Source organism: Telmatherina bonti (assembly GCF_933228915.1).
Source record: "Telmatherina bonti genome assembly, chromosome: 10".
Lineage (NCBI taxonomy): Eukaryota > Metazoa > Chordata > Actinopteri > Atheriniformes > Telmatherinidae > Telmatherina > Telmatherina bonti.
Genome location: NC_136628.1, coordinates 33164070 through 33308248, shown reverse-complemented (window position 1 = coordinate 33308248; position 144179 = coordinate 33164070). Strand labels below are relative to the sequence as shown.

General features: G+C 40.4%; 3 protein-coding genes across 3 annotated transcripts; 2 read left to right on the top strand and 1 right to left on the bottom strand.

The window, feature by feature from the left end:
- Window positions 1–17171: 17171 nt before the first annotated feature.
- msantd2 (Myb/SANT DNA binding domain containing 2) lies at window positions 17172–23189 on the top strand (the record flags this gene model as incomplete). The annotated part of the gene is made up of 4 exons (XM_079247793.1): window positions 17172–17621; window positions 20221–20476; window positions 20575–20638; window positions 22268–23189. The coding sequence occupies exons 1-4, from the start codon at window positions 17190–17192 to the stop codon at window positions 23187–23189; spliced, it is 1674 nt and encodes a 557-aa protein (XP_079103919.1). The 5' UTR covers window positions 17172–17189.
- A 9793-nt stretch (window positions 23190–32982) lies between these two features.
- esama (endothelial cell adhesion molecule a) lies at window positions 32983–116752 on the top strand. Its single transcript, XM_079248159.1, has 7 exons — window positions 32983–33325; window positions 107447–107598; window positions 109278–109479; window positions 109585–109740; window positions 113862–113984; window positions 114098–114236; window positions 116179–116752. The coding sequence occupies exons 1-7, from the start codon at window positions 33259–33261 to the stop codon at window positions 116726–116728; spliced, it is 1389 nt and encodes a 462-aa protein (XP_079104285.1). The 5' UTR covers window positions 32983–33258; the 3' UTR covers window positions 116729–116752.
- A 12692-nt stretch (window positions 116753–129444) lies between these two features.
- Window positions 129445–141749, bottom strand: LOC306761748 (fasciculation and elongation protein zeta-1-like). Its single transcript, XM_079248025.1, has 9 exons — window positions 141617–141749; window positions 141262–141349; window positions 137440–137526; window positions 136643–136808; window positions 134893–135206; window positions 134377–134457; window positions 133131–133206; window positions 130580–130645; window positions 129445–130451 (listed from the first exon to the last, which is right to left on the bottom strand). Exons 1-9 carry the CDS (start codon window positions 141619–141621, stop codon window positions 130435–130437), a joined length of 900 nt encoding a protein of 299 aa, XP_079104151.1. The 5' UTR covers window positions 141622–141749; the 3' UTR covers window positions 129445–130434.
- Window positions 141750–144179: the final 2430 nt, after the last annotated feature.

Genomic DNA, 144179 nt, shown 5'->3' with positions numbered 1-144179 from the left:
CATTGCAAATTATATCATCACCAACCAATTATTTGCACCTTGATTGAACATTCATGAGATGTTGATGAGGTGAGAAATGTTTTTAATTCCGAGCGCGGTCTGTGATATTGACATTTTATTCAGTAATGGCGCCCAGCTGCTGAAACTATGAGCTTCTCTCTTCCTTTTTGACTTAAATCTAAAAAAGTTGCTGTAGCTTTTAAAAACTCTTCCATTTCAAGCCGATCCTCTTGAGACCAACCTAATGAGGTAGCATTGAAGCATCTTGAAAACCAAGCAGGGCGCTGCAATGTCACTTCTCATTCTTCCTAAGGAGTGCTTGAACTTGGATTCCCTCACTCCACCTCCACACCCCCCCATTCCTGCCGCTTCATTCAGAGCCAGGCAAGCGTGACATGACTTTGGCCTTGACCCGGGGTCCTACCTGGATGGTTTTGTTTGACGCGGGTGGAGATCAGATGTTTTTGGTCATACAGCACCTCTCATTATGTCTCCTGTCTCATCCAAACAAACCTAATGAGACAGTGTTTAATGTCCAGAGTCCCCCTCCCCGCCCCTGATCTGTGTGTGTGTTAAAGCACGTCGGGCCAAATTATCTCGACGTCTCGTTCACTGATGGCACCTGGGCCCCCTTGTAGCTCGGGGGGGAGGATAGCTCGGGGAAGGGAGGTCCACTGGGAGAGCGGGAGGCAAAGCTGGGCCCAGCTGGAGGAAGTTAAGGAGCTATAAACTGATTGGCACGGCTTGGATGAGACAGGCTTTTGAATTTTAGCATCAGGAGAGTCAGTGGGGGACTGGCAGGGGGTCTCCAATGGAAAAAAACAAAAGCCTAAAAAAGAAGGTGAATTCTCTTTACAGGTTTAGAAAAATAAAACAATTTAGACTTTAAAATGCTCAAAGTCAACAAATGAACCAACTTTGAACATTGTTATTAGAATATTCTGATAAAATCCAAACTTACTGGAAAACTATGATGTTTTAATTCCTTGTTATGATTTTAAGATGAGATATTAATTTAGGGACAAACACGAATAAAGCTTGTAAAGGTGGATGTAGACAATGGAAGCAAAAAAACCCAAATCTACATGGCTGGTAAAGAGCTCTGACCAGCAGCACAGAGGGATTGTTTCAGCTTGAAAGTCTCAACCAAGTGAGGCTTTTCTCTGAAACCCGGAGGATGTTTCCACCATTTCAGCCTCGCTAACATCGTCAATTCCCAGAGCATCGTACACACCGTCTCCATCACTAAAACACTGCCAGCTGCATGCGCCATGACCTTTCCTTTGGTTTTAGTTTGGGTTGTTTTTAAGTCCTGGAGGAATATCCCATGTTCCTGTTTCACACCCAACTTTTGGCTTTTGCTCATTTTGCATTCATTTTCCTGGAACTTTTGTTTGTTTTTTGGTTTATTTTAATAATAAAGTCCTTGCGACTACATCAAACCCAACAGAGTTGCATATCAGTACCTTTGTGCCTTGGGTTTATGGTCATGTGTGTGTGTGTGTGTGTGTGTGTGTGTGTGTGTGTGTGTGTGTGTGTGTGTGTGTGTGTGTGTGTGTGTGTGTGGACAACTTCAAATGAGCAAATACAAGGGTTCCTGCAGGGGTTTCTAGCTTCCGTCCTTCCTGGAGGTTTTAGATGTTTCCTTGCTCCAACACGTCTGATACGAATTGAATGCATCTTCTCAACAGCTTTTCGTCAAGTTCTACCCAAACATATCAACTCAATAATCTGATTTAGGTGTGAAATATCCAAAACCTGCAGGCCAGCAGCCAGGAGCACCATGAGCACTGGATACTCATGACCAAAGTTGGCCCCTGTGTGGAGAGGTGTGGGTGTGATTGCTTTGGGTTTTCCAGCTCTATCGGACACAGTTGTATTCCATCAAGCCTCATTAACTTGCTGCATACATAACCTGGACGTACCGTCCATAGACATCATATATACAGAGACGCCTCATTGTGGGTTGGAGGGTGAACCAGCGTCGCGGCCATATTGGATGGGTCTCCGCTTTCGAGTTTTGCTGCAGAGTAAACGTAGTTTCCCCACAAAACTCTTTTATGTGGAACAACGTGTATATATTACACACAAACAGAACACTTTTCTACATAACTGGTTGATAAATAATGTTAACACAGTGAATAATCCTGGATAATCCTGGATTCAAATGGTGACCCAGATCACCATTTGAATCCAGGAACTCTTTAAGGACCTTGGCGGAGGTCGCTGGGTGTTTTTCTGGGTAACTTTTGAATTGCATGGTTTTGATACAATACTTTATTTTCAGACTTTGTACAACTGGATCTCTATTTTGATAAATTAATAAATGTAAATAAAAGAAAGAGTCAACCGTAGTCTAGAGAAAGCAGCAACTATTCCCATATTTTGTTCAGCATACGGTTGCAATAACCAGCAAAATATTGAAAGCAGGTCGTGTGGAATTACATTTCACAAGGTTGAATAATAATTTATTTAACCAGGTAAAACTAGATAGAGGGATCCATATGCATCAATAAACAATCAAACATGTTAGTATCAAATTCATTTATACATTTATTTATATTGTAGGTACCTTGTGTCTATTTTAAATAGCATTATAAAAATATTTTAGCATTAAAGCATGTTGTTTAAATGTTTTACAGTGATCTGTATCATAACAATATCTCTGTCCTTTGTGACAAACCAGACTGTGTAAAATCAGAATCAGAATCAGAATCAGAATAAATTTTATTGCCATTGTCAGTGAGTTACAAAATTCACAAACTAGGAACTTGCTTCGATGCTAATGTGCAACATATAACATTAATAAAGTAATAGTATAAAAGAAAGAATATTAGTTATGATAAAAAATACTTTAAAAATGTAATATGTTAAAAATGTAAAAAATATAAGGTAAAAATTTGTGAAATTATTGTTGTGGTTGGGCCTACGCCTTACAAATAAATGCATTGGAGTCGCATGGGAGACCCATCCAAGATGGCGGCATGATGAGACATTAGCTCATATAGGCAGCGTGATATGATCTAGCATCTATGTATATATGATGTCTATGGTACCGTCAATAAGCAACAGGTTATTGTGACACCTGAATGTAATCTGTGTCTCATCTGTGGTGAGATTCTGTTGGTAAATCCCATTCTTTCTCAGATCGTCGTCCGCCATCCTGATCCTTGGAAACTACTGTCCTGTGTGTTAAGAGGTGTCCATACTTTAACACACATGATTAAAATGAATGGCTCTTTACCAGGCTTGCATACAGCTTAATGAGCAGTTTAATTAATCTGCAACAGGTGTGCTGGAGTTGGTAAGAACTAAAACATGCAGGGCAGCGGTCCCTGCAGACCAGGATTAAGTAACACCATCACATAGACGAATTCCTGGAAGGCTGAAAGTGACACACACCAGATCCCTAGACTCATTACTGCCACTCAGCTGCATACCTGCCTGCCTGTCTGTCTGTCTGTCTGCACACCAACATACAACCCCGTTCCTCTCCACTGGGACACCAACAGACTCTGTGCTTCAGTCTTTAGAAATTCAAACATCAAATATCCATCTTTTTCTAACTTTTGCTCCACACTTTGTCCTTCTGCTTCGCACGAGCAAATCGACATTTTCCTTGTAACACGTTTGACTCTGTGGCGCCTCCACTTTTACCTCAGTGAAGAATGACGAAAGGAAATCCCACCTGGATACTCTGTAAGAAGAGTTAAATGCTGCTTAGAAGGTTTTTTTGTTGAGATCATGATGTGATATTTCCAAAATGGACCTTCAACTGAAATCCAATATGATACACACATCCGAGCGTTGCAGATTAAACCTGTCTACTGCTGGACTTTGCATATTAACTAAAGTTTTATTTTGAAGGACTCATCAAGGACTCTTAAATACATGCGTATGAGAGATGATCGCACCAAAGTCAGAACAGCAGATTAGTTGAAAAGAGGAAGATGTGTCAACCAGTCATTCATGAAATGCTGAGTTCATAATCTTTCCATTCAGTTTACTGGCACTCAGATTGCTTTTGTAAAGCATAACCGCCCAGAGAGTGAAGGAGAAACGTAAAAGCCTGTGCACACAGCAGATAAACAGAGAAATGTGTTCTAGCTCTCACGGCTCGTTCACATCGCATCATATGGTTTATGAAGAAAAGTGGAAAGCAAAGTTTTTGTTTCGAGAATCTACAATGCTTCAGGTAAGATATAAAAATACAGACACTGCGCTGCACAAACCCCCCAGAATGGACTTTGTTCTTGTCTTTGCCACCTTAAGAAAATAAAAGCACTTTGGTTTGTTTGACGTGTGAACAGGCGTTCAGCTTGAGGAAAAAATCGCTTGTTAAAACAGAAAAATGTTATTTCTTACACCGAACCTTGAGTTATGTCTTGCAGTTTGTGGTAGAAGATTTTCACCGTGACTGCTCCTTTTGAAGCCTGGTGGGGTTAATATGACGTGTCCACTTGGAATCGGTGTTCGGGAAGCCGTCCACTCACTGGTTATTTCACACCTATCTGCCGGTGATCCAGTCAGATCCTCGACATGATGTGAATAAGATGACATTGATATGGAAGGATGTAAAGAGCCTTTTCTGAAGCCTCATCTCACATTACCAGACATGAAAACAATGGTGGGAAACTGAAAGGCTGAATATTGATTGTTTGGGCCGCTATGTCCTCCATTTTAATGTTGGATTCATTTGTAACATAGCGGTACGAATGCAGATCAGGGTTCAATGTTGATAAAAGGGATGAAAAGACATTCCATCAATCATTAAAACAATAAGTAAAACTGTGTCAACTTTTCTAATAATTCTATAAGTTGTGATAACATATAGGGAAGTCCGGTTCCTGACTTGATGGTTTAAAAGCCATAAAAACAGCAAAGTTATAAACTGAATACTTGTTTAATATTTAAGTAAACATAAGGCATTTCATATATTTTAACCCGATAACTTCATGGATCATGATTTATACAGATTCAGACAAACACTGTTATGTACAATCTGATACTTGTCTTCTGCTGCCATGGTCAATACAAAAATATTACAATAATGGACTAAAATCATTTTAACATACCGCCTGGTAATACACAACTTTTTTTTTTTTTTTTTTACATTTTGTTTTGTTTTTTTAAAATAACTTTATCCTCCATTCTTTCATGGGTTTGGATTTGAAGGGGGTTTTTTTCCAATGCAACGAACTGTATGATTGAAGTCTTACAGAGATGTAGGATGAGAAAATTTATTAATTTTAAGTTAAATGTGATTAAAATGTGTTTACTATTGAAGCACAGAGTTTTCATGCTGGATTTTTTTTTTTTTTAATTTTTACAAGATAATTTCAGTTTCTTTATCTTAAGATAAAAATAATCAACATAAGTCATTCATTTAAGAACTATGATAAAACAAAGCTAGTTCAGGAAAACAACAGATTTTACTTGCATGACTTTCCTTTCTTTCTCAAACGTGAACCTTGATAAATAGAAATAAACTTGTATCAAGTGTCTGAAAAACTTCCTGTAGAATATTTGTTGCACATCTGTTGTTTCAGTCCTGCATCACAGTGTTTCACATCATGCAATTCCTGGAGCTGTCATTGGCCAGCAGCATCCTAAGGCTGACAACTAAAACTTCACAACTTTTTTTTTTCTTTCCAGGAAACTCCATCAGTTCACAGCACAAAGCCACATGCTAGCAACTGGATATCAACAAACTAGCCAGTTTAAAAGTGCACTATAGGTGATTAAAGATGCATTTCTGACCCTAAAACTCTGTGTCTCAAACTTCCTCGGTGACACAGCGTCCCGAGGCTGACAGATAACACCATATAACTTTTACACGTGACGTGACGTTGCAACTGTTATGAGATTTTCCATGCTCCAGGTTCCCGTTTTATTTTGTAGTTTCCTGTTCAGTTTCCTGTGTAGCCTTTTGTTTCTGTTCATAGTTTTCACCTGGTCTCGTTAGTTTCATTCACTACATCTGTTTCTTGTTTGGTTTCACAGTATTTGTAGGCCGTTGTTTCAGTTCTGTTTGCTGGTTCATTGCGTTAGCTTCCTGAGTTCTTCCTGATCGGATTGAAACGGTATTAAACCTGCATCCCAGTCTCTCGTCTCTGCGTTTGGGTCCACTCCCCAGCCACACCACAACAGCGACAGACTTTCACTCCAAATTATAATAAGGAACTGGCTGTTTTGAACATGCAACGTCACTGATTCAGCAAAGAAATGCAAGAAGATTAAAAGAGAGAAAGAGACAAAAGAGTCATTGTAAGATCGTCTTCTGCTGGCTGGAGAGAGCCAACAGGTCAGGATGCATGATGGATGCTGAGTTAGCTGCTGATACAGGGCGTGTGACGGGGAAAATGGCTAAACCTCTGTGTCTTTAAGCAAACAAATGGAAGAGGATATTATTGGAGGAAGAGAAGAGAGAGGTGACAGCACAAGAGATAATATCAGGACTATTTCACAGAGCTCAGAGTAGAGACAGGATGCAATCCTGATGCTGAATTAGCCATGGTAAGAGGGCGAGCCAGTCAGAAAATGTGTCAAATTTCAGGAAATGGGCTTTAAATTCAAATTGTTTCAGAAGGAAGAAAAGAGTTTAGAAAAAACCTTAAAATCTGTAAAACTAATTAAAACCTTGCAGTAAAGACAGTAAATTAACGTAAACGTGTATACAAAGTCTGACTGCGACTGATGAAACATCACGGTTCTGCTCTTCTTCTGCCAGACGGCAGCAAAGAAAGCAGTTTTTAATGGAAGTCAATCATGTCCCTCGACTTTTTTTTTTTTTTTTTTTTTTTTAGCAATGTTGGGCCAAGTCCTTCAGTTGGCCACATAACTCCAATGATCTTCTCAGCTGTCCTTTCCACTCTGCCCAGTGTCATGCTGCTACTTCATGCCACAGAGAGATGCTGCTTGTTAGCACAGTCTCAGCAAGTGTGCAGGACAGATGGGATGAGATGAGGTCTTTTCAACCTCGTAGGAAACGCAGGACCCAATGAGCTGTTTTTAGCAACGGAGGAACCATACAGTGTCCAGGTCAGGTTGTTGGTCACATGCACCCCCAACATGGTGCTCAATATCCATGGCAGCATCCAAGATGTCGATCAGGGTGTGCATGAACCAGTTTTTCTGAAGTGGGTGATTGGTGCATCATCATCCTGCATAACTTATTATCTGTATTCATCCTTATTGTCTGCTGCAAGTAAATAAAACACACGTAATGCTTCATTATCAGTTTTTATTGGTAATTCCTGGCTGCTTGGTGAGGTTAGTTTCAAGTTAAAAGTGAGCAGCTTTGCAGCTGGAACACGGTCAGCTTTTTTGCAACATCCTTCCCGGCTCTACTGCTTCGAGTCGCAGCGTGAAACCTTCAGGCCAGAGCTTACCTGACAGTCTGATGGGTGAAAACAGCATCAAATGAAAGCTGACAGGCTGCACTTTAACTTCATAATCATCATGTCACTTCACACATGTGAAGTAATGAGTTTGGAGCAAGGACGGCACTCAGATACGCTTAACTGAAAGCACTCGAGGCCATTCCTGGCACTGTCATTAATACTGAGGCTTGTGGGTAGCAGATGTGGCTCAATCAACGATGGGTATGGAAACAAAGATAAATCCATCACCTGCATGACAGGGATGATTTGTCTGGTCACTTTCAATTAGAAAAGGTTGATTTTTTTTTTTTTTAAATTTTATTCTTATTTTGTTTCTCCTGAACGTCTCACTCATTTTTCTCTCAGGTCAGTGACATTGTTGTGATGAAGGAAAATTGCCACTCTTCAAATATACCATCTCATCAGCTGATAACAGTTTAAAAGCACATCATCCCTCTGATAAACCCAGAGTTGAATCTTTGTGTGTCTAATGAGAATAAAAGGCTATTATAAAACTTTACATTCATGAGATAAGGCCAAATCGCGCTAAAAGGTGAAGTCTGTGTCCTGAACATGTGCAAATAAAAGTCCTATCTCATTAACTTTAAGTTATGTCCGTACATGTCCCCAGACTACAACAGTCTCCACTTGATGGTGCATAGATTAACACAGATCCTCTCTATTTTGTTCAGATGTGCTTTCAGGAATATTAAAACACAAATGAGGCCACAGAGGATTTGACCTTCTTGCTTCTGGATGTGCCAGTGATAAATCTCGGGAAGACACACCTCTACACTCCTCTGCAGAGTTTCTCCACTGAGATCCAAGCTGATGTGAGTGTTAAGTAACTGCAGCACAGTAGGCAATCTGGAAACACCTGCAGATTTTTAATGTGTTCTCAGACTCACAGTGCATTTGGCAATTATGGTATTTTGGTTGTTTTAGCTACATTAATCTCCAGATTAAAATGTGAAGTCATGCAGAAATATTACTGATTATTGGGAGACATGTTGTGTTGTAGACATAATACATGACAGTGAAAGCAGACATTGTGTAAAATATCTTAGACCTGCATAAAGGTTGATTTAACAAGGTGGAAACATTCCTCAGAGATTTTGCTCCAAAGTGACATGAAGCTCCAGAATCTCCAGTTCCAACACATCCCAAAGCTGCCTCGCTGGACGGAGATCTGGTGACCGTGGAGACCGTTGGAGGACATTGAACACATCGTCATGGTGGAGATGATGTGAGCTTTGTTGATGCAGGGATATCTTTAAACTGAATGACCATGCTGAAACCAGACTGAAGCCTCCAGAGAGCAGTGCACAACTCAACTCCTGCTGGAGAAGATCTTTACCAGCACTGCTGCTAAATCGTATGTTTGCAGTCTGCATATGTTTTGTGGACTTGGAAAAAGCTTATCGTCATGTTACTTCAGGGATCCTGCAAGAGTACAGTCAGCTGGAGTCACTGTTGCACTGTTTGCCTAAAGCAAGAGCTTACAGCCTCTTTTTCAAAGTGCACAGCAACAGCCTTGCAATGTTGGCAAGGCTGTTTCCTCTGCAGTCATTATGCATGTTATACAGACACGTTTCCAGAGGGTTGTTAGCTTAAATGTCAACAAAACCAATTTAAGGAAAAAGGAAAACTATTCAAACCACAATAACTTAAATATTAATATTAGAAACAACAAACCCAGAGAAAAAATGGTCAAGCCTTCAATACTGTCCTTACCATACCTGATATATAAAGTCTGAAACCTATTACATCACTTTACTGTAAAAACTTTGCTCAAAACCTTGTTGTTTAAAATCCGATCCTTGTCTTCTGTCCCCTGGTGGACGCCTATTGTACTACAATAAGTCCAACATGACATGTTGAATGCAGGGTAGGGCAGTGGTGTAGTGGTCCCTCGAGAAGTCGGTATACTCTCAATTTTTCACCCTTTTTGTTAAAAAAAAAGAAAAAAAGACAGAAAAGTAAAAGTACCCCCCCCCAAAAAAAAAAAAAAAACACAAACCATTATTTCAGAAAAAATGACAAGTAAAACTACTCTAAACCAAAAATTGATCTGTATTTTTGTCACATTATTTCTGCTCTTTGGTTTTAGGGAGGAAGAATTATAAAAGGACTGGCACGATACTGGCTCACAGACTAGTGAGAGACAGGCTCATAGATATAAATAAATATATATTTATTATGTCTATGTTCAGGCTGAAGTTAACACAGCTCAACTTAACTCAAAACAAAGTGCTGTACACGATCGGCCAGAATAAAAACAGAATAAAACAGTTCAAATGCAAATAAATAACACAATAAAAAAGGTCATACAAGGAATACGGAATTAAAACAACAAACTGAATAAATTGTAAGTAAAAACCAACAATAAAAATAAACTATAGCCCACTGACCGGAAACTGTCTTACGTTGGGTTTAAGGCCAAGGAATAAAAGTGGGTTTTAAGATTAGTTTTAAAAATGGACAGTGAGGAGGCTTGTCTAATATGGAGGGGAAGCTCATTCCACAGTTTTGGACTGGCAACTGAAAAAGCTCTGTCCTCTCTGAGCTTCCGTATGGACCTTGGTACATCCAGGAGATGCAGGTCAGCTGACCTGAGGCACCGTGCAGGAATGTGGGGCTGGCTGCTGATGGGTAACTGCATCAGTGTAGGTAACCTTAGCTGAGCTGCTGGGTAATGTAGGTACGTGTATAGAGACCTTTGTAATAGTAAAAGCAGCATCAGAGGGGGTTTAGAAGTCGGTATAGTCAGTCTTGGCTGAAAAAGAAATGGGTATACTCCATATACCTGCGTATACCATGGACTACACCACTGGGGTAGGGCATGTTTTCCATGAGCTTTTCCTAACTACATTTCTTAAAATCCCCATTCACCCCCTGATTTCAGCCAACTAAATAAATGCTTGAACACAAAAATAAAAATAAAGTTTTCTGTGGAATGAACACGACTGAAAAGACAGACTTTAATCCCAAACTGAAGCCTCTAGAGAATGCCTCCTGTTCATACAACTCTGTTTATGAGCGCAATCGGATGGCTCTCAAAGTAATCGATTACATGAATTATAAAACTGATGAGAGTCAGTTCATGTTACCTGCTTTCATCCAGGTTGTGGCACTGTGGAGAAGATCTTTACCACCGCTGCTGCTGAATCATTCAAGCTTAACCATTCAGTCTTCATGTGTTTTCTGTTTGCAGTGGTTCCCAAACTTTCTGCAGGGCGCCCTCTTCATCAACGACAATAACGTCAATGTTAAGCCCCCCCCTCCCATCACATGAACCACAGAAACATACCAAGAAATGCCTCTTTAGTTGTGTGCCTGTATTGTAGGTAATTAAAACCGTGTCAGTATTATTATCCATTCCTCAGCGTAAGTATAAAACATTTTAAACCAGGAATCTCTGCAAACTACTTCAGGTGAATGGACTTTTCTATGAGATGAAGCTGCTTCAGTGAAACAACTTTGCTGTATATGAGGTTGGATAGTTTATTTCTAAAGTAACCTGCAGGCTTTTCTTTGTGTTCAGGATGAAAAGTCTCCAAGTGGTGTTGGAACTTTGGCTTCATACTTCATTATATTAGATGATAATATTTTGGTACATGCAAAAGACTGCATTATCCTTATTACCCACCACTGATTATTCCCATTACTGGTCAAGCAGGTACAGATATGCCCCATCATAGTTTGGTCTCTTTTTTTATTACTTGAAGTCTCTCTTGTACATTTATCATCATTTCCTACGAGTACTTTTACAAATTCATCCAGTGTAAAAACTCCCAAGTTTAGCCTTGCCGCCGCCCCCCCCCCCCTGTAATCACGACCCCCAGTTTGGGAAGAACCAGTGGCCTAAAGAAAGAGCAAACCATCTGACTTGTTCCCAGTGCACATTGGACTCTGCAAATGCTGCCGTAACTCTGACATGTTACACCAGACACTCCAAGCTCATGATATGATTCACTTCAATGAAAAGTGTAAATTAATGAAGAAAACTGATTTGCTCTAGTATCAACATATTACTTTGATCACAGCATGTCACAGATATTTCATTAAAACTCAGGAAATTGTGACGACTTGTTAAAAAGTAGTTGATAATGTCAAACATTGTTCATCTCTCGTTTTGCAGCACATGCATGTTTGCATTTAAGTCACATTTCATGAACCAAAGATGGAAAAAGGACCCAGATGAAAGACTATGAGGTGGAAAGCAGGTGGATGTAAGAACTTTATTTATACTTAAAAAGCAAATAGCCCTTTCATGCCAGGACCAGTTCACAATCCTAAATCTGAACGAATTGGCAGATTCAGACTAAAAGAAACACACTTAGTTTGGAACCTGAAAAGTCTGTCCTCGATTAGAACCAGAAAATAGTGAAAATAGTGGTTCTTCTGCACAAACCTCTGGTTCACCCAAACACACCAGTAACAAAGTGAAGGACTGGTGTTGCTTGTCCAGCTTTAAAGTTGATGCAGAATGAAGGTTTACAGATGATCATCGTGATCTGCCATTTTGCTTCTAGTATGAATGTTTCGCCGACACTCTCAAACCTTTATGTAAAAAGTAAAGCCAGCTAGCTAATGACTGTCTACTCTAGTAAATACAAATAAACATTTGACTAAGAATAGACTAGTTTAACATCAATAACCTTTTTATGCAGGGTAGATTATTTAATTAACGTAAGCAAAAATGCATGACTGGCTGGTTCAGGTGACAACAGGACAAAAGTAAAAGTAAACAATCGCCTGGCAGCGAACAAAAGAAAGGTAGGTTATATATTGAGGGATATGCTGTCCTCGCCCCAAGTTACTTTTTTGCAAGGCTAGACTGCAAGATAACGGTGCTCCAATAAACATACTTGTGTATCCTTGAGCTGATTTATTGAAGAATGGCATTCAGTATTAACCACAAGTCTCCGTACCAAATGCTAATGATGAATGACATGCTAATTTAAAGCTAACCTTACTTAGGCTCATAACTTGCACAAAAAAATACACATATGCTACACCAAAATAAACACAAAATGAACATATGCACATTTCCATACTTAGGGACACATATTGTCCAAGGCAACAATAATTTCTTTTTATACAAATTCACACACGAGCGACTCGTCACTGCGTTCGGCCATCTTGACTTTTTTACGTTTGGCTTCTTCAAAATAAAACAACAGCACTACAAACCACAAGGGGGCGCTGCAGACCAATGTATAAAATAAAAACTTGTAGAAAAACTTAAATGCCACTTTACAAAGGGCAGAACAAGGGACAAATGACAAGAAGCAACAGAAACCCAGGTGTAACGGAGCATGAACAGCTGAATACACAAGGGATAAAGGGTTAAATTAAAACAGAAAGCGGGACTATAAACTGAACAACCAGAGCCGTTCAAACACAAAGAAAACAAAGTAATGCTGAGAAACAAAAGAAATGAACCGCACAGAAATCTGAAACTGATGCCAAGACAATCCAACAGAAAACCAGGGAACAGACTGAGTGAGGACGGGACTAAAAGAAATGTAACAAGAGAGAACCCAACCAGAACCAAAAGTGAGAGTGAATTATATACCAACCTGACCCTTGAATGAGTTATTATACGTAAAACTGAATGTCAAAAACTTTTGCTATCCAGGAAAACATCACCCTGTGAAATACAGTCTTCTTTCTATGTGTTTTTAACAACAGTAAGACCGATTACACCTTTATATATATGAAATTTTAACAAAGAGACCTTGCATGATGAGTGAAGAACAATATAATTCTTTATCTTACTAGTCCCTCGCTTTTGAATCAACCTCACTGACATACAAATGACGGAAAAAGCATATAGGGTCCTTTTTAACTTCATTCCCACTGCAAGTCACACTTCAAATAAAGCTGATGAAATACAAATACAAATGTAAACGTCACTAGAACATGATGGTTCTGGCTCATTTCATCTTCTCCTGACAGGAAACATGACATGTCACATCACTGACAGCTGCAGTTTTGACAAATAAAGGTTAGACTGTCCACCGCTTCCTGTCCCTGACCTTTATTGAACAGGAAAAGCGCGTCGCCCTCATTCAGAGTAAAAATGTTGCCGTGCCTGTGGCCGGGTCAGGACCTTGCTGACCAAAGACAGCCACACACCCCAGCGATGGGCAGATGGCAGAGCAGGCTGGATGACTTGTGGTCCCTGATGGAAGCCAATCAAACACCATCACAGAGAAGATGAAGTAAACAATGACACAATTCCATTGATCCGGCCATTGAATGACCAATTATACACTCAAAATCCAATAAAAGGTCTTCCTCACTGCCCAGTAACAACCAAGGGATTTACTCCTCCGTAGGGTAAAACGGAACAACAGAGAGAGTCATACGTGGATATCTTAGACTTTCCTATCATTTTTACAACACTGTAGCTGAGCTCATTTTTATAACCAGTATACAGAAATACACACTGACTAGTTAAATTATCAGGTTCCATTGATCAATGTCAATATCATAAAATTTATGTGAAGAAATTTAGCTGCTGTTTAACGTCAACATCTTTTCATTATACTAAATAGTGACTGAGGAACTGCTGTATTTCGCATATTTTGCTTGAGTTGCCCACAAAACGACACTTAGGTCTTCCGAAAAGCTGCTTTTGGGTGAATGTACAGAACAGGTGTAAACCATGAATCTGGCTTCACAGCATGAAATGGACAATGAATAAATGAGACAGTAATTGGCAAAAAAAAAAAGCCAATCACACTAATCATTGTGTTAAAATACAAGAAACATCAGGAGAGAGAAGTGTAGAGAAGAACACAGCCGTGCAGACATGGAGACGACCAGAGAACAAGAGCAGCAACATCTGAGCTAAACTGCACACAAAGAGTTTGAAGGATGATTATGTACATACATAAATTCTGATATGAAAGCTTGATGTTTTATGTTACTATTATGGGACCAAATATTTTACTCTTATTTACTCTTGTATTACTTAAGATGGAGAAGAAATGCTTATAAGGCCAGACCTCTGCTCTTCCTCTCTCTCTCTTTCTCTCTCTCTCTCTCTCTCTCTCTCTCTCAGAAAGATTCCCATGTCTGTCTAAACTTTCTCTGCAGCAACTGAATATGGAAGAATACAGAGCATTGTGTCGTACAAGACTCAGAATAACAGTAGAAAGATAACGCTAAGACCTTGAAGATAACAGGAGGAAGGATGCGATTGAACCATTGAATACATGATTCAGTGTTGTAGGGGAAAGGAAGACAATTCCATATATGGTCATACTGTGTGTGTGTGTGTATTGAGAGTGCACGATTCAATGTTACAGGGGAAAAGAAGACAATTCCATATATGGTCATGCGGTGTGTGTATGTAGAGAACTTTTTGTGGGAACACTTATTCAACTGTATGTATCGCTCCACCCATAATGATTTAATAAAAACAGCCTGTGTGAAAAGAAGGCGGATTCTTCTGCGGCAGACCGCGGTGCTGGCGGCTGTGCAAGGAATCCCCTTTGCAATGGCGAAACTGATATGGACTCCAACTTTTATTGCAACTGATTTCCCTCGCATTTCATCCAGCAAATCCTGAACTTGGGAGAAGGCTGTGAGGATTTCACAGCACTTCAACAAACTAAATAGTGGAAGAAATGTATCCCTGAAGGGTCTTGACACCCTTTGTGTGGACATGACTCAAGATATCGAACCTTAAGTTGTAAGGTTTCAGATGTTTTCCTGCTCCAACACACCTGACAAATGAATGGATCATTGCACACAGTGCCATAGGCTGTGGGATCCATTCAGTTCTCTTCCTAAGCAGGGATTCCCTTTAGATGAATTGCTTCATATGAACACAGTAAATATAAGTATAGTTGGACAAATTTGGCTTGTGAAAATGATTTAACTGGATTTTAATTGGACTACAGTGAACTGGACTGAATTTGTGTCTGTAAAAGTGCCTCGATATAACTTTGTTGTTCACTGGCACCGTGTAAATGAAGCTGTATTGAAAGAGTATTAGTTTTTTAATTAATTCCAAACATTTCTTGAAGGTTTATCTACATGATAAAATTGTTCCCATGCAGCATGGCAACCACATGATTAGTCTGATGAGGATGCCTTTGTTCCTTCGTTTAAAAAAATAGACTTCGTTGTTGTTTTTTACGCATTTGGGTGTTAATAATAATATCTAAACCAGCAGTTCTAAACCTTTTTGCAACACAGTACCCCCCTTATAAAATATTTTCAGCAAAGTACCCACTTTGTCATTTGTGTGTGCTTTATTAAACTTTAACCATGCAAAATCTCTACTACACTTAGCCATTGTTTGTGTTGTCAAGGCAACAGTGACTGATGGATATGATCTGGCTCTTAACGGGTGGGGTTCAATTCATGTTGGAATGTTGAAATTTGGGAGGAATAAAATGGTGTCAGTCTAAATGTATATTCAGTTTATAAATGTGCAATTACATTGATTGAAATATAGCCAAATATTTATATATTTGTATTATTTTGTTTAAGGATGTTTTAAAGAAAAAAATAAAAATATAGGTTTTCAAATAAATTTCTTTAAAAAGGAACAATAACTAAAAATTTGCAAAAATATAATTTAGTGAAATAAGACACTGTTTTTTCATTTAATTGAGTTGAAGAAAGAAAAAAAAACAAAAACAAACAAATTGGTCCTGGACAAATTAGAGCACTTTTCTGTTGAACAGTGGGACAAAATACCTGTCAACAGGTGCAGAAGTCTGACTGAGAGGAACAGAAAACACCTGACTGGAGCGGAAACATTAAAGGATTGTTTAACAAAATATTACTTTATAAGTGATGTAATATGTAATAAATTATCTTATTTGTTTGCTTTTTAAAAAATAAAAAATTCTATTGAACCAGAATTCGAAAATAATGTAAAGATTTTCATAACATTTTTATTTATTATTACTTTAGTCAATTTCCGCTTATTTTACAGGCAGCTGTTTTATTCTTTCTTTAATGAAAGAGTATGAATAAATATGAGCACAACTGTACATAAAAGCCAGATAGTTACACCACAGTGTCCAGTGCAGGGGTTCCCAAAGTGGGGTCCACGGGCCAAAATCGGCCCGCCAGCACTTTGCTTTTGGCCCGCTAGTTGTTGTTTATATTAATACCATGCAGAGCTTGATGAAAAGACAGCATTTACAGTTTCATGAACCTCAGTAAGTCCAGACTCAGAGGAACCCTGACTGACTCACACCTCAATGACATCCTCAATGCAACCCAACATGGAGAGACTGGTAATGTCCAAAGATCACCTTCATGTGTCCCACTAAGTATCAGTAACTTGCCTTGTTCAACATGCTCAGTTTCTTCTTGTTGAGATGTTGCACTTGGTTGAAGTTTAGTGGCTGTAATTATTGTTTCTTGCCCCTTAAACTGTGGCTTTATCGTTCTTTTGCCATATTGACTTTTTATGTAACATTTTATTTGCCCATATAGGAAAAATACACTGTATTAGCTATTGAACAATAAATAAAATAACTTTATACATTTTCTTGTGTTTCATCCTTAACGCTGTCACGTGGATCATTTTCAGTTTGGCCCTTTGAAGCAAAAAGTTTGGGCACCCCTGGTCTAGTGTATTGCTATTGGTACCACTGGCTGAGAGATGTTAGAAATGTAGTTTCAGAACTTTTTATTCCCACTTTTTTACAATTTTGCGGTGGGGAAGGGGGCCCCTGGAACACTCTGTGCCCAGGTACCTGTGCACTTTAAGACCGGCCCTGTCCGGACGTCACCTTCCTCCCCCCTCCCCTTAGCAACAGAGGCAACATGGCGGCGTCCAGTACCGCTGAGCAGTCTCCAGAGATAACAACGCCGTTAAAGATACCGAAAACCGAGGTGCCATCCCCCGAGTCGGAGGACTTGAGTGACAGTAATCAGTACCAGTCCAATCCCTCCACACCGAACCGCTTCTCGCCTCTGAACGTGGGCTCTGGCGCCGCGGGCCGGACGGCGGCCTCATCCTCCTCCAGCAGCTTCACCGCTTGCCGGGGGATGTCATGGACTCCGTCCGAGACGAACGCCCTCATCGCGGTGTGGGGCAACGAGAGGCTGACGGAGGCGAGGATGCAGCAGCTGGAGGTGGCTGGCACCGTCTTCTCCGGTAAGGCCCCGGGTCCTGCCATGTACGAGCGGGTGTCCAGAGCCCTGTCGGAGCTGGGCTACGAGAGGACGCCGTCCCAGTGCAGGGAGAGGATGAAGGTACGTGAGGACACAACAATGGCTGGAATCTTCCGTCAACACGACCTGGAGCTGCTAATTCCAGGCTGACACACGAGTCCAGTGTTTCTTCCAGCTGTGAGACATTAGCTAAGAGCCTGGATGACAAAACATTTTAGCTTCTTTCAGAAAATGACTTGTAAACTAGTGGGAAAGCAGACTGGATGCAGTATCCTAGCAACAGTTTACAGTCGCCTGGAGATGTGGGTACCATGTTTTTAGTCATGTGCGTTGGACCTAATTTTCTTTTTATAAACTAACAGACCTCTCTTTATGATGAGCTGGAAGCTTTTTGTGACGATCTGTGATGGATTTTTCTTTATAGTTGCATAAAGCACTGTTTCTCAAATGGGGGTACTTCAAGGCAGGGGCGAATTAAAAGTGCACAGGCCCCTGGGCCCAGACTGTTCCAGGGACACCTTTCCTCACCGCAACATTGTGAAAATTGTGAATGATACCGTTTGAAATGACATTTCTAACATCTCTCAACCAGTGGTACCAATAGCAGTACACTCGACACGTTGGTGTAACTATCTGGCTTTTATGTACATTTTGTTTCATGTCCGGACTGCTGGTGTTTGCCCTATGTGGGCATGAGCCCCTGGGCCCGTGCCCATAATGCCCATTGGATTGTCTGGCCTTGCTTCAAGGCATTCCAGGGCATACATGAAATTTATTTGAAAACGTATCTTTTTATTTTTTCTTTAAAACATCCTTAAACAAAATAATACAAATATATAAATATTTGACTATATTTCAATAAATGTAATTGCACATTATATAACTGAATATACATTTAGATTTACACCATTTTATTCCTCCCAAAATCCCACATTCCAACATGAACTGAACCCCTCCCGTTACAAAACAAATCATATCCATCAGTCACTGTTGCCTTGACAACACAAACAATGGCTAAAGTGTAGTAGAGATTTTGCACGGTTAAAATTTAATAAACCAAACACAACTGACAAAAGTATTCTTAACCAAAAATACTTTGCAGTGGTTAGGGGGTACTTGGCTGAAAAATATTTTAGAAGGGATAATGTGTTGCAAAAAAGCTGAGAACTGCTGGCATAAAGAATCCATCTGATAACATCCTGAAATGTGCCCATATGCAGAGTAACGCCTGCTCAGATTGATGCATAAACAACTAGACAATGCCAGCAAACTGTCTCAGCTGCAGAGGTAAATCATTTATCTGACTCCCTGTTTGATCACGTCCCATAACTCCTCTCCAGTTTGTAAACAGAGGCGTCTTCCTTCTGCATTTTGTTGGATTCAGACGCTGCATCTGCTTGTTGCTCTTAATGTTAACAGTTTGCAAGAGTTTGATTGAAAAGATGCGTAACTGCAAAGTATGCACTTCATCCAGACACAGATTACAAATAGTCCGTTATTTTAGTTTTATTTTGGACATGTGCATCGTGGATTTTACTCCTGTGAGACTGCATGTGATCTCTGGTGTTCTCCACGGGGGGAGGAGGCCTCAGGTTGGGAGCGCTGATAAGTGGCAATAGTCACGTCTCAATGGCTTCTCATTAGTAACCCTGATGCAGTTATGCTCATTTGTCCAGGCAGCTAATTCCTGTTTAAAGATCATGTATGAAAAATAAATAATTCAAACACTTAGTAAGTCATTGAATTCATTCTTTTAGCTCCAGTAGCCGTAAACAGTGTTGCTGGTTCCTCAATAGGAGAAGTTGCTATTGGATGTCCTGAAAGTCGCTAAATGATGTCATCACCCAATTTGCATATCAGACTGGTACATGTAGTCGTAACGGACGAGGCGAAATTGATGATTTAAATAATTGATGATTTAAATATATTTACTTAGTTTATTTACTTAGTTTATTTTAGTTTTTTATTAAATGTAGTTTGGTTTTTAATGAGGATTCTACAACATGTTCTAGGACATCTGACTTTGTTTAATGTCAGCTGTGCTTTTAATGTACATTCTTCATTAGTAGACATTAATATCTGATGCTAAGTCAGCAAGTAGCCGCTTGGTGCGTTTCAGTCAGGTCATCTCCTGCTCCGGATGCAGCTGGGAGGTGGGACTGCTGCTCTGCGAGGACCGGGCCTCTTCCGACTGCTTCTGGATGCATCAGGACCATGTGCACTGATGATGTTTATTGAAAATAAGTTTTAAAAAAAGATACCTGCTTTTGACATCAGCCTTCAAAAGTCTCTAATAACAGCAGAAAAAGTTGCCAGATTTGGGCGAAAAAAAGTTCCTAGAAGTGTCTCACTAAATGTAGCAACAAAAGGCAGCAAGTTGGCAACACTGCCTGTATATGCAAAGTCTTTGTGGAAGTGTGGGATGCAAATAGAGGAAAAAAATTGCAATCTTTCAAATAATTTTGCGCGAGATAGCAAACAATGAGCCACTAAGTTGAGTCTGTTAACATTAAAAGCCTTAAAGTTGCATTTAGATGTATTTACTGTGCCGCACCTCCAAGAGCAGGAACCTCACACATGATGTCATGTTTAATTAGAGCTCTGTAGACTTAACAGTGGTCATTTACACAGTCTGACACACTGCTGAGGTATTCCTTATTTGCTTTCTGATGTCAAACAGACGCTGAGGCGCTGCTACAGCCGCGTGAAGGAGCACGGCATCGGCAAAAGGAAGAGCAGCTACACCATAGAGCAGCTGGAGAAGGTGTTCGGTCAGGGAGGCTGGGACTCCCAGAGCTGCGCCCCAGTGCTGATAAACAGCAGCGGGCTTTATCAGGAAATGGAATCTGATGGCAGCACCCTGGAAGACTTCTCCCAGGAGGACTGGTGCAACCAGGTGCTGGACTCTGCTTTCCAGGAAGGAGACATGGACACCGGTGCGTGTGGTGGTGCAGACAAGCAACGTTAAATGTGACGAGAAGATCGGGTTGAATTCATATTTGTGTCTGTTTATAAATTTTTTTTCCCCCTCTAGAGGAAATCCAGGTGCCTAAAAACAGAGCTCTACAGATTCAAGCGGAGCTGTCTGAACAAACCCAGTAAGTCAACCAGAACTCAGTTTTCCTTCCTGGATGCAGCAGCCGTCGGGATGCTGCCTGTCCGGGTTTTTATACCACCTCTGATGTCCTTCATAGACGCGTCATGTTGCTGATAAAAGTAGATAAAATGATGCTGAACTTACAATCTCTTTGTTGTCATGGTAACCCTCTAATCCAGCCTTGTCAGGGTCTGCCTTTTCCTGTGTCTGTGTGTGTGTTGCTCCGCCAGGGCTGCTTGATTATGACAAAAAAATCTAATGACGATTATTTTGACTGAAATTAAGATCTCGATTATTTAACACAATTATCCAGTATTTTTAAACAACGCTGCGCGTCGTGGTGTTCTCGACGGCTGAGAGGAGATAAGTAATATTGGTAACATTCGTGATGTTATCTAAGACACTGTTTTTCAACCTTTTATGAACCAAGACACACCTTTTTTCACTGAAAACTCACGAGGCACACCACAAACTGAAAAAAAAGCCCATATTATTAATATAAAGTCATCTTGTGTGTCTTGAATAGAAAGAGGATTATGACAAGACAAAGGAATTTTATTATCTTCCACCTGGGCCTCTTTGGATGAACACAGAGCTGCTTTTTAGACCAATCAGGTGAAATTTGATAATTTCTCAGGGCACACCTGAGGATCACTAGTGTGCCGTGGCACAGTGGTAGAAAAACACTGATCTAAGACACAAGGAAGAAGCGTTGAACAGTCTTATTGAGGTGGGCAGGAATGACTTCCTGTAACGGTCCATGTGACAGCGAAGCTGTCATAACGTCATATTATAACCAACTGTCACATTATAACCGTCTAGTGCACGGTTTCGTGTTGTTTAATCCGCTTTTACCGCTTATATAGGAACTATTTTATGATGGCTTCGATGTACGTTTTATGCCAAACAACCGCTGTCAGGCTGCAGCGTGTTTCTCTCATTCACCTGTTAAAAGACGGCTGATCTGAACCAGCTGATTAAGGCGTTGCTATGGTAACGCCCTGGTACGGAGCAATATTACAGTGTTGAACTCGCCAAACTATGTATACGAAAATAATGCAGCCAGTTGTCACTGACAACGGTATAAACTATGTTTAGGTGAACTTCCACAACCTACTGCAGTTATTCTACATGGACCTGCAGCCGGAGCCGACTGAGACTGGCCGCCTGGGAGTGCTTTAGGACGGGAGAGGCTCCCGCTGCTCCTTCCTTACAGTAACTGCAGAACAATATGTGCCTTCAAGTCAGTCGCCAAAACACCAGAAAAGTCTCTAATAACTCCAGTAAAAGCTGCTAGATTTGTCACTAGTTGCTTTTAACAAAAAAAGTCTCCAGATTTAGCGAGAAGGTCGCCATGTTGGCAACAGTGTCTGAATGAAACCAAAGCGGCTGTGGGAGGAGTTTACAGCACAGCGCTGCAACGCCAGAGACGCTCGATTAGCAGCTGAAGACAGCAGGAGAGGAAACTGCAGAGAGAAATAATCGCACCCTTTTATTTTTATGATCGTTGAAAACTGAGATCATAATTGAGATTAAAATCCGATAAATCGCCCAATCCTAGTGTGTGTGTTGCTCCGCAGCACTTTCAACTTGAAACTTATGATGCATGAATTTGTTTGTAACTGTGCAGAAAAAGGGAGACGATGCAGACTGTGATTCGTATCCTGGAGTCTGTGGAGCTGAAGTGGGAGCACTTCCAGACGTGGACCGAGTTCTCGCGGCTGCACCTCTCCAACAAGCTGGCCATCTTCGGCGTGGGCTTCAACACGCGCTGGCGCGAGGACGTCCGCTACCACTACGCCGAAATCAGCTCGCAGGTGCCACTGGGAAAGAGACTTCGGGAGTACTTCAACCCCGAAAAGCCAGAGGGTCGGGTCATCATGACCAAAGTTCAGAAGATGAACTGGAAGAATGTTTACTACAAGTTCCTGGACATTACCATCAGCGAAGCGCGCTGCCTGGAGCTCCACATGGAAGTGGACTGGGTCCCCGTGACTCAATCCCAGGCAACGGGTTGTAGCAAAGTCACATCCCACTACCTCCTCCCTGGGGACATCCCCAAGACATATGGACTATACGCTATTGGCTACGAGGTCCTGCTGACCTGCAGCAACACCACTCAGACCTCTCCTCTGCCCGACAGCAAGAACCACAGCTTACCTCAGAACGAGTCCCAGAACGGAGCTCAGATTCAGGCCGACGGGGAAGGATGCGGGCAGGGGGACAGGACTGGGGCAAAAGTCACCTACTGCTACCTGGGTATAGCTGAGGACAGGACCATACAGCAGTGTCTCTTCCAGCATTTTCAGGGTTCTGGGAAACACTACGTCCACAGGGAGCCTTCCAGCGTGACGCTTTTCCTGCAGGAGAACTGTCGCAACGCCACGACAAGCGAGGACGCCGATGGCGGCAAAGACTCATCGCAGCGTTTTGCTATTTACATTAAATTCATTGAGGTGGAGTTGGACTTCCTGTCGGCAGGCTCCCTGGTGGAGTGCCTCGAAACCGCCGTCGGCTATTCCTTGAAATACAACAACAAAGAAACGTCGTAATACGACGACTCAGTGTTTTAGATTTATACTAACTAAGAACGTAACAGCTGTCACAGACAGCAGCTAAAAGAAACAAGTGTGTGAGCGGGTTGGTATGTGTGTATTTTGGGCAGCAGCCAACGGTTACGTTTATTCAGCGCTGATTAATCTGGCAACCATCTTCATTTACTGAAATTACTGTTCAAAATACATTTATAAACATATTCAATCTGCTTTCACAAGCTTTAATGCTGCAAATATTCTCATGTTTAAAGATTTAAGCCGGAAAAGTTTGACTTTTTACTCCAAAACAAAGAAATGGGAGAACTAGAGCTAAACCATAGACTGTATACAGAAAGATGGACGTAGCCTCCGTGACGTCACCCATAGGTTTCTGAAGAGCTGAATTGAAGCTCGGTGGGCGGTTCCTACCATCACCATCTTGGCAGCATCATGTGTGTCGTCTCGCCTGGAAAATACAAATATGGTCAAAGAGGTGGAGCTGAGAGGGGGGCTGTGAGAGTCATGGTGGATGATTGACATCCAGCAAACTCCGAGCTTTCTGTAGCTAAAAGCTAACGGAGCTAACCTGGAGATAACAGAAGCTAACCAGCTAACGAAGGTAAATGGGCTAAATGTTAACCTGCTAAAAACCGCGGTTCTTCATTCTTCTCACTTGAAGCGGGAGATAGGGGCGTGTCCTTTTGATTGAGAGGTACCCAAACTATGCCGAATTTCAAGACTAAATTACTTTTAAACAGCGAGTTAGAAAAAAATTCACTCCCCCCACAGTTGTCATCAAGGTAAACTTGACCTAATAAACCTAAAATGGATTTTTGTAGCAGGCTGTAAACATGTTTATTTCTGCTGTGAAGTTGGTCTTTTTTAACATGGGAGTCTGTGGGGATTCGCTCTGTTTTGCAGCCCCTAGTGGATGAAGGGGGAACTGCAGTTTTATGCACTTCCACATAGTCTTTACTTGTAACCACCGGAGGCTCCGTCCATCTTTCATATACAGTCTCTGTGCTAAACATTTACAGAGCTGTACTTGATGTTGACTAATGTGCACTACAACGGTGATGCTGCTTGTTTAGCGTAGATGAATATCGCCTCATCAGGGAATGTGTGGAGGGTTGGCAAGGTGACTGCTGCAGTATGCATCTGTCTACCTCAGTAGGATGTAGCAAACCAAGCAACCAGGGGACCAGAGTGGGTATTTATGTTTTTTTTAAACTGCCTTTTACGTTTGATTGTTGAAGTCTGGACCTGAAGTCTGGTAGAGTGTAGCCCCTCTCTGATGCCTTATGTTTTGCACACATAACTGGCCAGCAGCAAGAGATGCTTCCAAACAAACCATCCAGCTGGTAAATGACAGGAATTCAGATTCTGATTGTCCTTATTCATATGTTTTTTTCCATATGTAGAAAAAATGTTTTTATTGTGAATTTTTCAGCTCTAAATGCTGGTTTTTACTCTCGAACAACTTTACATTCATTATTAGCTATTTATGTTGATGCCCTGAATTATTCACGCGGATCGGCACACGGAGGTCCTGACAGGAGTATCTTCTTGTAAATTATCAGCCTATCCAGAAGTAGATTCTTAAACCTGAATGCCTCTCCTCCAGGACTCTGGAAAACCTGAAGCTTTGACTGTTATCAGCCAGTTTCTGGTATTTCTTATTGATTCCTTTTGGGAATTAAGTTTTGACATCCAATTATGTCCTCGTCTGTTGGAGATGTCTGACTACCAAGAATCTAGGAGAAGAAAAAGATCAAATTAACACCAAACTGAGTCGTACTCTGCCATCTGAACAGCATCGTTTGATTGCCTTAATGCCAGTAAGATCCTGTTCTGAGCAAGCAATAACTGAATGCCAGTCTTAGTCTCACTATGTAGGCATGGTTCCACCTTATCCAGACTCTTATATCCTAATGACATACACCACTGCTTTGCAGCATATCTTTCAGGATGAAGTGTTTAAGTGAGCTTGTTTTTATTCATCAGGTGGCCTGATTTCTGTTCATAGACCTGAGAACGGCTCAGCTTGCAGGAATCCTGGAGTGACATGAAGACGCCTCACACCTGACATAACTCTTTGTGTTTTAGGGGTCAAAACTGGAACATCTAGGATGCAACTCATGCCAGAATTGTCTCATTTAGACTGCGGTCAGATTATTGCTGTGCAGGGACAAAAACGTCCGCTTCTGTTAGCAATGTGGTTACCATGGTGATTGGATGTTGATCACAGTTATACACACAACACTGTGTTTTGCCTTCTTCAGTATTAATATGCTACAGAGCAGTATTTATTTGGGGAGCACTACGTTTGGAGCATCTCCTGCTGCAGCCATGGGGTCATTACTGGTGAGACAGTCGCCTCAGACTGGACTGACAGGTTACCACCCACATACTGGTATTTCAGATGCAGATGATGCTTAATCTTTCCTGACAAGATAAAAAAAAAAAAAAAAAAAAGCACTGATTACTGTCTCCCAGTCAGGTTTAGACACGATGTTTCAGATCAAACTGAATCCTTATTGGACACCATTCAATGTGCAATGTGCCAGGAAGGATTGTGTAGAAGGGAAACATTGGATACATCCATATGAATCTATGTGTATGTTATCCACCACATATACACATATACATATACATATATATATAAATATATAAAAATACCTATAATATATATTTAAGAATATTGATGTTCTTGAGCATTTCAGCTTTTGGAAACTTGCCGCATTTCATTTGTTTGGGTATACAGTATATGAAGATAAATATGATATTTTCTATTTTATTGGTTGATACCATGTCTTGTGATTGTTTCAGAGTCACGTCTTGTATGTTTACATGTTTGAAAAACAATAAATGGGGCACCCGCTGTGGTTTTAGTGAAGTTTTTGTGCTTGTCTGATGTTCAGGTTAGGATTTTATGAGCTGAAATAATTATATACACCAGGAAATAATTATAAGTGTGATGTTTGAACCAAAACGAAGGCAAATAAAATGTTTTGTCTGGTCTTATATTTTAATTAAAATGCAAGCAGTTGTTTGGAAAAGCTGCCAAAACCAGACATAATGAGCTGATTGTTGTGCTCTTTGCTTCCTTTTGCTAATGAGAAGCAGGTCAGTCAGGCAGGTGGTCCAGCATCTTCATCCAGATGGGACAGCAAGTCTTACTGGAAATTATGGCTCCATAACATATTGAACGCTAACATTACTGTGATGTCAGCATGTGCAACATATTGCAAAGACATTTTAAGAAGAAACAGGAAAGTTCTGTTTTTTGTGCGGATCAATGCAGCTCTCTAAAACAGCTGATTTGCATCAGATATATTTATAAATGAGTCATATTTTAATCACAATGAACAGCAACGACCTTGCTTGTTGCATGTTTTCCTAAGATCCTAAGATTTCCTAAGTTCTGCAGCCAATCCAGGTTCACCACAGGATTGATTGTCCTTGTTTTTCATTTTCTGCCTTAAGCTGTAAATTTTCCATCGTCCACCAATGTCTGGAGATCTACATCGTAGCTGGTCCACGTTTGAGTTCTGGACTCTCAATGTGCTTTTAAAGAAAAGTCAACAGAGCCACAAAATTCCCTAAAAAATAAAATAAACTATCCATTTAGCCATTTCCATATATCACTGAACCCAGCTGGTCGGGTTTTTTTGTAAAAAATACAAAAAAGAAAGCAAGAAATTGATAAACATCTTACTTTTCTGCATTTGCTTTCTTAAATCTGATACTTTGGCTTTTAGATAAATATTTTGAAAGCTATTAAATGGGTGGCTATAGAAAGTGGTTCAAATAATAAACATCCACAACCTTCTTGGTAGTTTAACACAATTTATGGCCAATATACGCAGCATAATATTCACAGTTAAGTGCTTGAACGTTATTTAAAGCTGAAGAATCTGTAGATGCCAACCTCTAAAGAAAAGCATTTTTATAACTTTGCTTTTAAAATCCAATTTTTTTATTTTTTTTTTTCATTTTTACACTTTCTTTTTTTTTTTTTTTTTTTTTCTGTTACAGCTTTTTAGGGAATACAAAACAACATGGTAACATCTCACTGGATGTTTTTGCAGCCTGCTGAGGTGAGAAACAGTGTTTGCGCAGGCCAATAGTGTAATTCCCCGTTGTGACCAGCAGATGGCGACACGCACCCGCTGCTTAAAATCTCCACGTAGTAGAAAAAGAGATGAATGAACAGTTTTAAGAGCCTTTACACAGGAGCACAGTAAACACACAAAAAACAGGTAAAACCTCTTTTACTGAAGGTTTATGGGTAAAACTAAATCAGACCAAAGAAAAAAGGAAATATATGCAAACCAATAAGCTTTAAAAAAAAAAAAAAAAAAAAGCAGGAAAATAAATAAATAAAAACCGAAGAGGAAGCTTGGGTGTTAAAGTGGTCTTTGTGGGATCAGAACCAACCTGTGATGGGTCTGCCAGGTTTAGGTCTGGAGATCTGGAAAGTGTTTTGGACTCCTGATAAAGTTCAGAACTGCAAAGTTATCTGTGGGAAAAACTGGTAACCAGTCAACTAAAAGGAATCCTTTGACCCATAGTTTCCATTACAGTGGACACCTTAAGGCTGTTTTCCAGTACATGCATTCAGTGAGTCACCCAACACACTGCCACGCACCGAAAAATGTATTAATATATCATGAAATTACTCTACATACATTGTATGGACCAAGGGTCACAGCCAGCGTGGTCGGCCATGATGGAAACAGGGAAAGAACGCACAGCATATCAACAAGGTACTTTTTATTTACGTTGCACAACTGCGCCTCATGGATGAACAAAGTGAGAAATAAATTCAGCTATATCCGCAGAATATTCATACCAACTTATTATAAGATTAAAAAAGTACATGTCTGTTGAAGTAAAACACAAAGTGAAAACTGTGGCATTGGTTTGTTTTTCTTTTTCTTTTTAAACAATTCATGCATCAGAGGGTTTAAAAATCCAAGAAGCATGAATGATCAGATGAAGCTGGCTGACTACACATCTGGACCTGTGAAAACTGCAGTCTGCCATTCATAAAATCCTTGATTAGCTTTTCCAGATCTTCTTAACACAAAGTCTGAAACTTCTGGAGTGTTGGAGGATAGTAGAGAAGATTCAGGTTTAGTCATTACTGGTGAGACTTTTTGAGTAAAATTAATCAAAAGACCTTGGTATTGTTCTAAAGAATAAACTTTTAACATTAAAGTGTCTTTGTAAACCTAGAAATCAGCTTTACTTCCGCCAAGGAAGTCATGTTTTACCAGGCGTTTCTCTGTTTTTTTATTTTGTCTGTTTGTTTTCAAGATAAATAAAGTTATGGATGGATTTTCATGAAATTTTCAGGACTTGTTGGAAATGTGAAAAGGAAGAACTGATTCAATTTTGTTGGTGATCCAGATCACCGTTTGGATCCAGGAACTTTTAAAAGGCCTTGGTGGAGGTTTGCGCTCTCCAAGTGCTATTTTAGTAATAATAGTACTTTGTAATTCAGCTAAATGTGTCACTTTATGTTAATGATAATAATGATGCATGCAGTTCAGATATATAAACACATGCTAGCAAGCACCAATCCCAACATGTAACATATTAAAATAAAATAAGGAAAACAAACCCAGTAAATAATCTTATGTAACAAAGACAATGGTGCAGATTTTACAATCTCAAGCAAACCTCAGGGACAATGTCATGAGAAAGCAGAAACTCCACAGAGATGTCGGTCTCATCACTGTGTACAAAAACTTAGAAGTCAAATAGTTGAAACATCTTCAGAAAATCACAAAGAATTCTGATTCTTACACTTCTGTAGTCATCAAACAGAAATGTGAGATTTGCAGCTTTCTTTTGGAAACACGCCGAAATGAAAGCTCTACAACTGGGAAGATTACGGTGGCCCTGAAGTGTCACAGCAAAACAAAAGCTGTTGTGTTGTGACTTGTGGCTGATTGGGTTGTGTTTGGGCTCAATGTGTCGTGGCTTTTTGTTTTGCTGTGAAACTTCAGGGCCACCGTAGAAGATACACTCTGAGTCATTTCAGACAAGGGGATGAAAGAACAGGCCTCATGACGAAGAGGTCAAACTTCTTGTGACATGTGGATGTATATCCACCAGAAACAAAATAGTCCCCGTCTTCGCAGTGTTTCAAGCTTCTCGGCTGTTTGTTTATTCAACAGGTTTGTCTGCATTTCTTGGCAATCACTGCGCGTTAGTAATGAACTTGTACTTGTACTTATATAGCGCTTTTTCAGTCATGCTGACCACTACTTGTCACCAATTCACCCATTCACACACACACACTCATACCCCGATAGGGGGGCAGATTGTGGTTCAATGTCTTTCCCCAGGACACTTCAGCATGTAGTCAAGGGAAGCCTGGAATCAACCTCTCAACTCTCCAGTCGAAAGACGGCTGCTCTTCCTCCTCAGCTACAGACGCCCCAAGTGATCCATGCATACAGATGTGCTCATATGTATTCATCCCCTTTCATTAAAGAAAAGGCTGAATTTACAACAGTCACTCAAATAACTGGAGACTTAAGAAAGGAACAATAACAAAAAATTTGCAAAAATATCATTTAGTAATATAAGACACTGTTTTTTTCATTTAATTGAGTTAAAGAAAGAGGGGAAAAAAAAGCAAACAAAGAAATTGGTCCTGGACAAATTAGAGACTTTTCTGTTGAACAGTGGGACAAAATACCTGTCGACAGGTGCAGAAGTCTGACTGAGAGGAACAGAAAACACCTGACTGGAGCGGAAACATTAAAGGATTGTTCAACTAAATATTAATTTATGAGTGATGTAATATGTAATAAATTATCTTATTTGTTTGCTTTTGAAATTCTGGTTTTCTATTGAACCAGAATTAGAAAATAATGTCATGATTTTCATAAAATTTTTATTTATTATGACTTTCGTCAATTTCGGCTTATTTTACAGGCAGCTGTTTTTTCCCTTCTTTAATGAAAGGGGATGAATAAATATGAGCACAACTGTATATATAAAAAATTGCCACTGGTAAAGTCCACTTTGTGGTTTGAATGTCTGAAGGACTGAAACTCGATCTGAATCCCACTCAGTGCATTATATGTGCACGATACGCTCTCAGATTGTTATCCTGCGGCAGCAGTGATTGTTGATGTGAAATTTAGGAAAGCCGTGGTGAATGACAAGCCTTTATGTTCAGGTCAAATTGCACTGCACGGCGCAGCTTCTCCACAGCCTGCGGGAGTGTCAGATTTATAATCCAGTGCCAGTAAGAACAGCAACAGATCCTGTAAACTGCATTTTAATGATTTCATGCACGCCTTGCCATGCATACGAATCATATGAATGAAGTCCAAGCTTTCTCAATTAAATGTCATTTATCTGTTTATGAACTGGACTATAAGATGTCACAACTGTGTTGAAAAACCTTTTGAAAATATCTTCAAAATGGGCAAAATTATAAGCTTTTTCCCACAAAGTACAGTGAATTATGGGCAGATAATTATAAATTAATGGGCAGTTATGAACCATGGAGTGTGTGTCTACCCACCAAACTATGATTACTTGAATGGTTACAAATGTTTTGATCAGACAGAGTACTTAAGTACAGCTATTTTGATTCGTGGAAACAAACTATTTTATATTTAAAAATCAGACGAGAGTAGAGTAAAGCCTGATTAACAAATTTATAGAAGAATTATCAGAAAAACCATACTATTGGTAACATAAATAAAATTTAATGCATCTCTAATTATACAGATGGATATATTTGGCCTCCAGGTGTCAGGTTTGTCCACAATTTCACCTGTAATGTGTCTAAACGGGTTTACTTTCTCATCTATGTGTCTAGTTTTAGCCCATCAGTCCTGCACAAACTGGTTTTAATCTTATAAAAAACATTTAAACAAGTAAACAAATTAATAAACATTTGACAGCATTTGCCCAAATGCTGCGGACTGGCTGTAAAAGCAGTTTGGCGTGTGGACTGGACCCTGCTTCTTTGGATTTAATCACAGAATAACCTTTGTTCACCTCTCATAATTGAGCAGTCCACCTGCATTAGCCTCTCCCTTGTTGCTCGGGCAACTGAGCAACCTTATAAAAGTGAAATAAAGAAGACTGACCATTTCGCCGACTACAGGTCAGTCCATATTTTCATATCAGGGCTGTGAGCTCACCTTGGGAATTCATGTCTAGCTGAGTCCAGTCTGTTTCTCTGCTTTCAGACCCACACCTCTTCACACATGATGGAGCAGAAGCTGAAGATTTTCAGGGGACTAAGGAGAAAGGATACGTTTTTGGTTGTGAGGGCAAGAAAATAGGCTTATAGTGTTGAAAAAGCTTCTGCCACGGTATTTGAAACAGGCAAGGAGGGCCACATGCCTCTTAAGGATTTTGTAAAACGTCCTTTTCGTTTCTCTTTGTGGATTAAGACCGTAACAAGTCAGCAAGGGAGATGTTTCAAATATGATGTGACTTATAGTACTTTGAGAAATTCTATAGAAAGTTTTTTTGTTTATTTATTTGTTTTTTGTGGTGGGGAGGGGTTGGGGCATAGATGCATGAATTTGTGTTAGCCTTGAGATCATATTAACTAATGTTCAGCTCTAAACAGGACAAAATCTTTATTAATTATGAATTAAAAATATAGTTGGATATCTACTTTTAAAATGATCTACATTATTATAGTATTACTTTTTCAAGTTTTGGTCAAGAATTATTTTTTTAAAAAAAAACTAAATCTGTATTATTATTACAGAGATGCTTGTTTCTTAGCACTAATAGTAAAAAAATAGTTTAAAAAATAGTTTAAAAAAAAGCTAATAGTAGCTAGTTTAGCTAAAATCAATTGTTTCCCCCACTTTTAAAAAGTCAGTTTAAGTGTGCCTTATTCTCAGAACATTTAACATGTTCTCCAAACTTAAAAGAACTGTTACATTTTAGTTAATTATGAAATAAAGTAAAAATAAATCCATTGTATCATATAGCTTAGCAAAAAGCTAATTAGCCTGGCTCAAAAAACAGCGGTGGTTTCAGTGAGCTAGTGGCGTAAAAAATATATATATTCTCTTTCTTAATTTAAACTACTACAATGTGTTTTGAAATTAAGTTATTATGTAGCATTTACGTTTTTCTCCAAATTACTCTTGTTTTTAGGTCTTAATTATTAATCCTTTGCCTAAAAAGACATGAAATAGAACCTTATACATATAAATCTTTGGCAAATGTGCTTTAAGATTAACTTAACTTTTTTAAAACCCCTTTAAATTAAGCACAACTGAAACAAAGTGCTGTGCAAAATTAGACAAAGCAACACAGGAAAATAAAATAATAAACAGGGAAATAAATAATAAAATTGTTGTTTTAAATAAATAAAAAGTTTTAAACGTTCAAGTGCAACTCCTGCATACTTAATGCTCTCTGACCGAGTTACTTTAATAATTTCACTGCTTTGAATATATCACTTACACCTCCTCCTGGCGGGAAACCACAGAACAGGTGTAAATTCAGCAAGTTACCCAACAGCAACCAGAACAAGGTCATTTGTGCTTTCAAAATAAAAGTATAATTTCTGGCAACCCTCATATTGAAAGCGTTTATTGTTACAGTTGTCTTATTTTGAAACCAACATGATGAACTTCTTTTTAACATAAAAGCTAACAGGACATTTGACCGAGAAAGGTGGTGTACGGCTCCGTTTCTTCGCCCGAGGTCTCTCACCCCCTCCGCCCTCCCCGTCAGGAAGGGGACGCGGAATGACAACTTGCAGAGTTGGACTCGCTGCCGTCGTGTTGAGGAGCAAAGCGCAAAGAGGAGGACGCAGACAGGAGGAGCAGAATCTATTTCCACTTCACTTTATCATTGCCATCCCTCCAGGAGGATTCCTGCGGTGGAGGGACGCACGCGCGGCTTCCACACGTCCTCACCTGAAGTGTCCCTTACCTCCGCCGGCCAGCGCGTCTGCTGGGAGCCCGAAGGAAAACCACTTGACAGACTTGAGGAGCTTTGCCCGAGGCGGAATCAGAGCTAGTGTATAAAAGCCGGGTGAAGGAGGAAAACACACGGAGAAGTGTCTACTTCAACCATGAAGGTCTACTCTACTTCCAGGAAACTTACTTTGCTCTCATTTACCTTTCTGTGGGGGCTCTCAGGTGAGTCCAACCCTTATTTTCCTCTTATCATTACTGTTTCAAGGTTATTTTCCGACTATTTTTTTTTCCATATTTGAGACAAACTATTGCAGATGTTTGATGTGGAATAGTGCTGGTGTGCTTCAAGGTCACATTCATTGAGCACTTAGATGGATTTTGACACTAACACCACATTTTCATCCACGGGATTAACAAATCCAGTGCACAGCAGAAGTCTGAGTATTTATTTTATTAAGCATAAAGTGCATTTGTTGCCCATTTCTAGCAGATCAGCCCCTCCCCTCTTTAATCTACAAGATGTATTTCTTACAAGAAGTGTGCTGACATGACTCATAATCCAAATCCAAATAACTATCAAGCAAATGACAGGTCTGATTTTGCAGTGTCTGTCCCGAAGTGTGCCAGAAGAGGGCTGGATTTAAGGCTGAAACACCTGTTTGTTTTTCACAGGATTTAAAACAAGTGTGTTACACATGATTATGTCTCCCAGGGAGGAATAATCCCTTTATAGCCATGCAACATTGGCTCAGCCGTCCCTCTCTCTAGCAATGTATTAAACTCCTACTTTCAGATAGCTGTACAGTAAACGCATCCTACTTTTCTTTTTTCTTTGCCCTTTGATTTAGAAATTGGGGCACAGCACAGCTGCACGGATGAATTCAGGTGTTTTTTTTTTCTAACAAAAAAAAAAAAGAAAAAAGTGAGATCTCTGTAGAAGATTTTGAGGTTTTCTGTCCTGTGAGCTCATATAAAGGACCTCCGCTTCATTTTTTTTTTTTTTTTAACAGAAAATCATTCTTCTAGGGGGTACTGCTGCTGAGAAATAATTACATATTCCTACTCAGCATCAACAGAAATGACATTTCATTCAGTGGCAGTCGTGAATCTTTTAAGATCCTGCTTCAACTCGGCCTATTCTTACAGGACAACCCCCCCTTATACAAAGAAAAAAACCCCCCGAAAAACAGGAGATATCCATTTAAGTTATGGAGCTCTGTCTGCTTCAGGTGAGTGCCTATTAGTTCCAAGAGACAGGCTGGTGACTTTCACGTGCCCTGTGAGGCATGAAAGCGAGCGGGAGCTCCACATTTCGCCTGAGTTAGCTCTGGGCTGCTCATAAGCCGCCGTGCGTTTCTCAGCGCTGTTGCCAAAACAATCTTATGAGCTGACACAGGCAACCTTAGGCTTGCTTGTTACTCCCAGAGGGAGGAGTAATACCTGAGAAATAGTTCCATTTTTACTACCCAGCGCCCTCGTGACATTGCAGTTTTAAGGCGCTTTAAGGGATGATTGCAAGCTGTATTTCGTCCTGAGCAATCTCAGGTTGTAACAGCAGGCTGTGATTTAGTGTCAGCGGACAATAAGAACACAGTAGCTTTCCTTGACCTCAGTGTTTGACTCTCCATCAAAGAGGCCTTGCAGGTGTGTCCTGAAAATACAGAGCGGTCGAGATACAGAGAGGAAATGTTCATGAATGGGAGCCTGCGGCAACAGGAAGACCGCGCTCCTTGAGTCCCCGATGAGGCTGGGCGGGAAGTGAGCAAACATCCTCCCAACAAACAGGAAAAGAAGACTTTGGTTGGTGTTTCAGTCAAATCAGAGGAGTGTGAAGTTTTTTTTTTTTTTTTTTACCAGAAGCTGCAGATGAGTGAGGTTATGTGAACGAGCACGATTATTTAAAATCAGAGGTCAGAGGAAATAAAATTAGTAATTTACTGTGACCAGACTTTTTCCCCTTTAAAACATGAGCATTTTCAGGAGTCGCCACAGTATGTTGGTGGTGTTCGGTTCATGAATGACTCCATGCTTGCTTAAATGCTGGACAAGACAAAAAAATAAATAAATAAATAAATGAATGACTCCATGATGTTGAGATCAGATCAGCTGTTTTCAGGCTTGTTGTGTTGCTGTAGAATTAACTGGAGTTTTAAATTAGTCTGTTTTGAAGCATCAACAAAAAAAAAAACAAAAAAACAAAGAAAACAACCTTGTGATTCAGTATCCAGTGCCTGTATCCAGAAAGGACATTTCCACTGCTTTTTTTTTTTAGTTCCTTGACCACATTATACTAGATGCTATTTAAACACTACTAAACTTAAACTCTTCAAATCTGGACTGAATTCTTCTACAGAAGATATTGATTCAATAAACACATTGTTTCCGATTTCTCTAAAGTACGAAAATGTAATACTAAACATGTTAAAATCTGGTCTGAATTATTCTACAGACGATATTGATTCAATAAACACACTTTCTGATCTCTGAACCTTTCTCTAAAAATATTATATATTTTTAAATCTGGTCTGAATTATTCTACAGTGAATGTAGATTTATTAACACACAGAGTCTGATTGGTTCAACTCTTATTCTTTGTATTAAAATGCAAAAAGATTCTTGGATCGACTGCTTTTTCTTTTGAGGGCCAGACCACTTCAGACCAGGTCTTTCTAAAAACCTGCAAACTCCATGAGGACTGCATTATTCTCCAGAGGATGTAGATTCAATAATGCAGAGTTTCAGACTTTTAAAGCTTTATTTTATTTAATGTAAGTAAATGTAATTTAATGGGTATCTTTTGGCATCCGGACCATTAGATGAGATGCTACAAAGAAAAGGCAAAACTGCAATAATTAAAACCTTCAAATGTGGACAGAATTATTGTTCAGAAAATGTGGAATAATTAAACAGATTAAAAGTTTCTAAAGGCAGAAACTGAGTTTAGTTATTCTATTTGTTAAAATACAATCAAGGCTCATTTAAGTTGGTTTTTAGGCACCCAGACCACTTTAGATCAGGTCCTGCTGAAAAACTACAATAATGAGGATGTTTCAATCCAGACTGAAATATTCAACAAAGCGTGCAAATGTTTATTCTACATTTGTTGTAGAATAATTCATTCCAGAGTCGAAGTATTGTAGTTTTGAGGAGGACATAAAGTGACTTGGAAGCCTAAAAGTCCCACAACGGAATCCTTATTTGCATTTCTCACAAACATAAGAAAGATTTCACAGTTTACAGACTGTGTGTTAATGAATCTCCTTTCTCAGTTCAGATTAAACATTAAGCTTCATCGTTTCTGAGGACTGATCCCATGTAGTCAAGACCCTCCAAAAGAGACGGGAATCAGCCAATTAGAAGCTCTAAACCTTCAGTGTTGTATCATGAAGTCTCTTATTTGAAATTAAAACTAACTAAATAATTCAATAGAAAAAGCACTTGCTGTTCATCAGCCACAACACCCGAAACCTGAAGCTCCGAATGATAAACAAAACCACATAAACTCACTTCATCTCTCTGCTTTCCCACTGATAACCTTGAATTCTCTCTTTTGTTTAATTCTTGAATATTTTTCTAAATTAAGCCCGCTACTGAACTCTTATCTTCAGCTTTTCCAGTCCAACTCCTCAGTTTTTCCTCTATCTCATGTATTCATTAAAGATTACCTCTGTGCAGGCATGTGTGGGTCAGCTAATTTTATTACATTAGCTCAGGTTCAACAAGCACCGTGCCTGATTATGCAACTTATTCGAACTGCTTAAATGAGTTTGCCCTCCTGTCATTTGTTCTAAAGCAAATGAATGCATTAATCACATCAACGGAGACTTTAATCGGCTTTTCTATTATTAATTAAGTCTTACCAGTTACACAGAGGTCTTTGTCTTTTCCTGAGTTTCACTTTTCTTAGTTTGTGATTCAGTCTGAAGTTCATGTTATAAACATTAGTTACCTCCACCAAGGAGGTCATGTTTTTGCTGGCGTTTATCTTTTTGTTTGTCTGTCTGTCTGTGTGCAACATAACTCAAAAGGTCAAAGACGGATTTCCGTGAAATTTTCAGGACTTGTTGGAAATGTGAAAATGAAGACGATGCCTCACTGCATGTATATTTATTTATTTTTTTAATTGAAATGTCTATTTTAATTGCCTGTATTCTGTTTCCATTATTATGGTGTATGATTTGTGTATTTAGATTGTCATTTTGTGATTAAGGGGGCATTTAGAGGGTTTTAAAGGTAAAAATCCGACTTACGCAGAATTTTGGGTTACACTGCAGCGTAGGAACGGAACTCCTTCATAAATCTAGGATCACATGTATCAATGTATCTTGGAAAATCAGTTCATTCAATGAATGCAGGATAGGCCATCAGCTGAAAATCATAGTTAGGGTACAAATGAGCTGCTTGGCGGAGGTCTGCGCTCTCAAAGTGCTTTTCTGGTTTTCTTTTGCTCCACTTTATCCCTCGCCCTTTGCAGAGACAATACTCAGATATTGTATGATTTGACTCATGTTTATCGTTACAGCTGCATCATTCCAAACAGACATATTTCCTCTTCCTGAAGGTCTTCGTTTCTTCGCCAGTAACACTGTACTGACTTTGGAGTTGCAGAGAGATACTCATTTAATTGTGGGCTAAACAGGGGCCTGAAAAATAGGTAGAGGGCTCAGAGGGGCAAATCCCTCTGACTGTGCCAGAACAATAAAAATACATTTCTAGTTATTTAAAGATACCGCACCAGAGTCATCTTGACATGTAGAATTTGTCCAGTGGCACAAAAACCCATTTAAGTACACGTTTCAGTGGTTGCTGGTTTGATGAAGCATGTTGGCCACCTCTCAGTCTCATCTCATGGATTTTCTAGCCTTGGCATGCTAATGCTATCTGGATTCCAATGGATTTAGTTTCACCTCTGCCTGCTTCTGTTGTGTTAATTTAGTCTCTGTTACTGCACCATTGTTGGTGGTAGTGGTTGTTTGCCAGGATAATAGTGGAACGATGAAAGAGATGAAATTGGCTACTGGTAACAACAGGTGGAAACTGGGAGGATTTATACTATTTTTGTATCCTCTGAACTCCAACAAGACGGATGGTATGCAGTGGAAAGGAGCTTCTCTGTTAGCTGGCTTGGTTCTGGCATGTCGTCTTTGTGGTGCATTAACATGGACAAACAGTAATCTGGATGCTCAACATCTCTTACAAAAGGCTGGTTATGGTCGGGATGTGTAAGCCATGCCTTATCACACACATACATGCTGCTTCTTTAGACTTCATCAACTCAACTTTTTCGTTTTCATTCTGCAAAGATTATCCCTGTGAAGTGGAGGAAAAGTCCGGAAGAAGTCACCGACCCATCATGTCTGCCTTCTTTGTGCTGTGAAGATTGTACAATGGGTACACTCCAGCTTCAGTGATTATTGGTTTAATCACAAATATGGATGCCAACTGGTTCCACTTGCATATAGCGTAGCCGTTGCCTCGCTATCAACGCTGGTAGTGGTTGTTCGCCAGGATAATAGGGATTAAATTGCCACTTGGTCCTTAAAAGTGGAAGCAGGGAGTATTTGTATTATTTTTGCATACTCACAGCTCCAGTAAGATAAATGATGTTCACCAGAGTGAGCTGCTTTATCAGCCGACCCAGGTTTGTCTTAATGGTGCCTTTACATGAGCACATGGAGTGATCTGGGAGCCGGACGTCCCTTATCAAAGGGCAGTTGGTAATGGCAAGGATGTAATCGCCATGCCTTATCACCCCCCTTTACAATTACTCTTGTATTCCAGACACACCACCTGGAAAACGAACATCTTCATTTGTTTTCCAGGTGGCTCCCAGAATGGGCTTTACTTATTCAACAAGGTCAATCCAGACAAGCTTCAAAAGGATCCATTGGGAGGTGGAGTGCTGACTTTTCTGTGGTGACTGTCAGAGCTTCATTATAGCGAGCGGGAGTGTAGCAAGAATTATTTTTAGTCGGTTTTATTTTACCACGGGTCGCTGTGGACATTGCTCCTTCTCCCATTGTAAGATAACATTGTAAGGAAGCTTAGCATGTCGGCATACTTTATGCATGGCAATATTTCAGCACCGGCTTGTTTCCTGCCCCCTCCCTCCCTCTTTCCCTCCCTCATTGTTACAGTAAAAACACTTTGTCCCAAATTAAACATATATTTAAAGTCCCAAGAGAAGACAAATATGAGAGTTAGGGGAGGCAGTTCATCCAACTAACAATTCATCCCTTATCTTTAATTGCCTTTTCCATAAAATAATACTAAATGGATGTGCAGCAAAGCCCCTTTTCCACTTTGAGCTGGGATTACAGCAGTTTGAAGCCGGCACTCTTCATGTACGTGTCCACGGCAAATGTCGCAGTTTTGATTTGAGGGGGGAGATGGAGGGATTTATCAGTACGCAATGCCAAAAACATACAGCCATGCACTTTTCCCCCCTCTTCAGACAGGACATTTGCTGTTCAATCGTCAGTCTGTGCAAGTGTGCCAATGCTCCTTGTAATCCTGCGCATTAAAACCCAGCAGAACTCCGTACAAGGTCCAGGAGAACGAGAACCAGATGAAAGATTAGTACAGGTTCTGGATCACAGTGATGAGAGAAGACGGAGCTGGCAGGATGTAGAAGACATCATGTACAATATTTTGAAATCCTAAAATTTATCAGGACAGTCTACTTGTTTGGTTCGTGTATTTTTATTTTAATACCAAGCAGCCAGACTTCATTATAATCTTGTAAAGTTCTTCAGGCTTTCTGAAGGTCAGCTTTTTCTGTGAACATTGGCAGCTTTCAAATCATTCTCACATTCAGTCCTTGTACCCTACCATTTTTAGAAAAGTGTGCTCCTTTATTGTTTATCTATTTGATTCTGGGTTACGAATCATGCAAGCATAAAAAAGGCACCAAACAAAAGGATGAGCCAGAGGTGGATTTATGCGAAACAGCATCTTTTGGCATTTTATTACTAGCAGCCTGTTTTTTAGTCTGAATCTCATAAATGAAAAAATATAAATATATATGTGCAAGAGGATTTGGCATGTTAGCAACGTGAGCAGCATGTCCTTAAAACATTTGAAGCTGGACAAGTGGGGATGAAGTGTCTGCACTAAACTGTCTATGGCAGATGAGGAGGATCTAAAAGTGATGCCCTGAAGAAATAAGAACAAATCCAGACTAGAATCAGGACCTGAGAGATGCATCTGGATGTTCGGCTGATCAAGCTTCTCCTGCCTGAAACCTCATGAAGCCATGCTCAAGGGAGGGAAACAAGGAGAAAAGGCTGAGGTTTGTCAAATGGCACAAGACCTGGGCTGAAAATCAGTAGCAACCAAGCAGCAATCTCCAGTGGTTAAAAGTGAAGCCTATGCAGAGGTGCCATAAAACTGCCGTTCCCCCTTCATCCACTAGGGGCTCCAAAACAGAACAAATCCTCATAGACTCCCATGTTAAAAAGACCAACTTTACAGCAGAAATAAAAATGTTTACACCTTGGTACAAAAACACGTTTTCAGTTTAATAGGTCCGGTTCACCTTCATGACAACTGTGGGGTGAGTGAATTTTTTTAAAAAGTCCTCAGAAGTAATTTAGTCTCAAAAGTCAGCATAATTTGGTGGCATTTCCTTTTGATTGACAGGTAGCCGATATCCTGCTGCAAGACAGCGTAATGTAAAACAACCACAGCTTTTCGCTAGATAGCAGGGTGTTTTAGCTTTAGCCTGCTTACCTCCGTTAGCTGGTTAGCTCCAGTTAGCTCCGGGTTAGCTTGGTTAGCTCTTAGCTATGAGCAGGTCAGAGTTTGATAGATGTCATAATCCACCCTCACGCTCTCAGCACTCCTCTTAGCTCCACCTCTTTTTGCACAATTTTTGAATTTTCTGGAGAGACAACACACATGACGCTGCCAAGATGGCAACGGTGGGAACCACTCAATGAGCTCCACTTTAGCTCTTTAGAAACCTACGAGCGACACAGAGGCTTCGTCCATCTTTTATATCCTGTCTATGGTGGCAACAGGTCTGATGAGTCCTCCCCAGAACCTGGACCTTAGCATCACCGAAGCAGTGTGGGATCATCTGGTCAGAAAACAGAATAAAACGCAGAAAACATCCAAAGAAGAGCTTTGAAATGTCCTTCAGAGAGTCTGGAGATAAAGCTAAGAAATTACAACTGTCTCTTCATTTATGTTTAAACATAGTTCAGGAAATTTTCTTTTTTTGTGGCTTAACACTGAGTTATCTGTGGTCAAGAAGTTTTAAAAAAAAAACTGTCACTGGTTGTTTCACACTGCACTGTGGTTCCTCTGGGTAATTTTTTCTTCTCTATGTCTCTTTAGGACATTTTTCATCTTTTTATGATACTAGTCCAACAAGAAATATGTTTCTTCAACTCATTTTGATTGATTCTGTAGTTAAATTTTAATTTAATATTACGAGCTTAATTAAAGTCCCATTAGTACTGGGATTTAAAGTATGTGGAGCACCATTAAATTTTCTTTTCAAGAGGCTGCTTTGACCTCTAAAAACCATGTCCAGCTCAACTGTCAGAGCTTTTGCTTCGTTGCCCCACATTCACTGACTTGCTCCTATTTTTAAGCACATAGAAACACTCATATTTTCAGCCTCAACGTGGAAGAAGCTGTGGGAATGTTCCGTATGACACGTGACACGCTGCTCGGACATTTGTGGATGTATTCCCGACTCTGGCGTCAACGAGGGAGTTTTGTTCTCGCGGTGATAAACAGAAAACTGCAGTGACTGTGAGCAGGTGACCACAGACAGTCACCATGGTGACAGTGACATGCGGTGACTGTCTGCTTCGTCCTTCTCTTGGCTATAACTGTCGTCTCATCTCCATCCTTGGACCCAGAAGGAAGAAGGCCTCCTCTCAGGGGTCATGAGAAAAGCACTGGGCGACTTTCCCAACATACGGCTCTGGCCTGTGGACTCTTAAAGGCACAGACACCCAAACTTCTCCCCTTCATCTTCTTTTTGTCAAATCATGCATGTCCCTCCTTTTCATCCTCATTGTGAAAACAGGCAACAGCAGCCTACACATGCAGACACAGAAAGGCTGTTTCTGGGTGTTGATATTTTCCACTCTGAGTGATTGACGCCCTAACAGATGCCTCTCTTGTGGGCAGTAAAACAGTTGTGAGTATTGTTTTCCATCTGGTCTACACATTACCAGCTGATGATACATGATGAACATTCAGCCTCAGAAAGTCATTATGTCCACAAATAAATACAAGCAGTATGGTTTATTTATAGAGATCCTATCCTGATTTCTGTAACGGCCGTCTCAAATGGCAATAATGATGTCCTGTTAAACTGCACACAATGCAGACTGCAGTTTCAGACTCGCAACCCCCCTCCTCCTCTTTTATAATTGAGGGTTGTTGCCAAGTTTTGTTAGCACAGTGGCTAATGACTGTTTACAGCAAACTGAGCCAGAGGAGATTTATCAGGTGCTTCTTAAGCCCAGTGTGGCTTTGCTGGGTTTTCTCAGAGTACCGCTGATGGGGAAACCTCCTCTTCTATCTGCCAATAAAATATTATTTCTAATTCATCAGTCTAGTGCCATTTTATTAGGTACAGCTTGCTAGTTCCTGGTTGGACCTCCTTTTGTCTTCAGAACTGCCTTTTGTCAAAGATTCAGGGAGTCATCAGAAACATTCCTGTCAGTTTTTGCTCCATATTGACATGAAGCACCACACAGTTGCTGCATTTCGTCAGATGCGCAAAGCTGCTCTACTGGATTGAGATCTGGTGACTGTGGAGTCCATTGGAGTGTATTATTCTGCTAGAAGTAGCCGTCAGAAGATGGTCCACTGTGGTCATAAAGGGATGGAAATGGTCAGATGTTTGAACCATGTAATGTTGCTACTATACACCCCAATGTGGTTAACTTGGACAGAATCACTGAGCAATTGAACTATGATCCACTGTCAAACATTGTCTCCACCAGTTTAAGAATTTCATGGTGCCGTGAACTAAATAATGAGAGTTGAAGGAATTTTAAAGTTTAGTAGAATCAAAGACGCTGTCAGCAAGACGGACATTTACCCCAAAGACAAGGAAATTCAAAGGTAGGTGGCTGTAGAAAACAATAAACAGCTGCATCTTTCTGAAACATCCGGCTGAGAAAATACTGGCTGTAAAATGTCACCAGATCCCCCCCACCCAATTTCTCTTTATCTGAGGCTGTTCACTAGAAGATCAGTGGAAAACATAAATAAATTAAACTGAATTGGCAAGAAATGGAAACAGATTTGACAGGGCCCTACCCAAAGTACCAGGAAACTGTCCCCACCCCCACCACCATACCACCAGCAGCCTGACCTGTTAACACACGATGATTTCACACTGTTTACTCAGAGATGCCATTCTGCGAACCCTGGTTGGAACCAGTGGTTCCAGTAGCCAGTTTTCTCTTATCCACTCCATTCTCTGTAAACACTAGAGATGGTTGGGTGTGGAAAATCCCTGTAAATCAGCAGCTTCTTAACTATTCAGACCAACAACAAAACCTCGTTCAGAGTCACTTAAATCCCATTTTTCCTCAGTCTGATGATGAGCTTGAACTAAACTTGATCATGTCGACAGGCTAAATTTGCATTCAACAACTGACCCTAGCTGTGCCTAATAAAGAGGCTAGTGTATAGAAGCACTGCTAATCAGAGTTATCGATAATGTTTAAACCTTTTAAGCAGGAATACAGGGGAAAGACTTAAACATTGTAACCAGTGGCCTTTATATGATCTCAAAGGAAGTTATAAAATACTAAAATGCATCAAAATGGCAACACTGATACGTCAGTATGGAAGGTTTTTCCTCGTGTCACCAAAACAAAGTCCTCATTTCACAAAATGTCTTATTTCGGTTTCGTTTAGTTTGGTTAAAAAGTCTTTATCTGTCACCGAGAAGCTATTTATAACAGAGTAGTCAACAAGTTTCATGGTATATGGAGCTTAAAGACGAAGGAAACAACAACAGTAACAAGAAATGCCTAACTATGTACCTAAACTAAGTTTTGTACTAATAATATATAATAATAGTACAAAGTCTAAAATATTAATTCTGTTCAATACTATATTTATGTCCAGCATATTCCCCTCTCTGAAATTCTGCTGTTCTACTGTTTGATTTCTAAGCTTCTGTAGCCTCCGGACAGCAGGAAAAAAAAGGTAGAATTTGTTCTCTTTGAAGAAAAAAAAAAACATCTTCAACTTCTTTTCACAACTGTTATCTAAAAGGTTCTTGAAAGGATCTCCTAAGGCCAAGGTTTATCAAATTTTCTCAGCCCACACGGGACCACAGCCACATAAGCTGAGTTGTAAGAGCTGATTGGCCAGAGGTTTCGCCTGCTGTGGGCAAATGCAGCCTGCTTCCATTGCTGCTGACAGATGTTGCTACCAGAAATCAACAGCCACATATCCTTTTGACCTACCCTTCAAAAACCAAACAAATACGAGAGGTTAATAAAGCTGCGGACAGACGGGAATTAAGGGCATGGGTTTAGACAAGATGATTTAGACAAGAGGCTGTGATAAATTATTCTTATTTGAAGCAAATAAGAGGGGGTAGTGGGGTCTGAGCTGGAAGCACATATGACTTTAGAGAATCTGACATAATCCTGGCTTTCTTCTCCAAGTGTTTAGGAAGCTCATAAGCACAACCTTATTCACATTTGGATGAGATTTTTTTTTTTTCTCTCTCGCTTGTATTTGGCCCTCTGTATGGTTGTGTTTTTAAGTCAACTATTTCCTCTGTTCATACAAATCCAGTGTATATTCCTTAACTCAGTCATACTGGACAGACTTTCTTTGTGATAACTGCATTTCCAGAAAAATTGTAAAATAAAAAGAAATGTGGTGCAGCTACTTAAATCTGTCATTTAAAAAAAAAAAAAAAAAAAAAAAATATATATATATATATATATATATATATATATATTTTTTTTTTTTTTTTTGGACACAAATTTTCAGCATTTTCAGTCACCAATTATTGCATAAATTGTAAACAAATTAAAACAAATTAAAAATTTAATGGCGCACGCCAAAGACAAGGGAATTCAGACATCCTGGTTATGAAGCCAAGCTGTTGAAATGAGGTTTGGCATTGTCCTCGATTACTCAGTTGCTATGGTTACAGGATGTTTTTGTTTTACATTTGCAATTATTCCAAAGTATTAATTCAGAATTAAAGTTTTCTCCTTCCAGTTTACATGAAAATAGTAATAGTAATTCCGAATTGAGGTTTACATGCCAAACATTTATTTGCCTTTACTTACAGTGCATTCACATCAGGGTAGTCCGCTGTACTCTGTTCGGTTGGGGACTCGGCTCAGTTGTAAGGCGGTGTGTCCATGTAGACCGAGATCACATTCATGCTGTACTTTGGTCGAACGAGCCAAACCATGAGGACAATATATCCCCATTCCCACCAAAGGTGGCACTGCACTCATATTTAACAAAGAGGACAAGACCCGCGTGAAGAAGACAACTTCCTCCACTTGTGAGTGAAACATAAAGACGAAACCATCACTGTTTTGGGTTTTTTATTGTGTCTTATGCAAGTATACTGCAGAAATACACTGCAACAATGGGACAGAGGACCCTTAACGCCATCGCTATATATTTACCCACAATGCAATGCAAAGGCAGGAAATTACTTTTTTGGAGTCCACTTCTTGAAACAGACTGAGACCTGTGATTGTTGGCAGGCCGAGTCGTTTCTTTGGTCAGAATCAGAATTCGTTTGATGGATTCCCCAAATGGAGCGGACTTTCTCAGCAAACGGACATGGATGCAAATAAAATGGCTGATGTGATCATGTCCTAAATCTCGCTGTAGATCAGGGGGGTTGGGAAGCGTTCTGATTGGACAGGGGGAGGATATGATGGACTTACGCCTACCAGATAACTTTTTCTTTAGCAACTTTCGTAATGTAGTTGGTAAAATGACCATTTTATGTAGAAACATCTGGTCCAACGACTCAACTTTCAAATGAGTTTCTGTATAAATTAGACAAAACTTTTGACTTTTTCCATAAATGTCAGTGTGAGGAAAGTAGAATTAGCCTTTAATAACGGCTATCTGCACATACCCAGCCCAGTTTACAAACTATCAAGTAACTCAGAGTGTGTATTGTGAAGCCGGCAGCGCTTTCACAGATTAACAGGCAAAGCACACTTAGACTTGGCTTGTGTGTTGATTGCTGTGTTGTTACAAAGTGAGTCTGTTATCTCACACACAGAAATATCCGCTGATGGATTTCAACACATTGTTCTCTTTTCCCCGAGCTTAAAAAGTCACATTTAATAGAAAAGTTGTCACATCTTCAGTATCAGTAAAAGCCTGATTAGCAGAGTTTTTATGTTGTTTTCTCGTAATTTTGTTTGACATTATCTGAAGTATAATTGCAGCGGCCCGGTGGAAGTCTGATGGAGTAATGGAGTGAGAGGTGACGCTGGCAGCAGGCAGCTATGTGGAAAAAGTCATTACAGTAGCACATTAAGCCGAGGCCTTCAGGGCATCGGAGTCTGGATTGGTGTCCTCAGCGAGCCAGAACGAGTGAAGAGATGCTGCTTGAAAGACAGCATGAGACAAGTCAGGTTTATGCCTCTTGACATCGCTCAGGGGAAAAAAAAAACCCTCTTTACTTCTACTGAATGACTAAGTACCATTCATCCACAGTGGGACGTTCGCTGTGCTCTGCTGTGGGAGAAACGCTTCTTTTTTTCCTCTCTCTACCTAACTTTTGTAATCCGTCTTTATCTGCTGACTTTCTTTTTGTTACAACCGTGTATCAGAAGTTGTGAACGTCACTGTTGGAGCTACAGATCCTCAGCTTTACATCTCCTGCCTCTGATTTCAAGATATTATCTTGTATAAACTGATATAAAATCACCTCCAACTGCATCTCTTTATCGACTGCTGATCCAGGGTAGTAAAAGTCATCCTTTTAGGATAGTTAAACCAAAGTGAGCAGTTGTTTGCAGTCCACAAGTAGTCCACAGAGCTGCGCTTTGAGATATAAATGAAGGTGGAGAATCTTGTGGGAACGGGAAAGGATCATGTTCCTTTCTGCTCCCAACCTGCTCATTACATTTAACTGAAGATGGTTTTGTTCTACCTGACAGATGAAAAGCAAACTGATCTTTTTCTTTTCTTTCCCTCATATTTATTTTGTATCTCTTAACAGTCATCTTGTGCCATGAAAGACATTTTTTATCAGCGTTATTACATCTACATGTGCCTCCCCTGCCTCTTCCTCCTTGCCCTTTTCATCTTGTCGTCCAATCCCCCCTCCTCTCCTTCATCTTCCAGATCTCCCGAGGGCTCCGAGCTCCAACATCTCATCAGCATCAGCGTCTCGGGTCAGCCGGGAGGGTCGGAGCGCAGCATGGGGGCTTTGTTTCACCGGCTTTTTTCTGTGTGTGTGTTACGTTTCTGTAATTCCTCCGTTTTTACCTCTTCACTCTTCTTCCTCATTTTCCCTTGTCTGTTTTGCTGCTCCTCCCTTCCCTGGGTGGTATATATGTAATTATAGGCTCTTATCTATTTTTCTGTCACACACAACTACACTCGGGAGAGAGCTCAGTTGATGTCATTATCTCCGATAATGGCTCAGAGGTGCAGCCTCTCCCACAAGCCTCCCGTCATCCTCACCGCTCTCCAGCATATAATTGCTATTTATTAAAAATATCTCCTGCATCGTTGCCGGCCCTCTTCACAGTAAGCCGTAGAATTAATATGATGGGGTTTTTTTTTGTTGTTTATTATTTTTAAATCAACATGCAGAGGTATCTCGGCCAGTACAGCCATAATTGAGTTTCTGTTGCTTCATTCTCAGTCTAAGTGACAGGAGCCCTCAGAGAGAACAAGTTTGCTGTCATCAAGTAAAAGTGCTCAGAACAAACTCAATTACACAGACAAAGGACTGAAAAGTGTTTTGACAACAAATCCAATGAAAGACTGTTTTTTTTCCACATCCTTTCATGACAGTCGTGTTTTCTGATGTGAAACGATTATCATCTTGTCTCTGCCTATTAAAATTAATATATTGCTTTTTTTTTTTCCCAAGTGTTCTTGTGATATGTTAGCATCATGGTTAAAGGAAAATGTTTTGTCTTCTCCAACTATGGTTGTGTGAGTTATGAGGCAGAACATTCTCAGGTTTTGCTCTCTCAACAACAATCTTCCCTGAGACCCCAAACTGGAAGCTCTCTCCTCGCTCCCAGTGCCGCTGTAGGCACCAGATCTGCTTGGGCAGTCGGATCTGCGCTTGCCGATGACGTTGGCTACACCATTGTTGTTGTTCCAGACCACTTAGGGAAGTAGTTTTTTTTCCCTTCTTCATAGGATACACAGACAATGTTTCGAAAGAAATCCATCATTACCTTTCGAACAGGATTTACCACAGCCTGATCATCACTTCTAAAACTCCAGAGAGCAGAACGGCCGCCGTCATGAAGGCATTGAATTATTACACAATTAAAAATAACATGTTAGCATCTCCTATTTGGTTTATTGTGATCTAATATTGCAAATATAACCAGTTATATATAAATTTCCTTAACAGATGTATCACCAGAAGGCAAATCTCCACTTGGTAGTGTATTAAGCATGTTTGCCATGTGTTGAAAAGGTGCCATGATAATAAAATCGATTAATCTTCAGATTAAAATGGGCTTTATTGGTCTGGGGAAGACGCGTTTACTTTGCCAAATGAAATGTAAAATAAAAACAAAAAATATCAATTGATTAAGTAGAGACCACAAGAACCTTTTTGCACTCTTATGGAGTGTAATATCGTGCGATGTCAGTGGCAGGCGCAGCCGAGCAGATCTGGTACCGACACCAGCAAGACACCAACGACCTATGAGTTATTCACACAGCCTTTGCATTTAACTGTGTTAAAGCAAGCAGAGAAGCTGCACCGTCACTTTCAACCTGCATCCTTGTCCTCTCTGGATGCTTGCAGGGACAGTTTAACAGCGAGTCGGTGGCCAGTACATTCCAGATGCATGCTCACTTCCAGGGTCACTTTAGGGTGACAAATCAACCAATCAAAGACACCAGAGACTCAAACCAGGAATCTTCTTGCTGTTTGGTATCAGTGCTAACCACCATTCTGCTGTGATCCCTGTGGGAAGTTCACAGGATCCCAGTCCCAGTGCTGCCTTGTACCTCTTACAGTCCACAGAATTGGTCCTGAAGCCATAACCAAGACTCGTTCAGGTTGGAAGCATGGGTCAGGTTGCTGGTGAATTTAGGTCAGTTTGCTGTTTTGGGTGAATTTAAGTGCAACTTTAAAGCAGCACTGCTGAACTTCCCATCCTATTTATTGTTCTGTCACTTTCCCTCACATCCATAAGTTTTCTTGTTGAATCAGCTACAGTGCACGTCCAAAACGTGGCGGCTGACGAGTGACGTGAGACAAAACGCAGCTTTCACCTGATACCCTGGGCTGGAAAATAAATTCACGAGGTTTCGGGACAGTGCAGGAATATACATAATATAAATCAGTTCCATTTAAACGAACCAGAAGCACAAAGTTTTAAGGTTGCCAGCTTGAGTAGTGTTGCTTTAAGGTTTGGAGGAGCAGGATTAAGGATTAGAGTTTGCTTCGAGGTATCAGAAGTCCAGCATTTTGCCAACTCATTCATACACATTAACATTTAACTGTTTTGTTTGTTTTTTTTGTTTTTTTTGCCAAACCAGCTGACATCTCACTCATTACCGGTTACTTAACAGCAGTTTATGTCTTAAGCTTGTAAAAAGCTGCTTTCCCCAAACACCCCACAGAGGACTCTGTGTTAGAGGTCAACATCTATAATTGCCACAGCTGAGGATTTTGTTGACATGTTTTGGGGTGATTGCAGAATTGACTGTGGGGGGTGTTTGATTTGGCAAACAATTCCTTCTTTTTAGGGCTTTTGTCCTTTGCTTACCATAAATCCCCCTCACAAGCCACCAGTATCCACCGCTCAGGACCAGCTGTCTGCACACGCAACAATCGCCAATCGTGAGAGCCGTTGAGGATCTTTGGGCTGTTGAAAGGCTAGATCATTTTCCTGATGTGGCATCTCTCCAAGCAAGAACAGTGGCTTCTACAGTGATGTGTAACAAAGAGACAGAAAAGTGCAGAGGAGATACCGTGACGAAACACCGTGTTGCGTCGAACGCTCCTTCTAAATGTCACCGTTGCCTTTGCTGTGTCCTCTACTGCCAGAGAAAATAAAAACACTCTCAGCTCCTCTGTAATTCATCTTTCTTTTTATGTGTCTGCAGCGGCGCTACTGTACAGAAGGCTGTGAAGTACAGTACAGCAAGAAGCACAGAGAGCCCGTATAATCTCCCCTGCTCATGTGTTTGAAGAGGTGGAAATCTCTCTACCGAATGCTAAACAGGATCTATCAGGATTAAGCTCAAGTTTGAGGCAGTCTAGCTTATTGCTGACTGTGTTTCACAACTGGGAATTTGGAAAAGCTCGCCACGTGAGCCACGAAGTGACAAATTCCTCTAAAGTCACAGGCTGATGGGCCTTTTTTAGTCTTTCTTTCTTTTTTAAAAAAAAGACAGGAAGCCTTTCAGCGAGTAGCATCATTGATGTTTGGAGAGTTCATTAGTGACTGGTCATTATGTTCACCGATTTCCCCGAGGCCAACCATCCGCGCGATCCCATTAGCCACAAACATTTAGAGTAATTAGGCAAAGTGCTCACTTTCTGTGCTGATATTTTTACACAAGCGCTGTTTATGGGGATGTGTGTATCACGTACTGAAGACAATTGGTAATTTATATTAGGCAGGCAATTGACCCCTTGCTGCTCCATTTCTGTTTATATCAAAAGGCTATTGCTTCAGTTTGATGTTGACTTTTGACTAAAATGATACGTTTACTTGCAAATTTGTGCAATTTAGATGCACATTATTGCATTTAAATGCACAACATTGCAAGATAGAAGGTCCAAACAGGCAAAAGAGATTGACAAAACTTTTATTTTTTGTTTTTGCCTTCTACAGGATTCTCTTAATAACTTTGGTAAAAAAGTGCATCATCATACTTATAGTTGTAATGTTTTAATCATCAATATGTGAGCATTTTGACTCATTGTGACTTAATAGAATTTGTATCATTACAGTAAATGTCCATTTTTACAGCATTATACTTGTCAAAATGATCTAATTTTAATAAAAAGAAACACATTAGAATCATTATGGTCCAGTTTTTGCAGAGGTCTAGCAACCAATCATGGAGTAATTAAATCTGTTTAAATGTAATAAAGTCAATACTTGCCTTTAACATAGTAATATTTTTAAGCCAATAATCTAATAAGTTATTATACTATTAGTTAGTTATTGGTCTAGCATTTAAAAAAATGTCTTGATACATAAATATTCCATTTCTCAAAGGGTTTTTAGCAGTTTTTGTGCAATTCGCTCATCAAAAATAAGTGATGATGATCAGAAAGTAATGATGTTTTTGGCTTTATTACTTTATCGGTTGTTAAAACTGGGTTCAGTGCCAAACAATATCTATCTCTGTTCAGTACCGTTTAAAGGCTACAGAAACATTCCAGAATGACATATCATGACTTAATGTACAACTTCATCTAAAATTTCAATTCATTATCTGGAACAAGTCCCATGATAAACAGCGGGGACAACCAATTGCATTAGCAAGACAAAGTACAGAGCCAATTGCATAAACTGAAGCTTGTTGTCAGGCGAGACTTCTATAAAGTCAATTTTAGGAATAACTCAGAACTTATGGGATGTATCCCGACCATTCCTATCCATATTTACACCCATTCAAGTATGTTAAATCCCCAAATGCAGCGATGAAGAGTTAACTCTATGAAAGATGAGTTTTTATGAAAGGGGATGTGGATGAAACCTCATAGCTTATGATGGCGCTTGGAGGGATCCTGTCACATGGTGTAGGCCACACTGCCATGCACATACTGTATACAACACGCACACACAAAGACCTTATTAAGTGTCTTCATGAGACTGTCATATAAAATGAAAATCCTCATTTAGGTGCAGCATCTTTGAGACCGTTGTGCGGTCTGTTTTTCCCTTAATACCTCCATACACCCCCACATGGTTTCCTCGGCGCTCCCACCGCTTTCCTGGATGTGAACACTTTAATCATGATGGCAGATCCATACATCTCCACCTCCTCCTCACACACGCATTCCCTCCACTTATTTTAACACACATCCTCTAGGAGGACGAAAGGCGAGCCTCATCTGATCTGTAATCGCTCTCAGGAGTCATGCGCCTCCTCCGCTATCACAGTCAGGATAACTTTACAGGTTTCGTTTAATAACAGCATCGGCACGCACGCAGAATCCACACAGGAATACTACTTTCTGTCTCATCTCCCCTCTCCTGACACCACCTGTCAGCAAGGAAGACATCACACAGTGAGGCACAGGAGAAACCATCACAACTCCCCTTAACCGCAGAAACTTGTCACTCATCCGTCTCTTACCTCCTTAATCTGGTAAAAATAGATCCAAGCTGTCAAGTGGCAAACGCAATTTTCTCCACTCATTTTCCCTTGCCCCCCCCTCACCCCCCCTACACCTTCTCTATTACTCACCTTTTGTTTAGCTTTTCATAATTCACAGGCTATGGCAATTTTCTTGATCATTACAGGCCACAAGACATAGCCATGCACGTCTCATCAATATAAACTGCTTTTCCATTTCTCCCCACGTCAATCAAAGCTGATATGCCTGCTTGTCAGGGCTGCTGCAAAAACAACAAGCTTTTCACTTCATCTGAAAGATTTTCCTCTAAATGCACCTGGAAATGTTTGGTGTTTTGATTTATTTAACTCTGATGTGCTTTGCCTTCCGTCCGATTTCAACTCAAACATGGAGCTTTGCAGGAGCACAAAGCTGAGAATCAAAGCAAGGAAGGAACGTCCGCTACTTTTATGAGGATAGATTTGTGATTACACTCCTGTCTCTCATCAAAGTTGTGTTTATGTTTCAACAACAAAGTCTAGGAAAGCTGTTACGCAATCAACATGTGATGGAAGCAGAGGGTTGTTGATCAGGCTGCTTGTGAAGGACTCCACGTAACGCAGTGTGATTGTTATCTTCAGTGGATGGCTCTCCCATCTTCCCGTCAGGTTTTGATGACTGGAATATGTAAGTGTTTTGACTTGGAATCGTGTGTCTGTGTGCTGAACTCGAACCTGCTGACAAGATGCTTCACGGCAGATAAATCTGCGATGGGTGAATGTTGTATTGGGCTCAGCCAGCAGCAGCTTTGGGACAACAGAATTAGGACCGTTTTAGGGAATACGGGTTCCCAGTAGCAAATAATTGGCATGGTTTTTTTTCCAGGTAGCATTGACACCTGATTCTGGGAAGATGCCTTCATGGATCAAGGAACTAAACAAGATTCAACTGGAGTTTCCATGAAGTGTGATTGTCTGCAGTTCCTGCCATTCAGGCACAAAAACCGGGGGGGGGGGGGGTGTCCTGCAAACATGAGAAGAATTAGAAAGTTCCTGTGATCTGAAAGCACCTTGTAAAAGAAAAACATCAGAAACGGTTTCATCTTTACAGCTGCATTTGATTTTACATAAATTACAGATGGACCTTAAAACTCTTTCCGGATCATGTTGACCGTACACTGATAAGAACTACTGTTGTTCTGCAGCCTCCCAATGCTGACAAACTGCACTTAACTTTTTTCCAGCCCAGAGGATCACAAAACTGCTGTGTTTTGCTATACGACACTGCGTCGCAGCCAGCAACTAGAGAACACAATTTCTGTTTGGAACGTGCACCGTGCAGCAAAGAAACAGAAGACCTTATTGGAGAAAGAGAGCAAAATATAGAGAAAGGGACAGAGCAAGCAATAAGACATGAGTCAACATTGGAGTGACTTACTTGCTGGAGAGAGCTCAGTGTAAAGATGGGATGCAGTTAGCTGTTGTGAAGAGCGCCTCAGTGAGAAAATCTGCCATCGTTTTGTAGTGGTTTGTTATGGTCCATGTAATGCTAAAGCTATAGACCGAATATGAAAGATGGACGGAGCCTCCAAAAGGTTAAAAGTGAAGCCTATGCGGAAGTGCATAAAACTGCAGTTCTCCCTTCATCCGCTAGAGGCTGCAAAACAGAGCAAATCTCCATAGAGTCCCATGTTAAAAAGACCAACTTCACAGCAGGAATAAACATGTTTACAGCCTGGTTCAAAAATCCATTTTAGGTTTAATAGATCAGGTTTACCTTCATGACAACTGTGGGGGGGAGTGAATTTTTCTCTAACGCGTCTGTTTAAAAGTAATTTAATCTCAAAATTCGGCATATTTAGGGGCGTGTCCTTTTGATTGACAGGTACCCGAACTCCCGCTTAAAGTAAGAAGAACACAGAACAACCGCGGTTTTTAATCTCCGTTAGCTGGTTAGCTTCTGTTATCTCCGGGTTAGCTTGGTAAGCTTGTAGCTACAGATAGCTAGGAGTTCCCTCGATGTCAATCATACACCATGACGCTCACAGCGCCCCTTTCAGCTCCACCTCTTTGTCCATATTTATATTTTCCGGGCGAGACGACACGCATGCCCCTGCCAAGATGGCGGTTGTAGGAACCGCCCACCGAGCTTCAATTCAGCTCTTCAGAAACCTATAGGTGACGTCACGGAGGCTACGTCCATCTTGCTATTTACAGTCTATGGCTAAAGCGGCATTCTTCAGAGGTGACAGTGATGTGTTTAACATATTGCCAAGATACATAACCCAACAAGTCCTAGTCATTCATTTTTTGTCCAGTTCCTCCCCTGACCCTTTACACAGCCATTAAAAAGTGACCCATGAATCATTCAGGCATTTAAAAATACAGCTTCTAACTCAACGAATGAACCAGTGCTGTGTTGAAACCCAATAGAAAACTCTGGAAATAACTAGTTTTGATTTGGATAGTCATTTGTTACCATTTCTTTAGTTGCATCCATGAAAAAAGCAAAGGATATCGTAGTTTGACAGACAGAAAACCGTATTTATGCACCCATAAATTGTTTCCCAAAGAGTGATTATCTGAAAACTTGGCATATCACTGCATCGTGTGCAGAAATTAGAAAAGTGGAGGGCAAAGAAAGAAGTGTCACGACTAAAAACACTACCCACAACAGATGCTGCAATGGACATGTAACCTATCCAGAATGTACCCTCCTACCCGTTGCCTGGTAACCAGCTACAGGTCTGATGGAGGGATGAGCCCTCAACAGTATTGAAGCAGTGTGGGACCATCTGGAAGGTTCAGAGAGGTTCCAATGGCAGCCTTTGCATATTTTTCCAATGTATGTCTAAGTTCTGTACGGCTACTCCAGCTTCCTCCCAGAGGCCAACAGCATGTATGTTCATTTAATGGACCACTAAATCATCACAAGGATTGAGTGTGAATGATTGTCTCTCTGTCGGCCCTGCGATAGACTAGTGACCTGTTCAGGTTGTACTCTGCTTATCGCCTGCTAACTGCTAGGATAGGCTCCAGCCTACCTGTGCCCCCAAACTGGCATAAACAGTACAGGAAATGGGATCATCTGGACAGAGAACAGAAAGCAGTCCACATCCAATGAAGGGCTTTTCACGTCCCTCTAGAAGCCCGGAGAGCTATTCCTGAAAATATTTAAAGATACAATTTGTTAGGATCTGTTGGTTTTCTGGCGTTCATAGGTGTGGCTCATGTCTCATGTGACTCACCTGTGCCTGGCCTGATTGTGTGCTGCTTATTAAGCTGGGTCTGTTCTATCAGTGTCGGTTTCTCTGCTTTTCTTCGGATTATGTGCCCCAGCCTGTTCTTTGGGTTTCACATTCAGCCCTGGACCTAACCACACAGTGAGAGAGGTGTGTATCACTCCTCAGCCAGTTTTGAATCATTCACCTGCCCGCTGTCACTTTGCACCACAGGAAGAAACTAATCCATGTCCACTCTTTCCCTGCTCCCCTTGTTTTGTTTCCAAATTTTTTACCACAGCTCCTAAAGACCACCAACCCCCCCCCCCCCCCCCCCCTTTTTTTTTTTTTTTGATAAACACCTTTCACAACTCTCAAGGGCTCTGATATCCTCACTTTTCCTAACAGTATTGACCATAAAAAGTTGTTTTTTTTTGCTGTATATATGTTTGTTTTAACATGCTTCAATACATTTCTTGATCTGTTTCCATTTTAGGAGGGGAATATATAAAGAATTAAATGACTCAAGACCTTTGCACATCAAAAGTTTTAAGTTATAAAAGTGCAACACTACTTTTTGACCCAGTAAAGTGCCTTTAAATCTGCAAGTTTTAAAGCTGGTTGAAGGTGATGCAGCCATTTAGGGCGAAACACATTACATCTCGGCCCGAAGGAGGAAGCAAAAGTAGCCTTTAAGGTACGCTTTGGAAGGAAAAAGTACAGACTCAGCCGGTGGAAAAGAAAAAGACGAAGCAGAGAAAGATAATACAGGGATTGTTAAGAGTGGAGGTGGAGGGGAGGGCGTGAAATGAGGGAGAAGGGAGGAGGAGGAGGAGAAAGCGTAAATGGTGAGTGTGACAGATAGGGCCTGATACTGAGCTGGAGATTTGGCTGTTTAATCGAGTCGGTGAGGATTAGAGCCGGATTATGTAGGAATTGCGACATAGCAGCAAATTAGCCCGGTAGCTTTAATCTGAGAGGCGGACAAAGCTAGAGTACTTGACCAGCCAGCAGTGTGTGTGCGTGTAAGAGTGTGTGTGTGATATGTAAGTAATGAGGTCACTGTGTATGTGGTGAAAACATACAGACAGTCGCTGATCTATTAAAGGAAACAATGTTGTAAAAACAGCAAACCTGTTAGTCTGTGGCTTCCAGACTTTTTTTTTTTCCCCAGAAACATTTAACCTTCGTTTTCCACATTGAACCATGAACTAATCAGATGATATGAAAGGAAATTAATCCACTGCTATTTTCAGAAAGAAATTTAACTCCACGGCCAAAAAAAAGCACCAAAGCTTTTACTATATTTCTTATTTTAATTCTTCTACTTAAATCTTTCACTTATGAAACATCACAAAAAATCAGCTCATTATATATTTAACATTGCAACTACATTAAGATACATTTACCTGCATTATTTGGCAGAATTTTTAAAATGTAAACCAGAGCATGCAAATATAAAGAAGAGTTTGTTTTGTTTAATTGCTCATCCGTGAATGCGCTGGGACAGCAGGAATTAGCACCAGCGAAGACCTGAACTGTAGTGAGGGGCTGCGGCCGTGTGAGCCATTCAGCCCTGATGAAACCTGATCAGAGCCGGTAGGTCAGGCACCCATGAAGGCAGAAACAGCCCAGTAAGTCCTCCATAAACATGTAATTGGCAATGACGTGCCTCACACACATGCAGAGGCACATACACTTTCACCCAAGTGTGTTTCAGAGGAAACGTGTACAAACAAACACCTCTAAAACGCTGGAACAGCAGAGATGCACATTTCTAGCTTCCTTGCACATTTGGACTTTGCAACAGCGTTCACTCAAAATGCAACTTCAGAGATGTTTTGATCTATTATTACATATCACATACTATATAATATTACATATTACACATTTTAAACTGAAAACATCTCATTTGTATTTTTACCTCATTTCATATCAGCATCACATTTCATGTTTGAAATGATAAAATGGCCACTTGCCTCCATTCTGTCGTATTCAGAGCGACGTCCATGGGACGCGTCAGGTAATAAACAGTGTAAACTCCAATCATGTAGGTTTTTCTCTGTAGTTTTTTTTTTTTTAAGTAAATTTTTATGAATCACAAAGAACTGCAAACCTTGAAGAAAAAACAGGTGGAAAAAAAATAAATATTACAACGATAATAGAAGAAATGAAAGATAAAAAAGATAACTTAAAACATCTGATAATACACTTCGTTCCATCCTTTACCTTTGTGCTAGAAAGTACTTTACAAAAAAACTAAAACATATTTAAAAATATTTCAGACCATCACTAAAATGTCTGAATAAGCAAAAAGTATTTTGTAAAAACGCATAAAAAGACTTTCTAACTTGTCAAAAAAAAAAAAAAAAAAGATATTTTATGGAAATCATAAACAAAAAATATGCATTTAAGCCTCTTAATCTATGACCAACCTAATGGCTCTTAGCTGGACCATCTGTGCTATGAAATGTTTTGTGCCCAGTTCTTTTAAATGTACATAAATCTCGCCTCAGGGCAAAGTCGATGTGACGCAACAAACTCCACAAGTTTACATATTTTGTTCTTTTATGCGTCGTCATCATCATCATGCAGAATACACATTTTCACTTATTTACTTTTCACACCAACTCAACACTTTATTCTCTCTTCCATTGTTGGACTAAGCGGTTAGGATAATAAATGAATTAATGAAATAATGATATATATATACATATATATATATATATATATTTATGAATATATCATGAATATAATGCTGAACCTAATGTCCGTCTGATAAATATGTCCTTTTTAATCTAAAGCTGACCAGAAATAATAACCAGGTCCTGAAAGTCTGCTACATACTCTGCAAGAACCTTTTCTCATCTTTTTGTTCTCACAGACATGACTGATAACCTCTTGTGGGTTGTTCTTGACGCATTAGCCGGGCAGAACTTTGTCGGGGTAAGAAGTATTTGATTGGTTGGACTTTGAGGTGGACACGGTTAACGTGGAAAAGCGTGAGGGTAAAGTTGTCGCTTCTGCATTTTTTCTGATGTAGGTTAAATTGGTTTAACTATTTAACTGATTGGCTGCCAGCCATTTTGATATAAGAACCAGACGCTGCCGGCTGTCTGAAGCTTGTTGGCCCATCTTTCTGCACCTACAGAACATTGAGTTCTAGGACTACAGATATGGAGAGAGCTACCATTTTGGGAACATTTTGATGGACGTACCTGGCGAAACTAGTTTTTCATAAAGAGAAAAGGCAAAAGACGTCTTTTGACGTCTTTGAACTTCAACGTTCAAAAAGACATCAAATGACGTCTTTGGTTGCCAATGAGTTAGCAGCTCATCGATGTGGTGATGAAGTAAAATGTATAAAACATAAGCCTAAGTGGAATTTAGAGAGATGGACCCCGTCGTGTGCTCAACCTCGCCCCTCCATGGACTAAGTTTCTTGTTAAATGTTAAATAATTATACCAATTGTTCATTACACAGAAACACACACATCACCCCCTGCAGTGATCCATGCCCTGTAGCACACAAAGCTTCTCATACATTATGAACAGACAAAACCAAAAACTTTTGTCGTGTTCTTGTGGCTTAGATAACAAGAACAAAGTTCTCGCTTCTTCAGGAGAATGTAAACAGCGGAAAGGATGGAGGGAAAAGGTCTGTGGGAGGATGTCAAACTCATCCTCCGGTGTGGAAGTCGGTGAACAAAGGCCTTCGTTCACCCTCATCCCTCCTTTCAAATCACCCGTTTAAATTTAGTTTATAAGTAGGGAGATGTCAAACAGTTGTGGAGAAACAAATAAGACAAATTACATCTATGTAGCTTCGATATGAAGCAACCCATCAATTACACATTGTGTCATGAAGCGCTTTGTTTTGGTTCAACCATGACATGCTTTAAACCCTGACTTGCACCAGTCAGCACTCTGCATATTACTTATTTTTATGCTCCGCACCACGTGCACTGCACCACAGGACTTGTTGGTGGCTGTTTTTGTCCGACCACTGCCACACATTTCCTGCAACACAAATGCTTGTTTGCTGCTCCTCTTGCCATCTCTCAGCCTCTCCGGCAAGTTGGAACCGACAGAAGAAAAAAAGAATAAATGCTATGATGACAGAACTTCTCTTTTTATACAAGCTGAGAACTATTATCTCCATGCCGAGCCAGAGAAAACATTCCTGTGATGTTCCGTCAAGCGTCTTATCTCCCAACGCACAAACCCTGACAAGCTGATAGGAGCAGATTATGTGTGATTAGAAATATTTATGCCATAAAGGATTTTCTTTTCCAGAGTTTTTACCTGCTGTTTGTGTAGATTTATTACTCTCTGGCAAGGAAAATGTTAAAAATCCTTCAACCATGGACAGAATGTTGAAGGAAACAAAAAGAAAATGTCATCAACCTGTTTTATGTCCGGTTGGCGTCATGGGAGACAAAGACTAGGGGTATGAGGGGTATGACCACACGCCGTCTCCCAGTATAAACAGCTTGCATTGTCTTGTTTCTGTTTAGTAATGGAATAGAATATGTCAAAAAGATTTAGTTAAACAGACTTGCTTGAATCTTTTAATTTAAAACTATAAAGTGGACACGGCTTTGCACAAAACTGTAGGGGGGGGGACTCCTGCAAACTGAAGTTACTGGCTCGAAATGTTCTTTTACAATTTAATTTTTCCTTTTTTCTTAATAATATGTTTGTAGAAATGTTTTTATTAGATACTAGAAAGCATAAATTAAGGAAAACTACAATTTAACATCACTGAGAAAAGTTTTGCCAACTATCTATTGCCCCCCCACCATACTCCAGCAGGTGTTTAATCCCTTCTTAAGACCCACCTATTTTCACTGGCATTTTACCCAGAATGAGTTTGCTTTTATTGTTTTTATTTGTTTCATTGTTTTATATTTTATGGTTTTAAATGTAATTGTTTTTTGTTTTAATATGTTATTTGTGTGGGCTGCACGGTGGGATAGTGGTTAGCACTGTGGCCTCACAGCAAGAAGTCGCTGGTTCAATCCATGGCTGGGGTGAGGTTTGGTAAGTGGCCTTTCTGTGTGGAGTTTGCATGTTCTCCCTGTGTGTGCGTGGGTTCTCTTCGGGTACTTCCTTCCACTGTCCATTGACATGCATGTTAGGTTAATTGGTTACTCTAAATTCTCCATAGGAGAGTGAGTGTGAGTGGTTGTCTCTGTGTGGCCCTGCGATGGACTGGTGAGCCGTCCAGGGTGTAGCCTATCTTTTGCCCAAAGACCACTGGGATAGGCTCCAGCTTCCCTGCGACCCTGAATTGGATTAAGCGTTTAGGAAAATGAATGAATGTTGATTATGTTATGTTAAGCACTTTGCTCAGCAGTAGCTGTCAGAAAGTGCTTTATACATAAAGTTGGCTTGGCTAGGTGTTTTGTATTGGCTAGGTGTTTTGTATTAGCCAACACTGTGTAGCTATTATCATGTTGTATATCCAGCTCCGTCATGGTCTTGTGTGTGCAGAAATTGTGCGTGTGAGTTATGCCCGTAATGACGTAATGGTTTCATATGACTTTTGGAGTGGTGGGCATGTCTCTGAGGTGACAGTCAGCTTTTCATAAGTGTTTAGAATGGCTACAGTATCATTATTAAGTTCCTCTTGATGGGATTTTAAACTAACATATCCCAGGCCTGAAGAAGAACACTTGCTGCTGGCAAAGTGTGTGTAATTGAAAAAACGTCTATATAAGACAGGAAATTGTGTGTGTAAGGTGTGTGTTTGGCCGGAAATGAAATTCAGTTTTGACCACTTTGCCGGGAACAAAGACACGCAGAATGCCATTTGTTTATGTACTATGGACATAATGGAAAATTAAATAAAAAATAAATCGGCTTTTTTACTGCAACTGCAGCCTCTGGACAATTTATCAACATCATTCACACCAGGTAAAGCGAGTCAGCAAAACTTTTCGGATCGTAACATTCCAGTGGCTTAAAGCATTGGCTTAGCCCCTTCAGTGTCTACGCATGTATCATAGCGCCAACGTGTTCTCAACGTATGCTTGGTATTTCCCATGTTGTGTGCATAAGGTGTAATATTGACTTGAACACCGGAAGTGCTCATGTGAACAGAAGCATCAACACGAGATTTTAGGTAAACAATTTTGAAGAGCACCTTTCAGACCCTCCTAGCAACTTCTGGCATTTTTATAATCGATCCTCCTCGTTGCACAGTGACAAACACTCCTGCCTGAAATTTAGCAACAGATTGCTAAACTTGTTTACCAAAATACCATGGAAATACATCATTAGTGGTCGAGATATTGTCACTCTTTTAGAGTCATAGTGTTGTTCAGGCCATCGACAAGGGGCAGTAGCCTCCAAATACTGAATGTTTTGATCACAGCATGTTTGTATTGTTTGCAAAAAGTATGTACACAGAAATAGCTGAACGTTGCTATGCACGCAAGCACACACAGCAAGTATACCCCCACCCTCAAGCAACACAACATAACACTACACCAAAGCTAACAAGGACTGATTCTGCAGCCGTCTTACATCTTATGTCTTCTCTGAGCCTAGAGTCCACAAACATTGACATGCATTTGCTTTGCTATTTTTATATAATTTCTTTAAAATTGGAAAAAGATGTCGAGAAAATACAACTGTCATTGTGTGAACTGTTAACAGAAGCAGAGAAAAAAACGCACAGCCTCATAGTTCCTGCTCAGATTTTGACATTTCTGCTCGGCTTCTTTGTGGTTGTACAGTTTCTGACATTCTGTCCATGTTCAAGCAGAGACGCCTCGTTTCTCTGAATCTTTAGGTGCACAAAGTAAGGTTAAGACCAGCTACAGAGCCATGACACATCTGTATGGGATGAGCAGCAGGTTTAAATCAGATTTCACCCTAAGTCTAAATCCCTCGAGCATGCAAACAGCCCTCGCTATTAAATCGCAACTTCTTATCTCATGGCTGAAGCGGCCTGTCTCTACATCCTGTTAACCTCACTGATCGTTTGTTTTTCTAACATTCCCACCACCCTCGGGAGTCACTGGGCAGATCAAGTGCGAACAAGTCACTTGTGAGGCTGGAGAGCGATATTGCCGCCGCCGCCACCCATCATAAGATTAAAGGCCCTGCTGCCAGCAGAGCATCACCGATGCCGGAAGATAGTTGTTCAATACGGAAGATGGACAAGCTGTAGAGCCATTCAATGGTGAATGTGTTTTTTTTTTTTCTTTTGGGTTTTTTTTTTTTTTTTTTTTAGGGGGGGTAACGTTGTGAAGAGTCCAGAGTGCTCGGTTCAGTGAAAGGTAGAGCTTCTTGCATTATAAATGGTGGTTGTTATTTTCATCACATACTGCTGTCAGGCGTCATCGTCGTCGTTCCTGCTCCGTCAGCACATATCGCGGTGCGTTCACAGATTGCTGTTGTGGCGTCTCCTTTAACCCCCCACTTTTTTTTTTTCTCCACTTTAGTCCCACTGCACTCCATGTGGCCAGGATACGGAAATGGATTCAGTGGCCCCAGTGGGTTCCATTAACTGGTACCGTCTCCAGAGTGGTGTGGATTCAGTTTTTTTTTCCCTTTTTGTGTTGGAGTTGGCTTGTTACAAAGCTGGCCCTCACTGTCAGGTCACTTAAGAGAAAGGGGGGGGGGGGGTGGCCCTGCTGTGGAGCGCATGCATTATTTCACACTGCAAGTGACAGAAAAGCACAGAGCCACAAATGCCAACAGACACCAGGGTGTCAGCGAGGTGTGTGCATGGATGTTTGTGTTTGTGTAGGAGGGGGGGTGAATGTCATCGCTACTCTGAAAGCTTGCATCATGCAGCTTCTTCTCACAAGAAAGAAAACAGGATCAATACTGGACAGGATTTTGTGAAGTTAGAAGTCTTTTGAGGCCTCTTCAGGTTAAATTTGAGTTACTGTCGCACCTTCTTGGCTTAAAACACTAGCAAACTGCTTCTGGAGCTGCTTATTTTCTGTAAGCACAGTTTCCTCGCAAACTTATTTGCTCAAATGGTTTTCTAAATAGCTGAGAGCTTTCGGTGTGAAAAGGCCCATTGCCTGACACATTAACCCGATCACCTCAAATGAGAAAATAACGCATCATTAGGTTGCAGCGTAGCTCAATATACATTATAATTGGACCAAAAAGGTGATGCCAAAAGGTGTTTTTCCCCACAAAGTTCAACTAAAGGCTCGTTTGATCACTGTTGAATACCAAAAAGTTTATATTAGTGATTCACAACATACACTTTCGGATCTATTACAAGGTTTCATGAAAAAGTTTATATCCATCCTTATGTAACATAAAGCAGTGAGAAAAGCAGGGATACTGCTACTGCTAGCCACACCTGTCACCTTCTGATTCATTATTAAATTCACTCCTCTCCTTTTCTTTTTTACTTCTGATGTTATTTCATTGCCTGCTAACCATTGCACTTGCACATCAGCATGAGTTTGCTCACTAGTGTGATTTAACACAGGTGTGTAAGCCACCGCAGACCCTGATCGAGAACTAGCTAGTCGCAACAATAGACTGTATATAAATAGAGCCCCCGTGACGTCACCTGTTGGTTTCTGAAGAGCTGAATTGAAGCTCATTGGGTGGTTTTCCACAGAGGTAGATTGATATTTATCAAACTACGATCTGCCTGTAGCTAAAAGCTAACCTGGAGCTAACAGACGCTAACCTGCTAATGGAGATAGGCAGGCTAAAGCTAACTCACGCTGCTAACTGTATAAAAACCTTTAAAAAACTTTTTTTTTTGGCTTTTTAAAGAGCTCCTGATGATTATTCAGGACACTATTTTTCCAAAAGGATTTTTGGGCTTTTCATGGCCTTTATTTGACAGTAGCTTGACAGGAAAGGGGTCATAAAGTGTGGGGAGTGACATGCAGCAGGGGGCCCCAGGCCAGGATTCGATGCTGGGTTGGTTTAGCTGACAAGCTGTAGCCTCCGTATGTGGGACAGCTGCTCTACCTACAACACAGCCGACTTGACACAGACTGTGCTTCACAGTCAAATCCTCAGAAAACCTGTGATAACGCACATTGAGTGTGATTTGGTGTAGAGTGTACAGAGGGTCGTTGTTACTGATGAACAGCCCTGACAAACCGAAGCCTTTTTGATGATGTCAACAGTAAAGATGCTGCTTCCAGATGCTGGTACAGCACACACACTTAACATCCAGTCTGCAGGAATGCAGCAGCTAAAAGCCTGTGGAGCAGCATCAACACATGGCTGGGAGATGATCACGGTCCAAGCAAATAATCATTTGTATGATTAAAATTTGTATTTTACTGAAGATTTAGGAGACTCTGACAGTCCTGCTGGTACATAAAAGCACAGTTATCTTTTCACCAAATGTCAGTTTGACAAAAATCTTATTATTATTATTATTATTATTATTAATAATAATAATAATAATAATAATAAAAATAATCCAGCTGTACCTCATTTTCATATACTTCAGTCATTAGTTAATCTTTCAACAATGTCACAACAAATGTTCATTTAGATGTAAAACTCACATCCACACATAAAAAAAGATTAAGAGTATTGTTATGTCACTGAGAGACTGTCAGGTTCTTGCTTTGTTTCCTGTGATTGCACCATAAGAGCAGTAAATCTGTACATTATGGCCCAATTGTTTGTTGTTTGGGGAGGAGCATTTAGTTTAATGAGGCTGCATAAAGTCACAAAGGCACGTCACAAGGTGTAAATAATAAATGAAGGCGCTCTCAACTCAGTGGGGAGACGGAAAGCTTCTTTATGATATTCCACTGGTTTTCTGAAAGGGAGGGCGACTTTTGTTCAACATGAGAGTAAATCTGAAAGCAGAAAGGTCTACATGCGAGCTTATTGGCCCTTTCACACACTTTTCACCCACTCCTCACAAGAAACCTCCCATGTTAGTCACATAAATAAAAACTATGAATCAAACCAGCAGACGAGTCCACGTGGTTGCAGGTTCTTCTGGTAACGGTGTTTTCATAGATATTTCTTTGTGCTTGCTGGCATTTGAAAGCATCATTTTTCCATTTATGTGAGTTTTGGACAGAAAGCAAAGGTAAAGCTCAGTAAAGTACCCTATTCCAGTTCCTACATCGTCACTGACAGCTCAGGGGTACGTAACCGTAGGGTTGAGGCAAATAAACAGGCGCTTATCCAACAGGTATCGGCTGTTAAGTGATGTGGTTGTTTCCTGTGTTGTATTGCAAAAACGATGCATACTCGTCTTTCCATCTGGACTTTCCGTGCTTTGTGGGATTAAGACAGATTTCTGCAGACTCCCTGGCTTCCTCCAAACATCCAAAGTATACATATTGGGTCAAGTAGTAAGGCTATATGAATCGTTTTGGTGTGTACCCTACTAGAGTACAGCTGGAGCAGCAAAGCGTATGTATCTTTTCCTTTCGTCCTTTCTTTAGTTCTTACCATGTTGTGAAAAGCAAACTTTTAGACTGAGTATTACATCACTGTGCATCCTTTCTGTGGGTCATATCAAGGCCAATTGTCTAACTACCATAGCCTCTGCTCAGAGCCACCCCAAGCCTTAATGTTGGGCTTCTTTTTCTAAATACAGTTTTATACAAGTTTCTTAGGTCCAGTTATCTTCTTGAATGATGCTTCTACTAGGGGTGGGAAATCGAATAAAACAATCTACCATTGGATTTGTCATTTTTATTGTTTTTATTGATCTTTTTACTTGTCTTCTTGGGCATTATAGCAGCAGCATGATGGTCTGGCTACTGGTTTGTTTTTTCTGAATTGAAATCAAAAAGAATGATTTGCAAAAAAATGTGAGAATCACAGTTTAAAAGTGAATCGGCAACAAAAACATCTGAATCGAATCGAGATGAAAGCATATCGTCACATCCCCTGCTATCATCTGTGTCCTGCAGGAAGACTCCCTGAAATCTCAGCTCATCTTCGGCTCCTGGGTGATGAACTTCAACCCTCTCAAAGTGAACGGTCGGCCAATCAGTCCATCACATCAGCATCACAAACATCTCTTTGTTGCTCCCTCCAACCAAGTTTACAAGAAATCTGGATGTCATGACGAATAGCACGCCGCTTTTCACTTGCCCACATATATATGCATATAAACAAAAGACTTTATCATCCAGTATGTGTCTCAGCTCTTGGTACTGGCCACGGATATCTCTGCATGGAAACTAATGGCTTTTTAACACATCGCCTGCCATGCACAGAGGAGCGTCTGTGATATGCATTGTTCTCATAAAGAGCACTGGATGCTGCCATCCTGAGACACAGATTAATTTCAGTCCTGACTTTTCATACTTCTGGTTCTGTGATGAAGGAAGGAGCTGGTGCATGTGACCACAACTCTACCTTCAATAATGTCGCCTCACTTTCTCAAATACATCAATTTTACACTTTTTTATCTTCTATATCCTTTCTCGACAGCATTGTAGCATCGAAAAAAAGAATAAAGATGTTTTCTGAAAGAAAATTTCTGAGAGAAATACAGCTAAATATGTATGAAAAATCACCAAGTGGACTCACTTGTTCAATAAACTGAATTTAGATGAAACTCTTTACTTAGGAGACAGTGAAGACCTCCAGAAACAGATTTTTTTTTTCATTCCAGATATATTTTGCGCTAATAATGATTCACTTTATAAAATGCACAACTTAAACTCGTGCTTGTCGTTGCTTCCAGTATTGTTGGAAAATCCGTGCTTTGACTCGACATACCAGTAGACCCCAAGACGCATAATGTTTACCTGTTTGTTCTCCCATTCGATTTAAAACTCTCCTGATAAAGACAGAGGGAATAGGAAGGGAGCGAGTGCAGAAAGAGCAATTGGTAGATAGAGGAAATAAAAGAAAATCACAGAGTGGAAAGAGATGCGAGTCGTCTGTCTCTCTTGCATTACTGATTAGGCAGGAAATGCTGTGTGTGTGTGTGTGTGTGTGTGCGCACATTTGTGTATTTGAGCTTGATTGTCTATATGTGCATGTTTGCACATTACATCCTTGCCTACTTCCTCTTTCCCCTCCTGACATTCCACTTCCCGTCACAGCAGCCTGGCGTTCCCAGATAAGGCCTTCCAGTACATTCCACTTTCCTGTTGATGCTCTCTGCTACATCCAGCACCAATTCCAGCCCACAACGATCAATCCATTGATAACAGTTTGCCGCCAAAATAAATACATTCTGTCTTCTCTAAATCTCAATAGAAAGACGCAGCTTTCTGATGAAAGGCATCTGTTGCAGAGGGAAGGTGGAGGAGAAAAAGCAGACAGACTGAAAAAGTGACGAGTTCAGACTTTTTATCACGTCAAGGTGGATTCAGCTGAGAGTTTCTAAACCGTTTGCAGGCGATGGGTGCAGTAAAGGGAACTTTCTGACCAGAAGTCAGATGAGGAGGAATTGTTTATTTAGCCAGCATGTCTCCTGCACCATGCTCCTCCTTTCTGCAACTGGATACCTGCTGGTGGGGGGGGGGGGGGGGGGGGGGGGGGGGGGCAGGCGGGTCTAAACTCAAAGGGAGAGTTTCTGCTTTTCACACAAGTGGACAGGTGCTTGGTAACTGAAGGTGGACCCCTTTTGTCCATTGTCCTGAGGGATTCTGGGTAGCGGAGCATGCTTCAGTGCGCACAATGGCTGGATTTAGAGCACGGAGGCTCTGACCTGGACAGGAGCAGCGTTGATGTTTTGGCTCCAGAGCTCGATCAAACGAAATGTTGAAGTGAGAGAGTACGGTTGTTGGATACAGGAACCTGTATCGCTTTACACAGAGGAGGAGAGAGCTGTTGTCTGGCAGCCTGAAAATGCAAGAAATTAGGAAGAATTGCCGTCATCCTTGCTAAGAATAAGATCTTTTCTGTTCCAACTGGACTTATTTTATATATAAATGTTTACATTTTTGTGAAGTACTTGCATATTTATTTCATTAGAAGCAGCAACATCTGGTGACTTTCTGAACAGAGTTTCATTGGCCGGGAAATATGGAAAATGTATAAATGAATAAATGGATTACTGATGCTGCAGTTTGTCTGATGGGTCTTCAGCTTGAGTAGAAAAAAGTCACCTAAACGCACGCTCAACATAATTTGAAAACAAAATTGTGATTCATATGATCGATCATAGGGCTGCACGGTGGCGCAGTGGTTAGCACTGTGGCCTCACAGCAAGAAGGTCACTGGTTCAATCCTTGGCTGGTTTGGTCAGTGGCCTTTCTGTGTGGAGTTTGCATGTTCTCCCCGTGTATGCGTGGGTTCTCTCCGGGTACTCCGGCTTCCTCCCACCATCCAAACACATGCATGATAAGTTAATTAGTAACTCTAAATTGCCCCTAGGAGTGAGTGTGAGCGTGAGTGGTTGTTCGTCTCTCTGTGTGTGGCCCTGCGATGGACTGGCGAGCTGTCCAGGGTGTACCCTGCCTGTTGCCCAAAGACGGCTGGGATAGGCTCCAGCTTCCCCGCGACCCTGAATTGGAATAAGCGGTTCGGAAAATGAATGAATGAATGAATGATCGATCATGATCCTCCTATTTTATATTGATTCTTTTGGGTTTTTTTTTCCTTTGTAAGTAGTCAGTATCTACCAGGACTGTACATCCTCTCTGGTATTATGATTCAATTACGATTATTTTGTTCATTTGATTCAGTTCCAATTCCAAGATGCGTCATGATGCGTTTATATTAACTGCATCCTCAGTTTTCATTATTTTGACATGTTGCTGCTTTTTTTTTTATCACTCAATGTTTCCTCACAGTTTGATAATCTCTTTTATGTTTATTCTTTTACTAGCATTATTCTTATTGTCGGCTAAAGAGACAGAAGACTATTTTAGAAGCTTTATCAGGCAACATGAGTTTGGGGGTGTGTCAGTGTGTGTGAATGATGATGTGTCCATTTGTTTTTGTTTTACTGTTGTTTTAATATATGTAAAGCACTTTGAACTGCTTCTTATATGAAAGGTATTATACAAATAAACTTTGATTTGATCAGAAGCCATCCGATTTTAATGAACTCCTTTTTTATTTATAATTATGAAAGAAATCCGTCTGAATGTCCTGAATCATCAACATGTAAGCAATGTTATTTTCAACATAAGAACTTTGTTTTTGAATTTGTTGCTGCATCAGTGCAGAATTGTCAAAGTTCACATCACAAAGCATCGTACAAAACAACATTTAACACCTGTAGGGTACACAAGAGAATTGGAAGCCTTCCCTAACAGACAAGCTAATGCTAAAAGCTAAAAAGCTCAAACTCAAAAACATTCAGTGGTTCAAACAAGAGCTATAATTTAAACCCTTTAATGCATAGTAGCCCTGCAGTGGACACCTATTTACAAGCTTTTTTCCCTGCATATTCATAAATGAGGATGGTATTTTTGCAAATAAACCACTTCAGTGGATGTTGGTGAGTCATCCAATATGTTTCCACCCACTGGAGAAGAAATAAATATATGATATAATTGAACATAATGTAATTATACAAGTTTGCCTTTGTGATAAATAGGAAAAGAAAATGATACAGCTATATTTTATAGAAGATTTACAGAACATAATTATGATTATATTCATTCATTCATTATCCTAACAGCTCAATCTGATGAAGGGTAAGCTGGAGCCAACCACAGCAGTCTTTAGGCGAAAGGCAGGGTACACCCGGGATTATATATTGTTTTATAAATAATTTACAGAATACATTCAAATAAATCCTAAATCAAGATAAATTGTAAATATCGCTATTAAACAAAAAAGTATCATTGCATACGTCTGTAGAGGTAAAATACTATATTTTAAAAAATGTTGCGTTTTTAGTAATTCATGCATGAAAGCATTGATTTTTACTCTGAGTTTTACATCTGAGAGTTTACGCTTTAACTTTATAAAAGTTGTGCACCAACACAGATTGAGTCGACGTAAAGGTCCGAAGCAGAGCCAATGTCATGTAAAATCCATCACTCTTGCTTCAGTGGTTATTAAATTTGTGTTAAATGGTAAAAAAAAATCCACTTTTCTGGGGCGTCATTTCACTCATCTCTGTGGACTGAAGCTACTGCAGTTACTAAATACTTCTCACAATCCCACCTAGAAAAATATACTCCTGTCATGAAACCTTTAGCCATATTACCTCCCCCTTCTGTTGTCCTTGTCCTTCTAGTGTAACATATGATGTTTGAGATTACATGAGACCATACAAACTGGAAAATTAACTGTGTTCAACCATGGAGGTAGCGCAGGTTTCAATAAAGAATAGATTCCTGAATTATTCATGATTCTGTTACTCGAACTCAGATAACGTCTGCGGACTCTGACCTGAGGTGAGAGTCAACTCAGTTTGCATGTCGACCTGTTTTGTTGTGAAACTGATCAGTTTCGGTCAACATTAGAATCTTTTTCTGCATCTTCGTTTCACAACGAGGATGGAGATGTTCACATTTCTGCCGCAGACAGCTCCATGGTGCCGCCACAGTCGCTGTCTGTGTGCTTGCGATTGGCGGACAGAACATCTGCTCATGCTGACAGAACAGATCACATCACACCAGCTCTCATGGGTAACCTCATGGGTTACCAACCGGTCTCAGAGTTCACAGATTTAGAAGCAGAGATTTCAACCATGGCCTTTTCATTGTGCGGACATTTTTAAAAATTCATTTTGTGAGAAAAAGATTGAAAATCGAAGAAACTCTGATGTTTGCTGTTGAGTCGGGCTGGGCGATATGACTAAAATCTCATATCCTGATATAAAACTTTTTTTTTAATACATAGGATATAAAACTGTGTAATTTTGTGTGTCAGATGTGTTTTTCAACGGCAGCAGTGATCTCCTTCCATCTGGGGGAACTATCATGGTTAAATACCTGTTGCAGGATTTGCGTCTGGAGTTTATTATGAGCGCTTTTGCCTCCACTTGACGCTGCTTTTGCTCGTTGACTCTTTGTATTCTTTGTCCTGATTCTTGAGCAGTAAATAAAATGACTGAGTTGTGTCGGAGTCTGTTGTTAGGACTGTGAGCTAGTCTGTTGTCGGTTCCACATCAGTCTTTTTATATACAAACCGCATCCATGCGACAGAAATTTCCCCTCTTTTAGGAACTCTTCTGGTTGGTTGGTCATCTTTTAGTGAATTATCCTGCTCTGAAACATGTCTGCTACCGTTTTCCTCTGTGTTCATATATTGCAGCGTGCCATAAAGCGCATCTTGACATAAAATGCTGCACTAAAGCACCTTATCATGGCGTAAACGATAGATATTTTCTATCGTTCAAACGATATACATCGTCACATTGCCCAGCCCTACTGTTGAGTATCAGAGAAAGGCAGTGATTATTTTAAGTTATCACAATTTGTAAGACTATTGATCAATCAACAATCCCAGTTCTTTCATGCCTTGAATTTGGATTTATGCTCAGCAGTTAAAAAGTTTTGCTCAGTGTGGACGAGGTTAACACAAAACACACTGTCTTGTATCTTTTTATCTCACTGGCAGAGGTAAATATATATAAAAGTAACATGCCGAAAAGTACATTTTATTGATTCCATCTAACGTAGCGTCATTGTCAAGAAATGCAGATGCGGGTCAGGAAGTAAACGCTGTAGCTTTTTTCCCCCACTGTTGACTTCATCAAAATGCCTGAATTCTCTGCCGTGTGCGGTGAGTGCAACCATCCCAATCAGAAGAAAGATAAACGTTGTTTTCACGTCCCAAAAGTAACGTGTCACAAGAGAATTGGTTTAAAAAACTACAGAAAAAAGAAAACAGAAGTGGATCAAAGCTCGGAGTGGAAACTGACTGAGATGACTTACAGGCAAGGCGGGGAAAGTTTATTCATGCCGTAGACTTACTAACACATAAATCCACCAGAAATTTGGATTTACAAGTAAAATAAATTTGCAATTAGATCCAAGCACATAAAAATAATAGCGGTTCACCCATTAACGTTCTCATCTTTTCTGATTTCTGTGATTCCAGTTAAAAACTCCTCCGTTTCCTCTGAACTCACATCTGCTACGTGTCTCTTAGTCCTTTGTGTGTGTGTTCGGCTGACTGAACCAAGTCTGCCATGACATTTTACTCTTCCTCAAGCAATCATCATCAGTAGTTGTGTTTCTATTACACCTAGAATTACACAAAAACTAAACATCACAATAAAAAATGCTAATTCAAATACCTACATTTTGAGAAAAGTCACAAATATTGCTAAAACACTCTCATGAAGTGGTTTCTCAGACGTTTTGAAATAGAAATATATCGCAAAGGTTTAATGGAAACCCTTTTTTATGTATTTACTTTACCCCGGACGTGACGCGGAGGGTCGTGACTAGTTCATTTCTGGTAAAGATGGCGCGTTACGGAAGAAACAACAGCAAATTTTAGAGTTTTAGAAGAGAAAATGAGGGAGAAAAACTTTGAAAAGCCATCCTCCATTGAAGTCCTCCATAGCAAGTAGAAAATCCCAAAATAACGCTCCGTGGCTACGTTATATAAGACGCAATTCTTGTAAAATCTCATCTGGTTGACAAGATTTTACAAGAACTGAGGTTTATGCGCTAAACACTGTTCAATGTAAATCACAATTGTTATTTGTCAAAACCGACAAATATTGCTTTTACTTTGCAAAAAACTGTAATGGAAACAGAGCTAGAGATGCAGTGTTGTTGCCACTCAGTAAAATCCTTCAGTCATGTTTACAGCAGTGTAACGATGGAAAGAGTAGATTCGTGTTACTAAATAACACCATTATTCCAATCACTGCTCACTGGAAGCCGTTCGATGGATTATCAGAAAGAGTGGAGACCAATAGAGATGATCAATCTCCACAGATGTTTGCTCAATGAGTCAGAATATTCAGTTTGTCATATATTTTGGTTTTTGAACAAAATCCTAAAAATAAGACGTCTTCAACCTTATCAATATGCACATTTGGTTAACTATACCAACATGCTACGCTAGACATTAAAATTGTACATACCAAACATTTGTGCGTGATCATTATTATTATATTTCAGTACAGCTGTGTCATATGTTGTCAAACGTCACTGCCTACATACTCCGAAGCATCAGTTACGTTGGCAAGGTGGTTAGCCACTGTATCCACAGCATGGCACTGCAGGGTCCACAGGTCACCTCTGAGATTCAGCCAGTATCAGACAACAATCAGGAGAAAACACACATGTAAAGGACGCAGAAGGATCGGTCCAAATGCATATTTATGTGGAGCATAAATGAGTCTTCAGCATGTGAGCAGTTCTGGGTAATTTACTGTGCTCCACCTCGGTGACGCTAACAAGACCGTAGATTCTTACACGTTTCCATTAAAAGTTGACAAACCAGTCAGTGATGGATTTTAGCCATTTAAACATTTGAGACATCAATAAGCTGAATGTTAAAATGAATGCATTCAGCGCTGTAGTTTAATATCCTGAGAAAATACGAATTTTATTTACAGTTGTGCTCATATTTATTCATTCCCTTTCATTAAGGAAGGGAAAAAAATAAGCTGAAACTGACTAAAGTAATAATAAATAAAAATTGTATGAAAATCATTACATTATTTTATAATTCTGGATCAATAAAAATATTTTTTTTTTAAATCAAACAAATAAGATTATTTATTACATATTACATCACTCTGAACTAATATGAAATAATATAAATAGTAATAAATAATTTAAAATAATATTAAACTAATATAAACTAATATTTAGTTGAACAATCCTTTAATGTTTCCGCTCCAGTCAGGTGTTTTCTGTTCCTCTCAGTCAGACTTCTGCACCTGTTGACAGGTATTTTGTCCCACTGTTCAACAGAAAAGTGCTCTAATTTGTCCAGGACACATTTTTTTTATTTTTTAATTTCTTCAACTCAAATGAAAAAAACAGTGTCTTATATTACTAAATTATATTTTTGCAAATATTTAGTTATTGTTCTTTGAGTTCAGTTATTTGAGTGACTGTTATAAATTCAGCCTTTTCTTTAATGAAAGGGGATGAATACATATGAGCACAACTGTAAGATGGTTTGGACTCCGACAGGTGTATTATGGCATACTTGTTAGTTAATTGTCTGTATGTGCAACAGCACTCCAGCTTGTCTGATCTCCCTTTTTTCTGTTTCCATTTTCAGAAAAAAAGAAAAACATTCTTTGATTTAATCTCTTCCCATCTCATTAAAAGCACATCTCCTGATGACAGGCTGCCAGCCCGCTTGATGATTGATAACGCTTGACAACACAAACGCTTCATATATTTCTTACCGACTTTGATTTACACCAGTGACATGTTTACTGTCAGTCACTGTTATTTATAGCTGCTGGCAAAGTTTGATCAGTTGTGTGTGTGTTTGCAGGTGAATGTCAGAGTACAGTTCGGTGCTTTTGCATGTGTGTATCTCGCCTCCCTGTCCGTCTGCCACCGCCGTGCCTCCACCCCGGCACCAGATGTGCTCATTTCTTTTGGGAGCCTTATCGTCAGCTCTGCCTTTGAACACTGATGGAGTGTTGAGGCTTAGCAAAGAGGTCCGGTCCCCCCCCCCCCCCCCCCCCTCTGCTTCGTCACCTAACCTAATCAACTGAGTGCAAGAGAGATGTGAGGATGAGTTACCATAAAAGCACCTCTGTCCACACACACACACACACACACATAAATATGTGCCGTTGGATTCAGCATGTTCACGGTCCATACGAGTGATATTTCTAAGCACAGAAAGTTGGACTAACGCCAAAGTTTTGCGTTTAAAAATAGGTTTTTCCACATGTGAAGATGTCCTTTCAGATCAGTTCATGGAAAGAAGTGCCGTCGTGTCAGGGTCGTTGCTTTAAATGCATCTGTGTCGTAATTTGTGGCTTCAGAGTGACGATTATGATCTCTCCATCCACAACAGTAATTATGGCGTGAATATAGGTTCTTGTCATACAGGTTCATATTTAATGTATACACAAATGCCACTTATAGTGGAGTTGACCCGCACCCCCCCGCAGGCAACAGCAGCTACATGCTGCCCTGTAATTACGTGACACGATTGCTATTATTACCCAACATTATTCGCACATTATGTCTGGGTCTCCTACGAGCCAGGCCACGTTCCCGAAGTTTGTTCTCTAGAGGACAAATAGTGTTGCAGTAAATGTTAATGACTAAAATGATTCATGGCGACTGCTCAACTTCTTCTGTTAACTGGAGACGGTGTGATCCAGAGAGGAAAATTACATTTACATTGTAATAAAGGGACTCTTCACAGCTAAAGGACATCAAATTATTATTATAATTTAAATAATCATTTGCTGCAAAGCCTAGTAAGCAGCACTTCAAAATGGTACTGATGGTTGAGAAAGTTATTTAGCATGTTAAATCTAATATTTATCAATTAAAAATATGTAATAATCAGCTTTAACAGGCAGGGACTGAAGAAGGTTGGCGATTAAATAGTAGAATAGAAATTTGGGTTCCAATGCGTCACTTTTTAACAAAAAAGTTCAAAACAAGTACAAGAAGCAGGACACATGATGATCTCATCTCTTAACATACAAACATTATATCTAGTTATAAATAAATGTTTATCAGTATAAAATGACTTGAGTTACAATTTTTCTCCTAAAATATAGGGTGAATTAAATGTTAATTTCTATAAATAAAAAATATTTTAAGCAACGAGTAAAACACAGACAATTTGTAGCTGCGTTTCCGTTACACATTTTGTACGTTTTGCCAACAGTTGCGTTTTCTACGCATCTCCATTGAACACTATTGAGTGCATGAGCCTCAATTCTGGTAAAATCTCGTCTGACTAGATTTTACAAGAATTGAGGCTTATGCAAGGCAGCCACGTAGCATTATTTCGGGGTTTTTTATGTGCTGTGGAGAGTTTTCTATGGCTTTTCAAAGCTCTTCTTCCTCATTTTCTTTTCTAAAACTTTGAAATTCACTGTTTGTTCCACACCGCGCCATCTTTCCTGGAAACAAACTGGTCACAACCCCCCATGTCACGTCCGGGGACACATAAATGCAAAAAAAAAAAAAAAAAAAAAAAAGTATTTCCATTACTTTTTTCCGCTATATTTGTATATCGAATGTCTGAAAAATGAAGGCTTAAAAACTTTTCAGCAATATTTTAGACTGTTTTAGAAATGTAGGTGTTTTAATTAGTCTTTTTTTATTGCAATATTTAGCTTTTGCGCTATTTTATGTGTAATGGAAACGTAGCTACTCTGTTTTCCTTTACAGTTGACTATAACCTAAACTATGTATTATGTATTGTTAAATATGACCATTTATCTGAGTTGTAATGCTAAATTGAGACGTAATACAGATAACATAACTTCCCTGGAAGTAAAAATGATCTTTGAAGCCAATTTAAACCTTATGGACAAAAACTCAATGCCTTGCTTTACCCTTATATATTATATCTAAGAGGACTCAAAAAATCCTAAACCTTTTAGTCAAAATGTCACAACAGGAACGCTTCAGATGGCCGTTGGCATGGTTTTTTCTTTGTTTGTTTTTTTTTTAGCAAGATCTCTACATTTTTTCCCCCTTGGTCATCTTTCTTGGCTCTTTCCCAGCAGAAAGCCAACACCAGGCAAACTGGTATTTTCCCATAAACATTTACGTTCAGTTCAGAGATCCAGATAGAGATTTCCTTCTGAATCATCCATCCTCACGTCCCTCTGTGATAGTTTATCCTCAATACATGAGGGACTGTGTCGCTTCCCTCCTGTTTGTCTCTTCAGGCTTGCAATTGGTAAAGATCCTTAAGCTACAATCACATATCACCTCAATCTTCAGGTGTTTTCTTCTGTTTTTTTTTTTCCTCTCAGTGTAAGCATCCAACCCTGTTCAAGCCACAGTGGAGAGAACAGATAAATACATTTCTGCCGAGCCGATATCAAAGACCAAATAACAAGATAAGCACTTCCTCTGGGGACAGTGAACTTTGTCTGTTACTTCCTGCCTCTCCGAGAGCTTTTGTTTATTTTTGATGGCCCCACCCCCACATACTCTCTCTGGGATTGTGTGTTTGCTAATTAAGATACACAGTTTTCTCTTCGAGCGACAGACAGGATGTTATCAGAGGATGCTGGAGGCATCATGGTGACGTGATGTCCAGTTCTGCAGCGTGATGAAAGGTCATTGGTCAGCTCATTACTCTTTGTCATGTACCTCAAACAAATGCAATTTGAATTATTCAGCTTTTTTTTCATTACTCATCACAGGAAAATGGGAAACGACAGATAAACGTATCACATCACACAGCGGCACGTAGTCCAGATAGAAAGGGTCACAAAGGCAAGCGGTCAAATTTATTCGTGGATACTCAGTGTAAACTGCAGATCATGCAACGTAATCATTCACAATAGAATAAAAACATGGTTGTGTTTCAGTTTTTTGGAGATTAAACATTCACTTTGGTCGTTTTTGAGTTAACATCCACTTCAATTTTAAGTTAGCCTTTTAGGTAGAGACTCAGTAAACATTTCATCCCTGGATTTCACTGTTACGTCTCATTGACAGTTTTGCTCCATCCATTAAGTGTAGGTAACCTGTTAGATATAATTTGGACATTGTACCTTAGGCTTTATACCAAAAGATCATTCGGACTCAGTTGGTAACATTGCGGTCATGGTACACATCAGACATCGCTTACTGTTTGTTTAAATGCCAAACCATCATGGCTTCCCAACACAAACCAGGTACATTTAAATTTTGAAACAATTTTTCAGACTAAATGGAAACAAGAGCATTAAACCATCATATCCAAGCATGTTTACTTTTATTTTTTATTTTATTTCTTTATTTACACAACATCAGGTAATTTATAAAAACAATAGTTTAAGAAAAGTTGCAGGAGAGAGTGAAGACCAAACAGGTCTTTTAAAGCCACCTCCCCCTACATCACTACAAATAAACAGACATTATAATTAAACATATTGATTTGAATGTCTTATGTCAACATACCACAAGCACTATCAGTTACAATTGTTTTAATAAAAGTATTTTTTTACTGTTTTAAAAAGAGCTAATTGTAGACGCAGTCTTTAAGAATGGAGTGAGAAGCTTCCAGAGAGAAGGACCTCTATGTCTAAGTGTATTTTGGCTGGACCAAGTTCTACAAAAGGATGTTTGCCTCACATGACCCAAATATTTTTTAATGCTCAACTTGAACAAAGTTTAACTAATCCTGGCAATTTGTTTATTTTTTTGGTGTTGTCAATAAATTTTTTGTGTATTTGTGTGTAAATCTAAAAGCCAAACTATGGACATATTAGCTACAGCCAGACGTCATCAACACATCGCCATGGTTACTGTAAAAAGACCTTCCCTGATGGATAAATTAAAAATGATCTCTACCACATACCTAAAACAGCCACTTTCATGTGAAACAACAGCAGCAGTAAAAATAGCAACAAAGTGATGGAAGTCAAGATAAAGATCTGATCAATAAATCAATGGAAAAGAAAATCAGTTGAATTTAGGTTTGGCTTAATATGACACCATCTTTACTCCCCTCCCCCGACCTACTGTCAGTCCATGCTACTTGTTGATAAGATAAGACTTTCAACAAGTCGCATGTTTTATGTTTCCTTTTATCAGTTACTGTGAAGAAAAGCTTTTCTTACAGCATCATGAGGATAACTGGCGATATGCAGCTTCAGACTTCCTTGTGCATCAGAAGATTATGTTAAAGGGGCAGCCGTGCATGAGAACTGACACAAAGGGCTTTTGACAAAAGCAACAGTATGTGACTTGGGAATGAGAATGTGCCGTCCACATAGCTTCATATCACAACACTCAAGAGGCAGAGTCCGTCTGACTGTACCGACGACTGAAGGCTGTGGAGCCTTGTGAAAACATACCAACTGTGGCAATGAGACCACTTTAGTGTTTTGACATGTTTAGGGAAAGCCACCTCACTTTCTGAGAATGTAATATAATCCTGCGTCTTATGTCGGCCTTTCTCAGGCTCTGTGTCGGACTAGGTCTCATTTTACAGCCCTTCACAATGTCTCGTTATTGTTTCCATATGTAGGCAACCTAGAAAATATAAGAGTTATTGGTTATTGGTTGCTGAAAAGCCAAATATGGCACAAAGTTTCCTCTACTTTCATTCAGGGCTGGGCGATAAGACCAAATTCTCATATCCCGATGTGGCTCAATTTATATCCCTATAACAATATATACATAATATAAAATTATGTGTAATTTTGTGTCAGTCATCAGTTATGTGTCAGATGTGCGTCGTAACGGCAGCAGTGATCTCCTTCCATCTGCAAAAAATATGGCTGCATGGCGTTACACGGGTAGTTGCCTGTTGCAGTGTTTGCATCTGGATCAAGCGGCAACCTCCGGCGGTTGAAAGTGAAGCCTGGCTAGGATGTGTGTATGTGTTTAGATATGTATATATATATATATATATATATATATATATATATATATATATATATATATACATACATACATGTATACGTATGTGTGTATTTGTGTATATGTATGAGTGTATACCGTATTTTTACGACCATAAGGTGCACCGTACTAAAAGGCGCAGTCTCAGTTATGTGCGTCCTTTCTGTATTTAACACATACATAAGGCGCACCTGACCATAGGGCGCGGGTTTTATATACCGGTATAATCCACGCCCACGGTTCACTTTCTTCACTGTAAGAGTCACTCTCCGTGCTGTGCGGCTCCTCTGAAATGATGCCGGCTTTTGCGAAAGCACGGACAACAATGCCAGCAGACACGTTAGCCCAAGCATCTACAATCCATTGGCAAATTGTGGCGTAACTCGCCCGGCGCTGCCTTCCACTCTTAGTGAAACTGTGGTCTCCATCGGTCATCCATCGCTCCCACGCTGCTCGCAGCCTTACTTTGAACGGCTGGTTCACACCAAGTTCCTTCGTCAGGCCTCCCGGAATGACAGCAAGCTCAGAGTTCATTTGTTTCACTTGTTTTTTCACATCGGCTGTGAGATGGGCACGCATAGAGTCACAGATCAACAGCGATGGTGATGCGTGAAAAAAACCACCTGGTCTCTTTACATACACCTCCCTCAGCCATTCTTTCATCATTTCCTCATCCATCCAGCCCTTTACATTTGCCTTAATGATGACTCCTGCTGGAAACTTCTCTTTAGGCAAAGTCTTTCGCTTGAAAATCACCATTGGCGGCAGTTTCTGTCCATTAGCATGGCAGCCAAGCACAATAGTAAAAGAAGACTTTTCGTGCCCCGTTGTGCGTATCGCTACTGTGCTGGTCCCCTTCTTCTCCACAGTGTGACCAACCGGGATGTCGAAGGTGAGCGGCACCTCGTCCATGTTAGTGATGTGGTTGGGCTGGATGTGTTTGTCGGCGATGTGTTTGCTGCACTAAGAGCGGAAAATGTCCAGCTTTTCATTATAATCCGCTGGAAGTTGCTGCGCTACTGTAGTCCTTGTCCGGATGGAAAAATGGCACCGTTTCATGAAACGGAAGCACCAAGACGGACCTCCTTGGAAATGTTCAATTTTCATTTCCTCTGCTAGCGTTGCTGCTTTTAGTCGAATGGTGACCGTCGAAACGCTTCTCCCACTCGTTCTTTGATCGATGATCCACTGCTCCAGTCTTTCCTCCAACTCGGGCCACCTTGCCTTATGTCCGCGGAAACTCAGCTGTGTCTTCTTTACCTGTCGGAGCTCATTTTCCATCTTCCTCCACTTGCGAACCATCGATTCATTAATATTAAATTCTCTCTCGGCTGCTCGATTTCCATGTTGCTTGGCGTGTCTTTTTGCCATTTTCAGGGTTGTTAGAAAAAGGCGTTCTGCATAACGCACATACCTGTTCTTTTATATGCGATCAACGCCCACACTTCACCCTTTATCGTTCTCATGGTGTTCTCAACTACGTCCGATTACAACAACAACAACAACAACACGCACACAAAGGGCGCGCTGCACTATAGAGCGCGCCGCACATTTTGAAGAAAATCTAAGACTTTTATGTGCGCCTTATGGTCGTGAAAATACGGTATATGTGTGTGTATGTGTATGTATATGTATGTGTGTGTATGTATGTATGCATGTATGCCTGCTTACCTCTGTTAGCTTGGTTAGCTCTTAGCTCCAGGCAGCTCGGAGTTCGGTCGATGTCAATCATCCACCATGACGCTCACAGCCCCCCTCTCAGCTCCACCTCTTTGCCCATATTTGTATTTTCCGGGTGAGACGACACGCATGCCCCTGCCAAGATGGTGATGGTAGGAACCGCCCACCGAGCTTCAATTCAGCTCTTCAGAAACCTATGGGTGACGTCATCTTTTTATATACAGTCTATGGTCTGGAGTTTATTAAGAGCACTTTTGCCACCCCTTGACACTGCTTTTGCTCATTGACTATTCGTGTGTATTCTTTATCCTGACTCTTGTGCAGGTGATGAAATGAGTTGGTTGTGTCGGAGTCCGTTGTTGGGGATTGTGAACTAGCGTGTTGTCGGTTCCACATCGGTCTTTTTATGTCCACGTGACAGAAAGTTCCCCTTTTTTGGGAAGAAGGTCATTGGTTTGGGTTGGTTGGTCATCTTTTAGTAAATTATTCTGGTCTGAAACGAGTCTGCTCTCGTCTTACTCCATGTTTATATATTGCAGTGTGTTCACCGTAAAGAACATCTTTATGTAAAATACTGCAGAAAACCACCTTACCATGATGTGAACGATAGAGCCTCTTATGAAACGATAGACATTTTCTATTGTCCAAAGGATGTATGTCGTCATATCGCCCAGCCCTACTTTCATTCGTCATTGGCATTTGAGGTCAGATAAGCCAGTTAAGTTGTTTGACATCTTCAGTTAGCTCGCTGCACGGCAGGCAACCACATCCTCTCTCTACACACACTTACACTCTCCACATTATCTGTCTTTGTGTCAAAACAAGATGAATGCCTCCCCCTAACTCAATGCAGAGTCCTTATCTTTGATTCCAAGCATCGTCCTCCTGTCTCCTTCCTCATCTTTCAAGGGTGTGCAAGACTAGGCTCTTAATTATGGAGAAATCTATTTTCAACACCAAAGAAAGAGTGTAACATTTAATGAAGTACTTAAAGTGTGATGGAAGCTATAAATCCTAATAAAAAGACACCGTCAGAATCTGAAGGCAGCCAGTCAAAGTTAGAGAAATAAGGCATGAGGAGGAACGTATCGCTGCTGTGCACACACCTAATGGATGTGTCTTTGAAAAGCAGGTGGCTATGTCTTTAAAACACACACACACACACATACACACACACGGAAAGCTAACAATCCGAACATCAGCATCTGCTGCTGCTACTTCTGAAGGATAGGAGGCGGTCTGAAAACATGGTGCTCACTGCACCATGGGAAGACCAAATGGCATCAGTATGGACCTTGTCTGCTGCTGCAGTGCCAAACAAACTGCTTTCATCTTTCCAAAAACAAACTCTTGTGTCTCTCCACAGCTCGCTGTTCCCTAAAGTTCGGCTGAAATCGCTTCAAGTCTCTCCGTTTTGCAGTACTTTGCTTTGATGATCGACGAAGCCACTGTAGTTTGTCTTACTTAAGCTTGGCCAGATTTGTGGCTGGCGCAGAGCTCTGCTGGCAGAGGATCAAGCAGATCAAATGCGATGCCAGAACAAACGGATACTACAAACACACACACGTACCCGACAAAGTCTACATAAGAAAAACCTCTCATCCAGATTGGCTGAATTCTCAAAGTGCACACACCTTCTTGCAAGTCATCCATTTATCTGGCATCTCTATTCTACTCATCTCCAGCCGAGCCCCATCTGTCCCGTCAGCCTCCACCCAGGCCACATCTCTTTAATGGCATCCACATAGATACCCACAGTGAGTACATATCCGTCCATCTTCTCCAGGGTCCCGTTGTTCAGCAATGTTTACCATCATTTAAATGAAAATGAAGGCGGATTCTCAGATTGAAATCTTTCTATCATCACACACGCTTCTCCCCGTCTGTGTGGCACACACACCGACGTCCGGTTGTAACAGGAGGATGGTGACGGTGTAGAATAACCCTGGGTTTAATTCATCATGATCTAGTGGTGTCCTGGGCAGATTGTGTTGCCTGTCAGCTCTGTAATGTCCAGACTGATCTCCTCAGCCGTCTCCAGACTAATCTGATGTCTTAACTGTGACTGTGTCTCAGAGAAATTTTTTGCTTCGTGTCTGAGCTCTGAATCCGGCGCTTCAGATTGAAATATAAATGCAGGATATGTTTTGTCACGCTTCTCCGTTCTTTAAATTGCCCCCGATTAACCCCGCAAGTCAACCAGGTAAAATAAAGTCATTTATATCTCAGACTGGACCCAGTGACTTTAACACATTCAACGTATTTCCTTCCTTGTTTGCATGTGAGCATGTACCAATCAGTGTATCAGTAATCATCTATGTACTTCTGTGGTGTACTTATGATAATTGGCATAGGGCCTCAGCGCCTGGCAAGGCTGCAAAATGGTGGAACTTTATCAGATCTCTCTGTGGCGGTCTTGGGTTAATAAGGATGACTTGTCAGTCCTGAAAGTAATTATATTCCTCCTCCCTGGAGCTGATAGAGGAGAAAATGTCATTTACTTTCTACTAAGGATCTGTACCTTCCTGTACTCCCTGCACCTGCATAGCGACATGAGTTTTGGGGGGGGGAGACAATCGGAGCAGTTGAAGCTCTTTCTTCAAGCATTCCTCTTGATGTAAAGTGACTTGAACCTTCTTATATAATCAGATCTACAACATGAATTAATGTACAGGTCAAAATTAGTTCCTTAAATGCCACAGATGTCTTAATTTAATAACTTTTCTAGTCGTAGAATAAATCTAATAGACTCACAGGCCACTTTATGAGGTACATATTACTAGGAACTGCTTGGACATAGTTTTTCCTTCAGAACTACTTAAATTAGGTTTCAGACTCAACAAGGTGTTGGAAACATTTCTCCAGAGATTTTTCACCATAGTGACTCACAGATTTGTCAGCTGCACGTCCATGATGAGACTCTCCCGTTCCGTCCTGAAGCTGCTCTGCTTCTGTTTGACTTCCTGTTGTCTTTCTGACATCTCCAACCAGGCTGTTCTCCTCTGAGATCAACAAATCATTTCGGTCCAGACAACTGCTGCTCACTGGACATTTTTTCTTCCTCGGATCATTCTCTGTAAACCGTAGAGTTGGACGGGGAAGAAAATTCCAGCAGTTTCTGAAGTACTCAGCCCAACAATAATGCCACTCTTAGAGACACTTAAATTCCCTTTGGTCCTCCTGCTCAGATTGAACTTCAGAAAGTTGTCTTCACCATGTAGCCTACATGACTAGGGCTGGGCGATAAAACCAAAATCTTATATCCCGATATAGCTCGTTTATATATCCCCATGACGATTTACATCACAATATAAAATTATTTGTGTAATTTTGTGTCAGTCAGTTATGTGTCAGATGTGCCTGGCAACGGCAGCAGTGATCTCCTTCCATCTGCGGGAACTATGGCCGTCTGGCATTTCATGGGTAAATGCCTGTTGCAGCGTTTGTGTCCGGAGTTTATTATGAGCTTTCGCCTCCACTTGACGCTGCTTTTGCAGCATTAGCTCGTTGACTCTATTCTTTATTCTGTTTTCTTTCCTCTTTATTGCGCAGGTGATAAAATGACTGAGTTGTGTCAGAGTCCGGTGTTGAGACTGTGAGCTAGTCTGTTGTCGATTCCACATCCGTCTATTTATATACAAACCGCATCTACGCAACAGAAAGTTCCCCTTTTTTAGGAACAAGCTCATCGGTTTTGGTTGGCTGGTCATCTTTTAGTGAATTATCTTGCTGTGAAACGTGCTTGCGGTAAAGCGCATCCTGATGTAAAATACTGCAGTAATGCACCTTATCATGGCGTAAAAGACAGAGCCTCATATAAAACAATGGACATTTTATATCGTCCAAAGGATATATATCCTCATTTCGCCCAGCCCTGTACATGACTAGATGCATTGAGATTTGTGTTAAAGTGGCCAAAAGTAGAGTTTAATTCATTCTTTCATTGAATGCCAGTGCCAGGCACTATAAGATTTACATTTTTATCCCACAAACACCGTAGGAACCATCTTGGCAGTTGTGAAGTCTGCGAATTTCTTAAAGAAGTTTGAATGAACTACTAGTAAAAACTATGTGCAAATGTACTACAGATAATAAGCGCAGTCAGAGGGTGAAATAGGATGCAAAATAATTTGATTATTATGTGTTAAGTAAATGTGAAGGACTTTATGAGAGAACACAAGTTGAACCAGCGATGCCTGACTTGAAGGTAAAATGCTTTCCATCGTTCCATCTTCTTTTCTAATGAGGCTTTTATTTTATTAAATACTGGCAAGGGGTGAGAACATCAAATATTCTTTCACTCTATGACATTTACAGCTGAATGAATCCAGTCCTGCTATAAATATTAATTGCATCCAACCTTTGCTTTTCACATAGAGAACTGAGGAAATTATCCCACCTCTCTTTCAACATTTGCAACATAATGGAACCAAAGAAGAGAAATTACTTCAGCATTTCTTTAAAATTAGCATCCAACCAGTTTGTTCTCGGAACAATAGCCGTGTTGTTTTGTTAAAGTTCTTAGCTTTTTATCCTTTGTGAAATGTTGGTTCATACTATTACCACTCATAAGGGCAGTGACTCATCTTTCAGATGTGGGAGTAGTGAGCCAGCGGAGCGTTAGAGGCCATCGGTGCCTCTGAAGGAGTCACTTCCTGTCTGACCTCGACTACTGGACTTCGCTGTTACGTTGCCTACCAAGACAAACAGGCTAATCCTGGAATAATGCACTATCAGGACACACAGCTTTTTCCTCTCTGCCATCATTCACTCAGTCCAGAGGAAGTCTGTGTGAGTGTGTTTTCGTGTGCATGGTGTATAATGGGACATGGAGGACGAGTGTGTGAGAAACTCAGGCATGCAGATGGAAATCAAAACGTACAATCCAGCCAATCAAATGCATCTACTTAGATATTGAAGAAGTGTGTAGTTAAAGGTGTGGTTGTATTGTTACAAGGCCTCAAAAAAAACCAAACATTCTCACAGGATTAAAAAAAATTAATAAATAAAAGTAATAACTAAATACATTATGGACAAAAATATACATAAATAAAATTTAAAACTTACTAAACTAACACTTCTTTACTTTTTTCATTTTATTTTCTCTATAAACACTTAACATGCAAGATTTTTTAACCTAAATGATTATTTTTCTGCTTTTTTAAAAAACAATTTCCTTTTAATCTGATTTAAGTCATCAGAATGTGCAAAACACGGATGAGACCCAGCAGAAGTCCTAAAAAATGTTCCTTTAAATAAAGTTATACATTGATCTGTTGCATCTGTCAGCAAAGCTCCCACACAGGACCAAGTTATTCATGTGCAAGTTAAAATATTCAACCATTGCAAAGATAAAGGCCCATCTGTCTGGTAACGGAAGTACTCCTGAGTTTAGAGTCACGTCTGTGTCAAACAAATGCTCTGGCTAAATAAATGCGCTCCATCTTCCATTTGTAAACATGAATATCAACAAAAATACTTTTAATTATAGTAATAAAACATGTTGCACCTCTTGAACTATACAAATCAATGTGCATTTATTCACATTGCACAACTGCGGTGAGCTCATTAATCATTCATAACTATTAATCATTCCCACCTCAAGCATTGGATCAATAAATCAAGTCTTCACTTTTTTCCATTTTGAATTGAAGAGCTGTCACACAAACACACACAGACACACACACACACAGATTTATTGTTGAATCAGATGCCTAAAGCTCAGCTGTACAGATATTTATTTAAAATAAACAAAAAAAAAAACAAAAACAAATTAAACTCTTGTAAAATTCATTATTTCTGATTTTTTTTTTTTTTTTTTTTTTGCCTAAATTTACAGTTATTTTTAGTATCTTATGTCAACAAGTAGCCCAGTGACAATTAAATCACTGCTTAAAGCCATCTGGTTGATAAAAACAACATCTGCAGCAGTGTTGAAAACATGAGGCTCATTCATCGCTCAGCTTTATTTAAAAGTTTTCAGACTGTATGCCAGACCCCAAAGAGAGCACACGAACATATATAATCTACGTTTAAACCAGTCTACATGTGCTCTGTGGACCTGGAGAAGGCGTTCGACCGTGTCCACCGGGGGCTCCTGTGGGGGGTACTCCGGGAGTATGGGGTACCGGACCTCCTTGTGCGAGCTGTCCGGTCCCTGTACGACAGGTGTCAGAGCTTGGTCCGCATTGCCGGTAGTAAGTCGGATTCATTTCCGGTGAAGGTTGGACTCCGCCAAGGCTGCCCTTTATCACCGATTCTGTTCTTAACTTTTATGTACAGAATTTCCGAGGTGTTGAGGGGATCCGGTTTGGTGGCCTCAGGATTGGGTCTCTGCTTTTTGCGGCTGATGTGTTCTTGTTGGCTTCATCTGGTCGTGATCTTTAGCTTTCACTTGAGCGATTCATGGCCGACTGTGAAGCGGCTGGGATGGGAATCAGCACCTCCAAATCTGAGACCATGGTCCTCAGTCAGAATAGGGTGGATTGCCCTCTCCGGGTCGGGAGTCAGGTCCTGCCTCAAGTGGAGGAGTTTAAATATCTCGGGGTCTTGTTCACGAGTGAGGGAAGGATGGAGCGTGAGATCGACAGACGGATCGGTGCGGCGTCTGCAGTAATGCGGACTCTGCGCCGGTCTGTCGTGGTGAAGAAGGAGCTGAGCCAGAAGGCGAAGCTCTCGATTTACCAGTCGATCTACGTTCCTCCCCTCACCTATGGTCATGAGCTGTGGGTCGTGACCGAAAGAACCAGATCTCGGATGCAGGCGGCTGAAATGAGTTTCCTCCGCAGGGTGGCCGGGCTCTCCCTTAGAGATAGGGTGAGGAGCTCGGTCATCCGGGAGGAGATCAGAGTAGTGCTGCTGCTCCTCTGCATCTAGAGGAACCAGTTGAGGTGGCTCGGGCATCTGGTTAGGATACCTCCTGGACCTCCCTGGTGAGGTGTTCCAGGCATGTCCCTCTGGGAGGAGACCCCGGGGAAGACCCCGGACACGCTGGAGGGATTATATCTCTCGGCTGGCCTGGGAACACCTTGGGATCCCCCTGCAGAGTTGGCAAATGTGGCTGGGGAGAGGGAAATCTGGGCTGCTGCCCCCGCGACCCGACCCCGGATAAGCGGCAGAAAATGGATGAATGGATGGATTTGATTAAATAAATTTTCTGAACTCTCAAAAATCAAACCAGAGATAAATCTGTGAAGAAGCCACTTGGTTTTACACTTATTCAATCATTTGCTGAACCACTTAGTCCAGTTAAGGGCTGCAGAGAAACTGGAACCCATCAGGGCTTTGAGAGGCAGGGTACACACTGGACCGGTCACCAGTCCATCACAAGGTCAACACAGAGAGACAAACCACCATTCACATTGGTTCCTAGGACAATTTAGAGTAGCAACTCAGCCTAACATGCATGTCTTTGGACAGTGGGAGGAAGCCGGAGTACAGCTGAGCCCCAGCTGAGCTTCAACCATCGACCAGGGAGGCCACAGTGCGACACCACCTGTAGTTTTTACAGATTAAAATGACAAAAAAGTATTTTCCATTGTGTCTGCAAAAAAAAACAAAAAAACAAAACCTTACTTTGGACATAAAGGTGTTCTTCCACAGCAGAGATCTACAAAAACACACTTTATCCTCCTCATTTATGAAGGTTCTGTCAGTTTTCCAGTTTCGAGGGCTGCTAGAGGGCCTATTTGATATATCAGACAATCACTTGGTCGTCGTGTGGGGCTGGGGGCCACACACAGCAACAATGTTTGTTATCTTGGGGGTCGTGGTTAAAGAAGTTTGAGCCGCTGTTCTTAGGAGGCCGATAGAAGTTGTAAAGCCAGAGGAGTTCTACGATTTGATGGCGAGCTGCATGTTTTGGTGAACTAAAAAACAGAATCCTAAATTTTACTGGAAACCAGTTCAGTGACATACAAGGCAGCATCCTTTAGTTCATTGTGACACGCAGTGATGAAAATAACCAAACCACACCGCGCTGCTCCTTTTCACTTTTACATCTCTAATCACTGGGATCGTTTCAGGAGCATGAAGTGACCCTCAGCTTTTCTTCTCAGGGGTTTGACTGGTTGGTTTGGAGGTAGAAGAGCTCAGATATCACATCAATGCTTGCTTTTCTTCAATACTTCCATTCCCCCTCATCTGCAGCTGGATCTCGGACAGCTGGTGGGCTGCTAATCCCTTTTCTAGACACAGTCTGGTTGCAGGTCATACGCTGAATTGGCCCAGGTTATTAAATCACGCACTGCGGAGCGTAGCGGCCGATACTGGTGCTGCACTGATGGTGCGTTAAATGATGAATGGGAAATCTGACTTTTTACCTTCCAGCTGGTAAAAACTCAGCATTCTTCGTTTATTTACATTTCATTTTAAGGGCAGTACTGTATTTAGCTGTATTTACTGTATTTAGCGAAGTTTTTGCTTATATACTCTTAATGAGAGGAAAGTTTCCATAAAATGACGACGTTTGGATGTGTTGATGTGCTGCACCTTGAAGTGTCTTTTTTTTTTTGTTTTTTTTACATTGTTTATCTCATCTAATAATTCAGATGACATCACTTTATGAGGATACTTTTAACCTACTGTGTCTGTTTAATGCTAGCAGATTTTTTTTGCGATTTCTCTTCTGCAGCCGTTCCCATGATGTCTCCATCAGATGGAAGGCAGCTCCAATTAACTAAAGCCGTTTCTGTTCTCGCTTGAGGCTCAGCCGCTATCAGAGACCTGAGCATCACGATGGCATATGGTCGCTGCTACACAAGACCATGTGGAAAGAAAGAGAATTGAAAATTAATATAAATGTGTCAAGAACGGACTTTTTTTCAACGTCTCTCACGGCTTGATGAAGCACAGAAAGCATACAAGTTAGATTCTACAGCGTGATTGTGTTGGTGGGATTATTATCCTGTAAACTTGCGTTTGGAAAGCAAAAGATATGCATATATTTTCCCAAAAATGTATTTTTCCATATCTATACATTTTATTTTACAATGCCCAAAGATTTTGGGTTCATAAGAGGGCACACACGAGTTGAGGTGAGGAGGTCGTGATGCTAAGAGCAGTGGTAGGTTATAATGAAGATGATGAGCAGCATTTGCTGAGTTGTCTTGTTTCTGTGACATTTAAACAGGAAATGTAAGTTTCTAGCCTGGAAAACTAGCTGGTCCAGTGAGTGCTGTGGCAGGTTTGGCTTATTCGTGCTATTAGAGGGACTAATTTACTTGTCAAGCTCTGAAATAAGAACTAGAGATCAGTTATAGAAAATAAACTCTGTCCGCAACAGGATTTCATCAGCAGGAAATAACTGATGGATGAATTTATTTATGGCAAAAAGAAACTAAAAAATCACATTAAGTAATAATTATACCCATGAAATTTACCTCAAATAAAGCAAAAAGCCTGATCACTAGCCGGTCATGTCATAAGGAGAGCAAAAAGCTACGCTAGCAGTCCCTTCAAGCTGAACCTAACAGCGCTTCTTAATGCAAATCTCTATAAGCTAACACACTGCCACGTCTTTGCTTTTCTCTAATCCCAACAATAGTTATTCTGTTCACCGTTTTAGTTTAGTAAGTTGGCATCCAAACCTTTCGTAATCCTCACGAGCACAGATGAGATTACGTTCATGGGATTGTTGTTGGGTTATGCAGGCATTTCATCATCAACAAACTCTGAAAGGAAATTAACTAGTCTGGTAAAAGTCATTCAGCAGTGAACATTACATGCTGCAGCGTTACAGCAGAGGTGTGTAGAGAGAAGCTGGGCACAGGCAACAGAACGGAGCATCTTATTCTGTTTTAAATATATTCAGAAATTACAATAAGACCATATTTTTACACTGATGAAAAAAATCTGCTTTTTTAAAGCAATGGAAAAAAGCTTCAAGACGACATTGGTGCAGTTAAATCAGCGTTACAAACGCCCACGACACTCCCCTGATAAAGAGTCATATTCGGTAAATACATTTTGAGTCCTTTTTCATTACTTTATAGTAAAGAAAACATGTTGAAAACAATCTAATACTTGTCTCCTGCTGCTGATTGATTACATTTTGCATCATAGCTGTTCTGACTAGCCACACAAAGGGTGGCCAGTTCTGGTCTGCAGTCCTCCAACTGTGCTGCAACACACCTGACTAACTCGCAGTTGTAACTAGCAGACTTGTGACAACAGTTTGATGTCAAGTTCTGCAAAAGTCTGCTAATTAAATGATGTTTTCTGTTGCATTTAGTTCAGTATGTGTCCTGTCTCTTCTCTAAACCCTTTACAACTAGTAAAAGTCAGTGTTGACTTGACCAGAAAGAATATGTTGACTCGTGGTTACCAACTAGCCAGTGTGCTGATATCCTAGCAGATGAAGCAGTGCTGTAAAGCTAAGCTGTTTTTTACATAATAAAGACCAATGTGGCATCAAAATGAGCAGAAACAGACTTTTAAAGTCAAAGTAGTGCTACTTTAAAACCACAGTGACATTAGTACGATAAGAAAACAGCAAAACAATTAACAAGTATGTCTACTTTTACACATTTACAGTGTATAAAATAATCAACCACCAGCACTGTTAGTGGTGCTGAGCTGAAATCAGGTGGAGCTACAAGTATCGCTTAGTTAAACACGCAAACACGCAGGTATCGGCTCATTGCCATTTGTTTCATTCAAAGTGTTAAGAAAGTTATCACATGCACATGTATGCACCACTAGTCCTGAAGGTCACTCACTGGATCACAATGTGCAGATAATGTCACACTGTTTCCAGGCTGATGGGAGCCTGCATATCTACAGTTCACTCTATAATTAGCAGTCGGCGTACGGACTGATGAAGAAGGATTCAGGATGCATCTCAAGATGCATTTGCAGCCGTCGAGGGAGACTGTAAGAGTCCGGCTCTGGAGATGTGTATGGCAGGTAGGCTGAAAGACATGCACCAAGATGAGAACACATGCACAGACTAATGCAGCTGCAGAAACACACACACACACACACACACACACACAGCACTGACCCTCCTGGCCTCACACTATCTCCGTTATCCCAATTAAGCAGCTGTTTCCCTCCTCCTCTCATCCTCCGTCCTCGGTGTGTGCAGCTGATGAGCGGCTGGTAGTTTGCAGCTCGAGGACAGAGATGACACGTTCCTCTCTCCAGCAGTCCCACTGCTGTGTCTGCTTTAATTATCCTGCGAGAGACTGCACTCACACACTTATCAGATGATGAGATCTGCCTCGGTCTTTGGCCCCGAGCTCCCCGTGTGCATGAGAAGCTCTACGTCTGCATGTGTTACCGCTATATTTATGGAGGCACAGATGTATTCAGAGTAAGATTCACACAAATACATTGAGTTGGCACTTTTTTCTTTCGTACTTTTCCTTTTATGGAGTTGAGGTCTGGGTCGTTTCTTTGCATTGCCAGGCTGGAAATGTTGATCCTAGACAAACCCGACACCTGGATCATTTTCATTTTTATGGAAATTTCCCACTTTTCATCTTCTGTAATTGATCTTCTTGAAGAATGTTGAAAGACTTTAAATTAGATTATTGGACTGTGCTTTTGTGTCTTTTCCTCTCTCACTTTTCTCATCTATAATTCATGGTGCATGTGTTCTCTCTGTGTAAATGTGTTGCTAATGTTGTACTTGCAGAAGAAATACCCTGGATTTCAGTGAAACTAACCTACTCTACTCTCAGATCTGATGTGAAACCTCATCTTTTGCCATCTCCAAAGCAAATGAAATGCTGTTTGATAACCCAGGAAAACTATTAGATCTTTTTCTTAATCTAATCTGTTTTCTTTACTGTAATGTGCAGTGAGTGGACGTACTTGTTGGTTAGTTTGTTCTAAATGTAAGCTATGAAATATTCATCCAGGCAAAGTTTTACACGAGTAAAAGCTGTGAAGTTGTACGATTAAATGATTCAGTGTTGGATATAAAAGAAGGAGGAAGGAGACTGTTGTGTGGTTGACATAATGAGTGACTTGATATTTTTCCTCTTATCTCTGATGGAGACCAGTTGTATTGGATCATCTCTGATCCAGTAACATCTGCATTGTGCAGAACTTCACTGGTTAACGGTAGTCGGGTGTGTTGGAACAGGGAAACATGAGCTGTGTTTCCATTACATTTTTTTCACAAAATAAAAGCGATTTTTGGAAGTTTTGATTGTGGATGTTTCCATTGAACAGTGTTTAGCATGTTAGCTTCAAGTCTGCCAAAGCAAGGTAGACATATAGCGTCATTTTGGGGTTTTCTCTTTGCTGCAGAGAATTTGCTGCTGCTTTTTGAAGCTTTTCTCCCTCATTTTCTTTTCTGAAACTCTACATTTGGCCGTTGTTTGTTCTGCACCGTGGCAAGTTTACCGGAAATGAACGGTTCACGACCCCCACGTCATGTCTGGGGACACGTAAATGTGGAAAAACTCTTTCCATTACACTTTTGCTATATGTTTCTATATCAAAAGTGTAAAAACTTTTATGAGATATTTGAGACTTTTTAAATGCCCGTGTTTCCATTAAGGTTTTTTTTTTTATTGCAATATTTAGTTTTTGCACAATTCTAGAGTCACTGGAAACACACCTAAGGAAAACCTGCAGGATAGCTGCCTGTAAGCAGAATTCACACACACAGCGTTCAACGTGAACGTAAGCGTAGCACACATCTCTTCTTGTGTTTCTGTGAACCAAAACATGTTTGCAGGAACGCTTTGTTTCAGTACACCTGACATTTATCATCTCATCAGTTGTGTTACATGATCATGGTGTCAGAAAAAACACAGACATAAACAAGGCTTTAGAAGGGTATCAGCAACAAGTTATGATGAGATCACATCTCAACAGAACTATTTTCTAAATGATAGTCGTCTTCCATAACGGGGTGTTTTCAGATAAAAGATGAGATCGTTAAAAGTTATGAGGCAAATATGGATTGGAATTAATGTATATTGTATATTATGATTTATTGTGTGTATTACCACTATTTATTATTTAAGTTTTATTGTAATGTAATAAAATGTCCATTCATTTTCAGAGATCCTGTATACCGTTAGGGTATTATTTATGAGGGGGTTTTGGACCAGATAAGTGTTCATCTTCTTCCAAGGTCCTTTTCGAACTTTAGAAGCTTGTTTTGTTTGTTGTAATGATTATTTGTTCCGTTTTAAAGTTTGTTTGTTTTTTTTAAGTTTGAAATAAATTCTAAAAAGAGGACGGATCAGGGTCCAATCGCTTATCAATGTGTTTGTCCAGTCATATAAAAGTGTTAATCTGAACTATTACAACCGCCTCTCAGCTCAGTGTCCTGTCCATCGGTCATTTATGAAATAATCCGGTACAGAATCCTACTTTCTGCTGCTTCAGGTAAACATTTACCTGCTGTGTTTTTGTCTGTTTGCAACTTAACATGAAAACTATTGGACGGATTTCTTTCTTTTCTTCTGAGAATAGATCTTAGTTTAACTTGAATTGCATCTGAATCCAGGAATTATTTAAGTAAGTCTTTATCAGTATATATGCATACAACTCCACAGCAAATGGTCAGCATGGTTGTTCTAAAAATACAGTAGAAGCTCCCAACAGGTTTTATCAGCGATCATCGACAGATCTGGGTCCTGTCTAAACTCTGGATACTACCGTCCAGAACAGGAAATATAGGGGAACGTTAGAGTTTTTATCGCTACAAGAGAAGAAATTATGATATAAACATGCAACAAACATCACAACATAGCCGAGACACTGGATTGATTATCAGTATCTAGGAATCTGATGGTGTATCTGTGTAAAGACAGAACATCGGCTGGAAATGAGCAGAGGTCTGTGCTCTCTAGTAAAGCTTCAGAAACACCTCAGATCAGCCTGTAAACCTTTAAAATAAACAAAGACATTCACATGCATCTTTACAGCCCAACATGGTGCACAGTTCTGTGATCTGAAGTCTGTGGCAGGATTTCTTGCTCCCACTAATGACCACCAATCCAGAGTCTGATCTGGAGAAGTCGGGATAAACAGTCCCAGGAGTTGGTTCAGGAGTTTTATCAGTATGAGAGCATGGCATCACGTCTCCACCCAGACCCTCACTCTTCATCTTCTAGATTTTAATCACCTCTCCTTCCTCCCTCTCATTTTGTTCTGATCTTCTCTTTTCTTTCCTCGTCATCTTTTTCATCGCTGCTGCAGAGCTAAAAAAGCAAATCTGACTTCTCCATCGTATTCAAACTTTCAGATCAGGGTGGAAACTTCACTCACCCGGGATCTTCTCGTTTTCCATCTACATCACTTAATGAAGCCGTTTAGTCAAAAGCAGCTGATAAGAGAGGAAGTGGCCCGCCTCCTCCCATCTTTGTTGCTTAAAAGATGTAAAGTTACCCTCATCAAAGTCTGTTGGCTTTATCTACACTGAGACCTGTGGAGCTAAACAGGCTCAGTTCCAAATGTTTCCTGTAATTATACGATTAACTGGAGCGGAAACTCGCACTCACTAAAATATCTTTATTAATGTCAAGACACACTTTGACAGAGACTCAGTCGAGGAATCTGATGACCTTTTCAGCTGTTTTTTTTTTCCTCCTCAGCGCTGATCTGCTGAATAATCTTGTCCTCTAACTACACTGTATCATACGTACGTCAGAGTTTTCAGAAAGTTCGGTTGAGTTTTGTTGCTGGTTTTGGTAAAAAGCTTTATGAGTCAGCATGTACTTGGTTTTTTCTTGGACATGGACAGCTATCATATCCAAAACTAATGTGAATAAAAAAAGGTTAGTATGTTGCATTTTACATCCAGTGCAACTGGAAGTCAGTTCTGGTTTTACCCTGCCTCGTGTGCAACAGCAGCTGGGAAAGGCTCCGGCTCCCCTGGGACCCTGCACAGGTTCAAGCTGAGAAAACAGATGAATGGTTGAGCACATTGCAGTGTTATTGGTCAAATTCATGTGCAGAATAAAACAGTTTAGTGTCGTTTTTCTTGTTAAAATTGGGAAATTGATCAAGGTTACTTCAGGATTCCTTCTGCAGTCATAAAGGGAAGGCAGGGGAAATATTTGGCTTCAAGAAAAGTGGCTTTGATGTCAAAATAACCGAGTCAAACCGATACGATAGGCCTGTTTCCACCGCAGCTAGGATTTGAAATAAAACTTCCACCAGCTATGCGTGGGTTAGAAAAACTTTCCATCAACCCCAAAACTTTCCTGGGAAAAACAACAACATCTAGGGATAGGACTTCTCAGATTCCCTGGAATCCTTTAGGAATGAGCCGTTCCACACTTCTGCATGTTTCACGGGTTTCACGGCGCTCCTTTGCTGCACATGGCATTAAGACAATCAGTCTTCACATGTGAAGCCAGTCTGTGGCCATAAACATGCGTATTCTCTTCTACAAACTTAACTCTATGTGAAGCGGACGGACGTTTGCATTCGTCTTCGTGTTTTCCGCACAGTTCGCAATAAAAACTGTGTAACATAAAGAACGGCTTGATTGCATCCATCATGTCGGCTGCTGTCGCACAAATGATGAGGTGGGCTTGTTGGTCAGAGTCCTTCTGTCTTGCCTTCCACTTATTAGCGCCATCTAGTGGACTGGAGATGTGCAGTTTCTTTTACCGCTGCCTCCACATGTCAGCAGCCTGACTGGAAGAACGTTTCCATCAGTTTGTGGTGTGAATACAAATGACACAGATTACTAGGAATTTTTTACCCTTTCAAACAAAAAAATCCTGAGGATTTTGAAAGTCTTATGCTATCAAACAGATCTGGGTCCCGTACAAAAAGGTCTTTTTTTTATGTAGGCGTTTTTGTTTAACATTATATTTGACTGTATTTTCTCCTTTTCTGTCATCTAGTATTTTGTTGTTTTTTTTCTTTGGGAGTGGTACTTTTATAAGCCTTTTCAGCTTCTACCTCTCCAGTGCATGCGTTATTTCTAACCTGTTCGCAACTGAAAGATTGTTTATTTGTTTTGACTTTTACTGCGATTTTTTTATGCAAAATAAATTTAAAAAAAAAAAAAACTGTCCCCCCCCCCCACATACATTGTTTGGGTAAAGGTTTGTGTGATGCGTCTCGCAGTCAGTGCCTCACAACGGTACTCACAAGAGGTGGAAAAATCGAATAGAAAAATTGAAAATCTGGATTTTTTTTGCTTCACAATTTTAAAATCTATTTTCTTTTTTTTTCTTTTTTTTTTTTAATGGATTTTTTTTTTTCAAATAAATATAATCCATTACAAAATTAGTCATTTTTATTGTTTTTATTGATCTTTTAACTTGTCATCTTGGGCATTATAGCAGCAGAATAATGGTCTGGCTGCTCTGTTGTTTTTCCCAATTGAAATCAAGAAAAATGACGAGCAAAAAAAAAAGTTTTATACATTTTTTTTGCTTTTAATCTACAAGAATTAGCAATATCGAAGAATTGTAAGAATCGCAATTTAAATCGAATCGGCACCCAAAGAAAATCGGAATCGAATTGGGAAAAAAAGCATATCGTCACAGCCCTAGTTCTCACCGGGTGGTTGTCCCGAGGACCAGGAAGTCACGGTGGCAGGTGCGCGAGACTGTATAACAGCAGCCTTCCCAACCTTCTACCTGCCGTCATCACCTTATTTGGGGTGCCCACCTGATATTGACGCCATCGTGACTGGGAATGGGATGTGTTTACCGTGGTCATGGATGTAAACCGAGGCAAGGTCCTCACCGCGGTTAAGACGCGGACGTGTGTTGCAATATGGCAGAGACGTCATCGTCACGTGCCGCGTTGAAACGCCGCACCGCGGCATATAATCTGGTTTCTTTCTTTTCTTACAATGTTGATTATTATAATCTTGGGTTGTTTGAATGAATATCCGTTCTGGATTGTGTTAGCATGTTTAGTAGTTGTGCAGAACAACTGGAAGTTAAGAGAAACCTTATTTTCATGACTAACTGGGAAATTTCCTGTTAGGGAAAGGGCTTCAGGTTTAAAAGGAGCTCATTCTGGCTGGATTGTGTTGCAGAGCTTGAGTGTAGAAAACATATGGTGAGAAACTTGTGTAAATACTGTAAATATTTTGTACGTATTGCTCGGGATCACTGTAAATATTGTTGCACTTGGGAGGAGTTGGAAATAAACCACCTCAAACTAAACCACAACGTTGCCATCATCATTGGGAACAGCAGACAACCCCGTGACATTTCGTAAATCACCTAACTTCAGATGGTCAGGGTTCTTCTGTTAGCTTCTGCTGTGTTTGGGATGAAATAAATATCAGTAGGTGATTAAAGCTGTTGCTGCTCTCTTGTTTCTGCAAGACTTTGGTCTCTGAGCAAGAAATTTCATGCTTGTATTTGGATTATTTTGTTTTTGTTGTTTTGTCTAATGGCTGAAATAAGCTAAACTAAGCCGACAAAAACACGAGTTAAGCTCATTTTATGTCGAGCAAATGTGCCTCTTTCATCAGGAAGTCCTCGCAGTCTTTATGATGAAGACAACAGACGGCACTCAAAAGATTCTAGAAAAATGGCTGTAGGTTTACTCCAAATAGGCATTTCAACAATGCTATAAAAATACTTAAACACACACTTACACAAGCAGAAACAAGGCAGGATTTGTGAAAAACAGTGTTTATCCCAACTGATTTCATCTTAGAAAGTTCCATCAATCAGGAAACTGAAGGGAAAGATTTCTAATATTCACATTTTTTATTAGATCTAAATGGGAAAGTTTGTTCAAAGTTTTGACTGTTTTGCTCAAAGTTTTTAACCCCTTAAATCCTGCAGTTTTCACCTAAAATGTCTTTTTTTGGGGGGATAAAAGAATTGTTGTGAACTAACCATTTGACTTGGTTATTTTACCGGACCTTTTCTGATACAACAGGACTCTTATCAGTCTTTCATCATCATCGATTAGCATCTGTTACTGGAGCTAAGTGTGGTTTCAAACCAGACAAAAGTTTGGACACACATTTAGGCTCTTTTTACACCATGTTTCCACGCAAAAACAAGACAACTTTGTTTTTTTCTCAAATATGCAAAGGACAAAGATAAATGACAACTTTTACTATGAAGGGAAAAACGCAAACAGGACCAGAAATGCCATAGTGTGCATGCCAGGCCTCTAGTGAGCAGTGAAACTTTGTCACAGCACATTAAGTATCGCCACCTTCTCATAATACCATGAAATGCAACAACAGGAGAAGCGTTTGCAGCTAGTCGCGTTAATCTGCCGCGTGTAACCTCAGTGTGTTAGCTGTCGGCGTAAATCTACTCAAAACAGGTTTTGGTTCAACAGATAAAATAAATTAAAAAGATGCAACAACACACTGTGGTCCACACTCTGAGGATTAAGCAGGGTCTGAGTGCATAAGTCCAAGATGAAACTCAGGAGGTCACCTAAAAGTCCGTAACCATGTCAACGAGACGCCAGAATACAGTTAAATGTTTGTGTTATGGTCTCAGTGTCATGGTGTCAACAGCGCATTTTGGCTAATGAGAAAGTGTGTCCAAATTAGAGCAAAGAACATTTGCAGCTGGTCCAAAATAAAGGCTTACTTACAGTTATGATTGTCGTCTGGATTAGAGCTGCACTATAAGTCATCATCAAGACAATGCACACATGTGCATCTACATCCTGCAGACATTGATTGAAAGCTTGTCCATTTTTACGACCAATCCAGGTAGTTGTAAACAAAACATTATGGAACAAAACACTTATTCAGAACCAAACACAATAAAACTATCAGAATAATTCGCATACAGACAAAAAAAAAAACCATACTTGTAACATTCACAAAAGGAGATAAGATCAGCGCAGGTAACTGTCTACAAGAGGTCTGGAGTGTTGAACAACTACTGCCGTACTATTGAAATTATGTTGAAATTTCCTTTATTTTCTTATATTGCAATATATATCACAGTTTTTCCACTACCATGCCCCTAGTCTGGATGGTATATGTCATTCAGATCAGCAATTTTAGGCTTCCAATAATGTGTACAATGTATAAATACTTGGAAGGGAGAGTAAAATGTACATTTGTCATGTGCTGCCCATCCCCCAGGATGTCTGTTATTAATGGCGTGAGGTGATGAATGCATTAACTCGAATTTAAACTTTGAAAATACTCAGATGTCTTGCATCGTCCTGGTCCAACAGGTAAGGATCTGTGCATTACATGCTTTTATTGCACAACGTGGCGTCTAAAACACCACAACACACAGCGCTGACACCAAACGCTGACACTGACCGCTGACACCATGGTCCCACATAGTAAACATAACAAATGTTTTCTTTATTATAAAACTTGTTAAATATGCTGAAGTACAGGAACTATTGTCCTCAATGTACTTTTTATGCTAAACAACCGTCGTCAAGCTACAGCACGTTTCAGTGATTCACCTGTCAAAAACCAGCAGATATGAACCAGTTGATTAATGCGTTGCTATGGTGACGCCCATAACGGAGTGATACAACACTCAGTTATATTTAACTCGCTGAACTACGTTTGAGTTTATACAAAAATAATGCCTCCAGTTGACGGAGTTATCACTGACCGTGGTTAAACAGCCTTTAAGTGCTTGGTCTGCCGGCGTGCACGAGCCAGGTAAAGTCACCTGATGAGTAATAAAGACTGATCTGAGAACTTCTTCTTGAGCTTCGCTTGGCAACAAGGGTGAAGAAAAACCTTCCGACTCAGACAGGACTACTCTCAAAGAGGAAAACGTTACCGTCGTGTCCACTTTCCCCATTTTAAATGTTCATCTTTACCTACGACCGTTTCTACAGATATACATTTCCAGTCCTGGTAAAAGCACATCTTCATCTTTTAATACCTGAAGGTGGCCCAAAGCTTGTCCAGGTCTCACCAACCTGATGCTTCGTTAGACCTTTCCTGTGAAATGTCTTCCTTTTTCTCAGATGAGACCTTTGTCAACCTCATCACTCTCTTCAATGAACTCGCTCCCGTCTGCCCCGCCATCAGTCACTCCAGAATATTTAAAGCCAATCACGGAGAATCCTGCAGAGTGGATTTCAGACCTGCCACAGAGGGAAAGATTAAGCCTCACTGACCAAATTAAGAATGAAAAGTGAATGTTATGAATGTGATCCCTATGGCCTTGGTCATTTCTCCATTTATCCCTCATTTTCAGTCCTTCATATATCCATTCCATTTTCCTCTAGTGTGATGCACTCTCATTGGAATCAGGGAGGATTTTTGTCAGGAAATCTTCTTAAAGCAGCACTTGGCAAGATTTTTATGGGAAAAAGTACTCCAAGCTGATCAGACTAAATCACGAAGAGCCATCCACACTAATGAGGGACTGAGGCTTTGGCCCATTTTCTCCCAATGAAATGTTGATGTCTGGATTGCTGCTGGGAAGTCTCGTTTGCACACTATGTTTACCGTTTCTTAGCCACAATAGAGAGAAAAAACTTCATCCAAAGTGGGACTCGGCAGTAACACCTGGATCATTAAAATCTGTCTGTGCACACAACACTGTAAGGAATAGTCATATATTTAGTCTCCATTTGCAGCAGAAAGTCAGTGTTGGTTATCTAACATCTGTTATTCTGTTTATGATCTTAATGGGCAGGATTTCAAGATGAACCCAGAGAGGGAGTGAAGAGTTGGCGCAGACGCCTCAGAAATGTGATTTTTGTTGGCGTCAGCAAGTGCTGGAGCAGCTTATGACCCAGTTGGAAGTCGTAGAAATGATGGTCAGCACCTCCAGTTCCGAGGCCAGTAATGTTGCTGTAGAATCTGCTGCAGAGTTGGGAGCTCTGTGAGGTTAAAGTTGCTGCGTCACAAGTGATGCCTGCGCTTGTGGTGGAGAAGAAGTCAAGGGGCAAAACTTTGGATTTACGAGTCAATCCCACGTTTATCCAAAGTAATGAGCTTTGGATGGTGACTGGAAGAGTGACAGCCTGAACGCAAGCAGCAGAGATCTTAAATCCGTGTAGGTTGAAGGTTTTAGCATCAGAAAATAGAGCTGTGGTTCTGTTGCTGAAAGGTCACGGCTTTTTTTCCATGAGAGGAGTCCAGATGGGCGGCTTGGACCTCTGATCAGGGTGCACCCTGCCTTACTTCCAGCTGTACGGACGCATCCAACTGGTAGGAAGCTCAGGGATCATCCAGCAACATGCTGGAGAGATTATATATATTTCAATTTGTAAAAATGTGGTTGGAGCATGTTGCTGGGCAGAGGTGCATCTGGAATGACGCTTAGATTGCTGCAACATCAACCCAAAGCAAGTGGAAGAAAACCTAGTTTCCTTTTTACGGGTTACACGCCTGGATTGTTACAGTTTTCATGTGTGAAGTGAAAAAGCAGCATGTTGACGTGTTTGTGCAGTTTACTGATCATAAATACCGGCGATTCTCGGTTTACAAACAAGTTCGGTTCCTACCACTGCGATGTAACCCAAAAAGTCGCATTTTTTCCGACTTAAATACCCCGTGTTACCCCTTGATCACCAAATAACTATCTCAATACACGTATCATACATCATATTAATAGAAAAACAGTACAGGCAATTAAAATACACACTGAGATGTCGTCTCAGTCTAACGCGTTGTTCGAGCTTATATGGACCCTTGTAACTTTGAAACTATCTTTTTATTTACATTTATTTAATGAGCATCGTAAAGTCGAAACGATGTCAGTCAAGAACCGCCTGTAATCATCTCTACCAATATGAAGACCCAGTTACTGACCTATAACTGCAGCCACTATAACCATATGTTTCTTGTACTTAAGCTTTAACAGTACAGATTGATTATGTGCCTGTCTGTCATACACCTTTCTTTGCTGGAGAAATCGGTTTCTTCTTCCTTTTATTCTTCCTCTCTTTTCACGCTGAGACGACAGCATCAGTCGAGTCAGCTGCAAGATTAAAGGCTTTCCCGCGACTGCATGCGTTTGTTTCAGCATCCCAACACGTCCTCCGATATGTTTGACTGATGGAACAATCCAGCGTTTCACAACCATGTGCCCCCCGCTGCTTCAGCAAATCTCATCAATGTTTGAAGAACAGCTGACAAAATCAATCCTCTCGTTTGCTTCTCTGTTCTTCACATCTTCTACCGACAGTCTCACTCTTTGTTACCGTGTCTGTCTTATTAGAAGCAGCGCTCCCAAAGGAGAGTTGCCTACATGCTTTCTCCATCATGGCTGGAACTTCTATTCTCCAATCCTCTCGATAGTGAGAAAATGATGCCAACTTCTCTGTAGAGACTTCTTCACATGGTGCGTTTTTGTGGCTGATTTTGGTCATACACATGAAAATTACAGACAGAAATCAAGTCAGCCTGAATCAGAAAGTTTCCACTCATCTTAAAGGGTCTAATATTTCATTTTGTTAATACGACTCCAGTCAGGTTTAGAAGAGAGCTGAACCAATGCCATACAGCAGGGGTGCCCAAGTCCAGTCCTGGAGATCGACCATCCTGCAACCTTTAGATGCAACCCTTGTCCAGCACAGCTGAGTCAAACAGCTGAATTCCTCTTCTCCACGTCATCCAGCTCTGCAGAGGCCTGCTAACGAGACACTTATTTGATTCAGGTGTGTTGGAGAAGGGTTGCACCTAAAAACAGCAGGATGGTAGATCTCCAGGACCGGACTTTGGCACCCCTGCCGTACAGGGATGCAGCACTGCAGACTGCTGAGGTCTGGACGTCTACAGCATCATCTGCAGAGACACTGGCATGCAACATGTACTTTAGAGTTTGGAGTAGCAGGTGTTTGTTTTCCTTCACTGACCAGAAATACTCAGAACAAAAACCAGTTATGAGCTGGTTCAGTTTGCACGTTGCTTTGTATGAAACATCTGCTAAGTCAGTGGTAAAACCGCGTCGTTTCAGTCACGGCGGAGCGTCAGGACTCTACTTTGATAAACATCTGATCCTTTCCACTTTGGTGAGAAAGTGAAGAGCCATGCAGAACTGAGTCGTACCTCTTTCTCTGGCCTTAAAACCTCCTACATCGATAAAGCAGAGATCAGAGTCGGTATTGATCTGCCTTTCTCAAACTGGCGAAGGGCTAAAAGTTCACTAGTTTTGATTGTTTTGGTCAAAGTGAAAAGCAGCGAGCCTGAGGCGACGGCTTTGAGTCTGAGGACGTGTCGGACGCTGTGGCATTAAGAGACCAAGCGGCTTCTTTGTAGAGTTCAGACGTAGTGAAGAGGTTCAGCTTCGGCTCACTGGGGGAACACTTTGAATTGATCTTTGTCGTTACATTAGATTTCATCATTATCTATGCATGGAGATTTTTTTTTTTATTTTTTATTTTTGGTGACAACTGGTACTTGTACAATGGTACTAATTAGTAAAAAGTACTACTAAGGCATATGCTGCGTCTCACTGAAGCAAGCTAATGAAACATGTAGGATGTGTAAATAAATCCTGGATGAAGTGTATTTGTGTGCTTTTAGAATTGCGTGTTGACATGTTGGTCTCACACACACACACACACACACACACTGGAATCCCATCAATTTTTTAAAATATGCGTACACCTGCCACATTCCTGCATGCCTTGTTTACGGATGAGTGTACTCTGTGGAGATGGCAGGCTTGTGAGAAATCAGAGTGACTCAGGAAATGACTTTTCATCATGTTGGATTTGGTAAAAGAGAATATTTTGAGACTAAATGACATTTTTTCCAACCTTACAAGTGTCACCTCAGCAGAAGAGGTTGAGAGGTTATATACAACAAAAATGCCACTTTTACAGTAAACATCTGCATTTATTATCAGTTCCTTTGCTTATTATCTAATTAGAAATGAGAACCAGCTACTTTTTCTTGCTTGTATATCCGGTTTTGTTCTACTTCCATGAATGTGGATCTTTTCCAGTCATGCTGTGTTATGAAAATGAGCTTTATTGTCTTGAGTGGATGTGGTTTGGCTCTCTGCTGCCCCTCTGTGGCTGTGAATACACACAGCATGTCAGACGAACCGTCAACCCTTCAGTCTCCTCTCATTCTGCTACATCACAGCTGCAGAAGCAGGTTTTTCCTGTGGATTGTGTTTCGCTCCCAGTTCAACCTGGGAACTCTGTTACTAAACATGGTTGACCCCTCAGGCTTCACGTCACGACAAATGCCTTTATTTCATCTTGATAAGGTCAAGCCAGTGTGCTTTTTTTTTTTTTTTTTTTATGAATGACATGGAAACGAATGACTGTGATTGAACCAGGAGGCTGAGCATCATCATCCTCACATCCTGCCTGGTACAGGATACTGAAATTTACCAGCTCTGATAAAATGCATTAAAATAATAATGCGGGTATTTAGAATGAAAACAAAAGTATTTTAGGTTAATATTCATGTGTGAATCTGTTAGTAAATGCTATAATTGGATCGGATGATCATTATTTCTATGTATTTACACTGTATGTATCTTCATCTGTCCCTCCTGTTTGACTGCTTTAGATGAGAAACATAAAATGTTATTACTTTTTTTTTTTTTTTTTTTTTTTTACCAAATCAGTCAAATTAAATTATAGAAAGTAAATGCATGGAACATTATATAAGGTTTTATTAACAATTTAGATTTAAATTTGTGATTTGTACATTTTTAACTTTTACTTTTTCAATCAACCACTGATCATTTTATATTAGACTTTATCTACACATACATGTATATATCTTTCTTTTTTTTTATTATAAGAAAAATGAAGGTCCTGGTAATTGAGATTCTTAATCTTGGTCCTCAAGGACCGGTGTCCTGCAGGTTTTCAAAGTGTCCCCGCTGCAACGCACCTGATTCAAATCAATATGTATTTAGCAGACATGTGCAGAGAGTCAGAGTCAGGTGTGTTGCAGCAGAGGTGCTTAGAAAACCTGCAGGACACCGGCCATTAGGAACCAGGTTTGAGGAGCCCTGATTTAGTCAGTTTGCACATCTGCAATGTTCAGGTGTGTTAATGAAGTGTCAAGGAGGAGAAACTGTAAGCAAGTACAGCAGATGTTGCTTCCCATCAATCTGGGAAGGGTTGCCAATAAATTGTTTATTTCTTATTATCATTATCATCATCATTATTATCATCATCATCATTATGATTATTATTCATAATAATTATCATTATTGTTATTACTATTTTTTATTGTTACTATTTTATTATTATTATTTTTATTTATTTATTTATTTTTACCTGTAAGTAGGAAACCTTCAGGTCTCCTCGGAGTAGAAGTCCCAGAAAGTTCAAACCACACAAAGGCTGAGAGAAAGAGTGAGTTTCATCTCAGACTCTTCGGGCCTCGGTCAGTCTTTTAAACCAAAGAAAATGGAAAACATTCAAAGCAGTCACCAATCTTCTGGAGAGAGGACTAATAAGTAAAACAAAAGTCAGAACGTGGGGAAAAAATGCATGAAAACCACAGAAACCATGAAAGTTCATGGCAACTGCCTAGCACGGTGGTGGAGGAGTGATGATATGGGCTTGTTTTGTACCCATTAGTATTTCTGCTGGAATGTTTCTACATTACATGGTAAACATTTCATGTTATTTTAAAATGCTTTTCCTTTCCACTGATCTCTGTTAAGACTTGGAGCAGCTTACTGGGACGAAAACCATCACAACCTCATCAGGACATTAACAGCGTTTCTTTCTGTCCCATGCAGGAACATGGGCCAAGATCAACATGCCCCAAACCAACATGGACGTTATTCAGGGTCAAATGGTGGTGCTGACGGCCTCGTACACCACGGACATCGGCAGTGACCCCAGCGGCAACACCGTCATCTGGAACTTGGTCTCTAACACCACCCAGCTGGTGAGGAAGCAGACAGACGCTACAAACTGTCCTGTTTGGGATGTGAAATAAATACGAAATTATTTCTACCTTAGATAAACTTTATCTCCATCCAGCAGTAAAATAATTAGCAATTTGTGGATCTAAAATCTGAAATTGTAAGAGACATTTTCACCTTTTTAAGGCCTTAATCTGGCAGAGCTCCAAAAACAGATGAAGCTTTCAGCGTGTATAAAGTCTGATCTGGAACAACATCACTTGTTTTTTTAAGTGTTTTCTTCTCTGAATAATCACATAAAATGTTAAAAAGAAATTAGATTTCTCTTTATGAAGTTTTTGTTGGAAAACTCCGACTGGGCTGCGAGTCAGTTTATGGACGAACCAAAAGGAAGGTTTTTATACAGAAAACAAGTTAAATGGAGAACTTATTGAACTGGATTAAATTCATGCAGTTAGACTTTTTAATAGACAAGTTTTATGCAAATGCAATAAAAACCCAAAAATAAAAAGGTAAACATGAATGCTTCATTCCAACTAATGTACCAGAAGGATTACACAAACACTGGGAAGCATCTTCCTTATCTTCACCAGTAAAAACAGTAAAAAGACTTTATTTCATTATTAAAAAGCCTAAAATAAGTTTTGTAATGTGTTGCAGTTCTGGAATTTAAAAAAAAAAAAAAAAAAGATTGATAAAAACAAAAGAATACGAAACTGAACATGAAAAATGGAAAAGTCTAAGTATCACTTTGTTGATTTTGCATTCTTCCAGCCTTTTCTGATTAGGACATGTACATGTTCCAGGTCATAAATCAGCCAGCCGCATATTTTAAATGAATGATGTTCCGGTTTTCCACCCTGGAAGCTCCTGCTTGGTGCATTCAATGTCACATTTGTTGTTAAAGCTGCAGAATGAAGAAAAGTTTCTTCACAAGACAAAACAGTGACCTCTACAGGCCGTTTTCTGTTACTACAGAAGATGCTTTGCTCTGTTTTTCTGTCTTTTGAGACATCCAGCATATTGTGTAAGGGGGAGGCAGTTGCTCAGGTGGTAGAGCTGGTTGCCCTGTGGCCGAAAGGTTGACGGGTCGAGTCCTGCTCCCCTACGCTGCAGCCCTGAGCGGGGACACAGGCGCTCTCTGAGGACCGGTCCGAAGCCTCGATAAATGTGTCAGGCAGGACATTCGGTGTAAAACGTGCCAAAGTAGAACTGTATGAATTGGGTTTGGTAGGTGGAAGCGGATGATTTGCTGTGGTGACCCCTTCAGAGGGAAAAGCCAAAAGGAAACAACAACGTGGTGTTTAATCTGGAAAAGAAATCGGAACTATAACAGCTGAAAATCCTGCATTTATGGACCAGTTTGTATATTTCTGCTCCGTTTTACAACTCCAGGGTTTTAGAAGTGGATCAAAGCTGAGTAGAGGATGATTGTGTGAGAAGAAATAAATTGAGTTCATGTAACTCTGCGATGCATTTACATGCATTTCGGAAATACCAAACATTTTTCATTCTCTGTGCCAAAATGTCGGGATTACAAATCCCTCCGACTTTTTTGACCCAGGATAACTGCCAAGCAATCACACCGACATGGATGTCGTTAAAAATGTGAGTGAATGCTTGTTTTTCCAAACTGTGTGTGCCTCCCTGCAGCTGAATATAAAACTGTGTTTCTCAGACGGTTTTCTGTCCTTCTGTCCAGATCATATCCCACACCAAAGGCTCCATGGTTGTGAGCAGTTCCCAGTTTAAGGGCCGTGTCGGTTTCTCTGCCAGCATGCCCTCACGCGATGTGTCGATTTACATCAACAACACCAAGGAGTCGGACTCGGGCCGCTACCTCTGCCAGGTCATCATTCCCAATAGTGACGGTCTCACAGCCGAGCTCATTCTGAATGTGAAGGGTGAGGAGGAAACCACACTCGTCTCATAGCTGGACTGATTATCGGCTATGAAATAAAGAATCCAAACATTATGTGCTAAAAGTCCTTCGTCTGTTTTGTCTCCAGTTCCTCCTGCTGTTCCCAAGTGCTCCATGTCAGGGAAACCAGTGCTGAAAGGAAATGTGACCATGAGCTGCCAGTCCAGCACTGGGAAACCCATCCCCCTGTATAAGTGGAAGAAAACCAGCCCCACCTCCGAGGTCTTCTTCTCACCCATGGCCAGTAAGTGGCTCGTTGTGTAGGTTATGTCATGGGAAAGGTGCTGAGGTGTGGGCCAAATGCAGACCAGAGAGGCAGGGGTGCAGAATCTAGATGATTTATTCTTTAGACGAAGGAACACAGGAAACATGAAGAAGCACAGGGACTAACCAAGCAGCAACCTCCGGCGGTTAAAAGTGAAGCCTGTGCGGAAGTGCATAAAACTGCAGTTCCACCTTCATCCACTAGGGGCTGCAAAATAGAGCAAATCCCCATAGACGCCCATGTTAACACAGAACCGATATCTGATGCACCTCCATGTTTTTTTGCCTCTAATGTCCTGCAAGTGCACCTCTTGCACATGTCGCCTACAATTGAAATCAGTGTATATTTTAATTGTGTTTAGCTTTTTTTTTTTTTAGCTTATATTTTATTTTTATTTAGCTCTTATTTATCTTCTATTTCTATTTATACTTTTATAGTTCTTTTTTTAGTATATATATATATATATATATATATATATATATATATATATATATATATATATACTCCTGAGACCTCACTTCCCATTTTGTATCTCTGACATGTGAATGTGAGCTGATATGATTATGAAGTTTCTTGAATCCTTGAATCCTAAACCAATAGATGAACCAGTTTTCTTTCTTGTTGTTTGTCATGACAAATCTCAAACCATGTTGTACGTTTCCACTGAGTCTTAGTTGTCGTTACAGAAACTACGTATAAATAATTGTTTTATTATCACAACGCTGCCATCTGAGTTCACTAGAATCATGATGCACCTGAACGTTCCCGCCTTGATCTGTGAGCAAGTTAAATGTTGAAGTTCATCATAGTACTGTTCGTATAACACTGAACCATAAAATAAAGACATAGCAGCTCAGCCAAACCACCAGACTCCTCTTGCAGTGAACACAAAAATGGGCAAAGAGGTGGAGCTGAGAGGGGGGCTGTGAGCATTGGGGTTGATGATTGACATCTATCAAACTTTGACCTGCCTGTATCTAAGAGCTAGTCGAGCTGACCTATAGTTATTAGAAGCTAACCAGTTAACGGCGGTAGGCAGGCTAAGTCACACTGGTAACCAGCTAAACACCACGGTTGTTCTGCATTCTCAATCAATCAATCAAACTTTATTTATGAAGCGCTTTTCCAACATAAAATATGTAACTCAAAGCGCTTTACAGTTTAAAATCAGACATTAAGGAAATACACAGACAGACACATGATATAAAAAGATACTTCCAACCCCCCTTTTTAGATACATCTAAATGAGAAAGCTAAGTGCAGATGGACTAGTCGTGGAAACCCCATCCGAGGAGCCGTCTGCCCGGGGTAGCGCAATGGCAGGCACCAGTAGCACTGTACCCTATCCACCACCGCCACCCCGGTTGCAGACAGCTCCCACAAAGGAACCACTGGAAACACCATTTAAAACACAGAAAATGTATTAAGACAAACCATAAAATTAAAAAATAAAATAAAATAAATAAATAAACCTAAAAATATATGTGTATATATATATATATATATATATATATATATATATATATATATATATATATATATATATATACACACACATACATATACACATACATATACACACACACATACACATACATATACACACACACATACACATACATATACACACACATACATATATACATATATATATATACACATATATACACATACATCCATACATACACACATATACACATACATCCATACATACACACATATACATACAGATATACACACACAAATATAAAAATGAAATAAGAATAATCATTTATAAGAAAATCAAAATGGAATAAATTAACCAATTAAAATGTTAACAAGAAATCAAATAAAGGCCAAACTAAAAAGGTGGGTCTTGAGCCTGCTCTTAAAAACATGAACATTCTCTGCACCCCTGAGGTCCTCCAGCAGACTGTTCCACAGGTGGGGGCCATACCACTGGAATAACGCCTCTCCATGGATATGTGTCCTGACTTTGGGAATCAATAAAAGCCTGCTGCCAGAGGAGCGCAGGGATCGCGAGGGCTCGTAAGGTAAAAGCAGTTCTGAGAGATAAGAGGGCCCAAGGCCATTAAGACATTTAAAAACCGTTAAAAGAACCTTAAAATCGATCCTGGAACACACAGAGGGCCAATGCAGTGATTTTAAGATTGGTGTAATATGGGCCCGCCTCCTGGTCTTTGTCAGGACACGAGCTGCTGAGTTTTGTAAGAGTTGTAAACCTGAGATACTCTTTTTGGAAAGACCAGAAAGCAGGGCATTACAATAGTCAATAAGGCTTGTAATAAAAGCATGCATTAGTATCTCTGTGTTAGCCTGAGAGAGAATGGGGCGACTCTGGCTATGTTTTTTAAATGATAAAACCCTATTTTTGTGATGTTCTTAATATGTGGGATAAAAGTCAGCTCAGAGTAAAAAATCACGCCCAGATTTTTAACTTGTAGGGAAGGATTGAGAGACAAGGATAGTAGCTTAGGTAAAAGTTTCTCTCTCTGGGCTTCAGGACCAATAACTAAAACCTCAGATTTGGCCTGGTTAAGCTGAAGAAAGTTCTCTGTCATCCAGGATCTGATGTCGAAAATACAGTTAAAAAGTGCGTCCATTGGCCTGGTATCATCAGGAGACATGGAGATGTACAGCTGTGTATCATCAGCATAACTGTGGAAGTTGACTCCATGTCTCCTGATGACCCCGCCAAGAGGGAGCATGTACAGGTTAAAAAGCACTGGGCCCAAAATGGATCCCTGGGGCACACCACATGTGATTTTATGGACCTTGGAGCAGCAAGTATCCAGACCCACCATAAATGTTCTATCTGTGAGGTAAGAGGTGAACCATCTGTGAACAGTACCAGAAAGGCCAATGTGCTTTAAACGTGATAAAAGAATAGTGTGATCAACTGTATCAAAGGCAGCACTTAGATCCAGCAGGATCAACACTGTAATCTTTTTTTAAGTCATAATTTAATCTAAGATCATTTAAAATCTTTAAAAGGGCCGTCTCTGTGCTGCGGTTCACCCTAAAGCCAGATTGAAATTTCTCAAGAACACTCTCTCTGTTTAAAAAATCAGTGAGCTGAATAAACGCAAGCTTTTCTAAAACTTTTCTTAAAAATGGTAGATTAGATATCGGTCTAAAGTTTTTCAGGTCATTATAGTCTAAATTGCTCCCCTTCAGCAGGGGTCTCACCACTGCCCCCTTAAAGGCAGCAGGGAAGACCCCAGTTTGAAGAGAGCTATTCATCATGATTAAAAGTTCTTCTCTAAAATATTCATAAAATGACTTAAAAAAATGAAGTTGGGATTGGGTCTAAAATGCATGTGGTAGGCCTCACTGATGAGAAAACCCAAGTAACCCAGCATTAACCAGGCCAAAACTGTCCAGTGTTTCCTCTGGAAAAGGCAGACACCCAGATGCATTTAAAATAATGTTGCTTTGGTACGATAAAATTTTAAGTCTTACGGTGTCTACCTTCCCCATGAAGTGGTCTGCCTTATTGAAGCAGGGGATCGGGTATTCAATTCAATTCAATTCAACTTTATTTATATAGCGTCAAATCACGGCAATGCCATCTCAAGACGCTTTACAGACAGAGGGGAAAACATAATGAAGGCCAATTCATAACAGCCTATATAAGGAAACCAACAGATTGAGTTGAGTCCAACTCAATCTCCCATCCTGAGCGTACCTGAGGGTACCTGTCAATCAAAAGGCCACGCCCCTAAATATGCCAAATTTCGAAATTACTTCTAAACGGGGGAGTTAAATAAATAATTTATAAAATTCGCTCCCCCCACGGTTGTCATGAAGGTAAACCTGATCTATTAAACTGAAAATGGATTTTTGTACCAGAGTGTAAACATGTTTATTCCTGCTGAAAACATGTTTATTTCTGCTGTGAAGTTGGTCTTTTTAACATAGGAGTCTATGGAGATTTGCTCTGTTTAGGAGCCCCTAGTGGATGAAGGGGGAACTGCAGTTTTATGCACTTCCGCATAGGCTTCACTGTTAAGCGCCTTTACCAAGCTGCATCCTGCACATGACTGTAGTAGAATGTATGTTTGACATCAGCACTGACTTCATGCCTCATCCTGTTACAGATGAAAAAAGCGGCACTTTGAAGCTGAGCAACCTGAGCAGCAACATGTCCGGGAAATATGTGTGCACGGCCACCAACACTGCTGGATCAGAGAGCTGCTTCATCAACCTGGAGGTCATCAGCTGTACGTAACCCACGGCAACAGCTGGTTTTTAAAGGCCGTTGTTTATGTTTACCACCATGCAGGGTGAACCCGTGTTCTCTGCCAACATGTTGTTATTTGCTCCATATTTCCAGCCAGCAAAGTGGGAGTGATTGTTGGTGCAACGGTGGGCTCAGTGCTCGGCTTCATCTTCCTCCTCTTCGTCTGCCTTGCTTTCCTGGTGTTTTTCCGGAGGCGGAGAGACAACGAGGACGACATGGCAAACGAGATCAAGTGAGTTCATGCAGCAATATTTACCGAAAATCTTTCTTCACACGGTCATTGAAACAGGGGCGGGTCTAGAAATGTGTTGACGTGGGGGGGGGGCAGACAGGGGCACCGAAAGACCTTGAGTTTACATTTTTGGTCGAAATTAACAGATTATTACAACTAAAATAAGTATAATCTGTAAAAGCAGAGAGCAAGACTTTTATTCTCATCATATCCTGCTTAAACAGTTAAATTTCACCAATTCATGTCAGGTCACTAATTCTACGAGCATTTTTCCATTTCTGCCATCTAAACCGGCAACAAGCAGGTGAGAGGCAGGATGAACCCTGGACCTCGCACATAACTACAAAAATAGTTTAATAAAAATACAGGCAGTCCCCAGGTTACACGGTTGGACTCACATTGTTACGACACTCATTAGATAAATGTGAATGAAAAAAAATAGAGCAAGTTTTGAGGTTATGACGGTCCGTATAAGCTCTTATGACACGTAACACGGAGACTAAGACGACGCCTCAGTGCGTATTTTAATTGCCTGTACTGTTTTTCTAATAATATGATGTATAATACATGTATTTGGATAGTTATTTAGGGATCAAGGGGGGAATTTGGGATATTTAAGGTTAAAAATCTGACTTGAGCGGAATTTCGGGTTATGTCTCAGCGGTAGGAACGGAACTTGTTTATAAACTGGGGACCGCCTGTATAGGAGAAAGTAAAAGGGCTCATCTTGCACATTTCCCATCTCTCTGTCTTAAACATTACATACAGATTATATTTATATAATTATTTATTTATATCATCTGCTGACCCGATCAAGCTGCGAACTTGTAGATCTGTTACTTTTGGTGAATGTTGAACGCTGGGGTCCAAGTGACACCAGTAGGAAGGTTTCCAGTCTGTCCAAATGGAAACAAATATTCTCTCCAGGTTTCCTCGTGACATGCTGCATAAACACTTTATAACAAGGGAAGATGAAAGATTGAGGTCAGGTCAGGCCTTCCTGACCTGATAATTGGCCTTTGTGCTCTTAAACAAAGTTAACACTCAAAGCCAAGAGACCACGCCCCTAAATTCACCATGGAGTGTCATGAAACCAATTTAAATGGAAAACTATCGCATGTTTTCAGATGTCTCCGTGGAACATTTTGGATTTGATTCAGTGATCAGCATCAGACAAGATCATTTCCTTACTGTTTTTTATTAAATTTAATTACCAATGAAATAAAAATTGTTTTTGGATATTAACCCTTTCATGCATAGTGGGAATATAGTAGACACCTATTTACAAGCTTTTTTCTTACATATTCATTAATGAGGATTGTATTCTTGTAAATAAATTACTTCAGTGGATGTTCGTGGGTCATCCAATATGTTTCTACTCACTGGAGAATAAATAAATATATGATATAATAGAACAAAATGTAATTACATAAGTTTGCCTTTGTGATAAATAGGGGGAAATGACAGCTATATTTTATGGAACATTTACATAATATGATTATAGATTCATAAATATTTTAAAGAATACGTTAAAATAAATCATAAATCATGATAAATTTGAAATATCACCAATAAACAAAAAGTATTGCATATGTCTGTGGAGGTAAAATAATGCATTTAAAAAATGTTGCATTGTATTTTATTAATTCATGCATGAAAGGGTTAAAGCAGGGTATGGCGTGAACTTTGCTCATATTTCGAGTGTGAAACAAACTAACAAAACCCAAAACTTTATGCGGTGTTACAGTCTGACCATCAGAGTCTTTGTACGTCGACATGTCTCCTCAGATGGACACGAGACTTTCTTGTTCGATGTGCTTTATGGTTTAAAACTGGAGAATTACCAGTTTGGATCGATGCTGTTGGATCCTTTCATCTTTAAATGGATCTACTGGTGTGTTGTTCCTCTACTCACCCCCTCATGTCCCCCTCTCCCCTCCAGGGAGGATGCTCAGGCCCCCAAACGAGTCTCCTGGGCAAAGAGCGGCATGGGTTCTGACGTCATCTCAAAGAACGGGACGCTGTCCTCCATCGCCTCCAGCCCCCACCATAAAGAAGCCTCACACCACCAGAACCACCACCACCCCCACCACCACCAGCACCTGCAGCAGTACCCCCAGCATCCCGCCTCAGACACCGCCTCCATCATCACCGCCACGGGCAGCACGGCTGGCTACAGGCCCTCCCGCCACCACGGGGCCTCCACCCCCACCCACTACAACTACAACAACAACACCACCCTGCCGTGCGGACAGGCCGCCCCCGCCGAGGCCGTGACCAACGGGAGCTCCCTGCCGGGGCAGGAACGCTACACCCCGCTACCCCAGGCCCCGGCGCTGCCACAGACCTTCGGCCAGCCTCAGATGCAGCACCAGATGGCTCCGCCTCCTCCGCCGCTGCCCACCTCCACCATCACAGCCTCCAACATCAGCCGCATGGGAGGGGTGCCCATCATGGTGCCTGCACAGAACCAGGCAGGCTCTCTGGTGTAACCCCCCCCCCCCCCCCCCCTCCGTTACGCCCTCGCAGCTTTTTCTTCGCTTCATTTTATTACAGTTTAGCAAAGAAAAGCCGGAGAAGGAATTTGACTTCCTGCTTTCCAGCCACCAGACACGCCGTTTACTTGCTTTGAACGTACTTTATATGAATCTTTATATCCCGTTTTCACCGTTTGTGTTGAAATGACTTTCATCCTGTATCCTGTTTTCTACTTTAAAACATTTCTTATACGTTTTATTTTGTCATATTATGCTTAGAAGTGTTAAACCGTCTCAAGTTTTCACCCTGCCGTTGTCTGGAGCAGCCGAAGGTTTTGATTTTCATCCGTCATTTTTACAACCCGGAGCGGGACTCGCAGACCGACACAGGTTCCAGCACATGGTTGGAGTTCTGCTCAAAGTGGGGAATGTGGCTCAAAGATTGTTAAGATTAATGTATAAATGAGTTTATTTCTGCAGCAGACGTGTAAGAGCAAAGAAAAACCACGTAATGTATCTTTATGGTTAATTATGGCACCCGAAAATATCATAATCCATTTTTTTTTCCCAGCTGGAGCTTGTATTTCATTTCATTTTAGAAAAAGCTCTTAGATAACTCTTTAAAGGCGGATTACTGAAAGCTTCTTATGATATTGAGCACTACCCAGAACTGCACTGGGGTAACTTTGCTAATAGGAATTCTTGCGTTGCAGGACGTTGGAGCTTCCTGCAGCATCGACGTTGTACATAAAGATATTTATTGGGTGTTAGACGAGGCGCGCCCGGCATCTGGATACCGAACCAAAGATGTACAGTCCACGCCGCAACGTCAGCATCGATGCGTTGTGGCTTTGAAGTGAAGAGAAAAGAAAGGAAGGATGGAAATGGGTTTAAATCAGCGCTTTCAGAAACCAAAGGTTTTTTTTAGACAAACCTCAACCCTCCAACTGGCAACAACTTTAAGACAGATTTGGTTCTGATCAACAAATACCCTCAAGATCACTGGTTGTTTTGGGGTTTTTTGTACTTTATGTATGAATTTGTTCATTTAAAAACACATTTGTTTGTTTCATGTAAGAAAACTAAAACACTGGATCCAACCTGAACGGTAAAAAAAAGAAGTTTCCAGACGGCTTCCTCACATTTTCCCTAAAATATCCGGTTGGAGTTTCACAAAGATGCTGGAGTCTGCTGGGAAACATGGAGCGTGGTGGAATTTGCTCAAATGGTGATCTATTCCCTCCACCAGTGTAGGAGCTTTACATGGTGCCTCAGACAAATGAAGAAGAAAAGCTTGAATGCATATTGACCTCGTCCCTCAGAAGTTCATCAGAGGCCAAAAGGCCGACAGAAACACTGAAGTTGTCAGATAAAGATGTCTTTACCACGACGTGGCTGCAGAAAGAAATGAAACGGCTGCATCTGTTTGTTACAACAAGAAGGAAATTTGTTCTCAAGGAGACAAGAACAAAGTTTTCATTCAGTCATTTGCTGTTCTGCTCAGACCAGTTCAGGGTCGCGGGCCGGACTATAGTCTATCCCAGTCCTCGCTGCCGAATATGTCTTTTGTGCTTTTGCAGTTTCTGTAGATGGAAAGTCGATTTGGCCGTCAAAACGCTTCCAAAATGCGCCATTAGAGCTTCCACCCAACGGGCCAAATCAGCCCCAGCATCCCAAACGATGAGCGAAATGCACCAAAGCGCCGAGGCGTTCTGCTACAATGATGCCTGGCAGCCTGAGAGGCGGGGTGCACCGTGGACGGGTCACCAGTCCATCTCTGGGCCACACAGAGACACAAACGGCCAATCACGCTCTTACCTGAGGCGAGTTCAGAGCAGCGTTTCTGGATCCACGTCCTCTGAACCCGCGTGTTCTGGAGGTAACCCTACTTTCACACACCTGTATACAATGACTGGCTTCCTCCTGCCTGTAAACGAGCCAATCTGAATCAGGTGTGTTGGAGGAGGAACACATCTAAGACATGCAGGGCAGGGGGTCCTGAGGACCTGGATTCACAAACACTGAATTAGAGAGACCAGTTAACCTGAACTGGATGTCTGGAGAGTGGGAGGAGTCACACATACACGGGGAGAACATGCAAGCTGCCCACTGAAAGGCCGTTGTTCAAACCCCTCCCTCGCCGAGGCTCAAACCGATGGTGCGCAACACCACACCAGCCTGCAGCCCAACGTTAGCTTGGACCAGTATACCCCCCCCCAATACTCCACCAGAATTCTCAGAGTTCGTTTAGATCACGGATGACCAATCCTGGTCCTCGAGAGCCAGTGTCCTGCAGAGACCCTGCTGGAAAACTCCCGTCTCAGACCCAGACAAGCTCTGCACATGCCCACTAAACACACATTGATTTGAATCAGGTGTGTTGCAGCTGGGACACTTTGAAAACCTGCAGGACGCCAGTCCTCAAGGAGGCAGATCGGTGATCCCTGGTTTAGATATTCATACTTTCTCTTCACCTCCAGCAACTATCCAGTCTGCTTCCCGCCCTCCTCACATATCCAGATAATCCCAACAGTTCTGTCAGGATGATTCATCGAGAATTCCCAGAACTCAAGAACAAAGTTCTGTTGTCGAGACGTAACGTTCTTCAGACGGAGAACATTCAGGCTGACGACCACAGATCATCCTCCATCAAACCCATCATGAGTGTTGCACCTGGACACTCTCCTGAAGATCTTCCATGGGAAGATATGCTTCCATCTTTCCTGACTAAACTAATATGAGAGACTGCAGTGGATTTTTCTAAAAATAATTTTAAAAAATTTAAATTTTTGTCTGCTGAAGCATCTCTCATATGCAGAAGCTGCAGCTCCTCAACGCAGAACGAAGCAGTCGCTGCAGGCCACCTCTTTCCCCTCTCCACCGACTGTCCAATAAAAGCCTCTAGAACCCAGATCATTTGGATATTTTCCAAATAAACTCCACATTTTTGGCACCAACTACACAATGAGAGGCGTTGCCCTGGAAACAATAAAAGTGCACAGTTATGGGGAAATAATTTGAGTGGATTTCATCTCCTGATATTAATGATTGCTGCAGGTTTACAGTCATTGTTTCAACAACAGAAAACTTTATATTATAAGTTCAGAAAAATTAGCTATTCTAACATTTCATTATTTTTTACCATTCTGAGTTTAACATGAGAATTTATTAATTTTCCATAAGGATTGATACTAAAAAGAAGAAACAGGGTGTCAGCATCCATTCTGCTGTATTGTCGTGACACTGGATTCCGTGTTTGGTAGCGTTTTGCTGTTCACACGAAGAGATAAAGAGTCGAAGAATGAACATTTTCCTCTGACTGCAAAGCAGCCGTACTGTGACGATTTGTCAGAAATTGCTGATTATTTTTAAGGCATTAAATGTGGAAAGAGTCGATGGAAACAGATCCATGAGTAGGATTTATTCAGTAACCGCCTGTGTTTCAAAGTGTGAATGGGTCATTTTAAAATGTACATTATATTATAATGTATTCAAGACAAGCCTTTATTTTTCTACAGCAGAGTATGAGAGCACATGGAGAGAATTTCTTTATACAGTCGTAAATCTTTTATGAACTAAAGAAGTGCTCAGCGTCACACCGAGTTATAAACCAGGATGGATTTTATAACTTCTGTGGACAAACTGGTGGCCAAACATGTTTTTTTGTTTTTTTTTTCTTATTTATACAGACGGCCTAAACTGCGGACTTTAGGGTGCAGTCTGCTCTTGTATCCTCCATATTTATGTTCATGGAAAATGCCTTGTATGATATTTTCAAATAAAATATAAATGAGCTTTAGTCTGCTAATTTTTCTTCTGTCTAAAAGCTTAAAAATGTTGCCTGTTTGTGAAAATTACAACCACTAAAAGGACTGATTAATAGATTTATAGTGATCCTGAAATACAGTAATGAAACGAACGTGAAAGATTGGAACTGATGGAGAGAAAAGGAAAGGGCTCCAATTTATGTAGCCAAGGCTGGATTATCCAATGGGCATTATGGGCACAGGCCCAGGGGCCCATGCCCACTTGGGGCCCATGTGGGGTAAACACCAGCAGTCCGGACATGAAACAACATGTACATAAAAGCCAGATAGTTACACCACAGTGTCTCGTGGGTTGCTGTTGGTACCATTGGCTGACAGATGTTAGAAATTATGTTTCAGTGTTTCATTCACAATTTTCACAATGTTGCGGTGGGGAAGGGGGCCCCTGGAACACTCTGGGCCCAGGGGCCTGTGCACTTTTAATGCGACCCTGTATGTAGCACAAGTTGAAGCGGTGTTTAAAAGAAGGGAAGATGTAAAACAGCTGCAAAAATTACAAATGTCTTTGTTCAAGATTTTAAATTATACAAGTCATTGTAGTTGATTATTTGCAAGTCAATTTATCCGACTAGATGGCTTTTAAGATTAAAACCATCAAGTGCTTCATGAAAGAAAATCTTAAAGATTAAAGCTAATTTAAAAAGAGGTCCAGATTGCAGGAATTTCCAGTTCATAATGAAGCAACTTTAGACCTGATGTATCACACATTGTCTGTGTGCGTGTGTGTGTTTATCTGCAGACACTGACAGCTGCATAAAAATCAGCCAGTGGTCTACAGTTATTGATAAGATCTAAAAGTTATGTTGTTTTTAATGTAAATTACACATCAGTGCATCAATGCAAACTGGTTTATCTGATAAATACCTTTAATAACTGGAATCTACATTACAATGTAATATGCAAATCTTGTATTGTTTATAAACAGTTGGTCAAAAAATTACTTTAAACCTTTGTTAAAGCTGTTAATTTTCTATTTAGAAAGATGCTTGGTGCAGTTTTATATTACATCAAGTTCAGACAGCAGGACACCTGAACATGATCCGTTAGTGCTAACCGTTAGCATTAGCACCCGTTAGCATCAGCTAGCATAAACATTAGCCGCTGCGTTGCGTTAAACTGGACGGAAAAATCAAACAATTTAGTGTTACGTTGACGGCCGTTTATCAAACCTGTTTTTATTGTTTAAAATAAATTAAAATATTGCATCAAGACTGTCAGAATCTACATAATCATTTTGTTATGCTGAACAACAGCTTGCACAGACGATCAAAAATTTTTACTTTTAAAAATAGTAACAATTCATAACTTTATATTTTATTATATTTTCCCTCTGATGAATTTCTTTCCTTCAACAAGATTATTTTGACAGCCTTAAGAAGAAAAATCCCAACTTTAATTAATACCTCGTACTTTTGATTCCAAATAAAGGCTGATAGAGAACACACTTTGTCCGTCATTTTGGTGAACCCAAAAACTTTCGGATTTCTCATTTGTATATTGTTTTAAAAAAATGTGTCAACCACGACACTTAGAGGAGCTTTTTTTTAAACTGATAACTTAAACTGCTGAATAATATTTAAAGTTCGACTTTAAAATGAATTTCAGACAACAAAAAAGAACTATTAAAAAAATGTCCAAATAAAAATGTCATAAATTTAAAAAAAAAAAAAAAAGTCACTATAGTCAGTAGGTTAAGGTTTGCATTTTTGTTTGTTTTGCTCTTGTAAGTGAAGTTAACAGGTTATTTTCACACCTCTAAAAGACATAACATACTTACTCTACTCTGATCACTAAGGAAGAAATATTGATTAAAATAATTTTCCTGATCAACTTGTAGAAACTTTCATCTGCAGGAAATCAGACTAAATAATGGAAAAGCAAATCGGTGGTACAGAGACGTGATCACAACAGTTGTCCTCAAATGTAGCTTATTCATATCCTGCCATTAAAGAAAAAAAAAACAAACAGCTGCCTTTGAAACAAGCTGACAAATTATATAAAAAGCATTTTTCAAGAAGCAAACATATATGATAAATGAATATGCGTTATATCACTCGTAACTATTTTGTCAAACAATCCTTTGATGTTTCCACTACAATCAGGTGTTTTCTCGTCCTCTCAATGAGACTTGTTGAAAGGTATTTTGTCACACTGTTCATCAGGAAAGTGCTCTAATTTATCCAGGACAGATTTGTTTGTTTTGTTTGTTTTTCTTCAACTCAAATGAAAAAGCAATGTTGTAGATTCAGCCTTTTTGTTTTTATGTAAGGGAATGAATACTTTAGGAGTTAAACTGTAGTTCTATATTTTAACCACCAGGTGGCAGCAAATTAACCTTTCATGTGTCCTCTGCATTAATATAAAAGTTTGTTGAGAATAGTTAAAGTTAAGAAATACATTTGTCAGAGTACAAAAGGATTGAGTCATACCAGAAAATCACTAAATCATAGTTTGAGTTTAAAGATTGTTCACTTTGAAATCAAACAATGAAAGAAAAATACAGACATCATTCAATCAGACCATTATTCTGATTTGTGCATCTGAGTGACAAGCAAGCCAGAAACTAAAGAAACTAAAAAATGTCCTTAAGTTTCTTATACTTTCATGACATAAAGAAACATCTCTTAAAATGTCGAGTGTCAAGTTACTGTTATTAAAAGTACAAAAAGGACCAGACTTTTATTATTATAATCTTCAGATCCCATGTTCTCCATTCCTTCATCATCTGGCCTCACCAGTAGCAGCGAAACAGCTGAAACCGGTTTTTAGATGGGGGTAAAAGTCAGTTGGGATGTCAAGGTTTCATGGAGGGGAGGTTTAACCCAGCTACATCTGTGGTCTTTTCCTCTGCAAAGACCAAAGACCACTAAAACCACATTTAAAGAACCACTTCACTGCAAAGACAAAAGAGACGTGTGTAGAGTGGTCCGTGGCACCAAGGGGGGCAACATCAGCGGTCCCTGCTGTGGCCCTTAGCTCATGAACAGAGGGCTGAAAGTCCAGACTATAGTTTTACACTCAGCGGAACGTTTCTGTTGCTCCAAGCACCATCACCCATGCATTATTTTACATTTTCATTATTTACCTCGTTTCATATTTTATTTTTTAGATTGAGCCTTTTTGTTTACATTATAATAGCAGCTGCTTTGCTGCGTTCATTCCGTGTTTTCCATCTGGAACTAAAACCGTTTTACGTTACCTCATTTGTAATGACACTAAAGCAGGTTGTTCACCGTGTTTCTTCAATAAAATGAAATTATTGTGTTCTTTCTTCCACTTAGAGGGATGAAATGAATGTGTGGAGGCACATTATTCAAAGTGTGTTGAGTGGACCTAGACCAGGAGTGTCAAACCCGCGTCCTCGAGGGCCAGTATGCGGCAGGTTTTTGTTGTTTCCCTCTACCAACGCAGCTGATTCGAATTAAATGCATCCAGCAGCTTCTTTTCAACCTTTTTTTTTTAGTTTTGGTCAGGTGTGTTGGAGCATGGAGACAACAAAAACCTTCAGGACCTTCCGGCCCTTGAGGACTGGAGTTCGACACCTGTGACCTAGACGAAATGATTGCTCCCTGCTGTGCACCACCACATGCATCACCTCTAGCCAGGCAATGCGCCCCCTAGTGGCACGCACCAGTCATTAAACTGTGGGCCCTGCTGTAGTCCTTTACAGGGACTACTGGTATTGATGCTTCCCAGTGGCACAGACCACTCTGCAGATCGCAGCCCTGGTCCGGATTGCTTTTTAAACCCTGATCTTAGTGGTCCATGTTTAGGACGATCTGTGAAGTTGTGGCTCGGACCAGACCCCGATTTCCGCCACAACCTCTGCGGCTAACACGCTAATGTCTGCAGAACTTCACGTTTATCGTCTTTTTATTCACTGAATTATTTTCCACTTTTCCAGCTATAATCTGCAGCTTAAGTCGTTTTTCTGAGACACCCGGTCCCACAAAGAGATGCTCTGATGGAAATCTGTCACCCAGTACCAAGAAAAACAAAGAACTGGTCCTGGGTTTGAGGAAACACAAAACTGACTCGTTCTCCATGTCGTCAACAGTGAGCAGGTGGAACTGGTGATATCCAAGGAAAACTCAGTGATACGCCTCCAGGTGGCTGCGCTAGGTGGAATGAACAGAAGCCTGTCGCTCACATGATACAATAAATAAAAATAGAAAATCTGCAACAGAGTTTATATAAAGTGGGAATATAAATCTTAGGTAAAAGCAGTGGTACCAGCTGCCCCCTGCCCTCCTGTCATCACCAAGCAAACAACCGTCTCCCAGAGTCACCATCACAAGTGACTGTTCGCACCCCGGACATCATTATTTGACCTTCAGCCTCCAGGGAAACGTTTTAGGTTGAGAACACAATCCTCCAGATTCAAACTGTACAGACACATTTGGTCATTTTTGTAACTTATTTACAAATTGACATTTTTTTGCTCGTGTTTTAAGAGGGTCTCTTTGTGTCTTGGTGGATCTCTCAGAGGCACAAAGAGTTTTGTTGCATCTCTAACAAAGAAACGTGTGTTCATTACAGTACACAAGATTACTGGGTCTTTCCTAAACTACTACCAATGATGGAAAATTTGATTGAAAAAAAAAAAAAAAAAAAGACTTTTAGAATAATACAGAATCTTTAAATGCAACTAAGGATTATTTTTCATTTTTTGTGCACAGGAAACTAAATTCAGAATTGTTGAAGGAATGTTATGGATCATATATTTAATTCTGAAGATCTTTAGGAGTTTCCGCATGTGTAAAGTCAATCTTTAAAAGTTATTCAACATAAAATCTGAATGTCAGCTCAATAATCCACTTTCCTTGTGGGTTTTTTGTACTTTGAACACATCTGGGTGAATTTGTGTGGAAGGAGATACAATCTGAGGAGTTAGCGATGCGTAAAGGAGTTCATAGGTTCCAACCATCAAAATCAATGTTAAAAGTTTTAATGAAAAAGGTTTTAATGCTTATAAAGTTATTAAAAACATGAAAAAGTTCTACTTGAGCATCTTTAAGTTGAAGTGATGGATTTGAACAAATAGAAGGATTTCGGTCAGTGGAATCAGAATGAATACTGAACTTAAGATGAAGTTTCTGCACCGTTTTCAGACATAGCTGCTGCAAGCGTTTGACCCGCGAGCTTTAACACAGCCCCCTTCCTCTTCCCACTCAGCCCACAGTGGAGGAGCTGAACCCACAGCCTCTTTCAGCATGTTTAAATCAGATTCAGTGAGAGTTTCACCTGAAACGTCCCATCCTTCCATGACTCATGTTTGCAGACCAGATGTAACTTTCTAAACTTTGACATCTACAATGGTCAGTTTAAAGTCTTACCAGTATGCAAACCAATCTGCTGGTTGGAGCGATGAACATCCTGATGCTGACTCCTCCTGTTGTCTCCCAGCAGCTGTCAGGAAGTGCTGAATGTGTCTGATGTCCATCCAGTCCGTTTGTCCACATCCAAACAAAATGAACCAAACTTCAGGTCAGGAGAGAAGTCTGCTGAGGTGACCTCCTCTGGGTTTCCAGTAAATCCAGTCAATCAGAAGACAGCTTCTCCAGCCAGCAACTGCTGATATGGGACACAGGAGCTCCAATTTCTGGGGAGACTCCATGAAGGCAGGTGAGGACCAGGATTTCCTCTTTTTTTTTTTTTTGTAAGTCATTGTTTCTTTCAGCTGGTCTCCAACTTCAGACCATGATGGGCAGTTTTGTTTCCAGTTCAGTACTTTTAGTGCCCTAATTTTCAAAAATCATCATAAACACCTGATTGATTATCTGCAGTCCTGTTAGAGTGACACATCCTGTCCGTTGCTATGCCAACCAGATTTGGAAAATCAGGTGTTAAACTGCAGAAAGTCGCCAGAACCAGAAGTTTAACACACATGCAGAACAATTTGTGCTTCCCGCAGCTTTGACTGAAGACTGTTGGGAGACGTTTTCAATAAGAAGTTCATGACGCAATGAAAACTACCGTCACAACCTTGTATGTGGAGAGGAAGCACATTTTATGCTTCTTTTGTTTCCCTTCAGGTCTCTCATGTTCTAATATTTGCAGTGTGTCTTTCTTTCATCAGTTTTCCAGGAGCTTTACTCTCCTTCCCCACCTTTCAGTCCACCTGCTGCTACAATCAGCAGAATTAAGATGTCGCCTGGCAACAGCCTGACAGGTGACATTGGCCAATGAGTGATGCAGAATGCTCAGAGGGGCGTTGCTATCAGCAAATGATGATGGCTGACAGGTGACGTTGAAATATATTATTAAAGGTAGAGTATGTAAGATTTTCAATATTTTCAAAATAAATTAACTAATAAAATAACTACAATCATAATTAGATAGTTTTTTCTAAACATGTAGGTTCCAGTCTGTTCATATTTGATGTATTATTAAATTACAAGTTTAATTAATGACAAAGACCCTTCTTAAATGTTTGCCTACCAGTAAAAAAAAAAAAAAGTGCTTTTTGTCATTTTTCATTAATTAAACTTGTAATTTAATAACGCATCAAATATGGACAGACTGGAACCTACATGTTCAAAAAACTTTCTAATTATGATTGTAGTTATTTTATTAGTTAATTTATTTAGAAAATATTGACAATCTTACATACTCTACCTTTAAGTAAACTGGATGAATAGGGATCAGTATATTTCTGAATGGTGATTAAAAAAAAAATAGACTACAAATTAATTTCAAATGAACTAAATGAGTAAAATCTAAAGAACATAGAGGCAAAGAATCTGCATAAATACATCATCATCATGGCATCTAACAGGTTACCACAATCATGTGACTCAGAAGGAAAACACCAGGGTTGATTTTTACATGCAACTTTATTGCTGAAAACTCAGCAATGAAAACAAATTGCTTTTATTTTTGTATTTGCACAGTTGTATTTTTAATATTTTAAAAAGTATTGAAACCCATATTTTCCCTGTTCAATATCTAAGTTTTGATTTAGAGTATCAATATGCTCATTCATATTTGGTAACAGTGAACTTATCCTGTGTCTGGAAGGTAAAGGTGCCAGATTTGACACATTAAACACAAGACACATTAGATGCTGGGTTCTGATGGAGGTTTTCTTCCTGTTAAAAGGGAGATTTTCCTTCCCACTGTCGCCTCATGCATGCTCAGGACGGGGGATTGGATGGAAGTCATGATTCGATGCAATCAGCTGGTTTCTATTTGCTAGGCTATTTAGGAATTGGCTTGAACTGATGTGTCTGTAAACCACCACTTTACAACATCGTTGTGAAGGGGCGCTATACAAATAAAGCTGAATTGAACAAAACATTATGATGTTTAAACTCTCCATTCTGGACTCATTTGACGGCACAATGACATCTGTTCTATACATTTCCGGAACCTGGCCTGGGACTTTTTATTCCAGGACACGTCATCACCAGCTGAGTTCCACTTCATGCACTTCATGCAGCGTCACACATTAGCAAGCAGATATAAACACACCGGCCGACTGACCCAAATGATGACTGATTCAGCAAAGAAAAAAACCAAGAACATTATGGAAGGAAGAGAGAAAGAGACCGAGCAAGAGATAAGACCATGGGTTGGATAGTCTTTTACGGAATAATCTCACAGTACAAACAGATGCCAGATTAGTCTTTAATGCCATATTAATTAATAGCATATTCTCCACTAAGAATATCCAAAGTGCATCTTGAAGAACAATTACCATTAAACATTTGGTGTCAATCTCTTTTTTTCTTCCAGAATTGGCTGGGTAGGGAACCACGTTAAGGATCAGGGTGTTGATGGTGATAATTCTCCATTTCAGCTGAAACAACATAAAAACATGGACCCATCCCGCCATGGATAACCAGCTCAGGCTGCTGGTGGTGGTGTGATGGTGTGGGGGAGGTTTTACTGGGACACTTTGGGTCCCTTAGTACCAACACAACATGACTTAAACACCCAAGGAACTCCAGTCCTCGCGGGCCACAGTCCTGCTTTTTCTTCTGCAACACACCTGATTTAGTCACCAGACTTGTGCAGACATCATGTGCTTGACATCAAACTGTAAAAGTTTGCTTGTTAACCATTGATTTAAGTCAGGTGTGTTGCAGCAGGGAAACCCGAAAACCTGTTGCCCACCCCTCCCCAATCCTAAGCATTTTTGCTGATCATGTTTATTCCTTTATGACAAGCGTGTCCAGGTCCAGTCTTCAAGCGCCATAACCCTGCCGGTTTTCTGTGTATCCCTGCTCCAACACATGACTCATTTTGATGAGGTGCAGAAGTTCATAGGCTGTTGGATCCACTTGATTTTATTCAGGTGTGTTGAAGGAGTTATACATTTAAACTACGCAGGACAGAGGACTGACTTTGGTCAACAGTTCTGTATGTAACACGGGGGGTGGGCAACTCTGGTCCTCGCAGGCCGAGTTTCATGTCAAGCTCTGCACAAGTCTGCTAATTAAGTCAGGTGTGTTGCAGCAGGGAAACCCCTGACACTTGCAGGACTGGAGTTTCTCAGTCCTGGTGTAACATCTTGTGAGGACCACTTCCTGCAGGATAATGCACTATGTCACTGCAATGGTCTCCACAGTCACTAGATCTGAAACCAATAGATCAACGTTGGGATGTGATGGAAGGCAAGACTTATCTCTATACTGACACGATGCCATCTTGTTTATATGGAGCAAAATCTCTGGGAATGTTTCCAACTCCTTGTTGAATCTATGCCACTGATAATTAAGGAAGTTCTGAATGAAAGAAAGGGGTCCAACCTGGTACTAGCAAGGTGTACCTAATAAAATGATTGATCCATATCACTAAATAAACATGACCAGTAAGAAGAAAACGCTCACATCACTGGGGTAGAATGTTTATTAGAATTTGCAATTAGCGATGCAACATTCACCTACATGGAGCAAAGGAAGTCATAAATATGCTAATATGCAAATAAGCACACCGTCACTGAAATCAGCTGGTCTGGTCGGGGGGGTGATATCCAAGGAAAACTCAGTGATACGCCTCCAGGTGGCTGTGCTAGGTGGAATGAACAGAAGCCTGTCGCTCACATGATACAATAAATAAAAATAGAAAATCTGCAACAGAGTTTATATCAAATATTGAGTTACAAATGAAAAAAAATGACAAAAAAGTCAGAAGAGCACTGGATATTGAGACTGTGAAAGAAGCTTTGTAATGCACTGCACCCGTAATAGTAGTGTGTGTTTTTTTTTCCTCTCATTCATGTGGAGCTACAGTACTGAGTTGGCAGAAAAAGGTGCATGGCTTTTGTATTCAAATGAATTTCTTTTCTCATTGGAAAGGATGCAGGTGTGTGTGTGTGTGTGTGTGTGTGTGTGTGTGTGTGTGTGTGTGTGTGTGTGTGTGGATGACAGTGTCGCTATGCATCAGTCAAACAATCACAAACATCCAGAGGTTAAGAGGTCAGTTCATGAACTAGAGTCAAAACTTGGCAACGCTGAAGTTCTGTTAGACAAAACAAAGAAAACAAAAACGAGAAAAAGTCAAAAGTTAAAAAGAAACACAAGAAAGCAGTGATAACACTGTATCCCTGTACCAATGTGATCTCTGTGATCGTTACTAGCATGTCATGCTCCATTAGTGAAGTCCAGTAAAAGTGGGATTCAGTTGTCCCACTTGCTTTCCAGATGGCAGCCGTGTTGGCGTCTGGCCTGAGACGATGTGTGGGAAGGGAGGAGGTGAGCTCAGCGAGAGGCAGTAGTTGGAGTTTAGGTGGATACGATAATGTCGATGGTGAGGATCCATGATGACGATGATGATGATGATGGTAAAGAAGGGAGCTCATGCAGTTTGGGCCAGAGATGTGGAAGGTTGGAGAAGCCTTCGGAGGGGATGATTTCTCGTTCACACTTTGGCCCCTGGCCTGGTGGTGCTTTAGGTAGGACACAAAACTAAAAGAGAAGATCAAACATGTGACTTTAAAGTTTTCTTAGAGTAGGAAGATGGCAATTTAGCAACAGCTAAATTTTATTTAAAAATAAAAATCAGGAAGCATAAAAAGTTCCAACAGTGAGTTTACCTTTCAATATGTAGTCAGTCAGCAGTGTCGGCACCTTCTCACTGTCTTCCTTTATGGCATAGAGGACTACATGAGGAAAACAGAGGTTAACATGAAGGCATACAATCCAAAATGCTAAAATGTACTGGTTCTAACCAAAAACCCTGGGATGTTCAAATTTTGGCGTTTTTATTTTTTTAACCAAAATCCAATCCACACATTTTGCCGAACTCTTAATATTTAATACCAAAATCAAACCATCCCGATGTGTTTGGAGCTAGTTGTGCAAAAAAACAAAAATATCTGGAAAAGTATACATGACATCTCCTATATTTTGTCATTTCAAGTTAGAGGAGACTTAGATAAAGAGTTTGATGTATAATAGTATGTATTTGTTTTAAAAAAAATCTGCCTGTAGCATTACCATAGACTGTATAAAAAGAGATGGACGGAGCCTCCGTGACATCACGCATAGGTTTCTGAAGAGCTGAACTGAAGCTCGGTGGGTAGTTTCTACCGTCGCCATCTTGGCAGAAGTATGCGTGTCGTCTCACTCGGAAAATACAAATACGGGCAAAAAGGTGGAGCTGTGAGCGTCATGGTGGATGATTGACATTGACCAAACTCCGAGCTTTCTGTAGCTAAGAGCTAACCTGGAGATAACAGGAGCTAACCAGGTAACGGAGGAAAATGGGCTAAAGCTAAGTCACGTTGTTAACCAGCTAAAAACCGCAGTTGTTCTATGTTTTTCTGACTTGAAGCGGGTCATTGGTACTTGTCAATCAAAAGGACACGCCCCTAAATATGTCGAACTTCAAGATTAAATTACTTTGTAGCTCAGGAGGAAGAGCAGTCATCCTTCAACTGGTAAATTGGGAAGATTTCAGGCTTCCCCTGACTAAAATGCCGAAGTGTCCTGGGGCAAGACACCCCCAAACTGCCCCCCGATGTGCCTATCGGGGTAGGAGTGTGTTGAATGAGTGTGTGTGTGAATGGGTGAATGTGACAAGTAGTGTAAAGCGCTTTAAGTAGTCTGCATGACTAGAAAAGCGCTATAGAAGTACAAGTCCATTTACTTTTAAACGGGTCAGTTGGAAAAAAATTCACTCCCCCCACAGTTGTCGTGAACCTGACCTATTAAACCTAAAATGGATTTTTGAACCAGGCTGTAAACATGTTTATTTCTGCTGTGAAGTTGGTCTTTTTAACATGGGGATTTGCTCTGTTTTGCAGCCCCTAGTGGATGAAGGGGGAACTGCAGTTTAATACACTTCCGCATAGGCTTCACTTTTAACTGCCGAAGGCTCCATCCATCTTTCATATACGGTCCATGAGCATTACATGTCAACACCTGGGTCCAACTGGACTCGCAGCAGTCCGACCAGCACCTTCCTATGATGTCCTTGACTGTTTGATATCATGCTTGTGTTGTTCTCGCTCTCATTTGTAAGTCGCTTTGTATGAAAGCATCTGCTAAATTACTGTAGAACAGAATAGAAAATATAAAAACCAATTCCGATAATTTTTGATATTGCATTTTAATATCGACATTGGCCAATAATATCGGCATGCCAATAATATTGTATATCTTTACAATACCCTGTATTTGTTTTTATCATTTAAATTAGTCATATACAGTCGTATCAAAAGTCAGTCCTTGAGGGCCGATGTCCTGCAGGTTTTCTATGTATCCCTATTTCAACTCCCTTGACTCAAATGAAATAGATCCAACAGTCAATGAAGTTCTGCAGAATCGCTATTTAGTTTGAGTCAGGTGTGTTGGAGCAGGGAAACATGGAAAATCTGCAGAATTGTGGCCATCTTGGACCGGAGCTGGACACCGCTGGTCTTATACCTCAAACAGTAGCTTAAATGTTGGGGAAATGGGATTAGTTTGAGAGGGGACCTTTTTCGCTGTTGCACCACTAAACATGCACACAGCAGATAGAGATCAATCAATCAATAAAACTTTATTTATAAAGCATTTGTCGTACACCTAAAAGCAACTCGAAGTGCTTTACATTAAAAACATTAACGGATGGGCAGGTGAAGCAGGAAGTAGCCGCCGCTCCCATCATGCTCCATCTCCTCACATGACCACCACTTTGACTGTGTTGTGCATTTGGCACCATTTTTCTCTAAGAAAGTCTCCTTCTCCTCAAGTTTAAGGATTCTACTTTTACTTTTTCATGGTCTATATGTGTGGGTAAACACTAGTCTCCTGTTTTTATTGGTAAGTTATCCCTTTGTTTATTCGCTGTTCTAGTCCGTTCTGTAGTTTCAAGCAATGTTTGTCTTTGAATTTGTTTCCTGTTTTATTTTGTAGTACATCCCCTTTGTGTATTACTTTCTATTTTACTTCCTGTTCTCTGCACACCTTGGTTAATTTGCCTCATCTGCTTCTTTTTTAGTTAGTTAAACTTAGAATATGGCTTTAAAGCCTAGTAATGGATGGAAAACATATCAAGTACCCTGAAATTGGCATTTTACAGAAAAAACATACAGTGATGTGTAATTTTAGTTATACCAACCAGCACTACTGTCACTAGGTTGTTCAGGTGTCCAAACTTACTTTTGGTGAGCATCTGCAGGTCGTCGACAGATGGAGGGGTGCTCTTTTTCTCATATGGAATAACAGTGTTTAGATACTGGAACAGAAGAGGTGTGAGATGGTTTAACGGAAAAGAAGAAAACTCAGCAGTCATACCAAAGTTATTTTCTACTGTGGTAGAAAATAATGAAATCAGGTGTCATTGTCACATATCAGCAAATCCAGCTAACTTTGTTACCGCTGCAAATGTTGCAGGAAATCACGGCAAATACAAGAATGAGCTAAAAAAAAAAAAAGCGACCCAAATACAGAGTTGTGCTGCAAATACAGAAAAGTGCTGCATGAAAAAACAACTGCAAGAAGAAAATGCTGTGTATTCACTCACACAACAGAAGTGTTCATGACTCCAGGAAGCGTGTTTTCCTGATCTTTGCAGTGCTTTTTGGTACTTGCAGCACTTTTCTTAAGTTCATGCAGCTTCTCCTGCTAGTACTTCTGTTTGTAAATGCTGCATGTTTTTGTGTTTGAAGTGCGTTAGTTCCTGTCGGTCAATGCACATTCAAGATCTTTTGCTACTTCCATCTTTCCCTCACAAATGAAACCTTAACATCTCTTTATGATGCCATTGCTCTGGTCTAATAGTTTTCCTGTTTCCTTCTTCATCCAGCCAACCAGTGTCTTTCTGATTCTTCTTAAATCTCACGTTCACCAGATTGTGCATCACACATCCCACCAGACTGCCAACTCTGCTGTCTCCATTTGGCCGGTATGGAACCCCAGGAAGTCATCATTCCTGTCAGGTTGATGCATCATAGGAGTCAAGTGGATAACTTTATTCTTATTGGTTCACTAAATTCTAATCCAATTATTTGTGGAACAAATGTCCTCACTATTGTACACCTAAACGCCCTGGCGGCCAGTCCAGGGTGTACCCTGCCTCTCGCCCAGTTAAGCGGTTAAGAAAATGACTGAAGGAATGAATGTATGCAACACATTTGCATAAACCTCACTGACATGTAGAATAGAATAAAACAGAACAGCATAGAACATACAAGTGACTGCAGGTTAAATCTGAAACCTGAAGCGATGACCCACCCAGGGCTCCTTCAGGGATATGTTGGCCTTCCATTTGGGAAATTTAACCTATTTCTGCTACAATAAACAAAACAAATTGACCAGAACAGTTGATTCTTATCTCATTTGTCAGAAGCAACAACAAGCAGCTACACTTCAGCCTGAGGACAAACACAGTATCCAAGCTGCTTACCTGCTTCTCGTTTCCTGTGCTTCCGAATGTCTGTCTAATGCCCGTCTGCAGGATGTTGGACAGTCCCTCCATGCTGAAACGCTACACACAGAAGGAGCTTCTTAGGTTTCTTAAAGAAAAATCTTAAAAAGTTCTATAGAGATCCAATTTTTACACATATATTTAGTTAATTGTTTGTATATTTTATGATTTATTTCATGAGTCGGGACGCAGCTGCAGATTAAACTAGTTGCTGCGCTGCATGAAGGGAAAATCCATTAAGCTCTGTGGCTCCAGTGTAGATTGGACTGGGCTGTTACTGGACACACTGTGGACTTTCCTGGAAGATGCTTTAGAGGCTAATGGACCTGAGATCTATAATATAACAGTTAGAGGGAGGGAAGAGGAGGAGCTCACCTTTCTGTAATTTATCCTGGAAGATTAAAGATGGACATCTACAGTATGAGCATGTTTTGTCTGCTGGTGAACGCGCCCCCGTCTGCATTTCCATAATGCCAATAAGTAAAGGCTTCTCACCTTGACGGGCATGGTGCCCGTCTTCTCTGAGCGACCCGAGGAGCCGGTGTTCCCGGTGTTCACAGACACCGAGCCTCCCCCCTGCAGACTCAGAGCCTTGTCCCGGCGTCTCCGCTTGCTCCCGTCTCGCTGCTCCTTCTGCCTGTTCTGCACCTCCATCAGAGCTGTGATGAATGTGTTCTTCACCTCCTTCTCGAACTCCAGCTCATCACGTCGAGCCAGCTGGTTGACCAGCTCCTCTGAGAACTCCCGGATGGCTGCCTCCACCCGGTGCAGCAGCTCAACCAGAGCTGAGCTGGGCATCAAGCTCAGGCCTGCAGGGTAGATGAAAGAAACGTGTGGAGGGGGGGGGATCTTATCAATAAACTCACAATCTGTGTCCGTCTGAATTCTACTAGGATATTTTAGAGGCTGTAAGACATACAGTCACATGGAAAGAAAATACATGCATGTTTCATGTTATAAACAGTCATTTAGCGCTCAGTAATGACTACAACATGTGACGTATCACAACGTCATTACGTATTACAAATAAAACTAAACCAAAACATTTCTCTGCATATTATTATTTTAACCCTGAGTTTATTCCACTGGCGACCTGTCCAGGGTGGAACCTGCCTCTCGCCCAGTGTTTGCTGGGACAGGCTCCAGTTTCCCACGACTGAATTGGAATAGGTGGTTCAGAAAATAGATGGATAAATGGATTTGTTCAATATTTCTTATGGCATTTTATTGCAACCTTTGACTCCTGAGTTATTAATCGCAACAACAAAGTGATGATAGCTTTGCTGTGCATTTATTTATATTTAATTAGACGCGTATAAGTTAGCTTTACACCACGCATACATGCAACTTTGTAAACTCCAGGTTGCATATAATGATTGTCTACGTATTCTTCTGGGGAAACCAAGATGGCATCGTGCTCGTGAACCTTTTTGTAATGCACAGCTTATCACATTTCATGCTCTTTTGAGAGAATTGATGTTTAAATTTATGTGCCGTCTTGATGGATCTTTTAATGGGATGATAAGAATGTTCACCCAGCCTTCTTTCAGTACCATGAGATACCAGTCTGCTATGTGGAAGCACTGGTACACTTGTCTCTTTTAAATATGTTTGTATGTCTGTATTGTTTTTTTTTTTTAATGGACCTAGAGTCTGAATAAAGAAAAGAAACAGAAACATGTATCTGCTACGTTTTCTCTCCTGTTTGACTTTAGAAGATCCCAGTCTGCTCCAGCTCATTCGCAGCTGACTCTGAAACATACATTAATTTATGTGTACAGCTTTGTGTTCTCAGCTCAGCGGTGTCCTGCCACCTCCCCTTCCTTCCCACAGTAGTCAGAACAAATTAGTGTGAGTTGAACAGAGCGGCCACATGGAAGCTCCAACATGTTCAGCGACAGGGCACCGTATGGCAGAAACCACTGTGCCTTTCTGACCTCTCACCTACAGACTGGCTGAAGGGAAACGCTCTCCAAAAATCTGATTTACAGACTGAACTTAAGAGGATTGATGTCGTACTAGATGGATGTTTATTGCAGTTTCATCCAGAGGGTCACAGCTGCCATATTTTGTTGATATTTTGCTTATGTGTCAAGGAGCTTAAATTCAAGCAATCCACTAAAAAAATTTATCAATTTATTTGGCTGTAAAATATGCAGATTTTATATTTTAAGGAGCAACAGTGATTAAGGATGACCATCATCATCTTAGACAAATCTGTGACCTGGATCAGCTGCAGTTCTACCTTCATAGGAGCAGTTGCTGTTGGAGGCCTGGGACAGCTGCCGGATCTCCTCCAGCAGGGAGGGATTGGTCCTGGAGGAGCAGTGGTTGCTCTCCTCTTCATCCTCCTCCTCGGTTTCTCCAGGATCCGGAGAGTTTTCCATCATCTCGACTATCTCCTCAATGACCTGGACAAGAGAGATGGGTAAGTACCGAATGTATAACTGTCCATTTGTTAGCAGCCACTAAAATGCCAGAAGCGTTCTCCAAATGAATCCATATCACGCTTCAATCCATTATTAATGGAGTGCAGAAAAATTAGGGGGACTTGAACTGGCTTCAGTTGGTCGACATGCTGCTTCACAAAACATCTTCCAGCAACGTGGATGCATGTGGAGTATTACACACCGACACTGATCTGAAGAGTAAGAAGCCATGAGCCAGAAGGTTTGCATGATCCCTGCAGATGGGACTCTGAGGATCTGATGGCAGCGATGCAGTGTCTCACTTATTTACATGAAGTAAAAAGTTCCATCTTTTCAGTACAAGTGATTTTGTCTTCTGCTATGCTACATTTTGACTCTATTTGCTGGATCTGAGAACATTTAGTCCATCTCAGTTTGCTGAGGTGTTTGTAATTCCATAAACTGCACCAACATGACTGACAGACTCTTTCTGAGTCCAACAAAATAATTATAGTGAACAAAAATGTTAAATTAATATGACGTTGATAGAGATTAAACATGAGTTCATGGTAAAATAAATGTCCCCCCCCCCCCCCCCCCACACACACACACACACACACACACACACACACACCTGATCTGCTGTGATGAGAGGTTCTTCATTTAGGCAGCTGGTGTTATCATTCTTCTCATTCATTTCTTCTTCCTCTTTTTCATGAATCTGCAGATGAACACAGAAAAAAACATTTATCACATCAACTGCTTCACATTAAATCCCTCTCTGTGCTGCAAGAGCATGCCTGGGTGTTCAGTCACCTGGAGGTCCAATGCTTAAATGTAGCCGTGTTTAAAGCTGGGGTAGGTAATGTTGGGGAGCTAGCAGGATTTGAAAGTGGCGCCATGTCTTGGCTCCTCCCCCTGGCTTGGCTCCTTCCCTGTCTTGGCTCCTCCCCCTCTGGTTTTGCTCCTCGCGTGATCCAAGGATTTTTTTATTCGCTGCTTTTTCCACCAACGATTTTCTCTTTCTCTGCTTTTTAGCGGGAGGAGGCAAATAAACCGAGCCGGGTCGGGAAATCCTGCCTGCATTTTCTCAGCCATATTTGCCTTCCGAGTTTCTTCTTCACTACTTTGTATTTTCATCCTAACACGCTATTTATATGCAGGGTGTGACTATCAGGTATGCGCTGCTGGAGGGGGAGGAGGGGAGCCGGGAGAAGAAGCTTACAAAAATATAAGAAATGAACAACTTTAATTCGGTCTGAACGTTTGGATTGGTCAGATTTTTTACAGATTTACAGTAAACTGAGGGGTCTAACTATATGTCTTCTTGTTCATGATGACAGAATGTACAGACTACTGTCAGGATGAGGAACCACTTCACCCAGAGTAAAAAAAAAAAATCTCTGAGCAGAATTATCTACAATAGCTTAAAAGTTTTAAAACCTTTTAAAAAAATTTGACATCCTTGTTCAGATATCATCAACAGCAAAAATAAAATTTCACACAAGTAAATAAGGAAGATAATTTGACAAAAGGAGGAAAAATTATACACTCAAAAGTGAATTAGAAATGTCTATTTTCTGAGTGGGTTTTTTATTCAAAGGGATTCAGGAAAATTCTCGTCTCGTCACAAAGCAGATTTCTGAGAAGTGTTCATGGCGTTTCTTAAGAAGGATTTCTAAATATTATAGTAGAAAAAAGTAGCATCCCATTATAAATACAGTCGTTTTTATGCCATACATGTTACTGCAGGATTTGCTGTTGATACGATACCAAGTAAGGGAAGGGCTCGTATTATCAATACCAATACTGTAAAAATGTACACATTTAGGCAAAGAGATTAACTTGTGGAATTAATCCATTAACCTCCTAAAGCACAAACAACTAATTTTTCACCATCCCATTAAAATCTGAATTTGGCATTACCTTGTTGAGACGAGCTAATGCAGGGCATGTTATCACAACAGTGGGCCAAACCAACCTAAACCATGTTCTCCTCCTTATTGATGACATTTGAGTTTGTTCTCAAGTCTTACATTTCTAAGTTTTATGATCAGAAGTTCAGAAACTGAGTGATTCCTTTTTGCCTTTTCAAAAATCTTCATTTGCGTCATCTCAGCAAGAGAACCTCACACAAGTCTAAAGCTAACTTTTTGGGAACTTTTGGCAAATATTGTTTGAGGATTTGAAGAGAGTGCAACAGTTGACATTCTTTTGAATTGAAACCAGGATATTGCTGAATCTGAGAACTGGGATGCAATCCTTCCTCTGAAGGGGAAAACATCTGCTTTGACCCTGACCAGCCCTAACAAGACCTTCCTGCTGAAGTGTCTGATGTCCAACTGTATTTGACAACTAATTAAGAGAAGAAGAAGAAGAAGAAGAGGAGAGAGATGTCTGTTGAGTGGACGACCAGTCAAGGTTGGCCAAACATGTCTTCATGTCTCAGAAAGGCAGAGACAACAATTCAGTTTCAGCCTTTAAAACCCTAAAGATGTGACAACTTGTGTTGATATTCACAACACACATATTTACACAAATAAATTTTTTTTAAAAAGTGGATATTGTGGATGTATTAAGTTATCAGGGAAGACATTAGGGATCATTTATTATGCCATTATGTTAGGAGAGACAGCACACGTTTTTATTTCTGCAAAATAGAAGGAAACTGAGGAAGACGATGATGTAGAAACAACTTGTTGGTAAAAATATAAATAAACACTAAAGAATTAGCTGTTAAGTTCACCATCTGATCACTCAGACCTTTCTCTAACCTCTCTTTTATATCCAAGATAATTGAGAAAGTTGTTTTCAATCAGCTTAATGACTTCCAAAATGAAAGTAGAAATCTTGATAAATTCCAGTCAGGCTTACGACCTCATCACAGCAATGAAACGGCTCTGGTCAAAGTCTGAATTAATATTAGGCTGAATATGGATTCTGGTCAAGTGTCAGTTCTGGTTCTGCTGGACCTCAGTGCTGCATTTGATACTGTAGATCACAGAATTCTGTTGGACAGGCTGGAAAACTGGGTTGGATTTTCTTGAGTGGTCTTTAACTGGTTCAGGTCCTATTTAGAAGGCCGGAGTTATTTTGTTACAATTGACAGCTATGAATCTGAGCGAGTGGCCGTGACTTGTGGAGTACATCAGGGGTCAGTCCTTGGACCTCTTCTGTTCAACTTGTATATGCTCCCTTTGGGTCAAATAATACAGAACTTTAACATCAATTATCACAGCTATGCAGATGACACGCAGCTTTATGTGTCTTTGTCACCAGATGACCACAGTCCAATAGACTTACTGTGCCAGTGTTTGGAGCGAGTAAACATCTGGAGTAGAGAGAATTTTCTTTTAAGATCATTTTCAATTAAATGAAGACAAAACTGAGATTATTCTGTTTGGTAGCAAAGAGAAGAGGGTCAGCGTTGGTAAAAAAAAAAACCTGGAAACTCGAGCTCTCAAAACCACCAATCAAGTCTGTAACCTTGGAGTGTTGATAGACTCAGATCTGACTTTCAGCAGCCACATCAAAGCTGTCACGAAGACAGCTTTTTTACCAACTGAGAAACATCAACAGAATTAAAAGTTTAGTCTCCCAGAAAGATCAGGAGAAACTCATCCATGCATTCATCTCCAGCAGACTGGATTACTGTAACGGTCTTTTAGCAGGACTTCCTAAAAAGAGCATTAAACATCTGGAGCTCATCCAGAATGTTGCTGCCAGAGCTTTAATTAGAACTAAGAGGTCTGAACACATCACACTAGTTTTAAAATCTTTACACTGGTTTCCAGTAAGTCACAGGATAGATTTCAAAACCCTGCTGATTATTTACAAATCCCAGAATGGTTCTGGACCAGAATACATCTGTGATATGTTCAGAGAATATAAACCAAGCAAAGCTCTTCGATCCAAAGACTCAGGTCAACTAGTCCCGACCAGAGTCCAGACTAAACATGGAGAAGCGGCATTTATTATTGAATTTTCCTTTGGGGATTAATAAAGTATTTTTCATTTCATTTAGCCGTTACGCTGCAAACAAGTGGAATAATCTGCCAGTGGAGATTAAACTTTCACCAAATAGAGAAACTTTTAAATCAAGGTTAAAAACATTTCTTTTCTCATGCGCCTGTGCATGACATCTGCACAGTAACTTTTGATTTTTCTGCTTTGAATTATTTTAATACAATTTATGATATTGTGATTTGTATTTTCTTTGATGCTTTTTTTCTGTAATGCTTTTAATGTTTCATGTAAAGCACTTTGAATTGTCTTGTACATGAAAGGTGCTATACAAATAAACTTGCCTTGCCTTAAGTGGAGTGTTAATTCAAACACTGCACATGTTGTTTACCCAGAAATGATGTAAGAGGGAGAAATGAGACCAAGAAAAACATGGAATGTCAGGTAAACTCGTCATGATAAAAACTAAACGACGATGATAAACGGTGAGTACCTCCTGGTCAGAAAGGTTGCCGTTGAGTCCCTCAGAGTTTGGGGCGTCCCAGGTAGAGATGTAGTTGTCAGTTAGAGCATCCCACACGCTGCAAAACAAACACAAACACAAATGTAAACAAGGCAACTTCTACATGATGATATCACAAAAAGAGGCAACAAAACTGTTTCCCTTCTGCCCGCCAAACCAGCGCATGAAACAAGAACTTGGTGTCATGTCCTCAGCTCCCTGCAACTCAGTCAATATTTCAGCATGGCGAGTCAATGATCGAGGTCAGTGCGCATGAGAGAAAAAAAACACACATAGCCACTTGTTAAAACATATCCTGAGCAGAGATTTAAATAAAGCTCCTCACATCATTGTGCAACAGAGGCCTCTGGACGCAACCCGGAGCGAGCGACCATCTGAGAAGGAATGGAAAAAAAAAAGCCCGTCTCCTTTCTCTCAGAGGCTTTGTGTTGTTTTCCACTGCTTTGCTCAGAGGCTGGTTCAGCTGGCTGCCCAGCGCCCGGTGGCACTGCCCCCACCAATCACACAGTGGACCCCATTCAGCAAGCAGCTTACCTCACCAGTCATGCCTGCATGCCATGGTTGCACACAGCAGACAGAAGCAAGCAAAGTTTAGATTCTCTTTCCATTTTTTAGGCGAGCAGAAATGTAGAATTCATTTGTGCTTACAATGTTTTACTTTTACCACCCCGAAGCTAGTTAGATGATGTAATCCTAGCATATTAATATTAAGTACTGAGAGAAAAATGCTGCGTTCCTGATGCCATCCCCATCCTCCTTCACACTGTCATTTGTCATCAGCTTTCTCTTCCATTATTCTGTGCTGTTGTTTCGGCTGCGTCTCCAGTGGGAAACAGTGGATCCAGAATGCTGCTGAATGTCAGGATATCTGTCTAGTATTATACACATGATTAAATAAGTTTTTAAAAAAAGCACAATAATATGACGGATTAAATTTGCTTTTATGCTGTTCCACAGTAAAGAATGAGCCACTGCGAAGGTTTGATCACTCCCGATGTTTTATAAACAAATAACAAGTGACGTTTCGGGGCCACAGCCTTTCCTCAGACTGAAAACACCAGATGATGCACCTGCTCAAATAATTTCTGTCTGATCGCCCAACCAATCAGATAAAGGCAGATAAAACGTCACTGTTTTTTGTTAATAAAACATTTGTAGCTAATTCTAGTGTGCGTACATATTTTTTCCCCTTTTGTCAATACTTGCCTTAAGATCCGGCACCTAGTTTTATCTTTATGAGGATGTGTGTGATATAAACTTTTTTCACTTTACGCTTTCTGCCTGTTTATAATCGAGGCAGTTGGAAGATAGCAGATGCAGGTAGCTGGGCTGTGCGTATGTCAGAGGTCGGCTTAGAGGAGCCAGTTCTGGTGTTGGTGGGATGCTGTCCAGGTGTCTTCAGATGGTTTTTGTAGCATACCTGTGCATATATGTGTCCTTGTATTTTATTTTTAACTGTTCTTTTTCATATATTTCTTATTTTTCCATTTTATTATTTTATTTTCTAAAGCTGTTTTTGTTCACTTGCTGTTTCTGTACAGCACTTTGGTCAGCTGTATGCTGTTTTTAAAGTGCTTTATAAATAAATATGGTATGGTATGGTATGGTACCTGACTCAGATTAATGGGTCTAAACAGGAATCAAGCAGTTGAGGACAAACATTTGGGATGGAAATCTAAAAGCTGCAGGATTGCAGCCACTGATGAAAAACATCTCTGCATTAAGGCATTTTAAAGTAATTTCAAATCAATCCTCAGGAAGCGAGTGATGGGAGCATCATAAAGGTGTAAAATGGCTTCATTTTTCCTTTCCAGTAAGGAAGCAAGAGGCAGCATTTCCTACAAGCTAACTTTGAATCACTGACAGATCTAAGCCTAAGTACACAGAATGACAGTTATCACAGAGATAAATTGGGAGGCATGGATCACTGTGTTTTAGTGTTAAAAGTACAAAACGGGCTTTATTTTTCCTTCACTTTAAATGAAAGTAAATGGACCTCACAACAGAGAAGATCAGCTTGTCAAAAAAGCGGTAACAGATCCACAAACGTGTGAATGTTCATTTATCAGTAATGGACACCTCCTAAGCAAAAACATACACTGGCAGGTTGAACAAAGTGCTCTGCAGGCTGTAAACAAAGTGATTAAAGACAGAAACAGAAACATGGTAGCTTCACTGCATTTATTGTGCAATTTTCTGAAATGCTTGACCACATAACGGTGCTTCATATTCCAAGCTGCACTTATAGTTAGCTTGTAGCTGCTGGTGATATATGCATCAGTGTGGGGTTAAATATTTTTAACTGGTTAATGGTCAAATTACCATCTTTCCAACTGGTGGACAACCACCAGGCCTCCTGAACCACAGATGCCTCAAATGTTTAGCTCTTCAAGAAGCTGATGTCGCTAAAACAATGGCTAATTCAGCTTTGCATATCTTAGCTTATCTTATTGTAACCACTGAAATTTTAATCTAATCTATTCCAAAACCATTAACAAGGAAAATGTTGGGTTTAACTAATGTTCATACAATTGTATGAATGCTATAAAAGCATTTTATATACTTATTTATCTTTTTCACTTGATTGTTTTTAACTTTAGTTAGCAGGCTTAGCTAGCTGAAAGCATTGACACCCTAACAAAAATGCACATCAATTCACCTCTTCAAAATGTTGTGTCACAATCCAGGCTATCATTTCCTAACAATGTTAATTTACAACCTCCACTTTATGACTGAACCTAACCAATCCCAAGGAGAGTAAAGATAAAAAGCTAACATTTGTGAGTGAGGGTGAGGTAACAAAACACAGAGGAAAAGTTTGGTCAGGTTAGAGTCAAACCTGCTTCTTTTCCATTAAGTTGATGGATTAAAACAGTTTGCTCCGACAA

What these genes read in the sequence shown, in the direction of transcription:
- esama (XM_079248159.1), top strand. Translation starts at nt 33,259, where the DNA reads ATGAAGGTCTACTCTACTTCCAGGAAACTTACTTTGCTCTCATTTACC. An exon ending in CTTTCTGTGGGGGCTCTCAG is followed by an intron (nt 33,326 to 107,446) that starts GTGAGTCCAACC and finishes TGTCCCATGCAG; the next exon opens with GAACATGGGCCAAGATCAAC. An exon ending in CAACCTGGAGGTCATCAGCT is followed by an intron (nt 113,985 to 114,097) that starts GTACGTAACCCA and finishes CCATATTTCCAG; the next exon opens with CCAGCAAAGTGGGAGTGATT.
- LOC306761748 (XM_079248025.1), bottom strand. An exon ending in GCAACCTTTCTGACCAGGAG is followed by an intron (nt 137,527 to 141,261) that starts GTACTCACCGTT and finishes GTTCATCTGCAG; the next exon opens with ATTCATGAAAAAGAGGAAGA. An exon ending in CTCTCATCACAGCAGATCAG is followed by an intron (nt 136,809 to 137,439) that starts GTGTGTGTGTGT and finishes TCTCTTGTCCAG; the next exon opens with GTCATTGAGGAGATAGTCGA.